Raw genomic sequence first — 121,896 nt, 5'->3', positions numbered from 1 at the left:
AACACATATGGAATCATTTAGAAACCAAAAAGGTGTTAAACAAATCAAATATTTTATCAAAGCATTTATTTAACTCGAATCAATGAGCCCAATCAGTCCTCCATGACAACAAAATCATAAACAAGAGAGTATTCCTGGCTAATAAGTCCTTAGTTTTGGGGTTATGCTCAGGTAAAACAATTTGGCTAATCTATACTTCCATATTTCCAAGTCCTATTCTTGAAGATCAAGGGGTATAACATTTATTGGAATGACTGGAATTCTGATAGACTTTGGTTTTTAATGTAAAGATATAATTTAATCGTATTATTATATGAAGTAGAAAGCGATGGGTTAGAAGAAACCTACATAACCAACACAAAAAGTAAAATGTAACATCCATATACAGTGGGGGAAAAAAGTATTTAGTCAGCCACCAATTGTGCAAGTTCTCCCACTTAAAAAGATGAGAGAGGCCTGTAATTTTCATCATAGGTACACGTCAACTATGACAGACAAATTGAGAAAAAAAATTCCAGAAAATCACATTGTAGGATTTTTTATGAATTTATTTGCAAATTATGGTGGAAAATAAGTATTTGGTCACCTACAAACAAGCAAGATTTCTGGCTCTCACAGACCTGTAACTTCTTCTTTACGAGGCTCCTCTGTCCTCCACTCGTTACCTGTATTAATGGCACCTGTTTGAACTTGTTATCAGTATAAAAGACACCTGTCCACAACCTCAAACAGTCACACTCCAAACTCCACTATGGCCAAGACCAAAGAGCTGTCAAAGGACACCAGAAACAAAATTGTAGACCTGCACCAGGCTGGGAAGACTGAATCTGCAATAGGTAAGCAGCTTGGTTTGAAGAAATCAACTGTGGGAGCAATTATTAGGAAATGGAAGACATACAAGACCACTGATAATCTCCCTCGATCTGGGGCTCCACGCAAGATCTCACCCCGTGGGGTCAAAATGATCACAAGAACGGTGAGCAAAAATCCAAGAACCACACGGGGGGACCTAGTGAATGACCTGCAGAGAGCTGGGACCAAAGTAACAAAGCCTACCATCAGTAACACACTACGCCGCCAGGGACTCAAATCCTGCAGTGCAAGACGTGTCCCCCTGCTTAAGCCAGTACATGTCCAGGCCCGTCTGAAGTTTGCTAGAGTGCATTTGGATGATCCAGAAGAGGATTGGGAGAATGTCATATGGTCAGATGAAACCAAAATATAACTTTTTGGTAAAAACTCAACTCGTCGTGTTTGGAGGACAAAGAATGCTGAGTTGCATCCAAAGAACATCATACCTACTGTGAAGCATGGGGGTGGAAACATCATGCTTTGGGGCTGTTTTTCTGCAAAGGGACCAGGACGACTGATCCGTGTAAAGGAAAGAATGAATGGGGCCATGTATCGTGAGATTTTGAGTGAAAACCTCCTTCCATCGGCAAGGGCATTGAAGATTAAATGTGGCTGGGTCTTTCAGCATGACAATGATCCCAAACACACCGCCCGGGCAATGAAGGAGTGGCTTCGTAAGAAGCATTTCAAGGTCCTGGAGTGGCCTAGCCAGTCTCCAGATCTCAACCCCATAGAAAATATTTGGAGGGAGTTGAAAGTCTGTGTTGCCCAGTGACAGCCCCAAAAACATCACTGCTCTAGAGGAGGTCTGCATGGAGGAATGGGCCAAAATACCAGCAACAGTGTGTGAAAACCTTGTGAAGACTTACAGAAAACGTTTGACCTGTGTCATTGCCAACAAAGGGTATATAACAAAGTATTGAGAAACTTTTGTTATTGACCAAATACTTATTTTCCACCATAATTTGCAAATAAATTCATTAAAAATCCTACAATGTGATTTTCTGGATTTTTTTTCTCAATTTGTCTGTCATAGTTTACGTGTACCTATGATGAAAATTACAGGCCTCTCTCATCTTTTTAAGTGGGAGAACTTGCACAATTGGTGGCTGACTAAATACTTTTTTTCCCCACTGTATGGCCAGCAATGTAAACTTTAACATTAATTTATCCTGCAATAGATGTGGTTAAATTGGTAACATACATTTTTGTCTTCTTCTAATGCCTCTTAAGGGGAAAGTAATCTAAAAGTAACTGAATGTAATCAGATTACGTTACTGAGTTTGGGTAATCCAAGTTACGTTACTGATTACAATTTTGGACAGGTAACTAGTAACTGTAACTGATTACATTTAGAAAGTAATCTAGACAACCCTGCTTATTTATGTATGTATGATGCCAGAAACATCTATAATTCATCAACAAACCAATCACTTGTCCCAAACTATGGTTGCGTTTACACAGGCAGTCAAATTCTCATCTTTTGCCCAGTGGCAAAAGAGCTGATCTGATTGGTCAAAAGACCAATTAGTGAAAAAAGATCAGAATTGGGCTGCCTGTGTAAACGCAGCCTTGTCCTCTGTTTTTATCACCTGTTAAGTCCGAGCATGAAATGAGCAAACATCTGTCTGTTTGTGTGTGTTGACAATACCTCTGTTTGTTTGATCATGCAAGTGTGTGTGTGTGTGTGTGTCTATTTTCAAGAGGCCTGATGGGGTGATTTATATAATCCGATTAGTTAGTTATGCTGAGGTACACTCTCAGAAGACAGCAGGGGGGATTTGACAACTGTGTGTGTTTGTATGTACATGCAGAAAAAGGCTACAGTGGGTGTATATTCCCCCGTGTTCCATATATACGTTTTCATTACTGTGGTGTTGTGACAACGATGCTGATATGCTGTGTAGACAAGAAATCCGCTGACACTGTACCTGATTATAAAGGTTTATTATATCAAAGGTTCCAGCATCAATTTACAGATTTCTGCAGAAATCCGGAGAACAACTAACCCAATCTAAAAATGATTATTCTCCCAGTCCTTTGTTCAAACATGGTATTTATCCTATGTAACATAATATGGGTGTTTTGAATAGACCAATCACTGTAATGCTTTCCAGATGTTTCAGCAAGGCAAAGTAAAGTAAATCTAACACACCATTTGCAAACGTCAGCCAAAATTATAAACTGTTCAGATACTACATATTTCCCCCCTTCGAGACTAATTAAGTCTCGAAAAAAAAAAGAATAGGATTATGACAAATAACAATTTTTCTTCTTGAGTAACTTTAGCAATAAAACAAAATTTATGGAGAGTAAACACATTTTTATATAGACACATTTTTGTGGAGTGTAAACAAATTGTTATGGAGTGTAAGAGCGAAAAACCTGTCAGGCAGCTTTCATTCCAAATATCCATCAATCAATCAAGACAGGAAAATTCTCTCACGGCCCCTCTGCCCCAGGCGACCACCTAAGTACTCCAGATCAATTTATACATATTTATCAATGTATTTTAAGCTATGATGCAATTGAATACACATGAAAACCTCAGAAAACAAAATACAATCAAAAATGTCCACATTCAGGCTGGTCGACCCATCGGACCCTCCTGTGGATTCTCTCTGTCCCTGCCTAGACCCAATATCCCTAAGCATCCACGAAAAAAACAAAAACATCTGAGGTCCCCACATGTACCCAACAACAGAAAACATAATTCTTCAAAAAATTAATACAGAAAGAATATGACACAAATTATGTATTACACATGCAAATATGTATATAAATCATTGCAAACACTGGTATGTAGTCCACTACACTGCATCTCCTCAGCAGTGTCGACTTTCAATGTAACGTCGATGATGAAATCTGAACATTTCCACACCTTCCTTGTTCCACTTCCTCCAGTCCATTCATATTGTCCATGTTTGAGTATTTGAATCCCACTCTATACATCCCCATATACTTCTGGAAGAAAAGAAAAGACCAAACAGTATATTTTGCAAAACAACACATGCAAATTAAAACATCAATATCAAAAATAATATAAAAATGATATATAAAATGAATCACATTCCATTTCCCCCCTTTGATTCATAAGAAAATACTAAATATCACAACAACATGCAAAGAAATGTGAAAATTATCTCACAATCAGATATTCAAAATTTCCTAGAGTTACATCAACCCTAGTTTTCCGAACATTTTGATCTAATTTTTTTCCCCAATTTTTTGAAATGTTTTGTCTTCCAAGTCCACTCCATGAGTGACCAGAAAAACTTTGCCCAATTTGTCCGCTCCTGTGACGGCTTTTGCAGCTTCATCAGCAGCTTTGTTCCCTTGTGTGACTTTTGACACATCGGTTTTATGAGCTGCACACTTAGCTATCGCTATCTCTTTAGGCTTCATCATAGCATGCAACAATTTCATTATTTGCGCATGATGTTGTATTGGAGAACCATCCGTTTTCTTAAACCCTCGACCTTTCCACACTGCTCCAAACAAATGACATACACTATGTGCATATGCAGAATCAGTATATATCGTCACTCACTTTCCTTCTGCTAACAAACACACTTCTGTTAGCCCCACAAGTTCAGCAAGTTGTGCAGACGCAGGCTGTGGTATTACTTCAGCCTTTTCAACAACAAATCCAGTTCCTTGGGCTTTAACTACTGCATAGCCAGCACACAATTTATCTTAATCCAAACAGACTTTACTAGTCAAGAAAAGGACAAATACAAAATAAAGAGCCTCAAACGACGGAGGCGAGTGATACGCAGACCGTGCGTAAAACACTAAATACAAGAGATGCGCAAACAGTGCGAAACTACTCTTGAACACGAGAATGCAAAAACCAACAAACCCCAACAGACAGGCGTACAATTACACACAACTAACTACAAACAAAATGAGAAACTTATAGGGGACATAATGAACACTAAATGGAAACAGGTGTACAAGGAAGACAAAACCAAACAAACATCGATAACATTCAACGGTGGCAGCTAGTACTCCGGGGACGACGAACGCCGAAGCCTGCCCGAGCAAGGAGGAGGAGCAGCCTCGGCCGAATCCGTGACAGTACCCCCCCCCCCCCCCCCCCCTTGACGCGCGGCTCCAGCCGTGCGCCGACCCCGGCCTCGAGGACGACCAGGAGGACGCGGAGCAGGGTGCGTGGGATGACCACGGTGGAACTCAGTCAGGAGGGATGGATCTAAGATGTCCCTCCTCGGCACAAAGCACCGTTCCTCCGGGCCGTAACCCTCCCACTCCACGAGATATTGGAGACCCCCCATCCGACGTCTCGAATCCAAGATGGACCGAACTGTGTATGCCGGAGCCCCCTCGATGTCCAGTGGGGGCGGAGGAGTCTCTCTTATCTCACAGTCCTGGAGTGGACCAGCTACCACCGGCCTGAGAAGAGACACATGGAACGAGGGGTTAATGTGATAATCAATAGGCAGTTGTAACCTGTAACACACCTCGTTCAATCTCCTCAGGACTTTAAATGGCCCCACAAACCGCCGACCCAGCTTCCGGCAGGGCAGGCGGAGGGGCAGGTTTCGAGTCGAGAGCCAGACTCGATCTCCAGGTGCGTACACTGGACCCTCACTGCGGTGGAGATCGGCGCTCGCCTTTTGTCGACGGATGGCCCACTGCAGATGGACGTGTGCAGCGTTCCACGTCTCCTCCGAGCGCCGCACCCACTCATCCACCGCAGGAGCCTCGATCTGGCTCTGATGCCATGGTGCCAGATCGCTGATACCCTAATACACACTGGAAAGGGGTTAGGTTGGTGGAGGAGTGGCGGAGAGAGTTCTGTGCCATCTCTGCCCAGGGGATATACCTCGCCCACTCCTCCGGCCGGCCCTGGCAATAAGATCTCAGAAACCTACCCACATCCTGGTTCACTCTTTCTACCTGCCCATTGCTCTCTGGGTGGTACCCCGTGGTAAGGCTCACCGAGACCCCCAAGCGCTCCATGAACGCCCTCCAGACTCTGGAGGTGAACTGGGGACCTCGATCAGACACTATATCCTCGGGCACCCCGTAGTGCCGAAAGACGTGGGTGAACAGTGCCTCAGCGGTCTGTAGGGCAGTAGGGAGACCCGGCATTGGGAGGAGACAACAGGCCTTAGAGAACCGATCCACAACGACCAGTATAGTGGTATTCCCCTGAGAGGGGGGAAGGTCTGTAACGAAATCCACCGAGAGGTGAGACCATGGCCGTTGTGGAACGGGCAGGGGTTGTAACTTCCCCCTGGGCAGGTGTCTAGGCGCCTTACACTGGGCGCACACCGAGCAGGAGGAGACATAAACCCTCACATCCCTAGCTAACGTTGGCCACCAGTACTTAGCGCTAAGGCAGTGCACTGTCCGGCCAATACCTGGATGTCCAGAGGAGGGGGACGTATGAGCCCAATAAATCAGACGATCCCGAACCTCGAGCGGAACGTACGTCCGACCCACAGGACACTCTGGGGGACTAGGGTCGGTACGCAACGCCCGCTCGATTTCCGCATCGACCTCCCACACCACCGGTGCCACCAGACAAGACTCTGGCAGTATGGGAGTGGGCTCAATGGACCTCTCCTCTGTGTCATACCGCCGGGACAGGGCGTCTGCCTTACCGTTCTGGGACCCAGGGATGTAAGTTATTTTAAATATGAACCGGGTTAGAAACATGTTCCACCGAGCCTGACGAGGGTTCAATCTCCTAGCTGCCCGGATGTACTCCAGGTTACGGTGGTCAGTCAAAATGAGAAAAGGGTGTTGAGCCCCCTCAAGCCAATGCCTCCACACCTTTAGGGCCTGTACCACGGCTAACAGCTCCCTGTCCCCTACGTCATAATTTCGCTCCGCTGGGCTGAGCTTCTTGGAATAAAAAGCACAGGGGCGGAGTTTAGGTGGCGTGCCGGACCGTTGCGACAGTACGGCCCCAATACCGGCCTCTGACGCGTCCACCTCTACCTGGAATGGTAAAGCGGGGTCCGGATGCGCCAGCACCGGAGCCGAAGTGAACAGGTCCTTCAGTCTCCCAAATGCCCTGTCCGCCTCAGCTGACCACTGCAAACGCACCGGGCCCCCCTTCAGCAGGGAAGTTATGGGAGCTGCCACCGGTCCAAAACCCCGGATAAACCTCCGGTAGTAATTGGCAAAACCCAAAAACTGCTGCACCTCTTTAACCGTGGTTGGGGTTTGCCAATTACGCACGGCTGACACTCGGTCAACCTCCATCTTCAACCCTGACGCGGACAACCGATAACCCAAAAAGGAGACAGACTCCTGGAAAAACAGACATTTCTCTGCCTTGACATACAAGTCGTGCTCCAACAGCCTCCCCAACACTCGGCGCACCAGGGCTACATGCTCGGCTCGTGTAGAAGAGTACACTAGAATGTCGTCAATGTACACTACCACACCTTGCTCATGCATGTCCCGGAAGATCTCGTCCACAAAGGATTGGAAGACTGAAGGAGCATTCATTAACCCGTATGGCATGACGAGATACTCATAATGACCCGAGGTGGTACTAAATGCTGTCTTCCATTCATCTCCCTCCCTAATGCGCACCAAGTTGTAGGCGCTCCTGAGATCCAGTTTTGTGAAGAAACTTGCTACGTGTAATGATTCCGTCATACTCGCAATCAGAGGGAGTGGATAACTGTATTTCACAGTGATCTGATTGAGACTATGGTAATCAATACACGGGCGCAACCCTCCATCCTTCTTCTTCACAAAAAAGAAACTCGAGGACGCAGGGGAAGTGGAGGGCCGTATGTATCCCTGTCTCAGAGACTCGGCTATGTATGTCTCCATAGCCACCTTCTCCTCTTGAGACAGAGGATACACATGGCTCCGCGGAAGCGCTGCTCCTGTCTGGAGGTCTATCGCACAATCCCCCTGTCAATGAGGAGGCAACCGCGTCGCCCTCGTTTTGCTAAACACGAGTGCTAAATCCTCATACTCAGGGGGAATGTGCATTGCGGGCACTTGGTTCGGACTCTCCACCGAGGTCGCCCCCACGGAAACACCTAGACATCGCCCTACACACTGGGCAGACCACTCCTTGAGAGCCCTCTGTTGCCACGAAATGGAGGGATTATGGGTAATTAACCAGGGAAGCCCCAGCACCACAGGATACGCAGGAGAGTCGATCAGATATAACTGAATAGTTTCCTCATGACCCCCCTGCGTACTCATCTTAAGTGGTGCTGTGACCTCTCTAATCAACCCCGATCCCAACGGGCGGCTATCTAGTGCATGGACAGGGAAGGGAGTATCAACAGGAAGGAGGGGAATCCCTAACCTTATACAAAAATTCCGATCAACAAAATTCCCAGCTGCGCCTGAATCGACTAGCGCCTTATGCTGGGAATGAGGTGAAACCTGAGGAAATCTTACAGGTATACATAAGTGAACAACAGAGATCTCTGGGTAAGTGGGGCGCCTACTCACCTGAAATGACTCCCCAGTGCGTGGCCTGTTGTCCCGTCCCCCTGGAGACCCTCCCCAGCACCTAGCCGCAGTGTGCCCTCCACGGCCACAGTTGGTGCAGGGGACGGCCCCCCTCGGGCTCCCTCTCCTCCTCTCTCTAGTGCCAGCACCCCCGAGCTCCATAGGGCTCGGCTCGGAGGTGCTGGAGGATGGAATGGACGGCCCCAACTCGGGACGTCCGCGGGTGGCCAGCAGGGTATCGAGACGGATGGACATGTCCACCAACTGGTCGAACGATAGGTTGGTGTCCCTGCAGGCCAGCTCTCGACGAACGTCCTCCCGTAGACTGCATCGATAGTGGTCGATGAGGGCCCGCTCATTCCACCCCGCATCCGCCGCTAGAGTCCGGAATTCCAGGGCAAACTCCTGTGCGCTCCTCTTCCCCTGTCGGAGGTGGAATAGACGCTCCCCCGCCGCTTTCCCCTCAGGTGGATGGTCGAACACTGCCCTGAAGCGGCGGGAGAACTCCGCGTAGGTGATGGTGGCGGCGTCTATTCCCCTCCATTCGGCGTTGGCCCACTCCAACGCCTTGCCGGAGAGACAGGAGATGAGGGCGGAAACGCTCTCGTATCCCGAGGGCGCCGGGTGTATGCAGGAGGAACCCCTGACACCCGGCTGCGGTGCCATCATACGCCCTCGGGAGCGAGAGCCGAATCCCACTGGATTCCGGAGCTGGGATGGGAGGACTGACCGATGGTGGTGGTAAGGTTGGAGGAGGTGTGGGCACTCCTCCGGTCTCCCATCGGCGCAGAGTGTTGATCACCTCATGCAGGGCGGATCCGAGTTGCTGGATCCTGGCGTCTTGACCGCTGACTCGATCCTCCAGCGACTCGGGTGCCGCTGCTGCTCCTGCTGACTCCATAGTGGTGTGTAATTCTGTCAGTGGTACTGATGTCGATGTGGTGGTGGAGTCAGGCGCAGGACACAGAAGCTTAATCCAAACAGACTTTACTAGTCAGGAAAAGGACAAATACAAAATAAAGAGCCTCAAACGACGGAGGCGAGTGATACGCAGACCCTGCGTAAAACACTAAATACAAGAGATGCGCAAACAGTGCGAAACTACTCTTGAACACGAGAATGCAAAAACCAACAAACCCCAACAGACAGGCGTGCAATTACACACAACTAACTACAAACAAAACGAGAAACTTATAGGGGACATAATGAACACTAAATGGAAACAGGTGTACAAGGAAGACAAAACCAAACAAACATCGATAACATTCAACGGTGGCAGCTAGTACTCCGGGGACGACGAACGCCGAAGCCTGCCCGAGCAAGGAGGAGGAGCAGCCTCGGCCGAATCCGTGACATAGTCTCTGAGCCTAGGCATAGTCAATGTATATTTCCCATAGTTCAGAAGATTTCTGAGACTATGATGGGTAAGAATTGTTACTGGGTAACCCATCGTAACAGATGATGCTTTGTCATACATTGAATATACTCCCACCATTGCTCTGTAGCACAGTGGTAGCCCTAGTTCTACTTCTGAATAGGCAGTAGAGTAGTAGGAAATAGGCTGAGGATTCGTCCCTGTACCTGTCGGTTGACAAAGAACTGCACATGCATATTTACCTCCAGTAGAAGAAGACACATATAGCAAAACATTCTTAGAGTAGTCTGGTAGTGTGAGTGCAGGTGCCTCCTGTAACCTCTGTTTGATCGTTTCCAATGCCACAAGGCCTTCCTGTGTCCTGTCTCCCGAGTGGCGCAGTGGTCTAAGGCACTGCATCGCAGTGCTAACTGTGCCACTAGAGATCCCGGTTCAAATCCAGGCTCTGTCGCAGCCGGCCGCGACCGGGAGACCCATTGGGCGGCGCGCAATTGGCCCAGCGTCGTCCAGGGTAGGGGAGGGAATGGCCGGCAGGGATGTAGCTCAGTTGATAGAGCATGGCGTTTGCAACGCCAGGGTTGTGGGTTTGATTCCCACGGGGGGCCAGTATAAAAAAAATATGTATTCACTAACTGTAAGTCGCTCTGGATAAGAGCGTCTGCTAAATGACTGAAATGTAATGTAAATGAAAGATTGCTATGGAGTTGACCACTCCCAGTATCTTTAACCATAGCTCTCAAAGGTCCCGTCAAACTAGCATAGCTCTTAACCCAAGCTGAAGAATAACCAGCAATACCAAGAAATGTCATCATCTCTCTGACAGTTCTAGGCTTCGGAGCCTTACGAATAGCTTCCAATTGACTGTCCGAAATGCTTCTGTGTCCATGCGTTATTTTCTGACCCAAATAACAACATTCTCCTGGCAATATTGCAACTTTTTCTGTGAAACCTTATGCCCCTTTTCTGCCAATACCTGTAGCAATTTAACCCTCCCGTTGTCCTAGGGTCAAAATGACCCGCCACTGTGTTGAACCAACTTTATTTAATTTTTATATTTTGGGGATCATTTGTGAGAAGGAGGCAGTGAGACTTTAAAGAAAGTATCACTGCCTCCTTCTCACAAATGATCCAAAAAATATAAAAATTAAATAAAGTTGGTTCAACACAGTGGCGGGTCATTTTGACCCTAGGACAACGGGAGGGTTAATTGAGTCTTTATGACATGTTTCCTCATTCTGTGAGCAGATAATTATATCATCAATGTACTGAATGACAGTGCTTTGCAATATCTGATCTATCCCTACCAAATCTTTCTTCAGTACTTTATTGAAAATGTGCGGGCTATGCTTGAACCCCTGTGGCAACCTACTGTACTCATAGAACTGTCCCTTATATGTGAACCCAAATAAACCCTGACTTTCTACACTAAGTGGAACACTAAACAATGCACCACATAAGTCTAACACTGTGAAATGTGTCGCATCAGGAGGAATTTGGGCTAACAAGGTATGCAGGTCTGGCACTTCTGTTGGAAAATCAGTCACTACCTCATTCACCGCTCTCAAATCATGAACCACACGATAAGTTTCATCGGGTTTCTTCACAGGCAACAAAGGCGTGTTACTCTTAGGATTTTTTGTTGTCCTCAAAACACCTGCTTTCGAAAGTCCTTCAATTTGTGGTTCGATCCCTTGGATTGCTTCATCTTTCAATGGATACTGATTCTTCCAAGGAGGTCTGGCTCCTGGTCGAAGTTCAACTTTCACCGGTTGGGCTGATTTCACAAGTCCAATATCGGTACTGTGTTGAGACCACAAACATTCTGGAACTTGTTGCAACATCTCCTCTTTCATAGGGTCTGAATCCATCTTCGCACTGCAAATAGATTCATGTGTCATCCGTTCAGCTTGTGGCTGTCCTTGTCCTTGAACCGAAATCATGATTTTGAGAAATCGCTGATCTTCACTCCTCCAAATCGCCAATCGATAAAAGACAGTACTGCGCAGCCATCTTCGTTGACCTGGTCAAGGCTTTCGACTCTGTCAACCACCGCATTCTTATTGGCAGACTAAATAGCCTTGGTTTCTCTAATGACTGCCTCGCCTGGTTCACCAACTACTTCTCAGATAGAGTTCAATGTGTCAAATCGGAGGGCCTGTTGTCTGGACCTCTGGCCGTCTCTATGAGGGTGCCACAGGGTTCAATTCTCGGGCCGACTCTATTCTCTGTGTATATCAATGATGTTGCTCTTGCTGCTGGTGAAGCTTGGATCCACCTCTATGCGGACGACACCATTTTGTATACATCTGGCCCTTCATTGGACACTGTGTTAACAAACCTCCAAACGAGCTTCAATGCCATACAACACTCCTTCCGTAGCCTCCAACTGCTCTTAAACACTAGTAAAACTAAATGCATGCTCTTCAACCGAACGCTGCTTGCACCCGCCCACCCGACTAGAATCACTACTCTCGGCGGGTCTGACCTAGAGTATGTGGACAACTACAAATACCTAGGTGTCTGGTTAGACTGTAACTCTCCTTTCAGACTCACATTAAGCATATCCAATCAAAAGTTAGATCTAGAATCGGCTTCCTATTTCGCAACAAAGCCTCCTTCACTCATGCTGCCAAACCTGCCCTCGTAAAACTGACTATCCTATCGATCCTTGACTTCGGCGATGTCATTTACAAAATAGCCTCCAAAACTCTACTCAGCAAATTGGATGTAGTCTATCACAGTGCCATCCGTTTTGTCACCAAAGCCCCATATACTACCCACCATTGTGACCTGTACGTTCTTGTTGGCTGGCCCTCACTACATATTCATCGCCAAACCCACTGGCTCCAGGTCATCTATAAATCACTGCTAGGCAAATCCCCGTCTAACCTTAGCTCACTGGTCACCATAGCAACACCCACCTGTAGTCTGCGCTCCAGCAGGTATATCTCACTGGTCATCCCCAAAGCCAACACCTCCTTTGGCCGCCATTCCTTCCAGTTCTCTGCTGCCAATGACTGGAACGAACTGCAAAAATCTCTGAAGCTGGAGACTCTTATCTCCCTCACTAACTTTAAGCGTCAGTTGTCAGAGCAGCTTACCGATCACTGCACCTGCACACAGCCATTCTGAAATCTCTTTCATCGGTACAAAAACAGCTTTCTCTGCTTCTGTCATCATTTCTCCTATTTGCTTCTGCTCATAGCCTTCAGAAACCAACAAGGTCACATGTGGCACACTCTTCTCAATCTCTTCTCAATTCTTTATCCAGATAATCGTCTGTGTTTATCTTCATAGCTGCTCCTTGTGGTCCTAAAATTATGCAACATGAGCTGAGTTCAACTTTCTTTGGTTGATGACTCAACCATTCCTCTGAGTTCGATTGGGCAGCATTCTTGAAATACTTGAGCGTACAATGAAATGGATATTCTGGAAGCCTCGCACCTGGCATGTTTGCCACAATGAATTTCTCCCATATCTTAGCCTGCTTCAAAAAATCTGCACTGAGATTTCCAATCCAAAATACTGAAGAAGAATCCATCTCTGTCGTCATCAACAATTGGTAAACCTTTTCTTTTGGCACTTCTACCAGACAGCCGTCTGGCGTACATTTTATTGTACAGTTCAATCTACACATTGCATCTCTTCCCAACAATGCAATAGGTGTATGTTCCGATACCAGTATGGGTATTGTAATTTTCTGATTTTTATAGCAGAGCTCAATTGGTTCCGTAAGAGGAATCAGCTGTTTCACTCCCTCAAATCCGATTGTCCTAATTAGTTGACTGGACATAGGGAGATGTGTAGCATCTTCAGGCCGAACACAGGTGAAAGCAGCTCCGCTATCCGCCATCACCTCCAATGGTCGGTTGTTTACTTTCACCTCAATTGTTGGATATTTTTCCGGTCCTGACGCTACCAGCTGACACCCCCCTTTCGGATCTTCTGGGCACCTCCAGAATCCTTGCTCCGGGCCCCTATAAGGGTTCACCGGTCCTCCAGATGATCTTGACTGGCCCCTGTATCTTCCTCTGAAATTCCCTCTGGTGTTTCCTCCTGGCCCATTACACTCACGGGAAAAGTGACCAACCTGTCCGCAATTATAACACACTTCTGACGATTGCTGGAAGTATGGCTTAAATCTTCCTCCTCTTCCTCTTCCTAAGCCTTCTCGTCCTCTTCCTCTCCAATTCTGTGTCTCTCCAGAAACTGGCTGTGGATATGAAACAACTGGTCCCACTAGTGGTGGCTGGTACAATTGTGGTTGGACCTGGTTCGGTTGAAGCTGTGGCAGTGATTGTTGATTTGGTGAACACTGATTCTGCATAACCAAAGCCTGTTTCTTCTCCTTCTTATTCTCCACCAGTTGTATTTGATTGAGTTTTCTGAGAGTTTCTTGGTCCTGTTCTTTCTGGTTGTGTTCCTTTTTCCGGTACAGATCCACTTGATGGGCTATATGATCTGTATAGACACCTTTTGTCATGCTTCCAAGTCCAACCACCTCTGCCAGTTTGCTCCTTACTGGTGAGGGCAGTCCCATCTGCAGTTTAGCTCGCAAAATTGACTGCTCTATTTGACTCACATCTGTATCATTTCCGGTAATATTTATCCACACTTGATGAACTCGACACATAGGCTCTCGGATTTTCTTGTTGTCCTAGTGGGTCAATCAGAATGTTGTCAGGATGCACATTTGTTGGAAACGTATCTTTCAGTGCTCTCCACAGCCGATTTCTACTTGCAGCTAACAACTCAGGATCATTCACCGCAGTCCCCACATATCGATGAAGTCCAGCTCTCTGAAAAATGTCTTCCATACCTGGAGTCCCAAGGAGATTAGCCAAAAGTCTCTTAATGTCTCCTATGGCAGACTGTGTTCCCACCGTAATTTCTTCCAACTTTGAAATCCAAGGATATGCTCCATCTTGAAGAGTAGGCAGCTTCTCAAGTATATCTGACATATCGGTATTCTGCAAAGGCTTATACTCCAGGTTCTGTCCTCGAATTATCACTGGCATCATCTTCTTACTTGTGTTCCCTTTTCTTGGCCTCAATATGTATTTCCTCTCCAATTTTTGAGATTCTTTTTCAGCAGTTTTTCCTTCTGTATCTTCAGCTTCTTGAGTTGTTCTTCCAATCTTCTTACTTCTTCTAAATTATTTGCCTTATCCAAGCATGATATGCATCGATCTATATCTTTTCTATTTCTTCTGTGCTAGTCATTGTAGGATAAAATCCTCTTGAACATGAAGCACCTTTAATCTCCAAATCTTCATCGCTGTCTTCATCTTGACTTTCATCAGAGCTCGGATCTCTTGTATCCTTCTCCTTCCAACTTCCATCACCCCTTCTTTCCGCTTTGGCCACCCTCTGTCTGATCACAGGGTCATATCCACCCATGATCTCTTCTGAATCACTCTGATCATCATCATCATCATCTTCAAATTCCATCCTCCTGAACCTCACTCTACCCTTAGTTTCCAGACATGTCGTTTTCTTCTTCCTTTTGGAGTTTGGATTCATCTTTATGGTCGTTTCTGCTTGTCCTCTCTCTATTATTCGTTCATCTTCATCTCTGATGCAATAATCACCCTCCTGAATGATAATTGGAAGCTGAGGATAGACGTCCTTAAACTCTACTTTTTCCTCATAAGGTGGGGGCCTTTTTGCTGAATCCGTATGTGAGAAAGGTGTATTGACTTCTGCCATTAGTTTTTCTGTTACCTTCGCCTCTTTTGCCATTTTCTCTATACCTCTGTCTCTTTTATCTTTTGTATCTTTTATCAGTTTTTGTCCCTCATTTTCAAACAACTTAAGAACACCCAGCTCTCTTTGTCTCTTTTCTTTACGTTGTTCCCCTTTTTTCCCCTTCTTTTGATCTGCCTTATACGTCGATACAAGCACTTGCATTATCTTGATGACGTCTGGGTTAAGAGTCCCTTCCACTGGCCATGGTTGTTCAATGTCAGGCCAACGTTTATTCCATTTTACAGATAACCTTGCAATACCATTAACTAGAGGATTACTATTTTGTACTACATCAACAGGAGTAATTACTTTCATAGTTTTGATGTCCTTTTTCCCCATTGTAACAACTCTTTTATATTCCTTTATTGTGAATTATTTTATTATTATTATTATTATTTTAAACCAATTAATTAGTAAACCCAAAAAACTTTATCCCAAAAAAGTTTCTCAATACTTTGTTATATACCCTTTGTTGGCAATGACACAGGTCAAACGTTTTCTGTAAGTCTTCACAAGGTTTTCACACACTGTTGCTGGTATTTTGGCCCATTCCTCCATGCAGATCTCCTCTAGAGCAGTGATGTTTTGGGGCTGTCGCTGGGCAACACGGACTTTCAACTCCCTCCAAAGATTTTCTATGGGGTTGAGATCTGGAGACTGGCTAGGCCACTCCAGGACCTTGAAATGCTTCTTACGAAGCCACTCCTTCGTTGCCCGGGCGGTGTGTTTGGGATCATTGTCATGCTGAAAGACCCAGCCATGTTTAATCTTCAATGCCCTTGCTGATGGAAGGAGGTTTTCACTCAAAATCTCACGATACATGGCCCCATTCATTCTTTCCTTTACACAGATCAGTCGTCCTGGTCCCTTTGCAGAAAAACAGCCCCAAAGCATGATGTTTCCACCCCCATGCTTCACAGTAGGTATGGTGTTCTTTGGATGCAACTCAGCATTCTTTGTCCTCCAAACACGACGAGTTGAGTTTTTACCAAAAAGTTATATTTTGGTTTCATCTGACCATATGACAATCTCCCAATCCTCTTCTGGATCATCCAAATGCACTCTAGCAAACCTCAGACGGGCCTGGACTTCCATTTCCTAATAATTGCTCCCACAGTTGATTTCTTCAAACCAAGCTGCTTACCCGTTGCAGATTCAGTCTTCCCAGCCTGGTGCAGGTCTACAATTTTGTTTCTGGTGTCCTTTGACAGCTCTTTGGTCTTGGCCATAGCGGAGTTTGGAGTGTGACTGTTTGAGGTTGTGGACAGGTGTCTTTTATACTGATAACAAGTTCAAACAGGTGCCATTAATACAGGTAACGAGTGGAGGACAGAGGAGCCTCTTAAAGAAGAAGTTACAGGTCTGTGAGAGCCAGAAATCTTGCTTGTTTGTAGGTGACCAAATACTTATTTTCCACCATAATTTGCAAATAAATTCATTAAAAATCCTACAATGTGATTTTCTGGAGAAAAAAAAATCTCAATTTGTCTGTCATAGTTGACGTGTACCTATGATGAAAATTACAGGCCTCTCTCATCTTTTTAAGTGGGAGAACTTGCACAATTGGTGGCTGACTAAATACTTTTTTCCCCCACTGTAACTCTTATTTATAAATTCAATGGATCTCAATCAAATAGTTTCATAATTAAGCAACAGCCACTTAACAAACAGAATACTTTACTCGTGTGTATTCAAAGTCCCCCCTTTCTTTTTTCAGCTCTAAGTCTGCGTGTCACAGCAGCTCAGTGCAGGCAGGGGAGTGGCACACTCACTCCGCGCAACTCTAAATTCCTAAAATCCCACACATGCGCAGCTCATTCACCAGTGCGATTTCATGGTGAGAGGAGCTCCTGCAAGCAACTTTTCTCTAAGTCAAACAGCAGACAGACCAGCTGTCCCTCCGTTCTTTCCAACACAGACAAACAGTAACACTGAACAAAACGCACAAACCAACACAAAACATAGAACACAAATCCTACTTCGAAGTTTCTTATCTTCACTTATTCTAATCTGCAGATGTATAGTTATTTTCTTATCCATTACAAATAATCTCTATACAATCATAACGCCCTCCCGGGGGGCTCATAGTTTTTTAACAATGTTTAAAACGTTCTCTCAAATGGAGACTCATGAGATTTTAACCGTAACGTCCTCCCGGGGGGCTCATATATTTTTAACAATTCTGGAAACGTTCTCTCAAATGGAGACTCATAAGGTTTTAACCGTAATTAACATATTTCCTTACAAAAAACTAAAACCCCTGTTCTCAACCAAAACATATATGTGTATATATCTCTAACATAAATCTTATCATAGCATCAGTCGACACACAGCTGGAACACAGCAGAGACCTCCCCATGTACACACACGCATAGGCTCTCTGTCTCACACACACACATAATCAAACAAGAATGCATCCGTTCATACAATACTCTAAAGCATGCTTAAGTCGCTCCTTTTTCCTTTATATTCCTTCCTAAATTTCTGCTACCTTGAGTTGCAGATATTCAATGAGAGGCTACATCGGACATATACCTCGTCAACTATATTCCGAGAGGTAACATGCAATTTAAAGTATATTATACAATCTCACAGTTCCCAGAACTGACCTGAAAGTCAACCTAGTGACTTTCCTAGGATTTGCGGCCCATCTTAATGATCGCCTCATTTGAGGGCTTCCGTAGATCAGCGACGTCCTAACAGTATACTTTTTTCCTTATTTCCTTGTCTTATTCCTTCATTCTATTCCTGGACTCCTTTAATTTTATTCAAGCCAAATATCCCTGTGCCCAGTGTTATCAATTCCTATAGACACTCCCCCCTGTTTGCGTTGTTTTCTAATATAGAACCTCCCCTCCCCCCAAGAAGCAAAAAGTGTAAAAAAAATAATAAAAAGTAGATCATTACCACTTTAAGAATAATTATTTTTGGCCTCGCCAATGCCTTGATATTTAAATTATTATTACATTCTGGAATATGTGAGAATAAAGTGGACATTGCCTGACTAAATGCATGCATGGCGTTTTTTTCTGTAGCCTATGTGGCTGATGCAGGCACACATAATAAATACATGAATAGAGGTAGCATTAATCTCACCATCGCTGTTTTTATTATGAGAACGTGACCAAAAAACAGGTTCCTATTTTAATGGAAGAATTTGTATGGAAAGCCAAGTTGAAGCCAGTGTTAGATGTTGTCATCCTCATAATACCCTCACGTGGTTTTACGGCAACAGAGTACCACAACATCCTTCAATTGAAGCGGCGGGAAACAAAGGAAAGTGGCCACATCACTCACAAAAATGGAGCAGGATTTATAAACTTATAAATTATAAATTGACAACAATAATTCCAAGGACTTTTCAAGTACCGAATTGAGAAAATGTCTGATTTTAAAGGTAGGCCTATTTCAGTGCTTGCATTTCTGAGCTCCAAATTCAAGTTCAATTAGGCACAAAAACATATGAAAACATGAACTCATTACCTTGATGCTTTTTCTGTTACATCTAACAGACAGCAACAGATGGAAGCCAAATGCACATCCAACAAGTGTTATGAATAATTATTGAAGAACCACATTAATGACTGTATCATTTAGGTTTTAAGTATCAAGCAGTGGAGGCTTCTCAGAGGAGGAAGGAGAGGACCATCCTCCTCAGTGAATTTCATAAAAATAGTGAAACATTAAAAAAGTTAACCTTTTTAGATAAAACGATACTAAATATATTCACCTCACCAAATAATTGATTAAAACACACTGTTTTGCAATGAAGGTCTACAGTAGCCTCAACAGCACTCTGTATCAAATCAAATCACATTTTATTTGTCACATGCGCAGAATACAACAGGTGTAGATCTTACTGTGAAATGCTTACTTACAAGCCCTTAACCAACAATGCAGTTTTAAGAAAATATTTACTAAATAAAATAAAGTAAAAAATCAAACAAATACTAAAAGTAAGACAATAAAATAACAATAATGAGGCTATATACAGGGGTACCGGTACCGAGTCAATGTGCAGGGGTACAGGTTAGTCGAGGTAATTTGTACATGTAGGTAGGGGTAAAGATGGCATAGCAGTGCGGTCGTGTTCTGCCCCATTTATTCTCTGTACCCAACGCCCTAGAAGACCAGTTCTTAAAGCCTTTAGCTGTATACTTATTATGTTCCTCCTCTGTTCCTCTGGTGATGTAGAGGTTAACCCAGGCCCTGTAGCCCCCAGTATCACTCCTACTCCCCAGGCGCTATCATTTGTTGACTTCTGTAACCGTAAAAGCCTTGGTTTCTTGCATGTTAACATCAGAAGCCTCCTCCCCAAGTTTGAGTTATTCACTGCGTTAGCACACTTTGCCAACCCTGATGTTCTAGCAGTGTCTGAATCCTGGCTTAGGAAGGCCATCAAAAATGCAGATATTTCCATCCCGAACTACAACATTTTCCGTCTCGATAGAACTGCCAAAGGGGGCGGAGTTGCAATCTACTGTAGAGATAGCCTGCAGAGCTCTATCGTACTATCCAGGTCTGTGCCCAAACAGTTTGAGCTTCTACTTCTAAAAATCCACCTTTCCAGAAATAAGTCTCTCACTGTTGCCGCTTGCTACAGCCCCCCATCAGCCCCGAGCTGTGCCCTGGACACCATATGTGAACTGATTGCCCCCCATCTATCCTCAGAGTTCGTACTGCTTGGTGACCTAAACTGGGATATGCTTAACACCCCGGCCAACATACAATCTAAACTAGATGCCCTCAATCTCACACAAATTATCAACGAACCTACCAGGTACAACCCTAAATCTGTAAATATGGGCACCCTCATAGATATCACCCTGACAAATGTACCCTCTAAATACACCTCCGCTGTCTTCAACCAGGATCTCAGCGATCACTGCCTTATTGCCTGCGTCCGTAATGGGTCCGCGGTCAAACGACCACCCCTCATCACTGTCAAACGCTACCTAGAACACTTTAGCGAGCAGGCCTTTCTAGTTGACCTGGCCCGGGTATCCTGGATGGATATTGACCTCATTCCGTCAGTAGAGGATGCCTGGTTGTTCTTTAAAAGTGCTTTCCTCTCAATCTTAAATAAGCATGCCCCATTAAAAAAATACAGAACTAAGAACAGATATAGCCCCTGGTTCTCCTCAGACTTGACTGCCCTTGACCAGCACAAAAACATCCTGTGGCATACTGCATTAGCATCGAACAGCCCCCGCGATATGCAACTTTTCAGGGAAGTCAGGAACCAATATACACAATCAGTTAGGAAAGCAAAGGCTAGCATTTTCAAACAGAAATGTGCATCCTGTAGCACTAACTCCAAAAAGTTTTGGGACACTGTAAAGTCCATGGAAAATAAGAGCACCTCCTCCCAACTGCCCACTGCACTGAGGCTAGGAAACACTGTCACCACCGATAAATCTACAATAATCGAGAATTTCAACAAGCATTTTGCTACGGCTGGCCATGCTTTCCACCTGGCTACCACTACCCCGGCCACCAGCTCTGCATCCTCCGCTGCAACTTGCCCATGCCCTCCCCGCTTCTCCTTCACACAAATTCAGACAGCTGATGTTCTGAAAGAGCTGAAAAATCTGGACCCCTACAAATCAGCTGGGCTAGACAATCTGGACCCTTTCTTTCTAAAATTAGCCGCCGAAATTGTCGCAACCCCTATTTCTAGCCTGTTCAACCTCTCTTTCGTAACGTCTGAGATCCCCAGAGATTGGAATGCTGCCGCGGTCATCCCCCTCTTCAAAGGGGGTGACACTCTAGATCCAAACTGTTACAGACCTATATCCATCCTGCCCTGCCTTTCGAAAGTATTTGAAAGCCAAGTTAACAATAGATCACCGACCATTTCGAATCCCACCGTACCTTCTCCGCTATGCAATCCGGTTTCCGAGCTGGTCATGGGTGCACCCCAGCCACGCTCAAGGTCCTAAACTATATTATAACCGCGATCGATATAAGACAGAACTGCGCAGCCATCTTCATTGACCTGGCCAAGGCTTTCGACTCTGTCAACCACCGCATTCTTATTGGCAGACTAAATAGCCTTGGTTTCTCTAATGACTGCCTCGCCTGGTTCAGATCTACTTCTCAGATAGAGTTCAATGTGTCAAATCGGAGGTCCTGTTGTCTGGACCTCTGGCCGTCTCTATGAGGGTGCCACAGGGTTCAATTCTCGGGCCGACTCTATTCTCTGTGTATATCAATGATGTTGCTCTTGCTGCTGGTGAAGCTTGGATCCACCTCTATGCGGACGACACCATTTTGTATACATCTGGCCCTTCATTGGACACTGTGTTAACAAACCTCCAAACGAGCTTCAACGCCATACAACACTCCTTCCGTAGCCTCCAACTGCTCTTAAACACTAGTAAAACTAAATGCATGCTCTTCAACCGAACGCTGCTTGCACCCGCCCACCCGACTAGAATCACTACTCTCGGCGGGTCTGACCTAGAGTATGTGGACAACTACAAATACCTAGGTGTCTGGTTAGACTGTAACTCTCCTTCCAGACTCACATTAAGCATATCCAATCAAAAGTTAGATCTAGAATCGGCTTCCTATTTCGCAACAAAGCTTCCTTCACTCATTCTGCCAAACCTGCCCTCGTAAAACTGACTATCCTACCGATCCTTGACTTTGGCGATGTAATTTACAAAATAGCCTCCAACACTCTACTCAGCAAATTGGATGTAGTCTATCACAGTGCCATCCGTTTTGTCACCAAAGCCCCATATACTACCCACCATTGTGACCTGTACGCTCTTGTTGGCTGGCCCTCACTACATATTTGTCGCAAACCCACTGGCTCCAGGTCATCTATAAATCACTGCTAGGCAAATCCCCGTCTAACCTTAGCTCACTGGTCACCATAGCAACACTCACCTGTAGTCTGCACTCCAGCAGGTATATCTCACTGGTCATCCCCAAAGCCAACACCTCCTTTGGCCGCCATTCCTTCCAGTTCTCTGCTGCCAATGACTGGAATGAACTGCAAAAATCTCTGAAGCTGGAGACTCTTATCTCCCTCACTAACTTTAAGTGTCAGTTGTCAGAGCAGCTTACCGATCACTGCACCTGCACACAGCCATTCTGAAATTAGCCCACCCAACTACCTCATCCCCATATTGTTATTTATTTTGCTAATTTGCACCCCAGTATCTCTATTTGCACATCATCTTTTGCACATCTATCATTCCAGTGTTAATACGAAATTGTAACTATTTTGCACTATGGCCTATTTATTGCCTTACCTCCATAACTTACTACATTCGCACACACTGTATATATATTTTATCTTTGTATTTTTTACTTTGTTTTGTTTACCCCATATGTAACTCTGTGTTGTTGTTTTTAATCGCACAGCTTTGCTTTATCTTGGCCAGGTCGCAGTTGTAAATGAGAACTTGTTCTCAACTGGCTTACCTGGTTAAATAAAGGTTAAATAAATAAAAAAATAGATAATAAACAGCGAGTAGCAGCAGTGTAAAAACAGAGAGGGGGGGGTCAATGCAAATAGTCTGGTTGGCCATTTGATTAATTGTTCAGCAATCTTATGGCTTGGGGGTAGAAGCTGTTAAGGAGCCTAGACTTAACAAAATGTGGAAAAAGTCAAGGGGTCTGAATACTTTCCGAATGCACTGTAAATCAGTGATTGAGTACCAGTGGAGGCTCCTCAGAGAGGACCATTCTCCTCAGTGAATTTAATCAAAATGGTAAAACATTAAAAAAAGTTATCCTTTTTAGACAAAACTATACTAAATATATTCACCTCACCAAATAATTGATTCAAACACACTGTTTTGCAATAAAGGTCTACAGTAATCCCTTAATTCTTTGGCACAAATGTATTTTCTAAACTAGAGCATTCCTAAAGAGAGGACTGTAACTCAACTCAATCTGTTACTGCCACCTATTGGCTTGTTTGAAGATTGTAGACCCTGACACATTCCACCAAGACAAATTCATAATTAAAGACGTCCTCCAGTGATGTTGGAAAAGTAATATCCTAAGTGTAAAGTACACACACCAAAAGGTAAAAATAGGTTTAAGCCAAATAGTGTTTAGACAACTGCAAACGTCAAGGAATAGGGCATTCAAGGAGTTGGTTGGACGGGAAGTTGTGATGTCAGCCTCCCCCTTGCTTGAGGAACACTAGAGGAAAGACTCCACCCCTTGTGCCATGCCATGACTTACCCGGACCACCTATTGAGATGTGCCTTTTGTTAAGTAAATCAGGTGTTAAATGAGGTGTAAAGGAGACTGGAGTGCCACTTTGAAACAAGACTTGTAATACATTTTATGAAAGCATTTATTTTCAATACACTTTGTAAAATAAATCAATTTTAAAGAACCTCTTTGGTTTATAAAAACAAAACCACATTGATACTGAAACATGATGCAGCCTGCCACCACCCCCATTACTCCCAACTTGTGTGGGAAGGTTACCCAGAAGACTGCTTGCACAGGTGGTCTACATCATCTTCAGTGGAGGTCTACCCATGACTGAGGTGAACAACCAATATGGGGGCCACTCCCACCGACCGTACCATCAGCTCTATGAAGGAGAGGACTAACATCCCCTTCGCTGAAGCTACAGTCAAACTCATTGGCAGCATGTAATCCGTCGTCATATTCACCCCCCTCTACATTGGCGTTCACCGTCTGTCTGCCCATCTTGTTCTGTCGCCAAGGCGGCCATGGTCGGTTGCCAGGGTTAGCTGTCCGATTTGCCCTGAAAGGAAAGACAAATGCACTTTGGTTACGGTTCTGCCTACTTGACCGTTTGCTACGTGGGAGCACTTAAGGGTGGTAGGAACCTAGTACCAAGATAGGAACAAAACAATGCCTTTAAATAGTATTTAGTAGGCCAAAAAGGCTAACTTTATATTTTGTCCCACACCTGAGCCCCAGATGTCAGAATCCATGTTTAAATTGTGAAGTGCATACAAAGATGGGGGGACCTTACCTCAATTTACTCACGCCTTGGCTTTCTTTTCAGTGTTCTGTAGTTTCTCTACGAGTTTGCGCTCGTGGCCTCCGGGGTTGGGTCGGTTGGTGTTGTCGCTGGCTTCCTTCTTTGTCCTCCCCTTGCGGCTAGCGCCACCTGGAAACAGTGCGAGTTCACAGTTCAGATTGTGAGACTTGAAAAACAAAAAACACACCCACTTGCCCCCAATGCAACATTGTAGAAGTCAACATGTGCCACTTGCGACATGTTGAGGAGTTTGGAAACTTCAGCATTCTTCATAGAACAAACGCCGCCGAACCATTGAAATTGAATGATTCTTCGATTTTTTTTGCGGCGACCATTATTTGCTGCTCATAACTTGATAATTCATTGCACAAACAAGCATAAAAAAATACTGATTCTTACTTGTGTATTTTTCTGAAATGTTGTAGTATTCATATTCGTCGTAGTGTTGTTCTTCAAAGTGGGTTGGCTCAACATTCTTCACGTCTACGAAATTTGACATAGCGACGCTTCTATTGAACAAATTAAAACTAACTTTTCGCTGGACAGCAACAAAAACAACTTTAGAAAGCAGTTATTTTCCCACAAATGTCTTTCTTTCGACTCGATGTGATTTATGAAGCATGGTCGCTCCTCCCTTTCTCCACGTCTCCCTGTTTTGTTATGAGTCCTCCCAGTTTTGTTATGAGTCCTTGGCCCTTGCCTGAGTCAGTGAAAGTTGCATCAGTTTTTGGTAAATATTTGACGCCAACTAACTTCCAATAAAATGTAACTGTAGTTTAAGGTCACTCATGTTTGTTCGTTTAAATCAGGTGCCCTTTATTTATTTAATTTGCTCTTAATCTCGTGGTACATGTTTTCCTTCTTTCTCTATTAGTAGCCTGTTTGTATTTGTGTAATCTATTCCATTGCAAAATTATGCTTTATGCTTTCTTTCTATTGGTCATCTTTCAATAGTCATTTATTTTACATGGGCAATTCATTTCTTAATTCTAAATGCACCTAGTTTCCTTCACCTACATGGTTTCTCTGCCCTATCAACCCCTCCCTCCTAGGAGACAAAGATTAGATTGGTTCAAAGCTCACACTTCTCATGTTTTCTAACAGCCACATGGTCCCTGACCCATTTTGATGCCCCCCTTTTCTTTGTATGACCTCCATTTGTCTGTCAGGGCCCCATCCAAAGGGTCCTTGAAGGTGAGATGTGTGAATGTGAGCATGTTGAACCAACTTTTGGTGACAATGCAAAGTTGACAGACAGATTCTGGTTATTCAGTAGGCATTGAACCCATTTTGATCGCAGTTCTATAGCGCCCATGAAATCCTATTGTGTGTGTGTTCTGACGTGTGCATGTAAGTAGAGAGGAAATTAAATGTGTGTGGTACTGTATAGCAAATACATGTAGGCTTACATAAAGGATATATATATATATATATATATATATATATATATATATATATATATATATATCTATATATATATATATCCTAGATAGAATGATTCAGACTGTAGTCATGACAAAGAAACATATGACTGTCTGTATCTGTGAGAATGATGAGGAAGGGCTCTTTACTCACATAAATCTACTCATCATGTTCAGAGGCTGTCGTATAAATTACAGGCCTTGAACCAGGAGCTATGAGTAAAACTTCTCAAAGTAGCCTTTTCTCCTAAAGCCTGGCTTGGATATTCCACAAAGCAGTCCTTTTGGATATTACCTAATTGTTTTTGAGCAAGGGAGGTTTGACGCAGGCGTACTGAAGCAGGGAGAGAGTTCTTGGCATATTTTACTTCCCTCGCTGCCTCCATAAACAGTACTGTACTGCCAATAAACTGGAGTCAGAGCTGAGAGGCGTGGGGCTTCACTCTCTCTTTGTCCCAGTCTCTCTTCTTTATTTATCTCTCTTTCACTCCCACTATTCATATTTCTTACATTTGTGCTTGTTTCCTTTAAACGGCTATCTCTCAGTTGTCTAACATTCCTGTTTTTTCTTTCACTGTTTTTCCTCCTTCTCCCCTTACTCTATCTGTGACTCCTCCTTCCACGCTTTCTTGGCCTCAGTCATGTGGGCGCTCTGTTCAATAAATATTTGCTGAAATACGAGCTTACCCATATGAGCTGTGACTAAGCCTGCTCTCAACAAACACACTAAACACACAAAGACTCACACACACAATTATAAACAGCACAGAGCACCCCAGACAGTTTTGACGCATGGCAGATAAGCCAACACTTATCTGTGTCTGTCTTTGGTCTGTTTTACGACCCCCCTCTCCACACACACCTAATTAATATTAAATAGATACAGTATATTGCTTTACATTAGGGCACTGTCTACCTAGATTTACATTCATATTAGTTCTCTATTGAGTTTTGTTCTTAGTGATTGTTTTGCTGTTTATGTAGTTGTTTTCTTCACCATAGTGTTTACAGCTGGTGCTTGTTTCGAGTGGCCAAACCTCCCTCACGTTCTCTTTTGCCCCTCGCAGAATTCTGCTGAAGGAACATTTTGCACAAGCTTTAGAGAAAGGACAGAACATTACAGTCTGATTGAATGTGTTTACAAGAAATGCCCCCAAAAAACTGTATGTTTCAATATGTAAACATTGAGGAGAGATGTTTGGAAGATGGAATGTAAGTGGTGAAGTAAATTACATGGGCTGTAAACATTAGCTAAACGAATTCAAACAACAATTATATTTACTTGTGATTATTATTATTTTTACATTAGAACGCCCATATGGTAGAGAGGCCTTATTTCTATACAGTCTTTGGCCGAGATGCAATATTGAAAGACACGTAAAACAAACGTTTGGGGTAGTACTGTTTGTCCTCGCTGCCAGTCCGTAGTAGGCCTTGAAACGAATGAAAGCTAACAAGCTATCTAACTACCTAAGGTAGGTAAATAGTATGAATGTATAGTTCTAAACATTTTGCGACCACTTACCAAAATGTAACTTTACTCCACAAAATAAACTGCGTTTGGTGGTTGATAAAAGGAAAGATCACGTTTAAGTCATCATAGAAGCTAGCTAGCTATTTAGCCAGCGAAGCTAGCCAGCTAGATTTTCACAATTTATCTGCCTAGCTTCCTGCAATATTATATGTTTGTTCTGACCACGTTAGCTAACTCTTGCTGACAACTTGCCAGTACAAAGTAAATGTGCCATAAGTTGCGAACAATACAGCTACCTAGTTATGTAACCTTACTGTTCGCTAGCTAGATATGTTAGCCAGAAGATTCTGACCCTACCGTTAAGCTTGTTTACATTGAGCTGCACTGGGGTCAGAACGTAATCATGGTTAGATTAAAGGCCCATTGCAGTCAAAAACGTGATTTTCCTGAGTTTTATATATATATTCCCACATTATGTAGTTGGAATAATACTGTGAAAATGATGATCATGCCTTTAGTGTAAGAGCTCTTTGAAAAGACTGCCTGAAATTTCAGCCTATTTTGGTGGGATGGAGTTTTGGCCTGCATGGTGACAACACCAGGCGGTAAATTAGTTAATAGACCAATGGGCGGTATTAGATTGTGCTGAGCTGCGGGGCTCAGTGACGTGAATGGGCAAAAGCGGTGAGGGAGGAGCACCCTTCTCAAATTGAAAATAAATCTACGGAGCATGGTACAGTGAGGGAAAAAAGTATTTGATCCCCTGCTGATTTTGTAAGTTTGCCCACTGACAAAGAAATGATCAGTCTATAATTTTAATGGTATGTTTACTTGAACAGTGAGAGACAGAATAACAACAACAAAATCCAGAAAAACGAATGTAATTTTTTTTATAAATTGATTTGCATTTTAATGAGGGAAATAAGTATTTGACCCCTCTGCAAAAAATGACTTAGTACTTGGTGGCAAAACCCTTGTTGGCAATCACAGAGGTCAGACATTTCTTGTAGTTGGCCACCAGGTTTGCACACATCTCAGGAGGGATTTTGTCCCACTCCTCTTTGCAGATCTTCTCCAAGTCATTAAGGTTTTGAGGCTGATGTTTGGCAACTCGAACCTTCAGCTCCCTCCACAGATTGTCTATGGGATTAAGGTCTGGAGACTGGCTAGGCCACTCCAGGACCTTAATGTGCTTCTTCTTGAGCCACTCCTTTGTTGCCCTGGCCGTGTGTTTTGGGTCATTGTCATGCTGGAATATCCATCCATGACCCATTTTCAATGCCCTGGCTGAGGGAAGGAGGTTCTCACCCAAGATTTGACGGTACATGGCCCCGTCCATCGTCCTTTTGATGCGGTGAAGTTGTCCTGTCCCCTTAGCAGAAAAACACCCCCAAAGCATAATGTTTCCACCTCCATGTTTGACGGTGGGGATGGTGTTCTTGGGGTCATAGGCAGCATTCCTCCTCCTCCAAACATGGCGAGTTGAGTTGATGCCAAAGAGCTCCATTTTGGTCTCATCTGACCACAACACTTTCACCCAGTTCTCCTCGGAATCATTCAGATGTTCATTGGCAAACTTCAGACGGGCATGTATATGTGTTTTCTTGAGCAGGGGGACCTTGCGGGCGCTGCAGGCTTTCAGTCCTTCATGGCGTAGTGTTACCAATTGTTTTCTTGGTGACTATGGTCCCAGCTGCCTTGAGATCATTGACAAGATCCTCCTGTGTAGTTCCGGGCTGACTCCTCACCGTTCTCATGATCATTGCAACTCCACGAGGTGAGATCTTGCATGGAGCCCCAGGCCGAGGGAGATTGACAAGTCTTTTGTGTTTCTTCATTTGCGAATAATGGCACCAACTGTTGTCACCTTCTCACCAAGCTGCTTGGCGATGGTCTTGTAGCCCATTCCAGCCTTGTGCAGGACTACAATCTTGTCCCTGACATCCTTGGAGAGCTCTTTGGTCTTGGCCATTGGTGGAGAGTTTGGAATCAGATTGATTGATTGCTTCTGTGGACAGGTGTCTTTTATACAGGTAACAAACTGAGATTAGGAGCCTCCCTTTAAGAGTGTGCTCCTAATCTCAGCTCGTTACCTGTATAAAAGACACCTGGGAGCCAGAAATCTTTCTGATTGAGAGGGGGTCAAATACTTATTTCCCTCATTAAAATGCAAATCAATTTATAACATTTTTGACATGCGTTTTTCTGGATTTTTTTGTTGTTATTCTGTCTCTCACTGTTCAAATAAACCTACCATTAAAATTATAGACTGATCATTTCTTTGTCTGTGGGCAAACGTACAAAATCAGCAGGGGATCAAATACTTTTTTCCTTCACTGTACATCATCCAGTAACATACAACATCTCTTTTCCACAAAATCTATGTTTGAATTTTCAAACTAGTTTTCATTGGAAAGGCAGATAACGCGTTTTTATCAAAAGCAATCACTTTTTAATGTGAAAACACAGAATCCTACTCATAACTCCACGTGCTTAAAATACGTCACTTTTGTTTTGAGCCAACTTTGCCGTGGGCTTTGAATGGGGCACATGGCTCACGCCCGGGAGGCAGCCCAGTTCCAAAACGAATGCAATCAACTTTCCCCCGTTGCAAAACACACCTATCCGGGCGCCCGGGCCAGATTAATCAAATCCCCTCAGTAAGAGAATGTGTTCCAAACCTCTGCCAATAACAGCTAGTTTTCCATTTTCCCCTCCCCACATAGACCACTCCCAGACAGTCCTAACAAAATTCTTGCTTGAGAAATTGCTCTTTGCTAAGAAGCTATTTTTGTTTTTTTGTTGACCATTTTAATTGAAAACAGTCACAGTAAGGTACTTAATTGTTACCCAGAAGTTATTTGATATTGAGAGAAAAACGGCAGCATTGGACCTTACTGTGGATCGGAAAACCTACTTCAATGCAGAGATGGGATGTGACACTGTACTCTAAATTTTACCTATATCCAAACTGATACATCGAGAAGATTGAAATACTGCTAGTTTTCCGGAAAGCTGCCCTTTGTGTCCTCGTGCTAGCTAGCAGTAGCCACCGCCCCCATTTTGGAATGGCAGTGTCAGCCAATCAGCTCCTTTGTTGTCTAACGCAACATGCCATTTGATAATGGCTGCTGTGGCTACTGCTGGATAGCATGAGGACGAAAATGGCAGCTTTTCTGAAAAATAAGCAGTCGTTCAATCTTTCCAGTGTAACAGTTGGGATAATGGTACAGTTCAGAGTACAACACAATTTCTCATCCCCAGAGTGTTAATCTAAGCATGATGACGTTCCGACCCCAGTGCAACTCAGTGTAAAGAAGTGTAACGGTAGGGTCGGAATCTGCTGGCTAGCTATCATGTGTGCAAGGCATGTCTATCATGTTGCTGCTTAACCTCAAGTGAAACTAATTTGATGAATGCATTTTGGACATCTCGTTACCACAGGCAACATCATGTCGGCGGACACTAAAATCGCAGAGCTTTTAACAGAGCTCCATCAACTCATTAAGCAGACGCAGGTAAGTCTCAACCAATGGTTGCTACGCCCAAGTGCTGTTGTCATCAGGAGCACTGACCAGTAACTCAGGGACCACAGTGGAGGACGGTCATTTGATGAATAAATAGCTACCTAGCTAGTGATATTCAAATGTGACTCCTATGGCTCATATTTTTACATCATGCCATCATAGGGATTGAAGTCACATTTGGGAGTAATGTAATACCTAGCAATACAGAATAGGAATGATATGCAGAGATCAAATTAAATCTCATTGCCAAAATATCAGTCACTGTAATACATTTAAATTGTGTGTGCACATTAAATGTTATTCTTGCTGATATATTGCATTATTTAGCACCTATGCAACAACCACACATTGTAATATAAATCCCTTTCCTTCTCTTTTTCAGGAGGAGCGGTCGCGCAGTGAACACAACCTGCTCAACATCCAGAAAACACATGAGAGGATGCAGACTGAGAACAAGAGTGAGCCTCTACCTCGCCTCCCCACATTCCCCTTTGTCCATCAACACTGCAACACTATTTTATAACTCTTCATATCACTGTTACACACCGTTTCTGTTTATGTGTCATCTGGCTAAGCCTTTACCCCACACACACACACGTTATGTTCTTCTATCCTTGTGGGGACCTAAAATTAATTTCCATTCAAAATCCTATTTTCCCTAACCCCTAAACCTAACCTTTACTCGTAACCCTAACCCCTAAAATTAAAATAGCCTTTGTCCTCATGGAGACGTGGGAAATGTCCCCACGAGGGAGAATTTTCCTTATTTTACTATCCTTGTGGGGACTTTTGGGGATTTTCGATCCCCACAAGGATAGACAAACCAACACACACACAGTGTAAAAGGTGTTATTCTTGTCCCCATCTCCCCCAGCCTCCCCTTATTACCGGACTAAGCTGAGGGGACTCTACACCACAGCCAAAGCAGACGCTGAGGCAGAGTGCAGGTCGGTAGCCTACACTGACATCCCTATGCCCCTTGAAGTGTCCACTGATCTAATATGATAGGGTTGGTGTAAGCCATTTAATGTAATGTTTCCTTTCATCTATCCAACTGTGGTAGTTCAGTGATTAGATGTGTTTTTGTCTTGCGTTCAGAAATCATCGCCACCATGTGGAGTAAGTAAGTACAGCTCCAGTCCAAAGTAATAAGTCGGGCACCACTCTTTCTCTCCTACAGTATTCTTCGTCATGCCCTCGACAAAATTGCAGAGATCAAATCCTTATTGGAGGAGAGGCGAATAGGTAAGAAGAGTATGGCTGTGACTGAATTCTCATAATAGCCTACATCCCATTTAGGAAGAAGAGGAGACGAGGAGAAGAAGCCACTGTATACTATTGAGATGCAGCCCATACCTCACTCTCTCCTCTTCTCTCTCAGCGGCTAAGATGGCAGGGGTCTACAGCGACAATGACCCCCCCAGGAAGACCATGCGGAGGGGGGTGCTGATGACGCTGCTCCAACAGTCAGCCATGACACTCCCGCTGTGGATCGGCAAGCCAGGAGACAGGTAGGGTCTGAGTCAGTCTCTCTCCTGAGTCCTGTTCAGTAGTGCACAACATAGCAAAACGTTTTGCAACAGGAAACTAAAATCTGTGTTCTTATTGTGTACAGTTTAAGTTCAGTACCTCCCCCACCTTTCTTCCACCTGCCCCTTTATTCTGTCCTCCATTACTATATTACTCCCCCCACTCCTAAAACCCTCCATCCTTCCCTGTATCCCCCTCTCCTCCAGTCCTCCTCCCCTGTGTGGGGCGATGCCAGCCAGCAGTGACTACGTGGCCAAGCAGGGGGACAAGGTGGCAGCGCGGGTCAAGGCCGTGGACGGGGACGAACAGTGGATCCTGGCCGAGGTGGTCAGCTACAGCCACTCCACCAACAAGTAACTATCAGCAAATCAGCTCCAGCCACTGTTAGCCAATCAAGTACAGCCATGTACCACTGTTAGCCAATCAGCTACAACACAGACTGTTTTGAGTTGTATTCTTCTGCTCTGTCCTTCAGGTACGAAGTGGATGACATTGATGAGGAAGGAAAAGAGTAAGTCAATGTCTTCATTTTCTACATTTCTCTTCCTACTATTTTGTCTTGTAGTAAATTATATTTTATGCCCTGAAAATCTCACCTCGGATATGATGACAATTATCTACTCTACTTCTTCTCCGCCATCTCCCATCCTCCTCCTCTTGTCCTCCTACAGGAGACACACCCTGAGCAGGAGGCGTATCATCCCCCTGCCCCAGTGGAAGGCCAACCCAGAGACGGACCCGGAGGCCCTGTTCAGTAAAGACCAGCTGGTGCTGGCCCTCTACCCCCAGACCACCTGCTTCTACAGAGCCCTCATCCACACACCCCCACACCGGGTGAGACATGGAAAGGGAGAGGAGGGGGGGACTGATTGATGTCATTTGAATACATTTTATTTGATGACAAAACTACATGAAGCTGGTTCAGTTGGATAAAATTTTACTGTACGCCAATCCCTGCATCCAGGAAGGCCCCTCGCTTGGCAGCTTCCCCTCCAGTAATCCTAACCTTAACCATTAGTGGGGAAAATGCTAAACTGACCCCAAATTAGTGAACCCTGTTCTCCCCACTAACCACCATGTTCTCTCTGCTCTCTCAGCCCCAGGACGACTACTCAGTGCTGTTTGAGGACACGTCGTACGCAGACGGCTACTCCCCGCCCCTCAACGTGGCTCAGAGATACGTGGTGGCCTGCAAAGAGAACAAAAAGAAGTAAATAAGAGACTGATGAAAGTCAAGAGAATACAAGGGGACTGTGACTGAAGATACTGTATTTTGTCAGACTTGACAAATACACTGTGTAGACAAGTGTTCCTAGACAAGTGTTTCCACCCACCCCCCTTCCCAGAATAACACTGGATTCCATACCCTAGTCACACGTATGGACACACTGAGGTCGGGTTTGGGAAGCTATCTGTGAGGCTCAGTCAATCTAGGGAGTTGTATTGATATCCAACAGTGTGTTATTATGGCTCATCTGTTTGATAATTGTGAGACGTGCAAGATGTTCTGTGCTCTGTTCTGTCTGTATTGGCCTGGTGGTGACATGACTATGCTTCTTGTGGAACGGGCTATGATGCATGTGTGTTATATATTTTTTAACATGTTAACAAAAACAAATGTTTTTCATTGATATGTCGACTATGGACACTGACTGAGTAAGAATAAACCGTTTTATATATATATATATATATATATATATATATAAAATTTGGCCTCTATTTGGGTACACATGAAAAGTGGTTTTAACATTTAGTTGAAATTGTGAGTGGCTGGGAATCTTACACAAATCTTGTACAACCTTATTGTTAGAATATAGAGTAGACTGTTCAATCTCTTTAAAGAAATCAATACTTTTTCATAAATTATTGAAGATGACATATAGTAGTGTTTTTCCTTTGCCCCTGAAAGCAAACACATACGTTGGAGTAATAATATGCAGTGGTGTAAAGTACTTAAGTATAAATACCTTAAAGCAGGGTCGCAACTTTGGTTTTAGAAGTGGGGGTGACATTTTTTAAAAGTACTACTTAAGTAGTTTTTGGGGGTATCTGTACTTTGCTATTTATATTTTTGACAACTTTTACTTTTACTTCACTAGATTCCTAAAGAAAATGTACTTCTTACTCCATACATTTCCCCTGACACCCAAAAGTACTCTTCACATTTTGAATGCTTAGCAGGACAGAAATGGACCAATTCACACACTAATCAAGAGAACATCCCTGGTCATCTCTACTGCCTCTGATCTGGTGACTCACTAAACACAAATGCTTTGTTTCTGAATGATGTCAGAGTGTTGAGTGTGCCCCTGGCTATCTGTAAATAAATAAAAACACAAACAATTGTGCCATCTGATTTGCTTAATATAAGGAATTTGAAATTACTTTTACTTTTGATACTTAAGTACATTTTTGCAATTACATTTACTTTTGATACTTAAGTATATTTAAAACCAAACACTTTTAGACATTTACTCAAGCAGTATGTTACTTGGTGACTTTTACTTGAGTCATTTCCTATTAAGGTATCTTTACTTTTACTCAAGTATGACAATTGGGTACTTTTTCCACTACTGATAACATGTTCAACTACCTAAGACATTGCCTCGAATCTAGGTTGTGCCTTTAAATTTCGAGAAAATTAACAACTAAGGAATAACTTTTCACTTCTCTTACGGACTTCTCAAACCCCAAACCCCGGCATGGTCTGCTTGGTCTGCTTCGTAATCGTTCCTGGAAATCTTGCCATGCTGCGCCTCTGGGTTTACAAACTCTGTGACAGTACAGACCGCGTCCCACGACCACGTCTTCTTCTCAGAGATGATTGGTCCAGAATGAGGTCACAACCTCCCCCCAGCAAACACTGATGCGATTGGTTGAAATCATCACATTAGAGGGAAACAAGATGGCTGAAGTGGTACGTTTTTTCCGGGACGTCCAAAAGAAAAGTTTTCACCGATAAACTAGCATATTATCATTTAGTGTAGAAAGCAATCTAGCACAAAAGCATGCAAACGAGTCTTTCAACTCAAGTAGCCAGCCAGCTAGTTAAAACAATAGCTCGATCTGTGCTAGTATAAGCTAGCTAGCTACGTTTACTGGTGCTGCTAGTGTCAATGTTTATTTTCATTATTAGCGTGCATAATATGAGTTCTAACCAAGCCAGCCATCCCCAACCGGCTGTGATAGATCCGATCAAACTAGACCTGCTGAGTGAGATGGTTGGTGTATGGCAGGGGTATTCAAATCTTACTTTACGACGTCCGGACTACTGCTGATTTTCTGTTCTACCTAATAATTAATTGCACCCATATCAGTCGCTGATTAGAGGGGAAGAATGGAAAAAAGCAAGAGAACTGACTTCGAGGTCCATATTTTAATTTGAGGGGTGTATAGTGTCATCGATGACAGTTTGCTAGCTAACTAGCTTGTCAAATGTTTACACGTTTGTCCAACTTACAGTAACGTTAATTCAGCATGTAAAGCATCGATCAAAGCTTACTGCGCGTGTGTGTGTGTGTGTGTGATCTCCCCCCCCCAGATTTCTGACAGTGACAGCGACCTTGAGTCGACCGCCCTCGTCAAGCCTCAACCCAAACGGCGTCGTATTATCGACCCCTCGTCTGTTACCACCGTGCCTATCTACTCTAACAAGGTGTGGCCCATATATCCTATTAAATTACTTATATTCCTGTTCCTATTTAATTATTCTAATTTTATGGTGTGAAGTTCTTTACTACTCTGCTACTGGCATAGTTAATTCTATTTGCTTTATTTATTTATTTTATTGACTTGCATAGTCTATTTGTCTGTGATTCTCAGTATCACTGTGGGGCCGGAGTATATCAAAGTAGATTGATCCATCCACACAAATATTTGGATCTGTACATCAACTGCTGCAGATGAACAATTGCAGAACTCTCACACAGCTTTTTTGCCTTGCCAAAGCATTGGGGCTGGGCTATTGGTCAAATCTATTTCATTACCGAATACTTGTAATTTTGTATTCATGTTTGCAGGTGAACAGCAGCTTACAGCTGAATCCAACTGTCTTCGCCTGCGATGTTAATGCAGGTATGAACTACAGACAGACACACACACACACTGACAGACACACACCCACTGACTGACTGACAGAGGTCTGGTCTGCTACTAGTTAATTCCAGTTCAATTCCTGTCTGTTGAACTGAACATGGAATTACATTTCTTACCTAGGTGACAAGGCACAGGAGCTCAGTTTGTGGGCCAAGTCTCCACCCTCAAAGAAAAAGAAGCCAATCAGCATTTCCTTGAATGACTCGGAGGAAGAGTCTGAGTCAGAGGACAAAGATCCGTGAGTTACTTGCTGCTAAAGTGTCTGATTCATTAGAAAGTTATAATTATGGTGTACTCTGTTCTGCTTATGTAGCATGTTTTTGTACTACCCCAGGCAACCAGAAGGTGGCAGTAGTGTATTTAATTTGTACTGATGTACAATATTTCAACTATGGTTTTAAAGCTGCAGTATTTAACCTTATGGGGGACCTGACCGAATTCACATAGAAATGTTTGTTATAGAGCTGCCATTTTCATGGGAAGCAAGTCTAAGAAGCGTTAAATCTGTTCTATGTGCGCAATTTCTATGCTCCCCATTCTTAAGTTTTGTTTTTTGTGTCTTTTACTTTCGGTTTTGTACACCAGCTTCAAACCGCTAAAAATAAAATATTTTTGGTTATGAAAAATATATTTCACAGCGGTTTCGATTGTACAAGGATTCTCTACACTATACTTACTTATTTTGTCACATAAACTGAAATTAGGCAAACTATTTAGAATTTTAGCAACCAGGAAATGGTTGAGCGATTCTGCATAGTGCATCTTTAACAAATTCTTAGTGTAGTAACCTATTTTTCCCCCTAAAATCTCTCTCTCTCAGGGTAGACATCCGCTCCCCCTCTCCACCCCCACCTCCAGGCAGCCCTTTTGTCAAAGTATCCAATCGGGCCAATCGAAAGATTCTGTGAGTTGACATTTTGTCTATGTCCGAGACAGAAATGCAATGCCCTTTCAGTAATGCAATTATAATATCATCACCACTCACTTTATCGGTCTCTCTCTCTCTCTCTCTCTCTGTCTCTTTCTCCCTACGCCTGTCCCTGGTGGTGCTCTCTCCCTTTCTCCTCTCTCTCTATCTCTCTCTCTCTCTCTCTCTCGCTCTCTCTCTCTCTCTCTCTCTCTCTCTCTCTCTCTCTCTCTCTCTCAGAGAGATCAACAGAAAGCTTAAGGCTGTGGGCTCTCTCCTCTCTCCCGAGGCCAAGGGGCGGTCCGGACGCCGCGGCTCCCCCTCCCCTCCTTTCACCGAGTACGACGATGATGATATCATCCTCATGTCCCCAAACTCCCGGCCCAGGAGCCAGCCCCTCGCCCCCTCCCGAGACCATATCCCCCTGACATCCAGAGAGATTGCCCTCAAGTTCCGCAGCCGGACAGACCTCTACAAGATCCCTGTGCTAACCGTAAGAATCAAGAATAGCACCACTTCCTGTTATGTCATAGTAATGCTGAAGTGAGTGTGTCGTGACTCGGGTTAAAGGTGTAGGTTGCCATTAACTGGTGGTCCAGGGTCGGTTTTGTACATTAACTTCTAGGGGCCAGTTTCCCAGATTCAGAGTATATGTATTCCTGGACTAAAAATCACCTTTAACAGAGACTTAGGCTAGAGGATCAAAGAGGGCTTTTGTGTTCAATTCAGGCTGAATGTATGCTGAACAAAAATATAAATGCAACATGTAGAGTGTTAGTCCCATGTTTCATTAGCTGAAATAAAAGATCCCCGAATTTTTTTTTATACGCACAAAATTTCTCTACAATTTTGTGCACAAATTTGTTTACATCCCTGTTAGTGAACTTTTCTCCATTGCCAAGATAATCCATCCACCTGACAGGTGTGGCATATCAAGAAGCTGATTAAACAGAATGATCATTACACAGGTGCACCTTGTGCTGGGGGCAATAAAATGCCACTCTAAAATGTGCAGTTTTGTCACCACACAATGCCACAGATGTCTCAAGTTTTGAGGGAGTGTGCAATTGGCATGCTGACTGCAGGAATGTCCACCAGAGCTGTTGCCAGATAATGTAATGTTAATTTCTCTACCATAAGCCGCTTCCAACTTTCTCTACCATAAGGACCTCCACATCCGGCTTCTTCACCTGTGGGATCGTCTGAGACCAGCCACCCGGACAGCTGATGAAACTGAGGAGTATTTCTGTCTGTAATAAAGCCCTTTTGTGGGGAAACACTCATTCTGATTGACTGGGCCTGGCTCCCCAGTGGCTGGGCCTATGCCCTCCCAGGCCCACCCATGGCTGCACCCCTGCCCAGTTGGGAAATCCATAGATTAGGGCTTTATTTATTTATTTCAATTGACTGTTGTCCTTAAATAAACTGTAACTCTGTAAAATTGTTGAAATTGTTGCATGTTGCGTTTATATTTTTGTTCAGTATAGTTATGAAATTATATTAGGAAAACTGTTACCTTGGCAACAGAGTGTAATTTTTACTGCAGACTTCTGAGTGTGCCAGAGCTGAGATCAGTTGATGATGAGTGTGACCGCTTTAGAACCTGGGTAGTCTGTGCGCCACAAGACTCTTAAAGCCTACTAAGCATTTTGCATTATTAACTCAGGGAGCTAACACAAGTCTTCTGGTGTCAGGCAAGGTTACTCATCCTCATGTTAGCTTAGCTCAGTGAGCCACCTCTGCTACACAAGTAAACTGGAGGTTTCTTCTAGTTCCTAACTTGAAGCTCTTCATTCCCAGACTGTGCCCCTGAGCAAAGCGGTGGAGCAGCTGTCAGTCAAGCTCAAGGTACCGCCCTCCCGCATCCTGTTACTGAGGAGAGACATAGAGCTTCCTGTCCACTCCACAGCCAACGAGCTGGGCCTGGGCATCGCTGACATCATAGGTGAGATAACTCATAGTGGCATACATTAGTGGGATGCACACCTGGATGTCTCACACAGTCATTACATTTGACATTTTAGTCATTTAGCAGACACTCTTATCCAGAGCGACTTACAGTTAGTGAGTGCATACATTTTCATACTGGCCCCCAGTGGGAATCGAACCCACAACCCTGGCATTGCAAGCGCCATGCTCTACCAACTGAGCTACACAATGGGGAAAGTGTCGCACCTCAACTTCTAATGCAGTGGTACTCAACTGGTTTTGCCTCGGGACCCAAATTGAACCAGGTTGTCTCAGTCACGACCCAATTATTAGCATCGCGAAAAATTATCACCAAAATACAATGTGGAAAACTATTTTTTATGCGATATTGAAAGTAAATGTAGCAATTATATGATAAGGGAACAACATTCCCACCTGTTTCATTGTCAATAATAAAATCTTGCCCATATTCTTGATCAAGAATGTTAATAAACTCTGGTTTGAGACAAAAAAATCTACCAAAATAGCGCTGCTAATAGCTCTATATTGAAAATACTGTGATTGAAGATTTTTTTCTTCAGAGATTACATTATTAAAAAATGTACGTTCATTATAATTTCTACACACTTTCTACCTGATTTAAGTCGTTTAAGTTTAGACTGGAGTATATATATTTTTCACCCACCAGTTGAGAATCGCTGTTCTAATGCATTGTTTCATAATTTAAGGCAGCAATTCCACTTTCATTGTTTGATCACGAACCCTCTTTTCTGTTAACCCTACCCTCCCTTCTGTCAGACTGCGTCGTCATAGCAGCGGATGATAAACACGAGCCCGAGCAAAGTGGTGACATGCTCACTGTGCGACTGCAGGCCAAGGAGAAAGGCTCAGCACAGGAATATTCCCTACACAAAGTGAGCATTACCCAACGTTTCTCACAACTAAGAAGCTTGATTTGGGGTTGAGCACAAATGTGTAAGGATAAGGTTCAAGGGCAGAGGAAATGAAGCTGTTTGGAGTACAGCCTTAGTCTTAAACTCACCTTTTCTTCTCAACTATTCATAAAGAATATAATATTCCCCTTCTCTCTCATCTATCTCATTCTTCTCTTGCTCCCTCCCTCTCTCTCCCTCTCTCTCTTCCTCAGGATGCCCCCCTGGGCTCCATCCTCTCCCAGTATGTGTCCAGTATGTCCGTGGATGCCAGACGCAAGGTGCGCTTCCAGTTTGACGGGTCAAAGGTCGTCCACAGCCAGACGCCCTCCCAGTTGGACATGGAGGACGGTGATGTCATCGAGGTGTGGGTGTGAACACCTGTGGTATTTTCATAGAGCAGTGGTCCTCAAACGTCTCCTCTGTGATCCCCAGACTTTCACAATTTTGTTGTAGCCCTGAACGAACTCACCTGATTCACCTAGTCAAGGACTTGATGATTAGTTGACCATTTTAATCAGGTGTGCTAGCTGTGGAATAGGTTCTTCAATAATGCCACCGTCAATTTATGATTATTTATGTGTTTATTTACAAGATGTGTTTTGAACCGATTTTGAAATAAAAATGTCTCTGTTCAACTGAATGCACTGTTGATGTTGTATCTGAATTGTTTTTAAATGGACCTGTAACTGGTGTGGTGAGAACTCGATCCTTTGGTATATGACGATACGAGCGCTTATTTCAAAGAGCGCTCCGTAATTACGCCCCAGTGGGCAGAGCTAGGCATGTTGCACTGGGACACGTTTTAATATGGTGAAAAACCTCTCATTTTACAACGGCTCCGCCAGAGGGGGGCACCGTGTACTAGGTAGCCTACCTAAATTATTGGGATTATCTGGTTACCACCAATGTTCGGAATACATTGAGTTCGTTGTTGAAACAGACCATTTGGACGCCTTTTCACACGGATATTTATTTGTCAAAGGTCCGCGCTGGGTCTGTGTAAACTATGCGATTCTATTGGAGACAGGTTTATAGCAGTGAATGTCATCTATTAATTTACTGTTATAGTATTTCTAAGTAGCAGCCATACAACAGCAAGGGAAAGTAATTGTTCTCACTTTATGATAGAACATTCAGATTTGTCTGCCTGACTGTGGCGCTCTTTACCTGAATTGAAGGATTGTATTGTGATCACAACAAAACTACTTATTTTGCTCAAATAGAGATTTAAATAAATGGTGTTTCTTTAAAAAGATGGGCCTGGCTGCCCTTATTCTCCTTGTGGTTACCCAGCATTGTTGCTTATTTACCAGGTAAAAATAAATGAAAACGAAACAAGGACTGAAGCAATCTCCATAGACAAACATTGGCAGTAGAATGGTCTTACTGAAGCGCTCAATGACTTTCAACGTGGCACGGTCATAGGATGCCACCTTTCCAACAAGTCAGTTCATCAAATGTCTGCCCTGCTAGAGCTTCCCCTGTCAACTGGTCCTCTGTAGCTCAATTGGTAGAGCATGGCGCTTGTAACGTGGGTGGGTTCGATCCCCGGGACCACCCATACGTAAAAATGTATGCACACATGACTGTAAGTCGCTTTGGATAAAAGCGTCTGCTAGATGGGATATTATTATTATTAGCTGTTATTGTGAAGTAGAAACCTCTAGGAGCAACAACGGCTCAGCCGTGAAGTGGTATGCTCACAGAACCGGACTGCCGAATCATATAAAAATCGTCTGTCCTACCGAGTTCCAAACTGCCTCTGGAAGCAACGTCAGCACAATAACTGTTATCTCACCACACCGGGGGTCAGTTGAGGACAATGATTTTTAACATAATTGGTTGAGTAAGGAACAAAATATTTGTGGATTTATTATTAAACTATTTTCCAATGAAAGGCCTTTTTGTTTAGCTATCTATTCAGTATTCAGTCTCTGGTACAAAAAGAAATGGTCTCAGTTTCATTGTTGGTCGATTTCCAGTGGGTGGTGGTGTCATGTGAGTAAGGGGCGGAAGTTGGATACCATTTCAACATGGCTGAGCCGCAACGAGAAAGAGAATAACATAGCTGCGCCTCACAAAAACATAGCGGTTTACACGTCCGACCATTTTCTCCATAATGCGTCAAGAAATGTTGAGGCTAGTGTTTAAGCTAATGCCATAAAACCCAAGAAAGAGCAGATCTGACAACAACACAGGACCCGAGACAGTTGGAAACCCGCGAAGACGCATCAATCCCGACTCATCACTCCGTTGACCATCTACCAGGTAAACAATAACAAAAAGTAGCTTTGACACACACAGCCACAAAGCTATTATGGACATCTGTTACAAAGTATACAGTTGGTAAGATTACACTGCTGGGCTGCTAGCTATGGGATAAATTTGGTACAGAGTATTAGCTAGCTAACGTACTGACATTGATGAATGACCAAATCTGTTAGGTAGCTTTAGTTTTGTGGCTAGCCAACAGCTAGCTAGCTAGCCAGCTAACGAGGTGATTGGCAATTGTTTACGATGCCACTGGTTGCTAGCAACAAGCTAACCAATCAAAGTCCCATGATGATAGGGTCGGAATAGCTAGTTACATAATTGCTGTCCAGCAATCACGTAACGGTAGCCAGCTAACTTAGGTAACTAACAACATAAGGTATACTTCTGCAAGCTTACAAAGACAATGGAACCCTGCTCAAACTAGCTAACTTGGTTTAAGGTTCATGTATCGATCAGAATCATATTGGTATTTTATTTAGCTATCTGTAAACAGACGAAGCATTTTAACCCTCTACTCTAGACATAATTGTTTGGTTAATTATGCACACCTTAGCTTGTTGTTTTGAAGAGGACGTTCGTGTATTAGCCTGCTTGTCAGCACAAATTGACCCCACTGTCTGGTGACCACCTAGAGTTAGTCTTTGTGTGACGTTGAAAAACACTTGAGGAAATGGGAAACATGCAGAAACCATACTCGAGTGGTAATTCATTGTTCTATCTATGGTATCTTTCATTACCTGAGTTTCCTCACATACTCTTTCTAAACAGCCTCCATTCTTGCTGATACAAATGCACCCACACTAAGTCTTAACACTCTGCACACACACACATTCAGACACGTGCTGTCCATGTTCTCATGACAGTAAGCTAGTTTCGTTAACATACATCACAAGACTGCATCGCTATACTTGCCCTATACTCCCCCCTTCTCCCACATTATATCTGACTGTCTTGTCCCCTGGCTCTAAATTACATTACTTTCCCTAACCACTCACATTATAATAATATATGCCATTTAGCAGACGCTTTTATCCAAAGCGACTTACAGTCATGCGTGCATACATTTTTTTTTTTTTGTGTGGATGGGTGGTCCCGGGGATCGAACCCACTACCTTGGCGTTACAAGCGCCGTGCTCCACCAGCTGAGCTACAGAGGACCACATTAGCTTTGGTTTTGCAATGACACACTTTTGAAATGCATTTGGACCTTCGTGTGTTTCTGCCATTCATTTAGGTATTTTTCCTGTTTACTTTTTCCTCTTTATTTTCCCTCTCCTTTGTTTCTGACAGAAAACTCTTTGCATGTGAGTTCAATTTAACTCAAGGTGCCTACAGTGTTGACCCAAAATGGCCTCCTCATCCAGTTTCCTTCCCTGTTCTCTCCAGCAGCTGTGATGTCTCTAGCCGACCTCACCTCGGACACCACACCCTTCTTTTCTGACAGCGAGGCAGAGGGCTCGGAAGAACCTGGTGTGGGGCCTAGCCAGCGCCGGGAAGAGGAAGAGCCAGCCAGCGGAGTGTCCAGCATGAGAGCAGTGTTCACCGTTATCGTCCTGTGTTTCATCAACCTGCTCAACTACATGGACAGGTTCACCGTGGCTGGTATGGATAATCTGTTGCACCAACATTTTCCTAACCCAACGCTCACCTAACATTTCTTTAATGGGGAACTACATATCATAAGTGTTTAGATATTGATCCTCACCTTAAAGGTCCTGAACAGTCATTCTGATTCCCATGTAAAATAGCCTTATGCGTGACTTAAACATCACCCATAATATTTTTTCCCAATTAGATATATATATTTTTTGTACTTTTTCTCATGTCAAACTACCAGGAAGTCTAAAAAGACTGAGTGAGCGGGGAGCTAGTAGGCTGTAGGCGGGGAGGCCACCTTGACTGGCGGTTTTTTGAAAACACCTAATCTTGCAGTAAGATTTTCTCAAACAAATTTGCTGATACACAAGGCAACTCGAACAACATTGAAATTGCATACAACATCCAATCCTGTCATACATCATGGTTTCACAAATTATTTGTTTATCCAACTCTTTGGTTATTGTAACGGCATCAATATAGACAAAATGTTGGCTATATAATTTATCTAGCTAGCCCAAATGGAATTGTCAGCACTGTTTATAAAGCTAGCTAGCTAATTCATCTTGGACAATTTCAGTTGAAACTTTACAGGGTGAGGTCTGGATACATTTAATTAAATACATTTATAATGACTGTCAAACAATGTTAATATACAGTTGAAGTCGGAGGTTTACACACACTTAGGTTGGAGTCATTAAAACTTGTTTTTCAACCGCTCCACAAATTTCTTGTTAACAAACTATAGTTTTGGCAAGTCGGTTAGGACATCTACTTTGTGCATGACAAGTAATTTTTCCAACAATTGTTTACAGACAGATTATTTCACTTATAATTCACTGTATCACAATTCCAGTGGGTGAGAAGTTTACATACACTAAGTTGACTGTGCCTTTAAACAGCTTGGAAAATTCCAGAAAATGATATCATGGCTTTAGAAGCTTCTGATAGGCTAATTGACATCATTTGAGTCAATTGGAGGTGTACCTGTGGATGTATTTCAAGGCCTACCTTCAAACTCAGTGCCTCTTTGCTTGACATCATGGGAAAATCAAAAGAAATCAGCCAAGACCTCAGAAAAAAACATTGTAGACCTCCAAGTCTGTTTCATCCTTGGGAGCAATTTCCAAACGCCTGAAGGTACCACGTTCATCTGTACAAACAATAGGAAGGAGACGCGTTCTGTCTCCTAGAGATGAATGCACTTTGGTGCGAAAAGTGCAAATCAATCCCAGAACAACAGCAAAGGACCTTGTGAAGATGCTGGAGGAAACAGGTACAAAAGTATCTATATCCACAGTAAAACAAGTCCTATATCGACATAACCTGAAAGGCCGCTCAGCAAGGAAGAAGCCACTGCTCCAAAACCACCATTAAAAAGCCAGACTACGGTTTGCAACTGCACATTGGGACAAAGATCGTACTTTTTGGAGAAATGTCCTCTGGTCTGATGAAACAAAAATATAACTGTTTGGCCATAATGACCATTGTTATGTTTGGAGGAAAAAGGGGGAACGCTTGCAAGCCGAAGAACACCATCCCATCCGTGAAGCACGGGGGTGGCAGCATCATGCTGTGGGGGTGCTTTGTTGCAGGAGGGACTGGTGCACTTCACAAAATAGATGGCATCATGAGGAAGGAAAATTATGTGGATAAATTGAAACAACTTCTCAAGACATCAGTCAGGAAGTTAAAGCTTGGTCGCAAATGGGTTTTCCAAATGGACAATGACCCCAAGCATACTTCCAAAGTTGTGGCAAAATGGCTTAAAGACAACAAAGTCAAGGTATTGGAGTGGCCATCACAAAGCCCTGACCTCAATCCTATAGAAAATTTGTAAGCAGAACTGAAAAAGCGTGTGCGAGCAAGGAGGCCTACAAACCTGACTCAGTTAACTGACCTAAAACAGGGAATTTTTACTAGGATTAAATGTCAGGAATTGTGAAAAACTGAGTTTAAATTTATTTGGCTAAGGTGTATGTAAACTTCAGACTTCAACTGTTTGTGTATGTATGTGTGTATGTGTGTGTGTGTATTACTCACAGCGAGCAAAGTGAATGTGGCTGCTATGAAAGTGAACTGTTTGCGTGTGTTCAGGGGTATATTCATTCTGCCGATTCTGTATAATGACTATCAATGATGTTCAGAAATGTGTATGCATCTTCCAATTGGAATGTCTCTCGATATCATGACATGACGACTGCGTCAGTTTTGGGCAGGCCTTCCCCCACATTTGTTCCATGCTGGCTGAAGACTTAGCTAGCCTCTAATTATATTTGCTGACACACTGCAGTAAAATTTTGGTACCAGTAGACTAGCTATCTAAACAAGGCACCTCTGCCAACATGCCTTCTGCGATGACAGTTACAAGGCTGTACTTATTTAAAGTAGGTAAGATAATAAAATGTTACCATGGTGTATTAAAATGATGCTTTATGTGATGTTTATTAACTTTCTGATCAAACTTTATCAATGTAGAAGCAACAGTAATTTTTCATAATTTGGTCATCCTACTTTGTTCTGGTTTCATCCAAATATCACATTTGATGAAAAACATGATTTTGACTGTGCAGGACCTTTAAGAGTTACAGTGGGGAGAACAAGTATTAGATACACTGCAGGTTTTCCTACTTACAAAGCATGTAGAGGTCTGTAATTTTTTATCATAGGTACACTTCAACAAATCCAGAAAATCACATTGTATGATTTTTAAGTAATTAATTTGCATTTTATTGCATGACATAAGTATTTGATACATCAGAAAAGCAGAACTTAATATTTGGTACAGAAACCTTTGTTTGCAATTACAGAGATCATACGTTTCCTGTAGGTCTTGACCAGGTTTGCACACACTGCAGCAGGGATTTTGGCCCACTCCTCCATACAGACCTTCTCCAGATCCTTCAGGTTTCGGGGCTGTCGCTGGACAATACGGACTTTCAGCTCCCTCCAAAGATTTTCTATTGGGTTCAGGTCTGGAGACTGACTAGGCCACTCCAGGACCTTGAGATGCTTCTTACGGAGCCACTCCTTAGTTGCCCTGGCTGTGTGTTTCGGGTCGTTGTCATGCTGGAAGACCCAGCCACGACCCATCTTCAATGCTCTTACTGAGGGAAGGAGGTTGTTGGCCAAGATCTCGCGATACATGGCCCCATCCATCCTCCCCTCAATACAGTGCAGTCGTCCTGTCCCCTTTGCAGAAAAGCATCCCCAAAGAATGATGTTTCCACCTCCATGCTTCACGGTTGGGATGGTGTTCTTGGGGTTGTACTCATCCTTCTTCTTCCTCCAAACAGGGCGAGTGGAGTTTAGACCAAAAAGCTCTATTTTTGTCTCATCAGACCACATGACCTTCTCCCATTCCTCCTCTGGATCATCCAGATGGTCATTGGCAAACTTCAGACGGGCCTGGACATGCGCTGGCTTGAGCAGGGGGACCTTGCGTGCGCTGCAGGATTTTAATCCATGACGGCGTAGTGTGTTACTAATGGTTTCCTTTGAGACTGTGGTCCCAGCTCTCTTCAGGTCATTGACCAGGTCCTGCCGTGTAGTTCTGGGCTGATCCCTCACCTTCCTCATGATCATTGATGCCCCACAAGGTGAGATCTTGCATGGAGCCCCAGACCGAGGGTGATTGACCGTCATCTTAAACTTCTTCCATTTTCTAATAATTGCGCCAACAGTTGTTCCCTTCTCACCAAGCTGCTTGCCTACTGTCCTGTAGCCCATCCCAGCCTTGTGCAGGTCTACAATTTTATCCCTGATGTCCTTACACAGCTCTCTGGTCTTGGCCATTGTGGAGAGGTTGGAGTCTGTTTGATTGAGTGTGTGGACAGGTGTCTTTTATACAGGTAACGAGTTCAAACAGGTGCAGTTAATACAGGTAATGAGTGGATAACAGGATGGCTTCTTAAAGAAAAACTAACAGGTCTGTGAGAGCTGGAATTCTTACTGGTTGGTAGGTGATCAAATACTTATGTCATGCAATAAAATGCAAATTAATTACTTAAAAATCATACAATGTGATTTTCTGAATTTTTGTTTTAGATTCCGTCTCTCACAGTTGAAGTGTATCTATGATAAAACATTACAGACCTCTACATGCTTTGTAAGTAGGAAAACCTGCAAAATCGGCAGTGTATCAAATACTTGTTCTCCCCACTGTATATATTATGATAATTTCACACAGAACAATCATGGATCTGTTTGCTACGGAAGCATAAGCTACTCCTAAAAAGCATGTTGGATTTGACTATCATAACTCCAAAAAGTGCTATGGATAAGTAATTTCCCATATGCCATATAACACAGGTCTCTCTGTCTCTGTCTTGTTTAGGTGTTCTGCCTGACATTGAGCAGTACTTTGGAATCAGTGATGGGAAGTCAGGGCTGCTCCAAACAGTCTTCATCTGCAGCTACATGTTCCTGGCTCCTGTTTTTGGTTACCTGGGCGACAGGTACAACAGGAAGGTGATCATGAGTGTGGGCATCGGCTTCTGGTCCGTGGTGACGCTCGCCAGCTCCTACACGCCCAGAGAAGTGAGTGACACTTTCTAACTATCGTTTTCAGCAGGGGTTGGAACCAAAATTATTTCTCAATCGTTTCGTTCTGAACAGAACCATTATTTTTTGGGTTCCGGTTCACTGTTCCCACCTGCAAAATAAAACCAGTTTGAACCCCAAAGAAGTTCAGGTTTATATCGTTCCTTTCTGTTCCTTTTTTTCACCAGAATTAAAATAAAAACCCGTCTTACCTTTTTTTAGTTAATAAATCCAATGTGAAACGTGATAACTATAGTAGCATTGAAAAGGTTAATCCATTCTTCTCTAATTAAAAATCTCTTTCCCCAACTTCTACTAGACTATGCTTCCGAGAGGGAGGGGCAGGTTGGCTACACACACACCAGGAAAAATAAATACTAAATAAAATAAACATTGTGATAAATAAAATTGTAACTGGCCGGGAGAGGCTGTCTATCATAGCCTACACTCAAATTTGCGTTTCAGCACCATTCTCACACTCCTTGCGCGCACATGCGCCTGCTGCTGAGAGAAAGAAAGAGAGGGAGAGCGAGAGAGAAGCCTTGGCCTAGACTACTGTTGATTGTGAAGATGGAGGCGTTTTTCATTGAAGTAAAATAAAAGTTAGAGGAAGAAGAGCATGCCTACAAGCGGAATGTCCGCCTACCAGAGTTACTCCTTTAATCTAACAATATAATACTTATCTTTTATAAAAAAATAGATTCTGATCGAAAATGAACGAATTAGCCTCCTTCTGTACGCCTATATCTGTATAGCAGTAGTAGCCAGTTGACAAGTATAAAGAAATCCATGTTGATGTTGGAAACATGGCGCCGGCATATCTCTATCGTTCTCTCGGTCTCTCTAGGGCTAAGCCTAAGATTGTTTCCTTTAATATATATATATATATTTAAATATTAACATCATACAGTGGACACCTAGGCTTGTCTCCGTGTGTGAAGGGATGTGAGCTAGAGTAAAGCTTGAGTAAATCTTAAAGCTCGGGTCTCCACCGAATTAGGTAAATTCACCTTCAGTTTTAATGCCCCCCCATTTTTTGAATAACCTGCAGAACTCCCTGCGTCTTGTTTCCCTGGTGGCAGTTTAGGAGTCTAATGTTGAATTTGTAAAATAAGAATAGCATTTTAAAAAATTTAAATGTAAAAATGTGGGCCTCCCGAGTGGCGCAGTGGTCTAAGGCACTGCATCGCAGTGCTTAAGGCATCACTACAGACCCGGGTTCGATCCCAGGCTGTGTCACAACCGGCCATGACCGGGAGTCCCATAGGACGGCACACAATTGGCCCAGCATCATCCGGGTTAGGGGAGGGTTTGGCCTGGGTGGCTTTACTTGGCTCATCGCGCTCTAGCGACTCCTTGTGGCGAGCCGGGTGCCTGCAGGGTGACTTCGGTAGTTTCCTCTGACACATTGGTGCGGCTGGCTTCCGGGTTATGGAGGTGGGTGTTAAGGAGCGCGGTTTGGCAGTTCATGTTTCAGAGGACGCATGACTCGACCTTCGCCTCTCCCGAGCCTGTTGGGGAGTTGCAGCGATGAGACAAGATCGCAATTGGATATTACGAAAAAGGGGGCAAAAAATAATAATGTATTGTGTTGTTGAAATTGTAGTTGTATTTTATTTTAATCTGCAGTTTTTTTGGTAAATGTTATTTTTATTGGAATTTTTGTGTTGAATTTGTTGTCGTCAGGGCGCCATTGAAAATGAGACCCTGGTCTCAATGGGCTCCCCTGATTTTAAATAAAAGTTCAATCTTAACCTGAAGGCATGTTATTTTCTTCCCCCTCTCTCCACCCATCTCTCCTCCCCTCTTTCTTCCCCTCTCTCTCCCTCTCCACCATTCCTCCTGTCAGTATTTCTGGCTCCTGTTGTTGACGCGTGGCCTGGTGGGGGTTGGGGAGGCCAGTTACTCCACCATCGCCCCAACCATCATCGCTGACCTGTACGTCAAGGAGAGGAGGACGCAGATGCTCTCTGTCTTCTATTTTGCCATTCCAGTGGGCAGGTGGGGTCATAGAACATATACATATAATAATGAATACAGCTGTGTCCATCATTGTTATCTGTGATAAGAGGAGCCAATTGACCCTGTGGTGAATGTTTGTTCCATTGTCCTTCCTTCCTCAGTGGTCTAGGCTACATCGTGGGGTCAAAGGTTGATGACATGGCAGGGGACTGGCATTGGGCGCTGCGGGTGAGTTAACACATCCCCTGAGCTTTTGGATATTATACTTACTTCTCAACACAAAAGTTACTCAAAATACATACACTCTCAACCATAAAAGGAATAATATAAAAATGCATAAAAGCATGGTGGTACCTTTCATCTGACTCTTAATAATTCAATGTGTCCATGTTTTAGTTCTATCTGTGAACATCAGATACATCAATTATGCCATTAAAATTGTGGTTATTCCCCCTAGGTGACTCCTGCGTTAGGACTAGTAGCGGTCGTGTTGCTGTTATTTGTGGTGAAAGAGCCGAAAAGGGGTGCTATCGAGGACAGACAGGAGCACACCCTCCAAAGGACCAGCTGGCTGGGTGACATGAAGGCCCTTTGCAGAAAGTATGTCCACCATCAAAAAATCAAATCAAATCACATTTTATTCGTCACATGCGCCGAATACAACAGGTGTAGACCTTACAGTGAAATGTTTACTTACAAGCCCTTAACCAACAATGTAGTTTTAAGAAAGAATACCTACAAAAATAAAAGTAACAAATAATTAAAGGGCAGCAGTAAAATAACAATAGCAAGGCTATATACAGGGGGTACCGAGTCAATGTGCGAGGGCACCGGTTAATTGAGGTAATATGTTCATGTAGGTAGAGTTATTAAAGTGACTATGCATAGATAATAAACAGAGTAGCAGCAGCGTAAAGGGGGGGGGGGCAATGCAAATAGTCTGGGTAGCCATTTGATTAGATGTTCAGGAGTCTTATGGGTCTAGGGTTTCTGGGATAATGGTGTTGATCACAAGCCCAGTATCAAATTATATCCCTGTGTAGAGCACTACTTTTGACCAGAGCTGAGTATCAAATCGCATTCTATTTTCTATATTGTGTTGAGTCTGAAATGACACCCATGTTCCCTGTAATAGTCCACTATGTTTTGACCATATCTCTATAGCTCTGTATTCATTGCACAATTATAATGCATCTTTGGTACTATAGAAGAGTTATCAAACTAATATCTTTGTGTGTGTCTGTGTGCAGCCCCAGCTTTGTGCTGTCTACGTTTGGCTTCACAGCAGTGGCCTTTGTGACTGGCTCCTTGGCACTCTGGGCCCCGGCCTTCCTCTTCAGAGCTGCTGTCTTCACCGGAGAGCGGCCCCCCTGTGTTAAGGGGCCCTGCGACACCTCTGACAGGTAACACACCGACATCTGATACGTAACACACACACACAGACAAACTCACACCGACATCCAACAGGTGACACACAAACGTCCGACACACACAGGAACTAGGTGCTGAACAAAGACTCTTTATAATCAGTCAGAATGTTAAGGGATCATCGCACTCCTCTGTAATCACAGGATAAGATTGAATCATCACAACATTGTTGCCACTACTACACTCGACTCCTGATAACTGCAATGGCTTTGGACGACAGTAGGAGTCAGTGAATAGAGAGCAGCAGTAGAGACTAGACATCAAACTTTGGCTATCAAAGGAATCCAGTTTATCAGGAAATAGTCAATTCTCAAAACATCAAAAACCACACAGATGAGTCAACAAGGGTAAACAAATGTCTCCTTCTCACTCTCTCCCTCCCCAGCTTGTACTTTGGCATCATCACAGTTGTGTCAGGGATCCTGGGTGTGGCCAGTGGTGCGGAGGCCAGTAGGCGGCTGAGGTTGAGGACACCAAGGGCAGACCCCCTGGTGTGTGCTCTAGGACTCCTCCTCTCAGCTCCCTTCCTCTACCTCGCCATCGTCTTCGCTCAGGCCAGCCCCATCGCCACCTACGTAAGTCAACACCCATCTCTCTCGCTCTCTCTCTGTGTGGCCATGTACGAATACATGCGTTCTAAGTAGTATGCATTTTCGGTATGGACAATTCCACGGTAACGGAATTGCACGGAGACTTAAAATGTATGGCAAACAAAACCATTGATTTTTATAATTTAACAAACCATACAACTCTATGCATAAGGACTACTTGTAAAACCTTAAATGTAAATTGTTAAAACAAAACAATTTGTTTACAAAAAAAAAAAAAAAAGTTAAAAAGAAAGTTTTACAAAAACACATTTACTGGAAGAATGGTGAAGAGGCAAAAATCTCCCTCAGTTTTTATGAATCCAAGTTTTCCAAAAACTGTTGTTAAATATCTGCTCCGAATTAAGATTCAGCGACGTCTGCGAAAATAATGGGGTGTCAGCTATGACATGAACATCTCTTTTGGTTATTGAACTACAGTAAGTGAAGTGGATTTACACCCGATAACGGAATTTCATCATTGGTCCCTGATCTGTACTACACAGAAATGCATAATTATGGATATGTAATTCTCTTCATGTATCCTAAATGGGTACACACAAGTTTTAATATGCAATGTCCTCTTTTGCATATTTGGCTATTATTCTACACACTGGATGTTATTTTAATGAGCTCTGCCCCCAGACAAGACCAAATTTGGTTGGTCCAGACCAGACCAAATCTGAACCAATCATAGACGTCTATGTTTCACAAGTTTGGACATCAAAGTAAAGCACGGTAGAGCTCAGTAAGTACAATGCTGTATAGTTCAGTACAGTACATTATATTGTACTCAACTCTAGTCTGCTCTACTTTTACTTGTTACTTCTGTGAACTTTAATTATCCTCCCTCTTCATGAAGGCCAATGCAGCTAGCTAAGCCTACTCAAACAGAGAGGGATGCTATGTTAGCTGATGTGTTGTGCACTGAAGTCCACAAGTGAAGGGAAAAGGTGAGAGGAGGAGAGCGCATAGATGGTTGTAAGAAATATATATATATATATACAGTATCTCACAAAAGTGAGTACACCCCTCACATTTTTGTAAATATTTAAGTATATCTTTTCATGTGACAACACTGAAGAAATGACACTTTGCTACAATGTAAAGTAGTGAGTGTTCAGCTTGTATAACAGTGTAAATTTGCTGTCCCCTCAAAATAACACAACACACAGCCATTAATGTCTAAACGACATCACGGAGCTGGTGGATGTTAGAGACCTTGCACTCCTCCACCTTCCGTTTGAGGATGCCCCACAGATGCTCAATAGGGTTTAGGTCTGGAGACATGCTTGGCCAGTCCATCACCATTACCCTCAGCTTCTTTAGCAAGGCAGTGGTCGTCTTGGAGTTGTGTTTGGGGTCGTTATCATGTTGGAATACTGCCCTGCGGCCCAGTCTCCGAAGGGAGGGGATCATGCTCTGCTTCAGTATGTCACAGTACATGTTGGCATTCATGGTTCCCTCGATGAACTGTAGCTCCCAAGTGCCGGCACTCATACAGCCCCAGACCATGACACTCCCACCACCATGCTTGACTGTAGGCAAGACACACTTGTCTTTGTACTCCTCACCTGGTTGCTGCCACACACGCTTGACACCATCTGAACCAAATAAGTTTATCTTGGTCTCATCAGACCACAGGACATGGTTCCAGTAATCCATGTCCTTAGTCTGCTTGTCTTCAGCAAACTGTTTGCGGGCTTTCTTGTGCATCATCTTTAGAAGAGGCTTCCTTCTGGGACGACAGCCATGCAGACCAATTTGATGCAGTGTGCGGCGTATGGTCTGAGCACTGACAGGCTGACCCCCCACCCCTTCAACCGCTGCAGCAATGCTGGCAGCACTCATACGTCTATTTCCCAAAGACAACCTCTGGATATGACGCTGAGCACGTGCACTCAACTTCTTTGGTCGACCATGGCGAGGCCTGTTCTGAGTGGAACCTGTCCTGTTAAACCGCTGTATGGTCTTGGCCACCGTGCTGCAGCTCAGTTTCATGGTCTTGGCAATCTTCTTATAGCCCAGGCCATCTATATGTATAGCAACAAATCTATTTTTCAGATCCTCTAGAGATTTTTTTTTTTTTTTTTTTTTAATAAATAAAAAAAATCACCTTTATTTAACCAGGTAAACCAGTTGAGAACAAGTTCTCATTTACAACTGCGACCTGGCCAAGATAAAGCAAAGCAGTGCGATAAAAACAACAACACAGAGTTACATATGGGGTAAAACAAAAAAGTAAAAAATACAACAGAAATACATATATATACAGTGTGTGCAAATGTAGCAAGTTATGGAGGTAAGGCAATAAATAGGCTATAGTGCAAAATAATTACAATTAGTATTAACACTGGAATGATAGATGTGCAAGAGATTATGTGCAAATAGAGATACTGGGGTACAAATGAGCAAAATAAATAACAATATAGGGATGAGGTAGTTGGGCGGGCTAATTTCAGATGGGCTGTGTACAGGTGCAGTGATCGGTAAGGTGCTCTGACAACTGATGCTTAAAGTTAGTGAGGGAGATAAGTGTCTCCAGCTTCAGAGATTTTTGCAGTTCGTTCCAGTCATTGGGAGCAGAGAACTGGAAGGAATTGCGGCCAAAGGAGGTGTTGGCTTTGGGGATGACCAGTGAGATATACCTGCTGGAGCGCAGACTACGGGTGGGTGTTGCTATGGTGACCAATGAGCTAAGATAAGGCGGGGATTTGCCTAGCAGTGATTTATAGATGGCCTGGAGCCAGTGGGTTTGGCGACGAATATGTAGTGAGGACCAGCCAACAAGAGCGTACAGGTCACAGTGGTGGGTATTATATGGGGCTTTGGAGACAAAACGGATGGCACTGTGATAGACTACATCCAATTTGCTGAGTAGAGTGTTGGAGGCTATTTTGTAAATGACATCGCCGAAGTCAAGGATCGGTAGGATAGTCAGTTTTACGAGGGCATGTTTGGCAGCATGAGTGAAGGAGGCTTTGTTGCGAAATAGGAAACCGATTCTAGATTTAACTTTGGATTGGAGATTCTTAATGTGAGTCTGGAAGGAGAGTTTACAGTCTAACCAGACACCTAGATATTTGTAGTTGTCCACATACTCTAGGTCAGACCCGTCGAGAGTAGTGATTCTAGTCGGGTGGGCGGGTGCAAGCAGCGTTCGGTTGAAGAGCATGCATTTAGTTTTACTAGTGTTTAAGAGCAGTTGGAGGCTACTGAAGGAGTGTTGTATGGCATTGAAGCTCGTTTGGAGGTTTGTTAACACAGTGTCCAATGAAGAGCCAGATGTATACAAAATGGTGTCGTCTGCGTAGAGGTGGATCTGAGAGTCACCAGCAGCAAGAGCGACGTCATTGATATACACAGAGAAAAGAGTCAGCCCAAGAATTGAACCCTGTGGCACCCCCATAGAGACTGCCATAGGTCCAGACAACAGGCCCTCCGATTTGACACATTGAACTCTATCTGAGAAGTAGTTGGTGAACCAGGCGAGGCAGTCATTTGAGAAACCAAGGCTATTTAGTCTGCCAATAAGAATGCGGTGGTTGACAGTCGAAAGCCTTGGCCAGGTCGATGAAAACGGCTGCACAGTACTGTCTATTATCGATCGTGGTTATAATATCGTTTAGGACCTTGAGCGTGGCTGAAGTGCACCCATGACCAGCTCGGAAACCGGATTGCATAGCGGAGAAGGTACGGTGGGATTTGAAATGGTCGGTGATCTGTTTGTTGACTTGGCTTTCAAAAACTTTTGAAAGGCAGGGCAGGATGGATATGGGTCTGTAACAGTTTGTATCTAGAGTGTCACCCCCTTTGAAGAGGGGGATGACCGCGGCAGCTTTCCAATCTCTGGGGATCTCAGACGTTACGAAAGAGAGGTTGAACAGGCTAGTAATAGGGGTTGCGACAATTTCGGCGGCTAGTTTTAGAAAGAAAGGGTCCAGATTGTCTAGCCCAGAAGATTTGTAGGGGTCCAGATTTTGCAGCTCTTTCAGAACATCAGCTGTCTGGATTTGTGTGAAGGAGAAGCGGGGGGGGCATGGGCAAGTTGCAGCGGAGGGTGCAGAGCTGGTGGCCAGGGTAGTGGTAGCCAGGTGGAAAGCATGGCCAGCCGTAGCAAAATGCTTGTTGAAATTCTCGATTATTGTAGATTTATCGGTGGTGATAGTGTTTCCTAGCCTCAGTGCAGTGGGCAGCTGGGAGGAAGTGCTCTTATTTTCCATGGACTTTACAGTGTCCCAAAACTTTTTGGAGTTAGTGCTACAGGAAGCACATTTCTGTTTGAAAAAGTTAGCCTTTGCTTTCCTAACTGCTAATGCAGTACGCCACAGGATGTTTTTGTGCTGGTCAAGGGCAGTCAAGTCTGAGGAGAACCAGGGGCTATATCTGTTCTTAGTTCTGTATTTTTTGAATGGGGCATGTTTATTTAAGATTGAGAGGAAATTACTTTTAAAGAACAACCAGGCATCCTCTACTGACGGAATGAGATCTATATCCATCCAGGATACCTGGGCCAGGTCAATTAGGAAGGCCTGCTCGCTGAAGTGTTTTTGGGAGCGTTTGACAGTGATGAGGGGTGGTCGTTTGACCGCGGACCCGTTACGGACGCAGGCAATAAGGCAGTGATCGCTGAGATCCTGGTTGAAGACAGCGGAGGTGTATTTAGAGGGTAAGTTAGTCAGGATGATATCTATGAGGGTACCCATGTTTACGGATTTAGGGTTGTACCTGGTAGGTTCGTTGATAATTTGTGTGAGATTGAGGGCATCTAGTTTAGATTGTAGGATGGCCGGGGTGTTAAGCATATCCCAGTTTAGGTCACCAAGCAGTACGAACTCTGAGGATAGATGGGGGGCAATTAATTCACATATGGTGTCCAGGGCACAGCTGGGGGCTGAGGGGGGTCTGTAGCAAGCGGCAACAGTGAGAGATTTATTTCTGGAAAGGTGGATTTTTAGAAGTAGAAGCTCAAACTGTTTGGGCACAGACCTGGATAGTATGATAGAGCTCTGCAGGCTATCTCTACAGTAGATTGCAACTCCACCCCCTTTGGCAGTTCTATCTAGACGGAAAATGTTATAGTTGGGGATGGAAATTTCAGAATTTTTGGTGGCCTTCCTAAGCCAGGATTCAGACACTGCTAGAACATCAGGGTTGGCGGAGTGTGCTAACGCAGTGAATAACTCAAACTTAGGAAGGAGGCTTCTGATATTTACGTGCAGAAAACCAATACTTTTACGGTTACAGAAGTCAACAAATGATAGCTCCTGGGGAGTAGGAGTGATACTGGGGGCTGCAGGGCCTGGGTTAGCCTCTACATCACCAGAGGAACAGAGGAGGACTAGAATAAGGATACGACTAAAGGCTTTAAGAACTGGTCTTCTAGTGCGTTGGGTACATAGAATAAAGGGGGCAGTTCTCCGGGCGTTGTAGAAAAGATTCAGGGCATTATGTACAGAAAAGGATATGGAAGGATATGAGTACAGTTCAGGTAACCCTAAGCGTTGGGTAACAATGAAAGAGATAGCGTCACTGGAGGCACCGATTGAGCCGGTCTCGGCGTGTATGGGGGGTGGAACAAAGGAACTATTTGAGGCAGTTTGAGAGGGACTAGGGGTTCTACAGTGAAATTGTATAATAAGAACTAACCCAAACAGCAATAGGCAAGGCATAATTGACATGGGAGAGAGGCATAAAGCAGTCACAGGTGTTATTAGAGAGAGCTAAGACAACAACTGGAAATAGCGATAATGTTTGGGCTAAGGCTAAACAGAATAAACAGGACAGGGTACCGTGTAAAGGAACAGTCCAGCAGGCATCAGCTGTGCAGCTGAGTGATCATAAGGTCCAGTGAACAGCAATATGTGAGTCCGAGAGCAGTTCAAATTGGTGCTTCAGCACAGCTAGCAGGGAGCACAGTTGTAGTTTGCGTGTGCTAGCGGGCCGGGGCTGGCAGATGGATCTTCGTGGTCGTCGCAACGGGAAGCCTGTTGAAACCACATCAGACTATTTCGTCGGCAGACCAGTCGTGTTGGATCGGCGGGGCTCAGTGTCAACACTAGGAGGTCCCGTCCGGTTGACAGAGAGGTAGATAGCCGGGAGATGGGCCTGAGGCTAGCTCAAGGCTAACTGGTGCTTGCTATAGGGCAATGGTAATCAGCCAACAACAGGTTGCAGCTAGCTAGCTGGTTGCGATGATCCGGCGCTAGGGTCCAGTGATTCCGGCAGAAAGTCCAATAAGCTCTGGGTCGATAGCACGCTGGGTTGATAGCACGCTGTGCAGACTGGCCGACGAATTGTCCAGGCTAGAGCTAGAGCTGGCTGGTGGATAGTGTAGGCCACGGACAGTGGTGAAGACGCTAACGGTGACTAATAGTAAGTAGCCATTCAGTTGCAGCTACACTATTTTCAGCTTACGGTTCTCGATGAAAGTTATAAAGAAATAATAGAATCCTTTCCACGTTGGGTGAGGCGGGTTGCAGGAAAGTATATTTAGTTAAAGAATGAAAAGTAAAAATTGAGAAATATATACAAAATAGACAAAAAAAACAAGAAACGGGATATTTACACAGGGACAATGAATAAAAGCGACCGCACTGCTACGCCATCTTGGAATGGAGAGTTCTTTGCCATGAGGTGCCATGTTGAACTTCCAGTGACCAGTATGAGGGAGTGTGAGAGCGAAGACACCAAATTTAACACACCTGCTCCCCATTCACACCTGAGACCTTGTAACACTAACGAGTCACATGACACAGGGGAGGGAAAATGGCTAATTGGGCCCAATTTGGACATTTTCACTTAGGGGTGTACTCACTTTTGTTGCCAGCGGTTTAGACATTAATGGCTGTGTGTTGAGTTATTTTGAGGGGACAGCAAATGTACACTGTTATACAAGCTGTACACTCACTACTTTACATTGTAGCAAAGTGTCATTTCTTCATTGCTGTCACATGAAAAGATATACTCAAATATTTTCAAAAATGTGAGGGGTGTACTCACTTTTGTGAGATACTGTATATATACACAGTTGAAGTCGGAAGTTTACATACACTTAGGTTGGAGTCATTAAAACTCGTTTTTCAACAACTCCACAAATGTATTGTTAACAAACTATAGTTTTGGTAAGTCGATTAGGACATCTACTTTGTGCATGACACAAGTAATTTTTCCAACAATTGTTTACAGATAGATTATTTCACTTACAATTCACTATATCACATTTCCAGTTGGTCAGAAGTTTACATACACTAAGACTGTGACCTCAATCCTATAGAAAATGTGTGGGCAGAACTGAAAAAGCGTGTGCGAGCAAGGAGGCCTACAAACCTGACTCAGTTACACCAGCTCTGTCAGGAGGAATGGGCCAAAATTCACCCAACTTAGTGTGGGAAGCTTGTGGAAGGCTACCCGAAACATTTGACCCAAGTTTAAACAATTTAAAGGCAATGCTACCAAATACTAATTGAGTGTATGTAAACTTCTGACCCACTGGGAATGTGATTAAAGAAATAATAGCAGAAATAAATCATTCTCTCTACTATTATTCTGACATTTCACAGTATTAAAATAAAGTGATGATCCTAACTGACCTAAGACAGGGAACTTTTACTAGGATTAAATGTCAGGAATTGTGAAAAACTGAGTTTAAATGTATTTGGCTAAGGCGTATGTAAACTTCCGACTTCAACTGTGTGTGTGTGTGTGTGTGTGTGTGTGTGTGAGAGGGGAAAAAAGTGTTTGATCCCCTGCTGAAGAAACACAAAATAACTGTCAATCTCCCTCGGCCTGGGGCTCCATGCAAGATCTCACCTCGTGGAGTTGCAATGATCATGAGAACGGTGAGGAATCAGCCAAGAACTACATGGGAGGATCTTGTCAATGATCTCAAGGCAGCTGGGACCATAGTCACCAAGAAAACAATCGGTAACACACTATGCCGTGAAGGACTGAAATCCTGCAGCGCCCGCAAGGTCCCCCTGCTCAAGAAACCACATATACAGGCCCGTCTGAAGTTTGCCAATGAACATCTGAATGATTCAGAGGAGAACTGGGTGAAAGTGTTGTGGTCAGATGAGACCAAAATCGAGCTCTTTAGCATCAACTCAACTCGCAGTGTTTGGAGGAGGAGGAATGACCCCAAGAACACCATCCCCACCGTCAAACATGGAGGTGGAAACATTATGCTTTGGGGGTGTTTTTCTGCTAAGGGGACAGGACAACTTCACCGCATCAAAGGGATGATGGACGGGGCCATGTACCGTCAAATATTGGGTGAGAACCTCCTTCCCTCAGCCAGGGCATTGAAAATGGGTCGTGGATGGGTATTCCAGCATGACAATGACCCAAAACACACGGCCAAGGCAACAAAGGAGTGGCTCAAGAAGAAGCACATTAAGGTCCTGGAGTGGCCTAGCCAGTCTCCAGACCTTAATCCCATAGAAAATCTGTGGAGGGAGCTGAAGGTTCGAGTTGCCAAACGTCAGCCTCAAAACCTTAATGACTTGGAGAAGATCTGCAAAGAGGAGTGGAACAAAATCCCTCCTGAGATGTGTGCAAACCTGGTGGCCAACTACAAGAAATGTCTGACCTCTGTGATTGCCAACAAGGGTTTTGCCACCAAGTACTAAGTCATGTTTTGCAGAGGGGTCAAATACTTATTTCCCTCATTAAAATGCAAATCAATTTATAACATTTTTGACATGGGTTTTTCTGGATTTTTTTGTTGTTATTCTGTCTCTCACTGTTCAAATAAACCTACCATTACAATTATAGACTGATCATGTCTTTGTCAGTGGGCAAACGTACAAAATCAGCAGGGGATCAAATACTTTTTTCCCTCACTATATATATATATATATATTACTCACAGCGAGCAAAGTGATCATGCTGTTTGAATGTGGCTGCTATGAAAGTCAACTGTTTGCGTGTGATCAGGGGTGTATTCATTCTGCCGATTCTGTTGAAAAACGTTTCTTAAACGGAAGCAAATGGAACGAAACGGGGATGAACATACCTGAATTTATCCAATAGAAACTCTCGTATGCAACTGTTGGACTAATGTTTACACCCTAGATCAACTAAATGCCTGCAAGCGTGTGCAATGTGGTATTGAATGTGTCACTGTCACCTTGGTTACTCAAAATTATCTTGACCTGTGCACCTACGTTGTAAACTTTAATTCATAGGCTAGATAGTAGTAACCTCCTTATGGGGACAGGGAACATTTAAGTATCATGTATTAGCCTAAACCTATCGATGTGAATGGAATATGAATGACAGTCCATCCAATATATGCTGTAATAGAAATAAGGCCATGCTCATAAAAAAATTAATCATCCTCCCTTGTCTTTAACGGCACTGACTGCAACTGAAATGCGCTGTCTGCCATCTGCCCGGTACAGTTGAAACCGGGATTCATCCGTGAAGAGCACACTTTACCAGCATATCAGTGGCCATCGAAGGTGAGCATTTGCCCACTGAAGTCTGTTACGACGCCGAACTGCAGTCAGGTCAAGACCCTGGTGAGGACAACGAGCACGCAAATGAGCTTCCCTGAGACGGTTTCTGACAGTTTGAAGAAATTCTTTGTTTGTGCAAACCCACAGTTTCATCAGCTGTCCGGGTGGCTGGTCAGATGATCCCATAGATGAAGATGCCGGATGTCGAGATCCTTGGCTGGCGTGATTACACATCGTCTGTGGTTGTGAAGCCGGTTGGACGTACTACCAAATTCTCTAAGACTACGTTGGAGGAGGCTTATGGTAGAGAAATTAACATTCAATTCTCTGGCAACAGCTATGGTGGACATTCCTGCAGTCTGCATGCCAATTGCAACTCCCTCAACTTGAGACCTCTGTGGCGTTGTGTGACAGCTGTACATTTTAGTGACATTTTAATGTCCCCTGCACAAGGTGCACCTGTGTAATGATCATGCTGTTTAATCCGTTTATTGATATGCCACACCTGTCAGGTGGATGGATTATCTTGGCAAATGAGAAATGCTCACTAACAGGGATGGATGTAAACACATTTCTGCACAATTTGAGAGAAATACGCTTTTTGTGCGTATGGAACATTTCTGGAATCTTATTTCAGCTCATGAAACGTGGGACCAGCACATGTTGCGTTTTATATTTTTGTTCAGTGTATATATGCCTTACTTTCTCAAATATAGACTATTAGCTTTCATTTGAACTCAATTTGATATTCTCCTATGAACTTCCATGTTGGTGCTCGTGGGCCCTTTTACATGGAATGCAAAGATGGAATGTTTTATAGTACGTGAAGTTTTGAAAATGTTGTATGCTTTAAATGCCAGGATGTCATAATCATTTCGGCTTTTCATCTAGTATATTTCAGCCTCTGTCTTTTTCACACCCACAAACATACATGCTTTCCTCTCTGGCGTTGTATTCGCAGTGCATGGTAAAAGTAATGGTGGTCTAACCAGTTTTTTTTTATGTGATCAGGTGTTTATCTTCCTGGGAGAGACCTTCCTGTCTATGAACTGGGCCATTGTAGCGGACATTCTGCTGGTGAGTTCAGATGTATAACTATCATCTCTCTCTCTGTCTCTCTGTCTCTCTCTCTCTCTCTCTCTCTCTCTCTCTCTCTCTCTCTCTCTCTCTCTCTCTCTCTCTCTCTCTAAAGCGCAATATGGTTGTGCCCTATTCAATAAATGTCCGTATACAGATGTTTCTGATCAAATTAGCGTGATCTGTCTAGAGCAATGTTGCCCAACTCCAGTCCTCGAGAACCCCCAACGGTACACATTTTTGTTGAAGCCCATGACAAACTCACCTGATTCAACTAATTGATGGCTTGATGATTAGTTGACAAGTTGAATCAGGTGTGCTTGTCTGGGGCTACAACAAAAATGTGTACTAACTGGAAAGTATGGATTCGGTTTCTGAGGAATTTAGATCACGCCAAGTCAGTGGCATATACGAATAGCCACATTTCTAGGAATATAACCCATGCATGTATCTCTTTAGTGCACATTCTCAACCTTCCAACCTCAAGGTTACAGTGCATTCGGAAAGTATTCAGACCCCTTGACTTTATCACATATTGTTACGTTACAGCCATATTCTAAAATTGATTAAATCGTTTTTTTGTTTTCATAAATCTATACACAATACCCCATAATGACGAAGCAAAAACAGGTTTTTAGAAATGTTTGCAAATTTATAAAAAATAAAAAACATTACTTTTACATAAGTATTCAGACCGTTTACTCAGTACTTCATTGATGCACCTTGGGCAGGGAGTACAGCCTCAAGTCTTCTTGGGTATGACGCTACAAGCTTGGCACACCTGTATTTGAGGAGTTTCTCCCATTCTTCTCCGCAGATCCTCTCAAGCTCTGTCAGGTTGGATGGGGAGCGTCGCTGCACAGCTATTTTCAGGTCTCTCCAGACATGTTTGATCGGGTTCAAGTCCGGGCTTTGGCTGGGCCACTTAAGGACATTCAGAGACTTGTCCGAAGCCACTCCTGCGTTGTCTTGACTGTGTGCTTAGGGTCGTTGACCTGTTGGAAGGTGAACCTTCGCCCCAGTCTGAGGTCCTGAGCGCTCTGGAGCAGTTTTCCATCAAGGATCTCTCTGTACTTTGCTCTGTTCATCTTTCCCTCACACCTGACTAGTCTCCCAGTCCCTGCCGCTGAAAAACATCCCCACAGCATGATGCTGCACCACCATGCTTCACCGTAGGGATGGTGCCAGGTTTCCTCCAGATGTGACGCTTGGCATTCAGGCCAAAGAGTTCAATCTTGGTTTCATTAGACCAGAGAATCTTGTTTCTCATGGTCTGAGTCCTTTAGGTGCCTTTTGGAAAACTCGAAGCGGTCTGCCGTGCCTTTTTACTGAGTGGCTTCCGTCTGGCCATTCTACCATAAAGGCCAGATTGGTGGAGTGCTGCAGAGATGGTTGTCCTTCTAGAGGAACTCTGGAGCTCTGTCAGAGTGACAATCGGGTTCTTGGTCACCTCCCTGACTAAGGCCCTTCTTCTACGATTGCTCAGTTTGGCCGGGCAGACAGCTCTAGGAAGAGTCTTGGGGGTTGCAAACTTCTTCCATTTAAGAATGATGGAGGCCACTGTTCTTGGACCTTCAATGCTGCAGAAATTTTTTGATACCTTTCCCCAGATTTGTGCCTCGACACAATACTGTCTCGGAGCTCTACGGACAATTCCTTCGACTTCATGGCTTGGTTTTTGCTCTGACATGCACTGTCAACTGTGGGACCCTATATAGACAGGTGTGTGCCTTTCCATATCATGTCCAATCAATTGAATTCAAGTTGTAGAAACATCTCAAGGATGATCAATGGAAACAGGATGCATCTGAGCTCAATTTCCAGTCTCATAGCAAAGGATCTGAACACATACAGTGAGGGGAAAAAAGTATTTGATCCCCTGCTGATTTTGTACATTTGCCCACTGACAAAGACATTATCAGTCTATAATTTTAATGGTAGGTTTATTTGAACAGTGAGAGACAGAATAACAACAAAAAGATCCAGAAAAACGCATGTCAAAAATGTTATGAATTGATTTGCATTTTAATGAGGGAAATAAATATTTGACCCCTCTGCAAAACATGACTTAGTACTTGGTGGCAAAACCCTTGTTGGCAATCACAGAGGTCAGACGTTTCTTGTAGTTGGCCACCAGGTTTGCACACATCTCAGGAGGGATTTTGTCCCACTCCTCTTTGCAGATCTTCTCCAAGTCATTAACGTTTCGAGGCTGACGTTTGGCAACTCGAACCTTCAGCTCCCTCCACAGATTTTCTATGGGATTAAGGTCTGGAGACTGGCTAGGCCACTCCAGGACCTTAATGTGCTTCTTCTTGAGCCACTCCTTTGTTGCCTTGGCCGTGTGTTTTGGGTCATTGTCATGCTGGAATACCCATCCACAACCCATTTTCAACGCCCTGGCTGAGGGAAGGAGGTTCTCACCCAAGATTTTACAGTACATGGCCCCGTCCATTGTCCCTTTGATGCGGTGAAGTTGTCCTGTCCCCTTACCAGAAAAACACACCCAAAGCATGTTTCCACCTCCATGTTTCACGGTGGGGATGGTGTTCTTGGGGTCATAGGCAGCATTCCTCCTCCTCCAAACATGGCGAGTTGAGTTGATGCCAAAGAGCTCGATTTTGGTCTCATCTGACCACAACACTTTCACCCAGTTCTCCTCTGAATCAATCAAATGTTCATTGGCAAACCTCAGACGGGCCTGTATATGTTCTTTCTTGAGCATGGGGACCTTGCATGTACTGCAGGATTTCAGTCCTTCACGGCGTAGTGTGTTACCAATTGTTTTCTTGGTGACTATGGTCCCAGCTGCCTTGAGATCATTGACAAGATCCTCCCGTGTAGTTCTGGGCTGATTCCTCACTGTTCTCATGATTTCACGAGGTGAGATCTTGCATGGAGCCCCAGGCCGAGGGAGATTGCCAGTTATTTTGTGTTTCTTCCATTTGCGAATAATTGCACCAACTGTTGTCACCTTCTCACCAAGCTGCTTGGCGATGGTCTTGTAGCCCATTCCAGCCTTGTGTAGGTCTACAATCTTGTCCCTGACATCCTTGGAGAGCTCTTTGGTCTTGGCCATGGTGGAGAGTTTGGAATCTGATTGATTGCTTCTGTGGACAGGTGTCTTTTTTATACAGGTAACAAACTGAGATTAGGAGCACTCCCTTTAAGAGTGTGCTCCTAATCTCAGCTCGTTACCTGTATAAAAGACACCTGGGAGCCAGAATTCTTTCTGATTGAGAGGGGGTCAAATACTTATTTCCCTCATTAAAATGCAAATCAATTTATAACATTTTTGACATGCGTTTTTCTGGATGTTTTTGTTGTTATTCTGTCTCTCACTGTTCAAATAAACCTACCATTAAAATTATAGGCTGATCATTTCTTTGTCAGTGGGCAAATGTACAAAATCAGCAGGGGATCAAAAACTTTTTCCCCCTCACTGTATGTAAATAAGGTGTTTCTGTTTTTTTATTTTTAATACTGTGGCAGACCAGGGGGTTTGATCAAGACATTTACACAGATCAGACACAAGTGTGACACCTCAGTTTCAAGGGTGTTTATTTAAAACAATAAAGAAAAATAAACCGGTCTCCTCCAGGAAACCTCTTCTGGGTTAACGCCTTCTGGGCTCCGGGGAATGCTGTCTCCTCTGAGGTAGAACACCGAGCTCCTCGGTTCTAGCAGACTGTGAGGATTTCTATCCAGTAGCAACCTCTCACTACCTCCAACCCTCCCGTGTGCTGCCCTCCTGGCAGCTTTATGGGCCCCGTATGGCTGGTGAGCAATCAGCCCCTTGATTACTCACCAGCCCCAATTAGTCCTGGCCGGAGGACCCGTCGAGACCTGGCATGTCTAGCAGAGGGAGCCACTGCCGCGTGATGTAGACTGTCACCAGACCTTGACGAGTCTCCCCCTGGTGTCATTATGGGGTATTGTGTGTAGATTGACAGGGAAAAAATGATTGAATCCATTTTAGAATAAGGCTGTAATGTAACGAAATGTGGAGACAGTCAAAGGGTCTGAATACTTTCCGAATACACTGTACTTATGTATTGTGCTGATTTTATAAGATATACAAAAAAGTTTGCTAATTCTTTCCTCTCTCTCTCTCCCTCCATCTTTCTCAGTACGTGGTTGTCCCCACTCGTCGTTCCACAGCTGAGGCCTTCCAGATCGTTCTCGCTCACCTCCTTGGAGATGCTGGTAGTCCTTATCTCATAGGAGTGGTATGTCACGTGATTTATTATCACACACACACACATAAACGCCTACCTACACATTTGATACACACACACACACTTGTCTAAAGAAACCGAGTATGATCCTCATTTACTGTGTAACACCCCCCCCCCCCCCATCAGGTGTCAGACTCTCTGAAGCAGACTGACTCGTACCTGTGGCAGTTCCGCTCCCTGCAGCTCTCCCTCCTCACCTGCTCTTTCGTGGCAGTGGGGGGCGGGGCTTTCTTCCTGGCTACCGCCCTCTTCATCGAGAAGGACCGTCAATGTGCCGCAAACTACGCAATCTCAGGTGAGAGGCTAAACTTGGAGCTACCTTTATGTGCCCGGCCTCAGATTAGCAACAGGTGACGCTATGACAGCCTAACTATGAATGCATGTGAAGTGGTGAAAGTCACACAATTCAATGAGGAGCCTTAAAAAAAATCTCCCTTATTTTACCAGGAACGTTGACTGAACACAGTTTCAGTTACAGCAATGAACTGGGGAATAGTTACAGGGGATGAATAAGCCAATTGGGAGCTGAGGATAATTAGGTGGCCATCATCTAATCCCTACAATAAGTGCCATGGGATCTTTATTGACCACAGAGAGTCAGGACACCCATTTAATGTCCAGTCCAAAAGACGGCACCCTACACAGGGCAATGTCCCCAATCACTACCCTGGAGCATTGGGATATTTTTTTTGACCGGAGGAAAGAGTGCCTCCTACTGGCCCTCCAACACCACTTCAAGCAGCATCTGGTCTCCCATCCAGGGACACACCAAGACCAACCCTGATTAGCTTCAGAGGCAAGCCTGAAGTGGGATGCAAGGTGGTATGCTGCTGGCCCAACACTGGTCTAACACTGTTACTCCTGCTAACTACGGGTATGTGAGGGAGAGTTTTGAGAGACTAACAATAGTTGAGAGCAACCACAGATGAGACTGGTAGAGATGACTCTACAGACCACAGGTGACGTTAGCAGAGAGAGGCTAGTAACAGTTACAAGAAACTGCCAGGTCACATATTCTGCTCATCTTGATAATTGTACTGTCCTGCATTTTCTTTCCCTGACAGATGATGAACCAATTGTTGTACCCAAGAGCGGCAGGTCCACGAGGGTGCCAGTGTCCAGCGTTCTGATTTGAGGAGATCAAAGGGACGTTGGTGACTCCTGTGGAAGATGCTGCACCCTGATTGGTCCCTGTTTCAGTGACCAATCGCGCAGCAGTGTTTTTACAACTATGGTCTTTGATTGTATTTGTAACATTTTAGATTATATGGTTTTTAATACCTTTATCTGCTGATGAACATGGCAGAGTCAGAGCTGCCAAACCTTCCGCTCATCATTTCCTTGTGTTTTTGTAGTCACCAACCAGATATTCCACTTCTGATTGTCTTCACATGTTGTCATGACAACATGAGACATAGTGGCTTATGAGAAATGTATGCAGAGTAAAAGTCAAAGAGCCACATCAGTGGAAGCCTAACCTCTGTGGCTGGAAGAGGTGACCGGATAGAAGAAAGGACTTTCAGAGAGGGAATTTCAGAGGAGAAGCAGCTACTTTACCCGAGGGAGAGAAGGAAGCAGAAAAGCCTTTTTGCATTCCGATGCATGCACCCCCATTAAATCTCCTGTTGCAGCCAATGTGTCGCAGGGTCACAGATAGGGTGTCACTCTTAGACAGACACTCATCCGTTATTCTACAGGGACCATATGTCGACGGTAGAGACCTCTGGAAAACCGGCAGGATATTTTTCACCCCAGCGCTCTGATTGCGCTGTAACCACTACATCCCAACTACTGCTGCTGTACTTCTTGCTTTGGTCTGAAACGCAGAGCTCTGATTGGCCACGGAACAACTACGGCTGGCCCATTTCAAAGCCATTCCAACCAGTGCTGTCATCCTCCCGTCAACAAACTAAGACTGTAAATATGATGCTTGTCCGTTCAGTGTAACCACATACTACTTACTACATACAGTATCAGACCGATTTAAAGGGAGTTGGCAGGCACAGGCCCGTGGTACCCGCATTGGACTCCAAACCCACCGATCTGTTGTCGGATGTTGCATTTTTAACAGATTAAGCCTAATAATCCTTGTTCTGTTTTTAGACCCGTTTTGGTATATTATAATAATAACACTAGATTTGTCCCTCGGCTCCCTAGAAAATGGTGGCGGGACAAATGTCTGTTCCAGACAGGTGCAGAAGATAATCTATGGTTTTTAAGACTATTGTTTTTATTAGTGGTGTTTTTATGGAATGTTCCGGGCGGTCAGGTGTACTTTGGGTTTTTGTGACCTCATATAGAGGCACTGATGTCACAAAGTCCAGGATATAAAATCAGGTCTATTACAGAGTGTACATTTCTTAATTGTCTGAGGAAAATGTATATCCCTTTTTTAATGAAGGCGTTAAATTATTTAAAAAATATATATTGGTTATTTTGGAAAGAAACTTTTTTGTTAAAGTTGCTAGTTTCTAATATGAATTTGATTTGATGTAACCTTTTGTTGAAACATTAAACGATGAGAAAGGACTGTTGTTGAGATGACTCATGGAATGATTTCTCTATGTATCTGTGCAGATGTCACTTAGTGCTTTGCAGATGCAGAGGTGATAAATGTGTCTTTGAAGCTTGGATCCTGTAAGCCCATAGCCAGGTTTTCATGGAGGGTTGTAGACTATGCTGCACAAGTGCAGCTGTAACCTCTCTCATTCAGCCTTTCTATACCTTTCCCCCTCTCCTGTCACTCCTATGACATCTCCCTCTCCTCTGCCCCTCTCTCATTCAGGAATTCCTCCTCTACCCTTATTTGTTTCAGTTGTCTACACAGTCTCTCTCCTCTTTGATGGAGAGCGAGAGAAAGAGGAGCTCACGGCTTCCTTCCGTTGGTGTGGTTTCCTGTTTGTAGGTGGGAGGGTGAGCGAGAAAGCAGGTCGCTTAAACAACGTTCACACAATATTCAATCTTAACGCTGCTGCGAGACGGTGTGTGTGTGTGCGCCCACATGAGTGTGTATGTCCAGAGCAGTTTGACATTTGTGTTCTTCTGAGAACTAGCGTCTTCTCAGATGCTCAGGCAGTTAAACCAGGATGGTAACACTCAATGCAACATGCCTTGCCAACCAGCTTTTCTGATGGCAGTCTGCTAGAGGAGCATCTATAGTGGCGGAAACATTTCCCCTAAAATGATTGTCTGGAGACAATAATAATGAGTACACTGATGAAGATGGGGAACACACACACAGAGCTACAGTGAGGGAAAAAAGTATTTAATCCCCTGCTGATTTTGTACATTTGCCCACTGACAAAGACATGATCAGTCTATAATTTTAATGGTAGGTTTATTTGAACAGTGAGAGACAGAATTACAACAAAAACATCCAGAAAAACGCATGTCAAAAATGTTATAAAATAAAATATAATAAATTGATTTGCATTTTAATGAGGGAAATAAGTATTTGACCCCTCTGCAAAACATGACTTAGTACTTGGTGGCAAAACCCTTGTTGGCAATCACAGAGGTCAGACGTTTCTTGTAGTTGGCCACCAGGTTTGCACACATCTCAGGAAGGATTTTTTTCCACTCCTCTTTGCAGATCTTCTCCAAGTCATTAAGGTTTCGAGGCTGACGTTTGGCAACTCAAACCTTCAGCTCCCTCCACAGATTTTCTATGGGATTAAGGTCTGGAGACTGGCTAGGCCACTCCAGGACCTTAATGTGCTTCTTCTTGAGCCACTCCTTTGTTGCCTTGGCTGTGTGTTTTGGGTCATTGTCATGCTGGAATACCCATCCACAACCCATTTTCAATGCCCTGGCTGAGGGAAGGAGGTTCTCACCCAAGATTTGATGGTACATGGCCCCGTCCATCGGTGAAGTTGTCCTGTCCCCTTAGCAGAAAAATACCCCCAATGCATAATGTTTCCACCTCCATGTTTGACGGTGGGGATGGTGTTCTTGGGGTCATAGGCAGCATTCCTCCTCCTCCAAATACGGCGAGTTGAGTTGATGCCAAAGAGCTCGATTTTGGTCTCATCTGACCACAACACTTTCACCCAGTTCTCCTCTGAATCATTCAGATGTTCATTGGCAAACTTCAAGTACTTTTTTCCCTCACTGTATAAGAGGCACCTGTCGGGATTTGCCATTCCATGTCTGTGTCGTATACTTTATCTAACTGACATTTCTGAGTTGATTTTCAGATTCTACTTCCCTGACTCAAAAATAAAGCATTATTACTGACAGCTCAATTAGCAGCTCAGTTGACGATAACTGATTATTGACTCGTATGCACCAAATGATAGCCAAGGGTCTGAATGTTGGCCACTTCTTATGCTGTTCCCACTGTTCCTTCTACAGCATAAACACTGGTCCAAATACAGACCCTTGTGGTACCCCGGTGTAGGATTTTGATTTAGAACTATAGGATGGTACATGCATCTTTTGAACCATGAACTGAATACTTGTCATTCCCTGTATTTTAATGTGCGTTTCAGGTCTCTTTGAGAGGTAGCGAGAGAGAGAAGGAGGCGATAAGATCAGAGGTACGGTGGTGGGGAGAGGTGATCTGAAACAACATTGTGAGAATGATAGAAGAAAGGCACATTGGGGGAGGCTGAGATGACAGCGGGGTAGGAGAGTTAATGAGAAGAGTGAGAAAGGGAAGGAGGAGGAGACTGAACAGGTCGTACAGACAGAAGGGTGCATCGAGGAAGGCACCTATGTCAAGCTGCTATAGTCAAGATTCCTTACAGTTAACTGAAAGAGGAAAAAACAGAGTGGACAAAAAGAATAGATGGTGTTAAATAGAGTTGCATGTGGTAGGATAGGGATTTGAGCAACAGACAGGTATGGTATACTGTAGATCAAATGCATCCAAAATGGCGCATCTCAGTGTAGCTGACGACTGAGCTGGTCTTGGGATTGGATTGGGGGCAACTCGGCCTGAACTCGACGTCCGGTTTAGAACCAATCTCATTGACCACATGGCAGATCATCAGCGACCTACGACCTAACGCTCTGTTGGGAATCTTCACACACTGTTGCTGGTATTTTGGCCCATTCTTCCATGCAGATCTCCTCTAGAGCAGTGATGTTTTGGGGCTGTCGCTGGGCAACACGGACTTTCAACTCCCTCCAAAGATTTTCTATGGGGTTGAGATCTGGAGACTGGCTAGGCCACTCCAGGACCTTGAAATGCTTCTTACGAAGCCACTCCTTCGTTGCCCGGGCGGTGTGTTTGGGATCATTGTCATGCTGAAAGACCCAGCCACGTTTCATCTTCAATGCCCTTGCTGATGGAAGGAGGTTTTCACTCAAAATCTCACGATACATGGCCCCATTCATTCTTTCCTTTACACGGATCAGTCGTCCTGGTCCCTTTGCAGAAAAACAGCCCCAAAGCATGATGTTTCCACCCCCATGCTTCACAGTAGGTATGGTGTTCTTTGGATGCAACTCAGCATTCTTTGTCCTCCAAACACGACGAGTTGAGTTTTTACCAAAAAGTTCTATTTTGGTTTCATCTGACCATATGACATTCTCCCAATCCTCTTCTGGATCATCCAAATGCACTCTAGCAAACTTCAGACGGGCCTGGACATGTACTGGCATAAGCAGGGGGACACGTCTGGCACTGCAGGATTTGAGTCCCTGGCGGCGTAGTGTGTTACTGATGGTAGGCTTTGTTACTTTGGTCCCAGCTCTCTGCAGGTCATTCACTAGGTCCCCCCGTGTGGTTCTGGGATTTTTGCTCACCGTTCTTGTGATCATTTTGACCCCACGGGGTGAGATCTTGCGTGGAGCCCCAGATCGAGGGAGATTATCAGTGGTCTTGTATGTCTTCCATTTCCTAATAATTGCTCCCACAGTTGATTTCTTCAAACCAAGCTGCTTACCTATTACATATTCAGTCTTCCCAGCCTGGTGCAGGTCTACAATTTTGTTTCTGGTGTCCTTTGACAGCTCTTTGGTCTTGGCCATAGTGGAGTTTGGAGTGTGACTGTTTGAGGTTGTGGACAGGTGTCTTTTATACTGATAACAAGTTCAAACAGGTGCCATTAATACATGTAACGAGTGGAGGACAGAGGAGCCTCTTAAAGAAGAAGTTACAGGTCTGTGAGAGCCAGAAATCTTGCTTGTTTGTAGGTGACCAAATACTTATTTTCCACCATCATTTGCAAATAAATTCATTAAAAATCCTACAATGTGATTTTCTGGATTTTTTTTTCTCAATTTGTCTGTCATAGTTGACGTGTACCTATGATGACAATTACAGGCCTCTCTCATCTTTTTAAGTGGGAGAACATGCACAATGGGTGGCTGACTAAATACTTTTTTTCCCCACTGTATGTCCGGTGCACTGTGTAAGTGTACCTGATGAGAAGTGGGCCTGAATGTTTGCACAAATCTCCAGTTGATTTCAGTGCATGTACAGTGTTGAGTCAGGTTAGGATTCAAACCTCTACCAACGCTCTGGTTTCTTCTCCACTCAGCACCCCAGGATTCGGGTTGGCCCACCCACCATGTGAGTATGTGTGTGATGGCTAAAGTTCTACACAAATTTTTTCATGATATCTCTTTAGAAAAATGTATGATGATGATGATGATGATTATGATTAACCTTCCTCCTCAGACAACCCCTTTGCTGCCACAAGCATGTGAGTTACTACACACACACACACACACACACAAACGCACACACATACACAGACAATGACTCATATTACCCGTCAAGCGAAATGTACCTGTCTTTCTATCCCACAGTTCACCACAGATCGTTTGGAGACCGAACTCTGTCACCCCAACTGAAAATGGTGAGATGTCTCGCTCTTCCTCTACATCAAATGTCTATTTTCTCCATTTGTTTTCTTTCTTCCTTCTTCCACCACCATCTCCATAACGTCACAGTTCAGTTCCTTCTTAATAGTTTGCTTTGTTCTTGCAGAGAGTAATGACGGCTATGAGAGTCCAGGAAAAGGTAATGTGGACGCTATATCCTACCATGTTCAATAACACTGATCCCCTCAAACTTTTGTGTGCAGTAACTGCTGAAGAAGTTTAGAAAAATGGCACATAGCTCCTTAGGTGAAAAAAATATACAGTGAGGGAAAAAAAGTATTTGATCCCCTGCTGATTTTGTACGTTTGCCCACTGACAAAGACATGATCAGTCTATAATTTTAACGGTAGATTTATTTGAACAGTGAGAGACAGAATAACAACAACAAAATCCAGAAAAACGCATGTCAAAAATGTTATAAATTGAATTGCATTTTAATGAGGGAAATAAGTATTTGACAACTCTGCAAAACATGATTTAGTACTTGGTGGCAAAACCCTTGTTGGCAATCACAGAGGTCAGACGTTTCTTGTAGTTGGCCACCAGGTTTGCACACATCTCAGGAGGGATTTTGTCCCACTCCTCTTTGCAGATCTTCTCCAAGTCATTAAGGTTTCGAGGCTGACGTTTGGCAACTCGAACCTTCAGCTCCCTCCACAGATTTTCTGTGGGATTAAGGTCTGGAGACTGGCTAGGCCACTCCAGGACCTTAATGTGCCTCTTCTTGAGCCACTCCTTTGTTGCCTTGGCCGTGTGTTTTGGGTCATTGCCATGCTGGAATACCCACCCACGACCCATTTTCAATGCCCTGGCTGAGGGAAGGAGGTTCTCACCCAAGATTTGACGGTACATGGCCCCGTCCATAGTCCCTTTGATGCGGTGAAGTTGTCCTGTCCCCTTAGTCTCAGCTCATTACCTGTATAAAAGACACCTGGGAGCCAGAAATCTTTCTGATTGAGAGGGGGTCAAATACTTATTTCCCTCATTAAAATGCAAATCAATTTATAACATTTTTGACATGGATTTTTTTGTTGTTATTCTGTCTCTCACTGTTCAAATAAACCTACCATTAAAATTATAGACTGATCATTTCTTTGTCAGTGGGCAAACGTACAAAATCAGCAGGGGATCAAATACTTTTTTCCCTCACTATATATATATATGTTTTATTGTCACATACACCAGATAGGTGCAGTGAAATGTATTGTTTTACAGGGTCAGCCATATGGCACCCCTGGAGCTAAGGTTAAGTGCCTTGCTCAAGTGCACATCGACAAAGTTTTCACTTTGTTGACTTGGGTGTTTGAACCAGCAACCTTTTAATTACTGGCCCAACGCTCTAACCGCTACTGTACCTGCTTGCTTACTACTCACATTCACCTACTCACATTCATTCAGACAATTGGACATTAAACCATTCATATACTCTGACGTGATTGATTGACAGCTGTGTGTGCGTGTCTCTGCGGATGTGCTATCTCTGTTCTATAGAGTATGTCAACCAGGTGACGGACGACTATGAACCAGGATCAGGCTACCTGTGAGTGTTCATTTAATTTAAACAAAATACACTGAGTATACCAAACATTAGGAACACCTTCCTAATATTGAGTTCACCCCCCCCCTTTTCCCTCAAAAGAGCCTCAATTCGTCGGGGCGTGGACTTTACAAGGTGTTGAAAGCGTTCCACAGGGATGATGGCCCATGTTGACTCCAATGCTTCCCACAGTTGTGTCAAGTTGGCTGGATGTCCTTTGGGTGGGGGACCTTTCTTGATACACACAGGAAACTGTTGAGCGTGATAAACCCAGCAGCGTTGTAGTTCTTGACACATACAGGTGTGCCTGGCACCTACTACCATACCCCGTTTAAAGGCACTTAAATATTTGTCTTGCCCATTCACCCTCTGAATGGCACACATACACAATCCATGTCTCAATTGTCTCAAGGCTTAACAATCCTTCTTTAACCTGTCTCCTCCCCTTCATCTACACTGATTGAATTGGATTTAACAAGTGACAGTAAGGGATCATAGCTTTCACCTGGATTCACTTGGTCAGTCTGTGTCATGGAAAGAGCAGGTGTTCCTAATGTTTTGTATACTCAGTGTATACTGTATGTCAGTGCCTCACTCTGAATGTTACACTTTGCTTTTCCAGGGTTTTCTGGAAAAAATGTGGCAATTTTTACTGAGTGGACTGTCTTGGCTAAATTAAATGAATGTTAATCATGTGGCTATAGAGTACTGGGGACTCTCGGGTTTTGTGTAACCTCTCTCTCGTTCCTCCATATAGAATAGTGTTACCATCAGATCTTCCTGGGACTGGGTCTCTGCGTCATTCCAACCAATGTCTCATCTCCAAAAGCTCCAAAAGCACAGGTAGGTAACGTGAGGTGGAGAGGTGACTGAATATGAATCATTACTTTAGCCCTGTTCGGATGGGATACATTTTAATGGGGGAGCTCAGGTAATGTAATTATGTGCACGAGCACAAATCACTACATCCGTAATTTGGTAAAACTGGTTAAACTAATCCCGTCCAAATCGTCCACTGGAAAAACTGACATTCTGTGGTAATAATTACATAACCGACGTTCTATAGTAATACTAGTCCCGTGCGAATAGGGCTTTTGTGACATATTGTGGTTGAATTATTTATAAAAAAAATTGTGAAATCCACAATGCAGTAAGCCCAATTCGGAGAGGATACATTTTACTGGGGGAGCTCAGATAATGTAATTATGTTCACGAGCACAAATCACCACGTCCGTAATTTTAGTCCCGTCCGAATCTGCCATGTCAGAAATGTTTACTTGGCAGGAAGGTTATTATCCCAGCCCTAAAAACCTACTGTTTTTCAGGAAACTCCCAGTTCATCCATGTGTTTTGAGAGATCTTACAGAGTTTAACAGGTGCTGCACCCAGTTTGGGTAAGAACTTGGGAACAAATTGATCCTTAAAACAAAGTGCTATGCACGTAGCCTACAGCTGTATGAACTGTTTTGTCACATATCAACTTTCCTAGTGCCATACTTATCTTTTAAAAGATGAAGTGGACAATATTGTGCCAATGAATTGATAAATTGCTAAATGCGTCAGGTAATTAAATGTCTGCATAGGTAACAGTTCATGGTTCTAAAAAATGATGTACTTTTTACTCCATACATTTTCCCTGACACCCAAAAGTACTCGTTACATTTTGAATGCTTAGCATGACAGAAACATTGTCCAATTCACACACTTATCAAGAGAACATCCCCGGTCATCCCTACTGCCTCTGATCTGGCAGACACACTAAACACACATGCTTCGTTTGTAATTGATGTCTGAGTGTTGAAGTGTGCTGAACTTAAATAAAACTAAAATGGTTCCGTCTGGTTTGCTTAATATAAGGAATTTTGAATAATTTATACTTTTACTTTTGTACTTAATTATATTTTAGCAATTACATTTACGTGGTCCTCTGTAGCTCAGCTGGTAGAGCATGGCGCTTGTAACGCCAAGGTAGTGTGTTCGATCCCCGGGACCACCCATACACAAAAAAATTTTTATGCACGCATGACTCTAAGTCGCTTTGGATAAAAGCGTCTGCTAAATGGCATATTATTATTATTATTATTATTATTATTATTATTATTATTATTATTATTATATTATTATATTATTATATACTTAAGTATATTTAAAACCAAATACTTTTAGACTTTTACTCAAGTAATATTTTACTGGGTGACTTTCACTTTTACTTGAGTAATGTTCTATGAAGGTATCTTTACTTTTACTCAAGTATGACAATTGGGTCCTTTTCCCATAACCGGCGTTCTATAGTAATACTAGTCCCATTCGAATAGGGCTTTAAAGACACTTAAATACATGGATATTACACATGCAGAATAAAACTTGCAAGTTGAAATCACAAGTGCAATGCATGAAATTGCCAAAGACTCCAGCGACCCTAGTCATAGACTGTTCTCTCTGCTACCGCACGGCAAGCGGTACCGGAGCACCAAGTCTAGGTCCAAAAGGCTTATTAACAGCTTCTACCCCCAAGCCATAAGACTCCTGAACAGCTAACCAAATGGCTACCCAGACTATTTGCACTGACCTCCGCACCCCCATTTTATGCTGCTGCTACTCTCTGTTTATTATCTATGCATAGTCGCTTTACCTCTACCTACATGTACATATTACCTCAATTACCTAGACTAACCTGTACCCCCGCACATTGACTCTGTACAGTTACCCCATGTATATAGCCTTGTTACTGTTATTTTATTGTTGCTCTTTAATTATTATTATTTATACAGTACCAGTCAAAAGTTTGGACACTACTCATTCAAGGGTTTTTCTTTATTTTTACTATTTTCTACATTGTAGAATAATAGTGAAGACATCAAAACTATGAAATAACATAAATGGAATCATGTAGTAACCAAAAAAGTGTTAAACAAATATATTTTGTATTTGAGATTCTTCAAATAGCCACCCTTTGCCTTGATGACAGCTTTGCACACTCTTGGTATTCTCTCAACCAGCTTCACCTGGAATGCTTTTCCAACAGTCTTGAAGGAGTTCCCACATATGCTGAGCACTTGTAGGCTGCTTTTCCTTCACTCTGCGGTCCAACTCATCCCAAACCATCTCAATTGGGTTGAGGTCGGGGGATTGTGGAGGCCAGGTCATCTAATGCAGCACTCCCTCACTCTCCTTCTTGGTAAAATAGCCCTTACACAGACTGGAGGTGTGTTGGGTCATTATCCTGTTGAAAAACAAATTATAGTCCCACTAAGCCCAAACCAGATGGGATGGCGTATCACTGCAGAATGCTGTGGTAGCCAAGCTGGTTAACTGTGCCTTGAATTCTAAATAAATCACAGACAGTGTCACAAGCAAAGCACCCCCACACCATAACACCTCCTCCTCCATGCTTTACGGTGGGAAATACACATGCGGAGACCATCCGTTCACCCACACCGCGTCTCACAAAGCCCCGGCGGTTGGAACCAAAAATCTCAAATTTGGACTCATCAGCCCAAAGGACAAATTTCCACCGGTCTAATGTCCTTTGCTCGTGTTTCTTGGCCCAAGTAGGACTCTTCTTCTTATTGTTGTCCTTTAGTAGTGGTTTCTTTGCAGCAATTCGACCATGAAGGCCTGATTCACACAGTCCCCTCTGAACAGTTGATGTTGAGATGTGTCTGTGACTTGAACTCTGTGAAGCATTTATTTGGGCTGCAATTTCTGAGGCTGGTAACTCTAATGAACTTATCCTCTGCACAGAGGTAACTCTGGGTCTTCCATTCCTGTGGTGGTCCTCTTGAGAGCCAGTTTCATCATAGCGCTTGATGGTTTTTACGACTGCACTTGAAGAAACTTTCAAAGTTCTTTACATTTTCCGTATTGACTGACCTTCATGTCATAAAGTAATGATGGACTGTCGTTTCTCTTTGGTTATTTGAGTATATCTGCCAGTATCTGCCAGTTGCCATATTTCTTTCCTCTTTAAAGTTTTTGTGAAGCACATGTGCAGAAAGTTATACAGAGGTTTAGAAATCAGGAAAAGGCGTCTTGATGGGCCATAGAATTGTATTGATAAAATGCTGTCTGGAGTATTCACATCATGTTCATATGATATGTCAATGTAGAAGCAGAGGAGTACAAAGAGCAGGGTGAGTGATGCAATAGAAGTCTGTCTTGTAGGTTTATCAGTATAAACATAACAATGGTTGTAGACTGGAGTGTACATACAGTTGAAGTCGGAAGTTTACATACACCTTAGCCAAATACATTTAAACTCAGTTTTTCACAATTCCTGACATTTAATCCTAGTAAAAATTCCCTGTCTTAGGTCAGTTAGGATCACCACTTTATTTTAAGAATGTGAAAAGTCAGCATAATAGTAGAGAGAATGATTTATTTAAGCTTTTATTTCTTTCATCACATTCCCAGTGGGTCAGAAGTTTACATACACTCAATTAGTATTTGGTAGCATTGCCTTTAAATTGTTTAACTTGGGTCAAACGTTTTGGGTAGCCTTCCACAAGCTTCCCACAATAAGTTGGGTGAATTTTGGCCCATTCCTCCTGACAGAGCTGGTGTAACTGTTGTACAGATGAACATGGTACCTTCAGGCATTTGGAAATTGCTCCAAAGGATGAACCAGACTTGTGGAGGTCTACAATTTTTTTTCTGAGGTCTTGGCTGATTTCTTTTGATTTTCCCATGATGTCAAGCAAAGAGGCACTGAGTTTGAAGGTAGGCCTTGAAATACATCCACAGGTACACCTCCAATTGACTCAAATTATGTCAATTAGCCTATTAGAAGCTTCTAAAGCCATGACATCATTTTCTGGAATTTTCCAAGCTGCTTAAAGGCACAGTCAACTTAGTGTATGTAAACTTCTGATCCACTGGAAATGTGATACAATGAATTATAAGTGAAATAATCTGTCTGTAAACAATTGTTGGAAAAATGACTTGTGTCATGCACAAAGTAGATGTCCTAACCGACTTGCCAAAACTATAGTTTGTTAACAAGAAATTTGTGGAGTGGTTGAAAAAACGAGTTTTAATGACTAAACCTAAGTGTATGTAAACTTCCGACTTCAAATGTATACAGTATATCCCGTAATCCTGTGTGTGTTTGTGTGTTCACAGAAAACAGTGGCGCGGAGGGCAATATGAATATCGATATGAATGTCGACGTGGAAAAGAGTGATGACAGTGATGAAGGGGGCAACGACTATGTCAATACTAAAGGTATGGCCCACATTGGCACATTGAATAAAGATGTGGGGGGATGTGATTTTTCCTTATTTAATCAGGAATCCCTGCTTTTTTGACAGTTGTAATAACCCATGTAACTCTTTATGCCTTGGAAGGAGTGAGGGAGTAGCACTTTAAAACTGATTACTTTATTACTAACCCGGATCGTCATCCCTGTGTTTTTGAGGGATATTACAGAGTTTAACAGGTGTGTCACCCAGTTTGGGTAAGAACGTGGGAACAAATTGATGCTTAAAACAAAGTGCTATGCACATAGCCTAAATATGAATTAACTGTTTTGTCACATATCAACATTCCTAGTGCCATACTTCTCTTTTAAAAGATGAAGTGGACGATATTGTGCCAATGAATTGATAAATTGCCAAATACGTCAGGTAAATCAATGTCTGCATAGGTTACAGTTAATGGTTCTTATAGACCCTTTTCCAGTACACAACACACTGACGTCACGCACGGATGCTCGCGACTCCTGGCGTCAGTAAGCAAGCCATCGCCATCTAAACCCATTCAACATAGCCTAGATTTAAGTTTTTATTACTTCTAAACAAAATAACTTTTTGGGGTTCTCATACTCTTACAATGATGTTTTGATTCTTGCTTGAACAGTTGCTAACATTATATTTGGTTGTGATCTTTGCAAAATAACTATTTTGGATGCAGCAGTTGTTAGCTAGAATGCTAACACTCATTGATATAGGCTGTAGTTAGCCAAAGAGCCATTTTACTGGTTGAAGTTTAAGTGTTTTTTAAGTATAATGCCCTGTAGCTCAGTTGGTAGAGCATGGCGCTTGGAACGCCAGGGTTGTGGGTTCGTTTCCCACGGGGGGCCAGTATGAAAATGTATACACTCACTAACTGTAAGTCGCTCTGGATAAGAGCGTCTGCTAAATGACTAAAATGTAAAAATGTAATTTGTGATGATGACACAAACATTATATTAAGCAGGACATTCATAGGAGCCTTAAAATCCAATTATAATCCAAAAGTAGTGTGAACTGCACTCATAAGCAACATGTAAATAGAGGCAATTTTTGCTGGTGTTCTATAAGAACTCTCCCTTGTTCTGCCACCGAATTGCGCGCATCGCCCTCGTGCGGAAATGTTTGTAAACACAGAAAGGGGTCTATAGATATGCATTATTATTTACTTTCTCCGAACTGAAAACCATTAGGTTCAGTGGCGATTTTTAGCATGTCAATCTTGGTGGGGCAAACTCAACATTTTTTTTCTTAGATTAATGTTAGGGCCTACATAAAGCTGTTCCAACAGCAGAGCTTTCTATTCAGCACCATGGAGTGAATCCTTACCACTGCTACACCTGGCTATCAGCGGAGCCTTGTCTGGCAGCGAAACAGTTCAATCAGCCTCATTTACTGCCTTTTTTAAAAACATAGCTGATATGGCTGAATTGCTTAAACAAATGTGGTTTCTACTGACAATTGAGATGTACAAACCATGGCATTAGGGAACGATGAGCGGATAAGAGGCAATCCGTAATTTCGATTAAGACATTAATGAGTGAGCTAAGACGGACGTAGTCAATATAACTATTTGTTCAGCACTTTTGAAATGTACAGCGACAGAATTCAAAACATGGGACGTTCTTACAGTATTCTCCCTGTACACCAAGTAGGAACTGTAGGATAAATAAAGGGGGCATATAAGCAGACAATGAAAGCTCCTAAAATATTTGATGACGACATTTCTCTAAAACAGGCTATAGGCTACATGTGCACCACCAAGTCAGAACAGTAGGCTAAGTTATGAGGGGGAAAGGGACCAATTTATTAGGGTGAGGCACATGGGCTACTAACAGCTTACTACACAACATACATTTTGTATTACTTTCTTAGTTACAGTATACATATCTCCCTGGCATATTGCATCATTTATGCAGCAGCATACAATACATTTTTGGACTCACCGTTGTGCTGTGCTACTTGAACAGGAAGATGGCGCGGCGGTCCTTCTTGTGGGCAAATTTTGTTATGAAACTATGTCATCAAATCTGGCATTCTCTAAAAATGTATGGTGCTTTCATGAAAACTGGGAACTCTGAAAAAAACAAGGTTGAATCATGACGTCAGTGATCTTCAGGTCGGAGCTCTAGAAAGAGGCCCGAGTTGGATGACCGTTCAAAACATATTTTCCCAGTCGGAGCTCGTCTGAGATTTCCCAGTTCCTAGTTTCCAGTTGTTTTGAATGCGGCTGAAATCATGCTGGAGTGAAAGCATGGCCAATGTATTCAACCTTTTCTGGCCCATGGTGTCACGTGTGAACAATTGCTGTTAGCCACTGATTCCTTCCAAACCACTCATTGTTTAATATTTATTTCCAACTTGTGTAATGTTTATGGCCGATGAGCACCGATACGTTTTATCTATAATTTCTCTTCATATGACAAGGATTGAAAAGGATTTGGCAGTATATTGTCGATGTGATTCATGATGATGACTGCTTGCTAGCTAAGATTTTGAAAGCATGATGTTGACGTGATCAGTCCAATCAAAGCTACGGTAGATATAACGTCATTCTATCTGTAGCCAATGACTTTGAGCCTTCTTGGATGGGCACTTCTAATGTAAATCTATGGCAGCACCCAAGGGGGCTTGAACTTTCGAGCTCTCCCTGGCTGCAGTCCAACATTTTTATTTTTACCCCCCCAGCCCTCGCGCTAGCCACTTTCCCTTGGGGAATCCCAGTCGAAACCGGATGCAGTTTGATTGCCATCTTAAGCAGAGTTCCAATTCACTAACGTTACCCCCTTGGCCCTCGATTTAGCTTGAGGGAGTGGGTGAAGAACTAAGATCACTTATGGGGTTGATATGACCCACTATTCAATGCAAACCGTTGTCACGTGTTATACTCCGGTGGCTGCAAAGTGTCAAATTTAATCAACACAGCTGCAAAATTATGAAGCTAGCTTGCTAAAAAAAATATATAGATGACATTGATTTTGCATTGGCAAATTGGCTTAGTCTCGTAGTGAGGACCCTATAAAACGTAGCTAGCTTCATAAACATATCTTTGGAAATTCTGAAATGTATTGGAATAAATGACCAAACTATAAAACTAGCTAGCCAGTTATGGGTAACTGTAGCTAGCTAGTTACCTGACAGGAGTGCTAGCTAGCTATGTTAGCTTGCTAGGTACATTCATAGCTTTATGTTGGTTGTTTTTAAGCTCAATTTCAAGATTTCCACCAAGGATGTTGCGTCTCCGATCATCACTCCCTCGCTTGGGCAAGGGAAAATTAAGGTACACTCGGATGTGATGTAAAACGTAATTCAAGGGCTGAGGGTTTAGGGCCGAGGGCTGTCTACTTTGAATTTGGACAGGGTCCCCTGTAGATTTTGCGGTGACGAAGTGTCCCCACGAGTGACAGAATACTGAGCCAATCACGGCGCAACTAGAGAAGATTACCAACCCCTACGCTCTGTATTTTCCGCTGGCTGCCCCTCCACGACAGAAAGCACTGAGCTAAACTGAAACGCCTGCATTTTGGAGCTGCCTTACTCAAGAAAGCAAAAAAGTTTGTATGCAGCTTTATTAACTCAATATTTTTGAGTGCCCCACCTGCCCTGAATGACGGGTCGCCACTGATTAGATCAATATTAGGCTATCCCTAGACATTTGAAATATCTTCGTGCCTAGAAGAGCCTCCAGGCTTCCGTCATAACGGTCAATTTTGAATGAGAGAAAAAAAGAATTACAGGGGCAGTTTGGTAAAACTAATCCCATCCGAATCGTCCACTGTAAAAACTGACATGCTGCGGTAATAATTACATAACTGACGTTCTATAGTAATACTAGTCCTGTGTGAATAGGGCTTTAAAGACACTTAAATACATGGATATTACAATACATACACAATAAAACATTTCAGTTGAAATCACAAGTGCAATGCATGACATTTAGGAGACTCAAAAGAGTTTTGTGTATTAAGGGCTGTATTCAATCCTTATCGCAGAAATTTAGCTTTACAGCGTGATTGAAATGTTAAGGCTATGTCCCCGCTTTCGTGGAGATTGCATTCACAGTAAAGGCTTCAAATTACCTTAACATTTCTAGTGCACAATCTGTAACGCTTCAGCGATACAGCTTGAATAGAGCACTAATTTGCATACATATGTTGCCAGCAGCAGCAGATTTCTTTCCTCTTTAAAGTTTTTCTGAAGCACATGTGCAGAAAGTTATACAGAGGTTTAGAAATTAGGAAAAGGCGTCTTGATGTGCCATAAAATATTATTGATAAAATGCTGTCTGGAGTATTCACATCATATTCATATGATATGTCAATGTGGAAGCAGAGGAGGACAAAGAGCAGGGTGAGTGATGCAATAGAAATCTGTCCTGTAGGTTCATCAGTATAAACATCACAAGTGTTGTGGACTGGAGTGTACATATACAGTGCATTTGGAAAGTATTTAGACCCCTTCACCTTTTCCACATTTTGTTACGTTACGGCCTTATTCTAAAATTGATTAAATAAATAAAAATCATCATCAATCTACACACAATACCCCATAATGACAAAGCGAAAACAGGTTTTTAGACATTTTTGCTATATTATAAAAAATAAAAAACAGGTACCTTATTTACATAAGTATTCACACCGTTTGCTATGAGACTCGAAATTAAGCTCAGGTCAAATCAAATCACATTTTATTTGTCACATGCGCCGAATACAACAGGTGTAGACCTTACAGTGAAATGCTTACTTACAAGCCCTTAACCAACAATGCAGTTTTAAGCAAGGCTATATACAGGGGGTAACGGTACAGAGTCGATGTGCGGGGGCACAGGTTAGTTGAGGTAATTGAGGTAATATGTACATGTAGGTAGAGGTAAAGTGACTGCATAGATAATAAACAGAGAGTAGCAGCAGCGTAAAAAGAGGGGTGGGGGGGGGGGCAATGCAAATAGTCCGGGTAGCCATTTGATTAGCTGTTCAGGAGTCTTATGGCTTGGGGGTAGGTGCATCCTGTTTCCATTGATCATCCTTGAGATGTTTCTACACCTTGATTGGAGTCCACCTGTGATAAATTCTATTGATTGGACATGATTTGGAAAGGTACACACCTGTCTATATAAGGTCCCACAGTTGACAGTGCATGTTAGAGCAAAAACCAAGCCATGAGGTCAAAGGAATTGTCCGTAGAGCTCAGAGACAGGATTGTGTCGAGGCACAGATCTGTGGAAGGGTACCAAAAAAATTCTGCAGCACTGAAGGTCCCCAAGAACACAGTGGCCTACATCATTCTTAAATGGAAGAAGTTTGGAACCACCAAGACTCTTCCTAGAGCTGGCCGCCTGGCCAAATTGAGCAATTGGGGGAGAAGGGCTTTGGTCAGGGCGGTGACCAAGAACCCTCTGTGGAGATGGGAGAACCTTCCAGAAGGACAACCATCTCTGCAGCACACCAATCAGGCCTTTATGGTGGAGTGGCCAGACGGAAGCCTATCCTCAGTAAAAGGCACATGACAGGCCGCTTGGAGTTTGCCAAAAGGCAAACTCCAAGTATTCAGACCATGCCGCTGAAAAACGTCCCCACAGCATGATGCTGCCACCACCATGCTTCACCGTAGGGATGGTATTGGTCAAGTGATGAGCGGTGACTGGTCTGATGAAACCAAGATTGAACTCTTTGGCCTGAATGCCAAGCGTCCCGTCTGGAGGAAACCAGTCACCGCTCATCACTTGACCAATACCATCCCTACGGTGAAGCATGGTGGTGGCAGCATCATGCTGTGGGGACGTTTTTCAGCGGCATGGTCTGAATACTTTTCGAATGCACTGTATACCTCAAACCTGTGTGTGTTTGTGTGTTCACAGAAAACAGTGGCGCGGAGGGCAATATGAATATCGATATGAATGTCGACGTGGAAAAGAGTGATGACAGTGATGAAGGGGGCAACGACTATGTCAATACTAAAGGTATGGCCCACATTGGCACATTGAATATAATCACTTTTCAGGGATGTGTTTTTTTGCTGATTAATCAGGAATCCCTGCTTATTTGACAGTTGTAATAACCCATGGAACTCTTTATGCCTTTGAAGGAGTGATGGAGCAGCTCTCTATAAGCTGTTGACTTTATTATGAACCCGGATCGTCATCCATGTGTTTTGAGGGATATTACAGAGTTTTAACAGGTGCTGCACCTAGTTTGGGTAAGAACATGGGAACAAGTTCATGCTTAAAACAAAGTGCTATGCACGTAGCCCACAGATGATCTCTTTTGTCACATATCAACTTTCCTAGTGCCATACTTCTCTTTTAAAAGATGAAGTGGACGAAAATGTGCCAATGAATTGATAAATAAATAAAAAAGTATGTCGGGTAATTAAATGTCTGCGTAGGTTACAGTTCACGGTTCTTATTGATATGCATTATTATTTTGAATTTCTCCGAACTGAAGGCCATTAGGTCGATATTAGGCTATCCCCAGACATTTGAAATATCTTCACGCCTAGCAGAGCCTCCAGACTTCCGTCATAGCGGTCAATTTTGAATGAGGGAAAAAATGAATTACAGGGGCAGTTTGGTCAAAACTAATCCCTTCCAAATCGCGCACAGGAAACACTGAAACTCTGGGGTAATAATTACATAACAACATTCTATAGTAAAACTAGTCCCTTGAAAATAGGGCTTTTGTGACATCTTGTGGTTGAAAGCTTTTGCATTTCTTATTGATATCCAAATGACACTTAAATACATGGATATTACAATATATACACAATAAAACATTTAAGTTGAAATCACATGTGCAATGCATGACAATACCGTGCCTTCGGAAAGTATTCAGACCCCTTGACTTTTTCCACATTTTGTTACGTTACAGGCTTACTCTAAAATTGATTAAATAGTTTTTTTCCCTCATCAATCTACACACAATACCCCATAATTACAAAGCAAAAACAGGTTGTTAGAAATGTTTTGCTAAATTATTAAATATAAAACACTTAAATAGCACATTTCTTTAAGTATTCAGACGCTTTACTCAGTACTTTGTTGAAGCACCTTTGGCAGCGATTACAGCATCGAGTCTTCTTGGGTATGACGCTACAAGCTTGGCACACCTGAATTTGGGGAGTTTCTCCCATTCTTCTCTGCAGATCCTCTCAAGCTCTGTCAGGCTATTTTCAGGTCTCTCCAGAGATGTTGGATCGGGTTCAAGTCCGGGCTCTGTCTGGGCCACTCAAGGACATTCATAGACTTGTCCCGAAGCCACTCCTGTGTTGTCTTGGCTGTGTGCTTAGGGTCATTGTCCTGTTGGAAGGTGAACCTTCGCCCCCAGTCTGAGGTCCTGAACGCTCTGGTGCAGGTTTTCATCAAGGATCTCTCTGTACTTTGCTCCGTTCATCTTTCCCTCAATCCTGACTAGTCTCCCAGTCTCTGCCGCTGAAAAACATCCCCACAGCATGATGCTGCCACCACCATGCTTCACAGTAGGGATGATGCCAGGTTTCCTCAAGATGTCACCCTTGGCATTCAGGCCAAAGAGTTCAATCTTGGTTTCATCAGACCAGAGAATCTTGTTTCTCATGGTCTGAGTCCTTTAGGTGCCTTTTGGCAAACTCCAAGCGGGCTGTCATGTGCCATTTAATAAGGAGTGGCTTTCGTCTGCCCACTCTACCATAAAGGCCTGATTGGTGGAGTGCTGCAGAAATGGTTGTCCTTCTGGAAGGTTCTCCCATCTCCACATAGGAACTCTAGAGCTCTGTCAGAGTGACCATCGGGTTCTTGGTCACCTCCCTGATCAAGGCCCTTCTTCCCCGATTTCTCAGTTTGGCCAGGCGGCCAGCTCTAGGAAGAGTCTTGGTGGTTCCAAACTTCTTCCATTTAAGAATGATGGAGGCCACTGTGTTCTTGGGGACCTTCAATGCTGCAGAAATTGTTTGGTACCCTTCCCCAGATCTGTGCCTCGACACAATCCTGTCTCGGAGCTCTATGGACAATTCCTTCCGACCTCATGGCTTGGTTTTTGCTCTGACATGCACTGTCAACTCTGGAACCTTATATAGACAGATGTGTGCCTTTCCAAATCATGTCCAATCAATTGAATTTACCACCGGTGAACTCCAATCAAGTTGTAGAAACATCTCATGGATGATCAATGGAAACAGGATGCACCTGAGCTCAATTTCGAGTCTCATAGCAAAGGGTCTGAATACTTAAGGTATCTTTTATATATATAAATTTGCTAAATTATCTAAAAACCAGTTTTTGCTTTGTCATTATGGGGTATTGTTTGTAGATTGCTGAGGAAAAATAATTATTTAATCCATTTTAGAATAAGGGTGTAACGTAACAAAATGTGGAAAAAGTCAAGGGTTCTTAATACTTTCAGAATGCACTGTAAGTATTCAGACAATTTACTCAGTACTTTGTTGAAGCAGCAATTACAGCATCAAGTCTTCTTGGGTATGACGCTACAAGCTTGGCACACCTGTGTTTGGGGAGTTTCTCCCATTCTTCTATGGAAAAAGTCAAGGGGTCTCAATCCTGTGTGTGTATGCGTTTGTGTGTTCACAGAAAACAGTGGCGCGGAGGGCAATATGAATATCGATATGAATGTCGACGTGGAAAAGAGTGATGACAGTGATGAAGAAGGCAACGACTATGTCAATACTAAAGGTATGGCCCACATTGGCACATTGAATAGAATATAACTTCTCAGGGATGTGATTTTTCTTGATTAATCAGGAATCCCTGCTTTTTTGACAGTTGTAATAACCCATGGAACTTTTTATGACTTGGGAGGAGTAAGGTAGTAGCTCTTTATAAACGGATTACTTTATTACTAACCCGGAGCATGGCGTAACAGGCAGGCAGTCGCAGCTGCACTCAACGTGTGTAATGGGGTGCATTCCAATACTCTAATAATGATACCACTACGTACTCAAGTGCTACACCACCTGGTAATGTGTATGTGTAATGACGTTAATACCACATTACCACATTCCTCCCCTCTTAAGATTTCAATATTACATCTTCACAAATAAAACCGTTTTTAAGGATATACAACATTCCCTATGCTCTTATATCGCGTTAATGAACCAATTCTGAAAGAAAGTTATTTTAACTGAAACATAATTATTTTAAACTTGTTATGTACTCTACTGATCTAAACAAGTCAGTCAGTGTAAACCATAAACATTACATTTCACATGTTCACAGTAATTTTATTTTCACATGCTTGGGTAACTAAGTATTTAACTCTTGAGTCTCTTTTACTGACAACCCTGTCTTTTAGTTGTCTTTTAAAAACAATTTATATCACAGTTCTTTTTTATTTTCTTGTTCAGAATTCAGTCTTTTAAGCAGCTTGGAAGCTTTGCGTGCCTCTATGGACGATGTACACTAGGGGTAGTGTTCATTCTCAATGGTGTAAAAGCCACCAGCTGTTTCTGAGCTGTGCTCAGAGTATTTGACTCTGAAACTGGGTTCTCCTCTTGGTGAACTGTTTCCTCTGTTACAGTCTCTCTGTGGAACGTACACCACAGAAGCACTTGGATAGCTAGAGAACAGCCATTCCTCTGCCATCACAACTTGTAATTCACTTGTTGTTCCATCCCGTCTGGCAATAATCTGATCGACATGTCTGCGAACCACTTTACCATCTCCCAACATTATCTTGTAGGAGACAGGACAAGTCACTGAGTCTATGTATCCAGGAATCCATTTTCCCATGACTGAAATTTCTGGTAAGGACAGGGTCCCCCTCTCCAAAACTTCCGCCCTTGGTATGTTTGACATGGTTCTCTTTCTGTCTTTTGTTTCCGTTCAACATTCCTTTTCAGGTCTGGATAGACTAGATTCAGTGTGGAGCGTAGTCTACGACCTAATAACATCTCAGCAGGAGAAAGTCCTGTTGTGGATTGAGGTGTTAATCTGTAGCTGAACAGAACACATGACACTTTTGTTGCTATGCTCCCTTCTGCACTTTTCTTCAATTCTTTGAATGTCTGTACTGCACGTTCCACCAGTACATTTAAAGATCAATGATATGGAGCAGATGTCACATGCAGAATACCGTTGTTTCTGAAGGATTCTTGTGTTTCTGTACTCACGAAACAGGTCGCATTGTCGCTCACCACAATCTCAGGTATCCCTTGGTTACTAAAGCTCTGTCGTAGGCCATCTATAGTAGTGATGGATGAAGCAGAACTAACCGGATACACATCCATCTATTTTGAATGTGCATCAATGATTATCAGGAACATTTCTGCCATGAATAGCCCTGCGTAATCTATGTGCAATCTTCTCCAAGGTTTCTCTGGAAACTCCCATGGGTGGAGTGGAGCTGCTGCTGGTGCCTTTTTGTGTTCCTGACACGTGTTACATGTCTTGACTAGATTGTCTATCTCCTGATCTAGTTTTGGCCACTATATGTAACTCCTAGCCAACGCTTTCATACGCGACACCCCAGGGTGACTGATGTACACTACCAGTCAAAAGTTTGGACACACCTACTCATTCAAGGGTTTTTCTTTATTTGTATGATTTTTTACATTGTAGAATAATAATGAACACATCAAAACTATTAAATAATACATATGGAATCATGTACAGTTGTGGTCAAATGTTTTGAGAATGACAGAAGTATTGGTCTTCAAAAAGTTTGCTGCTTCAGTGTTTTTAGATATTTTTGTCAGATGTTACTATGGTATACTGAAGTATAATTACAAGCATTCCATAAGTGTCAAAGGCTTTTATTGACAATTACATTAAGTTTATGCAAAGAGTCAATATTTGCAGTGTTGACCCTTCTTTTTCAAGACCTCTGCAATCCACCCTGGCATGCTGTCAATTAACTTCTGGGCCACATCCTGACTGATGGAAGCCCATTCTTGCATAATCAATGCTTGGAGTTTGTCCGAATTTGTGGGTTTTTGTTTGTCCACCCGGCTCTTGAGGATCGACCACAAGTTCTCAATGGGATTAAGGTCTGGGGAGTTTCCTGGCCATGGACACAAAATGTCGATGTTTTGTTCCCCGAGCCACTTAGTTATCACTTTTGCCTTATGGCAAGGTGCTCCATCATGCTGGAAAAGGCATTGGTCGACACCAAACTGTTCTTGGATGGTTGGGAGAAATTGCTCTCGGAGGATGTGTTGGCACCATTCTTTATTCGTGGCTTAGGCAAAATTGTGAGTGAGCCCACTCCCTTGGCTGAGAAGCAACCCCACACATGAATGGTCTCAGGATGCTTTACTGTTGGCATGACACAGGACTGATGGTAGCGCTCACCTTGTCTTCTCCGGACAAGCTTTTTTCCGGATGCCCCAAACAATCGGAAAGGGGATTCATCAGAGAAAATGACTTTACCCCAGTCCTCAGCAGTCCAATCGCTGTACCTTTTGCAGAATATCAGTCTGTCTCTGATGTTTTTCCTGGAGAGAAGTGGCTTCCTCGCTGCCCTTCTTGACACCAGGCCATCCTCCAAAAGTCTTCGCCTCACTGTGCGTGCAGATGCACTCACACCTGCCTGCTGCCATTCCTGTGCAAGCTCTGCACTGGTGGTGCCCCGATCCCGCAGCTGAATCAACTTTAGGAGACGGTCCTGGCGCTTGCTGGACTTTCTTGGGTGCCCTGAAGCCTTCTTCACAACAATTGAACCTCTCTCCTTGAAGTTCTTGATGATCCAATAAGTGGTTGATTTAGGTGCAATCTTACTAGCAACAATATCCTTGCTTGTGAAGCCCTTTTTGTGCAAAGCAATGATGACGGCACGTGTTTCCTTGCAGGTAAACATGGTTAACAGAGGAAGAACAATGATTTCAAGCACCACCCTCCTTTTAAAGCTTCCAGTCTGTTATTCTAACTCAATCAGCATGACAGAGTAATCTCCAGCCTTGCCCTCGTCAACACTCTCACCTGTGTTAACGAGAGAATCACTGACACGATGTCAGCTGGTCCTTTTGTGGCAGGGCTGAAATGCAGTGGAAATGTTTTTTGGGGATTAAGGTCATTTTCATGGCAAAGAGGGACTTTGCAATTAATTGCAATTCATCTGATCACTCTTCATAACATTCTGGAGTATATGCAAATTGTCATCATAAAAACTGAGGCAGCAGACTTTGTGAAAATTAATATTTGTGTCATTCTCAAAACTTTTGACCATGACTGTAGTGTTTTCAAACTGATATGTGACACGTATTAATGCCAAAATAACATGCAAAACTGGCAACAACAACAACAACAACAGAAAGTATATATATATATATATATATATATATATATATATATATATATATATATATATATATATATATATATATATACAGTACCATTCAAAAGTTTGGACACACCTACTCATTCAACGGTTTTTCTTAATTTGTACTATTTTCTACATTGTAGAATAGTGAAGGCATCAAAACTATGGAATAACACATATGTAATCATGTAGTAAGCAAAAAAGTGTTAAACAAATCAAAATATATTTTATATTTGAGATTTTTCAAATAGCCACCCTTTGCCTTGATGACAGCTTTGCACACTAGGGTGACGCATCACACGAGAGAATGAGGTCCTTCTCTCCATCGTAATGAACAAACACATCCAATGACCGCATCAGTTTCTTTGATTCTACAAATGAAGACCCCTGATTTTTCCCCCACTGCCACTTTGTCTCTTTACGCAGTAGTGTGTGAGGCGCTAACACTGGTGACTTGTATGTGTAATGTCGTTAATACCACATTACCGCAACAGAAGGCATTCTGCCCAAAAATGCATTTTGACGAAAAACGTTTTTTTTCCTGTTTCAAATGAGAAGGGTGTAATTGCAGACCGCAATTTAGGGAGTTTTCAGATATAGGCGTTTCTTGATATCAAGTTACACATATTGATGTTCGCCATTGGTTTATGGCTGTTTCTTTTGCGTCGGGGACAACAGTTGTTGACAACTGTAGCATGGGGCGGATTTGAACTGTGCAAAGGCCCGTTACGTCATCGAGCGAAAGGGGGGAGCGCCTATCTTAAATCGAACAGAAATCTGTGCTGCTTGGACGTTTTATCAACAAGGCAGCATGGTGCATCGTCCAGAAACATACATCTAATTTCCATAAAATAAATGTTTGAATTGTATAACTTGTTTTCATTGCAAAGGCAGATAAAGCTCAATAGCAATCACTTTTGCATGTGAAAACACAGAATCCTACTCATTAATCCACATGCTCCTACATCAATTTGTTTTGCGCCGTGGGATTTGAACGGGGCACCCGGCTCATGCCGGGAGGCAGCCCGGTTCCAAAACGAATGCAATCAACTTTCGCCTGGTGCAAAACACGCCTACACGGGCACCTGGGAGAGATTAATCGAACCTCCTCACTGTAGCTACAGTTGAAGTCGGAAGTTTACATACACTTAGGTTGGAGTCATTAAAACTCGTTTTTCAACCACTCCACAAATGTCTTGTTAACAAACTATAGTTTTGGCAAGTCAGTTAGGACATCTACTTTGTGCATGACACAAGTCATTTTTTCAACAATTGTTTAAAGACAGATTATTTCACTTATAATTCACTGTATCACAATTCCAGGGGGTCAGAAGTTTACATACACTAAGTTGACTGTGCCTTTAAACAGCTTGGAAAATTCCAGAAAATGATGTCATGGCTTTAGAAGCTTCTGATAGGCTAATTAACATCATTTGAGTCAATTGGAGGTGTATGGGAAAATGAAAAGAAATTAGCCAAGACCTCAGAAAAAAAATTGTAGACCTCCACAAGTCTGGTTCATCCTTGGGAGAAATTTCCAAACGCCTGAAGGTACCACGTTCATCTGTACAAACAATAGTACGCAAGTATAAACACCATGGGACCACGCAGCCGTCATACCGCTCAGGAAGGAGACGCGTTCTGTCTCCTAGAGATGAACGTACTTTGGTGCGAAAAGTGCAAATCAATCCCAGAACAACAGCAAAGGACCTTGTGAAGATGCTGGAGGAAACGGGTACAAAAGTATCTATATCCACAGTAAAACAAGTCCTATATCGACATAACCTGAAAGGCCGCTCAGCAAGGAAGAAGCCACTGCTCCAAAACCGCCATAAAGGCAGACTATGGTTTGCAACTGCACATGGGGACAAAGATCTGACTTTTTGGAAAAATGTCCACTGGTCTGATGAAAGAAAAATAGAACTGTTTGGCCATAATGACCATCATTATGTTTGGAGGAAAAAGGGGGTGCCTTGCAAGACAAAGAACACCATCACAACCGTGAAGCACGGCGGTGGCAGCATCATGCTGTGGGGGGTGCTTTGCTGAAGGAGGGACTGGTGCACTTCACAAAATAGATGGCATCATGAGGAAGGAAAATTATGTGGATATATTGAAGCAACATCTCAAGACATCAGTCAGGAAGTTAAAGCTTGGTCGCAAATGGGTCTTACAAATGGACAATGACCCCAAGCATACTTCCAAAGTTGTGGCAAAATGGCTTAAAGGCAACAAAGTCAAGGTATTGGAGTGGCCATCACAAAGCCCTGACCTCAATCCTATAGAAAATGTGTGGGCAGAACTGAAAAAGTGTGTGCGAGCAAGGAGGCCTACAAACCTGACTCAGTTACACCAGCTCTGTCAGGAGGAATGGGCCAAAATTCACCCAATTTATTGTGGGAAGCTTGTGGAAGGCTACCCGAAACGTTTGACCAAAATTGAACAATTTAAAGGCAATGCTACCAAATACTAATTGAGTGTATGTAAACTTCTGACCCACTGGGGATGTGATGAAAGAAATAAAAGCTTAAATAAATCATTCTCTCTACTATTATTCTAACATTTCACATTCTTTAAGTAAAGTGGTGATCCTAACTGACCTAAAACAGGGAATTTTTACTAGGATTAAATGTCAGGAATTGTGAAAAACAGAGTTTAAATGTATTTGGCTAAGGTGTATGTTAACTTCCTACTTCAACTGTAAATCTAACACTTTTCATAACTTTAACCTCAGTCTCCTAACCTGCTATGTAAACAAATAATCTGTGTCCAGAAACCATCAGTTTCATAACACTGGAACTGACCAATGGCAGGTATCAATCGGCGTTTCCTGATATCAGGGAACACCCACATCAAGAAACACCCCGAGTTGCGGTCTGCAATTACAACATATTCTTTCAAATGCCTCCTCTTCTGTGAGGTAGTAACATCCCTCTTCCACCCCTGTGCTGCATCACATAGGTCTATGGGTTATGTATGTCCCAATGACACCTTATTCCCTATATAGTGCACTACTTTTGACCAGAGCACTATGGACCCTGGTCAAAAGTAGTTCACTATAAAGGAATTAGTGTGCCATTTGGGGACACAGCCTTATTCTCTCATATTTCATAGAAACTGACCTATCCTCCAATAGTCATTACTGTATGTTGTCCTGATCGCATCCCTGATTTGATTAAAGTGGAACTGACAGCGTTTTAACTACTTTGCAGACATGAAACAAACCGACAGTCATATCAGTCAAAAATATCAAATTCCAGTTTATGCTTCAAAACCAACTTAATAAGAGGTTTTAAAAATAGGTTCTATTTGACTCAGAATTCCATGACATACAGTAAGGCATTGTTGGCAGAACAGATGGATGCAGTTCAATGCATGATTAATATAATTCACCAATACATTTCTTGGTAGTCCAAAAAAATATTGCTATCAGGTTGTAAATCACAGCTGGCCATGTACATTGTTTGCTGCCTCCACCCATTCGGGATGCACTGTTTCAGTTTCAATGACTAAATATTTGGAACAAAAACGGACGACTGTAACTAAGGATGGGAATGTTAATACAATCAAACTAGCAAGGGCAATGTTCACAAGTCAGTCATAATGTGGCTAATAGGCTAGCGCACGTGTCAAACACGAATAGGACGCACAAGCAAGTATAAATGAGTCAACAATTTGAGTCATTTACTTTATGAAATTACAACCTGATGCGCTCGCATCAGTGAATTCAACTTCAATTGCGCTGCTTTCGTGTGTCCGGTTTACAGCGCGCAGTGGAGGGAAATCGTACTGACACATGCTACTAGCTAGGCTACTAAACTGTTGCAGTCTGGCGTCGGTATTTAAAACTTAACAATGATTAACCAAAAAAGAAAACCTGCAACAAAACACCATGTAAAGGAAAAACATGTAGGCCTAATACATCAACATTTGAGCAGTGGCCTAGGCTGGCTACCCATTCGGAAAAGTAATATATGTATAATTACATATTTTTTATAAATAAATAAATGCCCATAAATGCTTATACATGTATCCACACGTCACTTAATGTTGAAAAATACTAGAACTGTCCGTTTTCATGTGACATTTCTGCCTTATATACACATGTGCATATACAGTATGTGTGACACATGTATTATTAAAATGTCCCTTATGTAATATATTTTTACATTTAAGTTATTTAGCAGACGCTCTTATCCAGAGCGACTTACAAATTGGTGCATTTAACTTAGGATAGCCAGTGGGATAACCACATCTTGATCACAGTATGCTCATGTGTGACACACAGTATTAAAATGTTTATTATATACAGTACCAGTCCAAAGTTTGGACACACCTACTAATTCCAGGGTTTTTCGTTATTTTTACAATTTTCTACATTGTAGAATAATAGTGAAGACATCAAAACTATGAAATAACACATATGGAATCATGTAGTAACCAAAAAAGTGTTAAACAAATCAAAATATATTTTTGATTCTTCAAAGTAGCCACCCTTTGCCTTGATGACAGCTTTGCACACTCTTGGCATTCTCTCGACCAGCTTCATGAGGTAGTCACCTGGAATGTATTTCAATTAATTTCTGGAATTTCTTTCCTCAATGCATTTGAGCCAATCAGTTGTGTTGTGAAAAGGTAGGGGTGGTATACAGAAGATAGCCCTATTTGGTAAAATACCAATTCCGTATTCTGGCAAGAACAGCTCAAATAAAGCAAAGAGAAACAACAGTCCATCATTACTGTAAGACATGGTCAATCAATACGGAACATTTAAATAACTTTGAAAGTTTCTTCAAGTGCAGTCGCAAAAACCATCAAGTGCTATGATGAAACTGGCTCTCATGAGGACCGCCACAGGAAAGGAAGACCCAGAGTTACCTCTGCTGCAGAGGATAAGTTCATTAGAGTTAACTGCACCTCAAATTGCAGCCCAAATAAATGCTTCACAGAGTTCAAGTTAGACACATCTCAACAGCAAATGTTCAGAGGAGACTGAGTAAATCAGGCCTTCATGGTCAAATTGCTGCAAAGAAACCACTACTAAAGGACACCAATAAGAAGAGACTTGCTTGGGCCAAGAAACACGAGCAATGGACATTAGACCGGTGGAAATCTGTCCTTAGGTCTGATGAGTCCAAATTAGAGATTTTTGATTCCAACCGCCGTGGCTTTGTGAGACGCAGAGCAGGTGAACGGATGATCTCCGCATGTGTGGTTCCCACCGTGAAGCATGAAGGAGGTGTGCTTTGCTGGTGACGCTGTGATTTATTTAGAATTCAAGGCATACTTAACCAGCATGGCTACCACAGCATTCTGCAGCGATACACCATCCCATCTGGTTTGCGCTTAGTGGGACTATCATTTGTTTTTCAACAAGACAATGACCCAAAACACACCTCCAGGCTGTGTAAGGGCTATTTGACCAAGGAGAGTGATGGAGTGCTGCATCAGATGACCTGGCCTCCACAATCACCCGACCTCAACCCAATTGAGATGGTTTGGGATGAGTTGGACCACAGCGTGAAGGAAAAGCAGCCAACAAGTGCTCAGCATATGTGGGAACTCCTTCAAGACTGTTGGAAAAGCATTCCAGGTGAAGCTGGTTGACAGAATGCCAAGAGTGTGCAAAGCTGTCATCAAGGCAAAGGGTGGCTACTTTGAAGAATCTCAAATATATTTTGATTTGTTTAACACTTTTTTGGTTACCACATGATTCCATATGTGTTATTTCATAGTTTTGATGTCTTCACTATTATTCTACAATGTAGAAAATAGTAAAAATAAAGAAAAACCCTTGAATGAGTAGGTGTATCCAAACTTTTGACTGGTACTGTATGTCCTCTATATTTCACAATACATGTTAACATATGTTACAGGAGCATTATTTCAGTGATACTTGTAGTCATGGTAATGGAACAAACGACACAAAACACTGAACTGAATTTAATCCTATTCATTTTCTTTAATCGCTTCTCAATTCAGCCATTTTACTGTTTTAAGCCGTTCCCAATTGTCCCTTTGTTGCACCCGGGAAGCGCTTCATGACAGCTTCTGTGGAGGGAAAGCACATAAAACAGTTGGGTTTGGGGACATAAAATTACTTTGAAAAGCTTATCAAATTCAGCTTAATAAAAATCCTTGACCAATAATGCCCAATTTGCAAATTCAATTAAGGTATAGTTCACTTTTTTTTACAACCTATAGTCAGTCAGATTGTTCCTTACCCTGAAAGTAGTCCATGATTTAGAGTTGTTTAAATAGCCACTATTAACTTGAGGGGATTTGGCCACACATTGAACTGACTAAATGCCACCATCACCACAGTTTTTTTGTTAGCCATCTGACTATAAGGTGTAAAAAAAGTGAACTATCCCTTTAACATCCTTCAATTTATTGAAATGGACCCCAACCCTGTTATGGTGTATTACCTTTTAATGGGATAATGCGAGATTTAGGTCATTTTTCTACTTACCCAGAGTCAGATGAACTCATGAATACAAATTGTATGTCTCTGTTTGCAGATTGGAGATGATTGAAGTTAGCATATCGTTAGTTTAGCACAATTGCTGGAAGTCTCCCAATATAGTAGCCAGCAGATCACAACGTAGTATCTGTCTCAAATACAAGCATTTTGCTACACCCGCAATAACGTCTGCTAAATATGTGTATGCGACCAATACAATTTGAATGGCGCTGACCATGCGCTCACAGATACCATAATGAGACGGATACAACGCTGCGATCTCTATACATCTTTATGCGACAACCGGACAGAGAATGAGGAAATTGATATAATCTTGTTTCTTATGATTATTAGTCAAATTAACTACTTTATCGAGTATACTCAACTACAATACATGTTGAGTGCACCATACAGCAATGCTGCATTCAACCGCACTGGTGATCCATGCAGTGCAAAAAAATGAATGTTTTTTTTGAAGTTATTAAATACTTTTGTCATTAGGGTCAGAGCGTATTATCAAATCTAATTGTATTTGTCACATGCGCCGAATAGAACAGGTATAGACCTTACCGTGAAATCCTTACTTACAAGCCTTTAACCAACAATGCAGTTCAATAGAGTTCAATAGAGTTAAGAAAATATTTACTGAATAAACTAAAGTAAAAAATAAAATAAAAAGTAACAATAAAATAACAATAACCAGGCTATATACAGGAGGTACCAGTACCGAGTCATTGTGCGGGGGTACAGGTTAGTTGAGGTAATTTGTACATGTAGGTACGGGTAAAGTGACTATGAATAGATAATTAGGGCCCCGTGTAGCTCAGTTGGTAGAGCATGGCGCTTGCAACGCCAGGGTTGTGGGTTCGATTCCCACGGGGGGCCAGTATGAGAAAAATAATAATGTATGCACTCAGTAACTGTAAGTCGCTCTTGCTAGTATTAGTTGTTGATCTTGTTGATGTGCATAGGCAACTGAGGGTGAGCGCCTACATTTTCATGGTTGTTTCATCAATAGTTCCCAAATGTAAAGAGGACTCCTGTGGTATTTACATATTTGCAGAAATCCATTCAGGTGTATTTTGGCAAATGCGTTCTAATTATCAAAAGGCACACTGTTGCAACTGCCTGTAAACACTCAGCCCAGTTCAAAGTGAATGATGGCAGGCCCGTGTGACAAATGGCTAGTTTGCATAAAGGCTTACCGTAGCTCTGATTGGCTATGGCGCACCGGTCTGCATAGACTCTGGTCTGGACAGGACAGATGTTAATATTAGGTTTTAAGGCTGCTTTCCCACTATATTGCTATACAATTTTCACAAATGCCTTACTATGTCATTCCCAAACATTCTATGATTTTATGAAAACGAAAGTGCTCCCTTGTCAGAAAATGTTCAAAAATAATAATTAAGTGTTATTATTCCTGGGGGTGTATATGAATAGATTTGAATAAGATGTAATGTTGCTAAAACGCTGTCTGTTCCACTTTAAACTGCTACACCATCTAATAACCTAGCAGGTGGGTGATACTATTCTGAAACTCAACATAACAAATAAATAAAAGTTAGTACCAAGTTTTTCTTTCTCTTAGATATGTGAAGCATCCCCATCATGTAGCATATTCTGACTGGGAGGGAATTGACGAGTCAATCGACTGCTGGATTTATATCATGAGTGCAACTAAGTTTCGGTCAAAGGGAAGACTACATAGCGTAGCTAACATCTACATAGGGGTTCTGCAGTATGGACGAGCACTGTGCAACTCACTGCTGTGGCTGATGAAACATTTCAAATACTTTATTCTCATCCACCAGCCGTCTCTGGGGGGCCAGTATGAAAAATAAAATAAAAAATAACTGTAAGTCGCTCTGGATAAGAGCGTCTGCTAAATGACTAAAATGTCAAATGTAATGTAAAATGTCTCTCTCGCTCTCCAAACTATGCGGTAACAATTAAGGCTTTCTAAGATTTTTGGCTTGTGTGGTGTAGGGCAAATGCCTTGGAACACATCTCTTGGTGCCCCAGCTGCTTGAGTGTGAGCTACCAGCTATAACCATAATTACATGTTTGTTTTTGAAAATATACTTTTAAGCTCTTTCCTGACTATTGAAGAGAGAAAGGATGACAGTGGGGAAAGAGAGGTTGTGTCGAAGGGCAGTAGGCCGGATTTGAACCTATGTCGACACCGTAGACATGCCGAAGACTGCGGCATTACTGTTTACAATGTATGGATTTGCTGACGACTCCTGAGAATTTCCGTTCTAGTTTACTCATCTTATCTTAGCTGTATTTATCTTTTTACTGTGGAGGCAACATGTTAACTACTTTCAAATCTGGTTTAATAGTTGTTCAAGTTACTTTTGTCACAATATAAGAAATGCTTTGCCATAATCTATAGCTCTATTCGGACAGGATACATTTTACTGGGGGAGCTCAGGTAATGTTCACGAGCCCAAATCACCACATCCGTCATTTTTGTCCCGTCCCTGCCATGTCAGTAATACTTTATTATTATCCCAGACCTAAAAACCTAATGTTTTTCAGCAAACTCCCAGGTCATCTGATAATACTTATCCCGTGCGAATTGTCATCCCTGTGTTTTGAGGGATATTACTGAGTTTAACAGGTGCTGCACCCAGTTTGGGTAAGAACATGGGATGTTAATGCTTAAAACAAAGTGCTATGCACGTAGCCCACAGATTCTCTTTTGTCACATATCAACTTTCCTAGTGCCATACTTCTCTTTTAAAAGAGTACTGGGTCATTTAACGCTGCAGCTAAAGACGCGGCTGACTGCTCAGGGCTGTAAGGTCAAATAAATAGCCAAATATGTCTGGTAATTAAATGTCTGCATAGGTTACAGTTCATGGATCTTATTGATATGCATTATTATTTAGTCTTTCTCCGAACTGAAGGCCATTAGGTCAATATTTGGCTATCCCTAGATATTTCCAATATCTTCATGCCCAGAAGAGCCTCCAGGCTTCCGCCATAACAGCAAATTTTGAATGACCCCCCCCCCCAAAAAAAAAAATTAGGGGCAGTTTGGTAAAACTAATCCCATCCGAATCGTCCACTGGAAAAACGGACATGCTGGGGTAATAATCACATAGCCGACGTGCGAATAGGGCTTATGAACCATTTATGTGTGATGTTTTCTGAATGCATTGTAGCCAATATTGTGTTATAACAAGCTGATATTAATGATTTTAGCAAGATTGGGAGATGCGCCATGGGTGGCATAGAGTACTATTAAAGATTAGTGGTTCAAATCAGTTATTTTCATGGTAAAATCAGTATACTGATCATTCACCAAAATGCTTGTGTTTATACCTTTAAATAAATCTAAATGAACAAGATTCCTTCTCAATTTCACCTTTGCTCTTGCACAGAAAATAAGAGTTCTGGCAGCATTTGAGGTTGAGTTTAAAACTTTATTTTTGTATGATTTTTCCATTTTTTTGGTATTTTAATAGTTTATTTATTAATGTTACCTGTAAAATGAGAAAGGGAGATGGGGAGGAGGTAAAGGGAAGTAGGTAGGGGTTAAAAGGGAGCAAGTTTCATTGTGATAAGTCCTATAACTCTCTGCAGAGTCGCTTCAGTCTACTGTGAGACGATTATTTTGCCATGTCAATCCTCTCAACTTAAAAATGGAACCAGCTAGCGAGGATGACTGTCTTTCTAGGCTTTCATAAAAACAAAGTAAATTATTTTTTTCTCCGTCCCAAACAGAGTAGCAGAACGGGAGCCTTTGACGGGCTCTTTCTCTTATTCTCTCGCTCCCTCTTTAACTAAAAGAACTCTGGGTAAAAAACTGGGAAAAAAACAAGTTGCTTATTTTGTGGGCGAGAGGAGGGGGAAATGTGGCGGCTGTAGTTCCAGAAGGGGGCTTCAGTTCTCAGACGATCAGAGAACAACTTGATTGTGTCCCTCAATGGGATTGGGTCAGTCATGAAGACTCAGGTAGGGACTGGGGGCCTCAGCTTGCTGTCCTCAGCTCCCCTCCCATCCTCTGTCTCCTGCTTCTTCTGTGGTCCTCTAGGTGTAGGTAGGGGTGTCAGTTTCCAGGGGGGTGGAAGGAGAGCTGCTGGGTGGGGTGAGCCTGCACCTGTACTGCTAGAACACAGAACAACAGTCACTGATGAAGATCTGGAAATGTAAAGCTAATTTCTATTGGAGATGTGTAGCTGCATTACTTGAAGTTACTTACCCTGTGGGTGTTGGATGTAGTAGTGTTGGTGCGCCCCCTGCTGGGGAGGAGGGCCGTGCTGCTGGGAGGAGCCTGGGCCTTGCTGTGGGGGCGGGGCGTAGTGCAGCATCATCTGGGGCGGGCCGTGGCCTCCTTGGTGGTGGGGGCCAGACATACCTTGGGCAACGTGGGCCTGGGGCGAGAGGGGGCGAGATGGTGTCATCCCTTTCTAACAACCATATTTAATTCAAGACTAGTGGTCTACAGACTACGGAGATGGAAAGATTGAGCGCAACGCTGTACGTAAATGTTGTTTTAATTCACAAAATGGGTGGCTCCTTGTAGAACGTAGTCCTACCTTCATTGCTGGCGACTATGGCGCAGCTCCAAATCTGACTACGAAGAGTTCATTGTGGGGGCAGTGTTAACCTCTACGGGATCGGTGTCCCATATACGGGACGATTGAGCTAATGTGCGCTAATGTGATAAGCATGACTGTTGTAAGTAACAGCAAACTTCCCAGGACATAGACATGTCATATGGGCAGAAATCTTGAAATTCTTGTTAATCTAACTGCACTGTCCAATTTACAGTAACTATTACAGTGAAAAAATACCATGCTATTGTTTGAGGAGAGTGCACAACAACAAAAAAACGTATCACGGCAACTGGTTTGATACATTCACCTCTGAAGGTAAATAATGTACTTATATTCAGTAATCTTGCTCTGATTTTTCATCCTAAGGGTCCCAGAGATAAAATGTAGCATCATTTTGTTTGATAAAATAAATGTTTTTTATATTCAAATGTAGGAACTGGGTTCTACAGTTTGAACCCATGCGGTCTCTGGCTCCACACCCACCCCGCCCAGTCTTCTAGATGTGTGAAAGTTAGTGTATAAGCTAATGCTCCATCATGTATGACATTCCTGGGAGTGTGTAAACTTAAATTTTGTATTACCATATCATTTTTGTATGTTCTCTATAGTTATGTACTTGAAAATGTATCAATTGACTAATTCGGCACATTTGGGCAGACTTGATACAAAATAGTCCAGTATTGCAATGCTTCACTGGATCAATCTGAAACTTTGCACACACACTGCTGCCATCTATTGGCCAAAATCTAAATTGCGCCTAAACTGCAATATTATATTATGGCCTTTCCCTTGCATTTCAAAGATTATAAAAAAACGCATGTTTTTTGTTTGTATTATCTTTACCAGATCTAATGTTATATTCTCCTACATTAATTTCGCATTTCCACAAACTTCAAAGTGTTTCCTTTCAAACGGTATCAAGAATATGCATATCCTTGCTTCAGGTCCTGAGCTACAGGCAGTTAGATTTGTGTATGTCATTTTAGGCGAAAATTGAAAAAAGGGTCCAATCCTTAAGAAGTTAATAGAGCACTTCTAACCAACCCCAACAGGCCTGACTAAGATCATAATAATAAATAATAATATGCCATTTAGCAGACGCTTTTATCCAAAGCGACATACAGTCAAGTGCGCATACATGTTTACGTATGGGTGGTCCCAGGGATGGAACCCACTACCCTGGCGTTACAAGCGCCATGCTCTACCAATTGAGCTACAGAGGACCACGACAATCATGACATGCATGGTGTCAGAAGTGCTACAACATCAAATATAAAGACAGGAGAGATTATTTCACAGAATATAATGTTCCTTGAGCTGTCAAGAGTTTAGCGTGACCAAAAGTGGCTAACTGCTCTCTCATGTCTCGTCATTGAGCAGAGCAGCCCCAGCTGAGACGTAGCTATCGATACCCAGACTTAGAGCGAGCTGCGCGCAGGGAGCGAGTGACAAGAGCAGCTAATGGATTTACTAATAGAGGAAGTTATTTTGGGCAGGGCCTTACATTTGGCAGAAGCAATCGGCCTGGGTAGGGTAGGGCATGAACGTCGCAGGCATGGGTAGGGCTCGGGCTTAAAGTTCTGTGTTGTGTAGACAATGAAGCTGTTGCTTGGTTCCTTGATCTGATCTACATAGGCTATGCAAAGTAGCATTTTGCATTGATAACCAACTATAATCTCAGCACCTGTTTAAACAAAACCAAACATTGTTGCCTTATTAGAATCCCCACAAAAAGGTATTTTGTTGAGGTAATAACTGTGATTCCAGGCTATTTTGAAACAGTAAAAACAGCTTTTTCTCCGTGATATTACACTATTTTTAGCTGATATGGGAGCAAATACATTGAAGGACCATATCAAATTGAGATACTGTTGTAGGTTACACTGGCAAGTATAACAATATTTGCCATGGCACATTATATTTAACTACAAATCTGATTATTTCACAAGGAGATGTGGTAAGCTAAAAAGGCTAGCTAGCGTACTGTTTTTAGCCAGGTTAAAGCCAGCTAGTTACTATTAGCAAGGGAAGACGAACGTAACTCTCACCACAAATGAGAAGACTTGTGAATGGCAGTCTAGGAAACACGGACTGGTGAGGGCATCACGTTACCAACAGGTTTCCACTGCTCCCCAAAAATCTGACTCCACCCACACGCGTAGATCAACGGAGTGAAGCTTGTATCAGCCTTACGTAATTGAAACAAATAAGACTTCTGACTTGTGCTACATCTGATATTGTCACATTATTGTTTGACTTAGTATCATTGTTCGCTTAGATCTGTTACATTCAACTCTCCAGAGAGAGAGAGAGGAGAGAGTATGTGGGCTGTGGGTCCAGAGTAGCCTGGTGTTTATTACCTGTGTGAGCTGTCCCAGACCTGGGTAGTGTTGGGCCATGGGCTGGTGGGTGGGCAGGCTGTAGCCCTGCATGGGGTAAGAGGCCTGGGGAGAGCTGTGGCCAGGGGGCATGTTAGGGGGTGTGGGCGCTGGCAGGGGCCCAGAGTGGTACATGGACTGGGGGCCTCCCTGGCCCGACTGAAGAGAGGAAGAGAAGTGTGTTAGGAAATCACATACACGTGATACACAACAATGAGACAAACATACTCTATATTCTCACACACACACAGGAACATACAGTAAACTGAAAACAGGCTGGTCAGGATAAATAGGCAGTGTTTTAGCCAGCCAAATATAAAAACTAGCCAGCCAGGTGCCTCTCGAAGGTGCTCCATTTTGGTGGCCTCTGGTACATTCTAATGCCTTGATTCCATCTGAAATACACAGCAAAATTATTGAAAACTATTGAGTTTACCTCCCAGATGGAAAAATGTGTTGTATTGTGTAGAAAGGCTATTTCACAATTTAAATTACATAAAATGTAGGAATTCAGTTTGTTAGTTGGATATCAGGACTATTTTCTAAGTAAGGGAACATTAAACTTGAAACATTTTGCGTCTTGAGATTAAAGTTGTATTATCGGTTTTACTGCAAGATATGAATTGCCAGAACGATGTTTGTTCTTCAAATTACATATTTTATTAAAAACAGAAAGATTAAGTAAATAGCTCACATTATCTTAAAAAATCAATTTAAAAAGGTCAAATCACTGTTTTGTAACCCTAGTCCTGGGGACCCAAAGGGGTGCACATTTTTGTTTTTTCCCTAGCACTAGAGAGCTGACTCAAATTATCGACTAATCATCATCTTTGATGATTTGAATCAATACATTTAGTTGATTCTTTCCTAAGGTCAATACATTTCTGAATATTGTTGAATTCCGTTTTAATGCCTGGATTCCATGAGGGCCCTAATTATCATATTTGGACCAGAATGAGGCTCCCCACTACCTATTGCTGCGGTGATGATTCACCATCTTCATCAAATGTTTTCATAATGTATCTGCAGATAATTGCCAAAAAGCCTAGGCCTACCAATAACCTATGCAAATTAGGGAGCCAAATGAACGGCTCTCACCGATGCGATTCGGTAGTATACACTGACTGACAAGTCACTCACTTTTGGCAAGCCCCGACATCCTACGAATGGAAACCTAGGTAATCTTTTGTTTTACTTGTCCCGATGCGATACCATGTAAATATAACCACGTTATATGATTTATAAATGGCAAAGGGATATAGATCGACTTTATTCAGTCAGTTCGACACCTTTGATAAACTAGTCAACACGTGCTGTTCAGTCGCTCGCTTTGTGACTGACAGGCGCCTATCCTATTAATAGATCGCTAGAATATGCATATTGTTCATTCTAGCGGGACAGGGCTCGACGAACTAGTGAATTTAAACTTTTAAATGACAAGTAGCTTAGTTAATGAAGTGGAAAAAGTAGTGGGTTGAAAATGAGTCTAACCGACTGGCCGGTGCTAATGGCAAACACTGAATAGGGGCCTCTCAAGCTGGTCAATGTAAATAGGGGCCTTAGACGTCCTCCAGTGATTTTTGAACTTATCCTGCTGAAAATAAATATTCCAAGTATAAATACAGTAAAGTACATTTACATTTTAGTCATTTAGCAGACGCTCTTATCCAGAGCGACTTACAGTTAGTGAGTGCATACATTATTCTTTTTTATATATATTTTTTTTTTTACTGGCCCCCCGTGGGAATTGAACCCACAACCCTGGCGTTGCAAACGCCATGCTCAACCAACTGAGCTACATCCCTGCCGGCCATTCCCTCCCCTATCCTGGACGACGCTGGGCCAATTGTGCGCCGCCCCATGGGTATGCATACATATACAGTGGGGAGAACAAGTATTTGATACACTGCCAATTTTGCAGGTTTTCCTACTTACAAAGCATGTAGAGGTCTGTAATTTGTATCATATTCAACTGTGAGAGACGGAATCTAAAACAAAAATCCAGAAAATCACATTGTATGATTTTTAAGTAATTAATTTGCATTTTCTTGCATGACATAAGTATTTGATCACCTACCAACCAGTAAGAATTCCGGCTCTCACAGACCTGTTAGTTTTTCTTTAAGAAGCCCTCCTGTTCTCCACTCATTACCTGTATTACCTGCACCTGTTTGAACTCGTTACCTGTATAAAAGACACCTGTCCACACACTCAATCAAACAGACTCCAACCTCTCCACAATGGCCAAGACCAGAGAGCTGTGTAAGGACATCAGGGATAAAATTGTAGACCTGCACAAGGCTGGGATGGGCTACAGGACAATAGGCAAGCAGCTTGGTGAGAAGGCAACAACTGTTGCCGCAATTATTAGAAAATGGAAGAAGTTCAAGATGACGGTCAATCACCCTCGGTCTGGGGCTCCATGCAAGATCTCACCTCGTGGGGCATCAATGATCATGAGGAAGGTGAGGGATCAGCCCAGAACTACACGGCAGGACCTGGTCAATGACCTGAAGAGAGCTGGGACCACAGTCTCAAAGAAAACCATTAGTAACACACTACGCCGTCATGGATTAAAATCCTGCAGCGCACGCAAGGTCCCCCTGCTCAAACCAGCGCATGTCCAGGCCCGTCTGAAGTTTGCCAATGACCATCTGGATGATCCAGAGGAGGGATGGGAGAAGGTCATGTGGTCTGATGAGACAAAAATATAGCTTTTTGGTCTAAACTCCACTCGCCGTGTTTGGAGGAAGAAGAAGGATGAGTACAACCCCAAGAACACCATCCCAACCGTGAAGCATGGAGGTGGAAACATCATTCTTTGGGGATGCATTTCTGCAAAGGGGACAGGACGACTGCACCGTATTGAGGGGAGGATGGATGGGGCCATGTATCGCGAGATCTTGGCCAACAACCTCCTTCCCTCAGTAAGAGCATTGAAGATGGGTCGTGGCTGGGTCTTCCAGCATGACAACGACCCGAAACACACAGCCAGGGCAACTAAGGAGTGGCTCCGTAAGAAGCATCTCAAGGTCCTGGAGTGGCCTAGCCAGTCTCCAGACCTGAACCCAATAGAAAATCTTTGGAGGGAGCTGAAAGTCCGTATTGCCCAGCGACAGCCCCGAAACCTGAAGGTTTTGTATGGAGGAGTGGGCCAAAATCCCTGCTGCAGTGTGTGCAAACCTGGTCAAGACCTACAGGAAACGTATGATCTCTGAAATTGCAAACAAAGGTTTCTGTACCAAATATTAAGTTCTGCTTTTCTGATGTATCAAATACTTATGTCATGCAATAAAATGCAAATTAATTACTTAAAAATCATACAATGTGATTTTCTGGATTTTTGTTTTAGATTCCGTCTCTCACAGTTGAATATGATAAAAATTACAGACCTCTACATGCTTTGTAAGTAGGAAAACCTGCAAAATCGGCAGTGTATCAAATACTTGTTCTCCCCACTGTGTGTTTGTGTATATTATATATCACACACACACACACACATATATATATATATATATATGTTGAGAAAAATAGTGTTTTTTAAACTGCAAACTTCAAGGAGTAGGGCATTGAAGGAGTTGGTCTGATAGGAATTTGTGATGTCATCAGCCTCCCCCCTTGCTTGTGGAATAGAGAACAAAAGAGGAAACCCCACCCTGCCATGTCATGATGAACGCTGGACCCACCTATTGAGATGTGCCTTTTGTTAAGTAAATCAGATGTTAAGAGGTGAAAAGGAGACTGGAGTGTTAGTTAATTGGAAAAGTAATAAATTACATATTATACATTGTATTTAACAAAAGTGACACGTTACTTTACAATATGACTTTGTGTGGAAAGTAACATGTTATATTACATTGCGTTACCTTCATGAAAAATCAAAAAATCTCAGCATTTGTTTGACTGTTGGAGGGCGCAAGGCGAGCCGTGCTGTCTCTACCAAAAAGATAGGCTACTTACTAATTCATTTCAATAATAACATTTTGTTTCTCAAAATAATTGTCACGTGGTTAATTCCTAAATCTGAATTAAAATGATAATCTAAAAGTTATAATTAAACTAATGCAAGAGCACCAGCCTCTGCCATATGGACACAGATGCACCGTGATCCATTGGCGGCTAAAGAAAGGAGCGCATGGAATTCAGATAGCCTACAGGCCAATGCACCAGTAGGCCTAGAACTTCCATCGTCAACTAAGTAAAATACATAGGCCTAAAGCAGACAAATAAAAACGTTAAAGAAATATCCTGATGAAATTTCAGGTTCTTTCAATCGTATTAATCTCTCTACTCCGCCTGTCTGCCTCCCTTTCTATCTGTCTTGAGCTATCAAGAGTGAAGTGTAACATTGTATCAACTAGCCTATTCCGTGCCCTCAAGAGTTTCCAGAGCTCAGGACAAATATACGTTTTTTAATGATGTTTCCACTGGATATATGGGATCATCAGTTCATAATAAGCAGACTTACTGTTAGAGGTGAAGAAAAAAATGACAGAAGCACAGCTTATTAGTGGTGGAAATGGGCACTTTCCTACATTTGCGGGCAGCAGGCCAGGTAGGCCTACTTCTATGCTCAGGCGCGCGCTCGCTCAACATCATCCGGACAGAGAAACCAGACACATGCTCATTGCTCACAATGGAGCACTCCAAACAAAAGACAATGAAAAATGTTTACTAAACTCGATGGTTATGAAATAAACCAAAACTTGCTCACAAGTGTAGCAGGTTGTGAACTCTGCAAACAACGTTTCCACTAATTAATACATGCATTAACAAAAATGTACGTAACCAAATGACGGGGATTAACAGTACATTTACTAGGCCCACTAGTGACATACAGTACCAGTCAAAAGTTTGGACACCTACTCATTCCAGGGTTTTTCTTTATTTTTACTATTTTCTACATTGTAGAATAATAGTGAAGACATCAAAACTATGAAATAACACATATGGAATCATGTGTTAAACAAATCAAAATATATTTCAGATTCTTCAAAGTACACACCCTTTGCCTTGATGACAGCTTTGCACTGATGACAGCTTTGCACACTCTTGGTATTCTCTCAACCAGCATCATGAGGTAGTCACCTGGAATGCATTTCAATTAACAGGTGTGCCTTTGTGAGAAACAGAGTAGCTGAACGGATGATCTCCGCATGTGTGGCTCCCACCGCGATGCATGGAGGTGGTGTGATGGTGTTTTGCTGGTGACACTGATTTATTTAGAATTCAAGGCACACTTAACCAGCATGGCTACCACAGCATTCTGCAGCGATACACCATCCCATCTAGTTTGCATTTTGTGGGACTATCATTTGTTATTCAACAAGACAATAACCCAAAACACACCTCCAGGCTGTGTAAGGGTTATTTGACCAAGAAGGAGAGTGCTGCATCAGATGACCTGACCTCCACAATCACCTGACCTCAAACCAGTTGAGATGGTTTGGGATGAGTTGGACCGCAGAGTGAAGGAAAAGCAGCCAACATGTGCTCAGCATATGTGGGAACTCCTTCAAGACTGTTGGAAAAGCATTCCAGGTGAAGCTGGTTGAGAGAATGCCAAGAGTGTGCAAAGCTGTCATCAAGGCAATGGGTGGCTACTTTGAAGAATCTCAAATCTCAAATATATTTAAAATTTTCTTTAAACACTTTATTGGCTACTATATGATTCCATATGTGTTATTTCATAGTTTTGATGTCTTCACTATTGTTCTACAATGTAGATAATTGTCCAAATAAAGAAAAACCCTGGAATGAGTAGGTGTGTCCAAACTTTTGGCTGGTACTGTATGTAATGGGGAGTTGATAAAAATAAACAATTAAAGGGCAAACAATTCACACAATGAAACAATGAATGCGCATGAATTGGCAGGAGACAGCTGAGCGCATTCTGGAGAGCGGAGCGCATGCATTCTGGGGAGAGACGCACCATATCTTCGCCACACACCCCTCCCCTTCTTGTCTGAATGTTTTAAATTATACTTGAGACATTATCTTCACACATATTTTAGCTATTCACTGACAGCCGCAACTCAATCATCTAGGCCTACCACGCGTGCTGCCCAAATTGCGGGCTTCCCAAACAGGCATAGGCTAATGCACTCCACAGCATTTTTTTATTTTTTAAGAAGCTAATGATCCTCTGTGGCTAAGCATGCTCTCTGGTGAAGTATTTTGAATTAGTTTATTTAGACAGGAGTAATTATATAATTTTGGCAAAACATCAATTTAGGGGAACCCAGACATCCGAACAGTACACTGCACCCACCAACTTTCCTTTCCAATTCGCAAGTGGCTGTAACCAGACATATGTATATAATGATGCACGTCTCCGCCCTAACGATGGGAGTTGTTGTACCAAAGGAGGGGATAGAGTACCACTGTATGAGTCATAGTACCCCAAAAGCCGAGCGGTCAAACAGGGAAATGGTTCCTATCGTTTTTCCACCATTCATTTTCCCCATAGATTTATTTTTAGAAACAAGGTAACTTTTTCAATATATTTGCCTGTATTTACCCCCACCAAAATGAAATGCTAATGTGGCTACCATAAAGAACTACAAATGCCATGATCTGGTCGAGACTGCTGAATCGAGGCAAAGGTAAGAATCTCTGGATTAAGTAGCTAATGTTAGCTAAATGTTGTAATGAATAAATTGGCTACATTTCTTTAAATGGACAATTATGTTAACTGTCTTGTGCAAGTTTTACATTGACACAATACCTGTTAGCAAAGTTGTCAGCTAGAGATGACATGCAAGAGCTTGCAGGGATTTGTAGTCTTGCATGATGTCAACTTTTATGCTAATTAGCATTTTTGAATCAGAGTAAATAGAGCTAAATATATTGATAAAAGTCACCTTGTCTGAGAGAAAAGTCACGCCAGGTTAATCAAAAGAAAAACGATTGGAACCATTTCCCTGTTTGACCGCTAGGTTTTATGGGTATTATGACACCTCCACTGTGGGGCTCTATACAGGCGACAACACATACTGAGACAGAGGAGCGCCGTTTCGCTCGCTTGGATGCTATATCTGAGATTGATGTGTCTTTCTGTCGTCGCACATCTTGGTCAAATAAAAGATCAATATTTCAATATTTTATTTGGACGGGCAAGAAGTTACGGGGTAAGGTCGGCCAGGCCCCCTAAGGCCCGCCCAAAACACCGGCCCTGACTGTAAGCCAAACATCTGAACAGATTCTCTCTTTTCTTTCAAAATCTCTCTCGAACTGCCAGTTCTGGTTATAGACCGCACGTACACGACCCATAGAGATGTATAAAGGGCACACTTTCCACTAAATGGAAAAACCCTCTATGGGCTTTGCTATCACAGAAGCCATCAATAGCAAAGATCAGAGGTGCGCCCTCTATACATTTCTATGGACAGCAGCAGTTATGACATTTCTCTAAAACAGCCGCTCTCCGCTTGCTCGAGAACTAAATGAAAGAAGTAATCAAGATCGGATCATGGAAATACGTGCCCGATTCTGAAAGAAACGCACAAGTTTTTTTTTTATACAAAGTAATTAATAATATTACCTAATTTGAACTCATAAATGTACTCATAAAAGTAATCTGATTATGTAACAAGTTACTTTGTAACGCATAACCCCCAACACTGCTGGAGTGCCACTTTAATTACAGGCTCCGCACAGGAAACATGCAGCAAAGACACTGACAAGACGGAATCGCTCCTACACCAGTACGTGAATCACTCCCCCACACACACACAGCCTAGCGGTTACAGCGTTGGGCCAGTAAGCGAAAGATCGCTTGTTCGAATACCCAAGCCGACAAGGTGAAAAATCTGTCGATGTGCCCCTGAGCAAGGCACTTAACCCTAATTTGCTCCAGGGGCACCGTACTACTATGGCTGACCCTGTAAAACAACACAACACATTTTACTGCACCTATCCGATGTATGTGACAAGTCGCTCTGGATAAGAGCGTCTGCTAAATGACCAAAAATAAAATAAAATAAAAACATACATGCATATACACACACACAATGCTGGGCTGGTTGGTTTACCTGTCCATGCCCAGGGCTGGGGGCAGTGTGCTGGGGAGGGGGCTGGCTCCCAGTGGGGGTGCTGGAGGGCTGGGGAGGGTGCATGGAGCTAGAATGGTGGGAGAACTGCTGGGGGGCTAAGAAACAGATGGAAGACTAACTTGAACCTCAAGTATGTGGATTCAAACATAATTTACAAACCAAAGAGCCTTGAACAATGACAGTCTTAGAATAAATGAATTGTATTGATACGAATGTCTGTAAGCAGGACGTTGTCCAGTACACGACTACAATGATGAAGTCTTGCTGAGTGTACTTTTAAAACAGACTGTGCGTTATCTTACCATACATGGCCTGTTGTGGTCCCGGGGGCCCCTCTGTCTGTCCGGGGTACTGGGGGCCTGGGGGGCCCAGAGCCTGTGGGTGGCCCGCCTGAGTCAACATCCTGGCCCCACCCTGCAGCATGGAGTACACCGGCTAGCACAGATTGGGGGGGGGGGGGGGGGGGGGAGTGAGAGAGAAAGAAAAAGAGGAAGAGGAGAATGAACGAGAGAAGGGGCGAGAGAAGAGAGGAAGAAAGACAGAAGAGAAAGAAAAAGAGTGAGAAAAGGGAATAAGAAAATGTTATGAAAATGTTATTGAAACAAAACCTCCATCCACAACACACATTGTGGGTCTCCGGGCCTATGCTGTTATAAGCGTGGATAAGTATTAGCGCCAGCACCACTAGCACAATAGCTATCTGTCCAGGGTAGTGGGGCATGGCCTGGTTAGCATTAGCAACATTAGCATGGTAGTTAGCTACCTGTCCGGGGTAGTGGGGCATGCCCTGGATGACCTGACTGTACTGCAGGTAGGCCTGGGGGTAGGGGGAGGCCACCAGGGGAGGGCCTGCTGCAGACGCTGCAGCCTGGAGCATCTGGGGCTGAGAAGAGCCGTGGTGGTCCGGACGAGGGCCTACCACCTGGCCTGGGGGGGAGAGGGTTATTAACATATTGATCATTGTGATCATAACTTTAGTCTATAGTTCTGTACTTGTTGATTTCAAATGTTCTCGAGTTGCTAAATTAAAAGAGCGTAACATTGAATAGAGAGTGAACGGTTATGACAGTGTTGCGACCAACCTATTGATTAGGTAACAGAATGGTGTGAGTGTGTATACCTTTAGCTCTGGGATATTTCCCCTGCTGGACTGTAGACATGGTGTACTGATACATCTGTGGAGCCTAGGAAACAAAGGACAGTTAGGCCCCAACCTCAAATGTATAAACATTTTTTTTTAACACCCCAGACACACTAATGCTTATTTTTCAGAGACAGAAGTCACACACACAGCCTCAGTCCTAGTCATACCTGTACAGAGTGTCCCTGTAGCTGTACGGGGGAGAGGTAGGACAGGTAGGGGGTGCTGTAGATGGCCTGTTGTCCCGGGGGGGGCTGGAGCACCACGGAGGGGCTGGGAGGAGTGGGCCGCGGGGGGTGGGGGCTGGGGACGGCTTCACCTGGGGAGGAGAGAACGCGCACAGTTTAGGTTGGTTTGTGAGATAATGTGAGTGTGTGTTTAGTTGAACAAATCACACAGTTACATTTGGTGTGTGAGTATATGTGTCTGAACATATAGTTGAACTCCTGGCCAAACAGGTTGTGAGAGAATTTGTTCTCAACTACTTTCCTCTGTGTGTGTGTGTGTGTGTGTGTGTGTGTGTGTGTGTGTGTGTGTGTGTGTGTGAGAGAGAGAGAGACAGACCAGGGTCATGGGTGCCTTGAAGACGAACTCTTTGGCGTTGGGGTTCAGCGTAGACTTCTTCACCTGACTAAAAAAACACACCGAAGGAAAGAGCGAGAGGGGAATGAGGACTCCAAATCATCTTTCAAATCCCTTTTCCATACATCCATTCTCATACATCCTCAACATGGCAACTACCTTGCCCACCTGAGCTTGGGGCTCACTTTTGACTTAATTTAGCACTGTATCAACATATTGCTATATATACGGTACTGTACAAATACATACCAGTATGTGGATTCATATCGGTATTCATGATATATCGCCCAGCCCTAGCATAATACCTACAGATAAGTGTGTCAACACATCTTATCAACACTAGGGGTTTAACTGTACACTTATTCGTACCGAACCGGTCGGTACAGGGACCTCAGTTCGGTCCGCACTGTGAACCCGAATGGATACACTGCGTTGTAGGCCTATGCCTCTTGAGTAAATCAGCGCTGAAAAAACATTGTTGGCTATTCCGTTAAAACAACTAGAGCCTATGCGCATGTTGTAATCAAAATTCTAATCTTAAATTTACGCATTTCAAACTGTTCTTTTGTGAGACACAGCCTGGAACTAGTTCTGTACGATGGCGAGTGGTGGGGTCGATAAACCAGAATTGGAGGATCCTCCGTTATCATTAAAATCTCCAGTTTCTGAACATTTTGGCTTCCTAGTAGACTACAACAGCAATGGACAGAGAGTTGTGGATAAAACGTTAACTGTATGTCGCCACTGCTCAATGAGAATAGCCTATAAATATGTTGACACATTTACGACGACGTCGTCGTCACCCCAGTATACTGCAGCAAGATGGAAACTCAAAGAAACAGCAACACATCGTCTGCCCTCTGCATTCAAGCAGCCCTTGGCAGCTGACTGACTGGGCCAAAGAGATTACAAGAACGATAGGTAGGCTATGTTAATATTTTCTACAGTCTGGTTTATAGCTGCGGATATGCGCCCATTCTCAGTGGTTGAGAATAGGGGGTTTCAGTAGAGGTTTCAGCACCTCATGAAAGTGCTCGAGCTACGTTACGAACTTACACTCTTACACCCATTACAGCAAACAGGTTACTTGCTCTATATATACACAAACCAAAGCAGAAATTCCCAATGAATTGGCCTATGCACCCAGTGTTGCGCTTACTTAACAGTGAGCCAATCACATTACCCCGGAGTGGGCGATGTACCTTGGTACAGACGCGCATCTGGCACTGAAGGAGGCAGTGTCATGGTGCGTTCGTAACCAAGAGCGAAGTGGGAATTTACCACATACGACTGGGGACAAACCCACTTGAACGGCCCTCAAACTGGTAATTACTATTAGGAAACTCATCTATCATCCTGAGCACTCACATGTTGACCTCTGACATCACCTACTAAGGAAATGGCCTCTAACAGCATTTTCGGCAGTTAAATGCAACAAAACATTATTTATATAAAGCAATCTATTAAATGTGGTTTTTGAACTCTATAGTGGCTTGGGAAAGTATTCACCCCCCTTGGCATTTTTCCTATTTTGTTTGTATCATCTGATTTACACAACATGCCTACCACTTTGAAGACGCAAAATATTTTCTATTGTGAAACAAACAAGACAACAAAACAGAATTTGACCGTGCATAACTATTCACCCCTCCAAAGTCAATACTTTGTAGAGCCACCTTTTGCAGCAATTACAGCTGCAAGTCTCTTGGGGTATGTCTCTATAAGCTTGGCACATCTAGCCACTGGGATTTTTGCCCATTCTTCAAGGCAAAACTGCTCCAGCTCCTTCAAGTTGGATGGGTTCCGCTGGTGTACAGCAATCTTTAAGTCATACCACAGATTCTCAATTGGATTGAGGTCTGGGGTTTGACTAGGCCATTCCAAGACATTGAAATGTTCCCCCTTAAACCACTAGAGTGTTGCTTTAGCAGTATGCTTAGGGTCATTGTGGTCCTCTGTAGCTCAGCTGGTAGAGCACGGTGCTTGTAACGCCAAGGTAGTGGGTTCGATCCCCGGGACCACCCATACACAAAAAAAATGTATGCACACATGACTGTAAGTCGCTTTGGATAAAAGCGTCTGCTAAATGGCATATTATTATTATTGTCCTGCAGGAAGGTGAACCTCCATCCCAGTCTCAAATCTCTGGAAGACTGAAACAGGTTTCCCTCAAGAATGTCCCTGTATTTAGCGCCATCCATCATTCCTTCAATTCTGACCAGTTTCCCAGTCCCTGCAGATGAAAATCATCCCCAAAGCATGATGCTGCTACCACCATGCTTCACTGTGGGGATGGTGTTCTCGGGGTGATGAGAGGTGTTGGGTTTGCACCAGACATAGCGTTATCCTTGATGGCCAAAAAGCTCAATTTTAGTCTCATCTGACCAGAGTACCTTCTTCCATATGTATGGGGAGTCTCCCACATGCCTTTTGGCGAACACCAAACGTGTTTGCTTATTTCTTTCTTAAAGCAATGGCTTTTTTCTGGCCACTCTTCCGTAAAGCCCAGCTCTGTGGAGTGTACGGCTTAAAGTGGTCCTATGGACAGATACTCCAATCTCCGCTGTGGAGCTTTGCAGCTCCTTCAGGGTTATTTTTGGTCTCTTTGTTGCCTCTGATTAATGCCCTCCTTGCCTGGTCCATGAGTTTTGGTGGGCGGCCTTCTGTTGGCAGGTTTTGTTGTGGTGCCATATTCTTTCCATTTTTTAATAATGGATTTAAAATGGTGCTCCGTGGGATGTTCAAAGTCTAGGATATTTTTTTTATAACCCAACCCTGATCTGTACTTCTCCACAACTTGGCCCCTGACCTGTTTGGAGAGCTCCTTGGTCTTCATGGTGCCGCTTGCTTGGTTGTGGCCCTTGCTTAGTGGTGTTGCAGACTCTGGGGCCTTTCAGAACAGGTGTATATATACACTGAGATCATGTGACACTTAGTTAAATAAAGTCCACCTGTGTGCAATCTAATTGTGACTTCTGAAGGTAATTGGTTGCACCAGATCTTATTTAGGGGCTTCATAGCAAAGGGGGTGAATACATATGCACGCACCACCATTCCGTTATTTATTTTTTCAATTTTTTTTTCATTTCACTTCCCCATTTTGGACTACTTTGTTTATGTCCATTACATGAAATCCAAATAAACATCAATTTGAAATTACAGGTTGTAATGCAACAAAATAGGAAAAACGCCAAGGGGGATGAATACTTTTGCAAGGCACTGTATAATTTACAAGCATGATAGTTGTACTTTTAGTTTATGGTTATAGCTTGTTGGCCATTAGCCAATCGGCGTTTCGCAACGAGTTAAAATCACATGAATGCGTCGAACTGGTATTTACAACTTCACAACTGGTAAATTCCCGCCTCCCACATGGTTGCAAACGCAGCATCGGAGTGGACATCTTGAGGCCCAACATAACAATCCGGTCACAACAGACAATGCAAGGAACATTGTGAATGCTGAACATTGTGGATGACATTACATTTGTCTGTGACCCCACAACCTTAATACGTACCGAACCATAGGTTTGTTGAACCGTTACACCCCCTAATCAACAATACTACATAAACTCAGCAAAAAAAGAAACGTCCTCTCACTGTCAACTGCGTTTATTTTCAGCAAACTTAACATGTGTAAATATTTGTATGAACATAAGATTCAACAACTGAGACATAAACTGAACAAGTTCCACAGACATGTCACTAACAGAAATTGAATAATGTGTCCCTGAACAAAGGGGGAGGGGGTCAAAATCAAAACATTAAGTACTGCAGTGCATCTCCTGCTCATGGACTGCACCAGATTTGCCAGTTCTTGCTGTGAGATGTTACCTCACTCTTCCACCAAGGCACCTGCAAGTTCCCAGACATTTCTGGGGGGGGAATGGCCGTAGCCCTCACCCTCCGATCCAACAGGTCCCAGACGTGCTCAATGAGATTGAGATCCGTGCTCTTCGCTGGCCATGGCAGAACACTGACATTCCTGTCTTGCAGGAAATTACGCACAGAACGAGCAGTATGGCTGGTGACATTGTCATGCTGGAGGGTCATGTCAGGATGAGCCTGCAGGAAGGGTACCACATGAGGGAGGAGGATGTCTTCCCTGTAACGCACAGCGTTGAGATTGCCTGCAATGACAACAAGCTCAGTCCGATGATGCTGTGATACACCGCCCCAGACCATGACGGACCCTCCACCTCCAAATCGATCCCGCTCCAGAGTACAGGCCTCGGTGTAACGCTCATTCCTTAGACGATAACCACGAATCCGACCATCACCCCTGGTGAGACAAAACCGTGACTCGTCAGTGAAGAGCACTTTTTGCCAGTCCTGTCTGGTCCAGCGACGGTGGGTTTGTGCCCATAGGCGACGTTGTTGCCGGTGATGTCTGGTGAGGACCTGCCTTACAACAGGCCTATAAGCCCTCAGTCCAGCCTCTCTCAGCCTATTGCGGACAGTCTGAGCACTGATGGAGGGATTGTGCATTCCTGGTGTAACTCGGGCAGTTGTTGTTGCCATCCTGTACCTGTCCCGCAGGTGTGATGTTCGGATGTACCGATCCTGTGCAGGTGTTGTTACACGTGGTCTGCCACTGCGAGGACGATCAGCTGTCCATCCTGTCTCCCTGTAGCGCTGTCTTAAGAGTCTCACAGTACGGACATTGCAATTTATTGCCCTGGCCACATCTGCAGTCCTCATGCCTCCTTGCAGCATGCCTAAGGCACGTTCACGCAGATGAGCAGGGACCCTGGGCATCTTTCTTTTGGTGTTTTTCAGAGTCAGTAGAAAGGCCTCTTTAGTGTCCTAAGTTTTCATAACTGTGACCTTAATTTCCTACCGTCTGTAAGCTGTTAGTGTCTTAACGACCGTTCCACCGGTGCATGTTAATTGATTGTTTATGGTTCATTGAACAAGCATGGGAAACAGTGTTTGAACCCTTTACAATGAAGATCTGTGAAGTTATTTAGATTTTTACGAATTACCTTTGAAAGACAGGGTCCTGAAAAAGGGACGTTTCTTTTTTTTGCTGAGTTTTTAACAGATAACCTAATACCTACTGTTAGACTTAGGAGTAGACTGTATTGTACTGCACTGTGGAATACTGTACTGTATTGCACTGTTCAAACTTACTCAGCCACGCCCTCTGCTCGCTCGCCGCCCTCTTCGCTGCCAGGGGTCCTGGCTGGCTGGGGTGTCCCTGCAGCCTGCCTGTCTGGACCTGATGACTGAGAGGCGGTGTTGGGGGCTGGAGAGGGGGTAGGGGTGGTGGAGGTCGGGGTGAAGGAGGACCCCTCTCCAGTCTGGGGGTCCTGGGAGGGAGTGTGGCCAGGGGCGGGTTTGGACTCGGCTGTGGTGGCGGAGTCTGATGGGGAGGGCTGGGCGGGTTCTGAGGAGGCGGGGCCAGCAGAAGGGGAGGAGCTGGGCTGGAGCTGTGGGAGAGCGCGAGTGTGTCAGAA

At 43.1% G+C, this 121,896-nt stretch overlaps 4 protein-coding genes and 1 pseudogene across 9 annotated transcripts in view; 3 read left to right on the top strand and 2 right to left on the bottom strand.

Moving 5' to 3' along the window:
- Positions 1 to 23,738: 23,738 nt before the first annotated feature.
- On the bottom strand, positions 23,739 to 25,068 carry LOC311102308 (nuclear protein 1-like). The gene is made up of 3 exons (XM_084143611.1): positions 24,822 to 25,068; positions 24,414 to 24,551; positions 23,739 to 24,179 (listed from the first exon to the last, which is right to left on the bottom strand). The coding sequence occupies exons 1-2, from the start codon at positions 24,919 to 24,921 to the stop codon at positions 24,424 to 24,426; spliced, it is 228 nt and encodes a 75-aa protein (XP_083999737.1). The 5' UTR covers positions 24,922 to 25,068; the 3' UTR covers positions 23,739 to 24,179; positions 24,414 to 24,423.
- Positions 25,069 to 25,156: 88 nt separating this feature from the next.
- LOC311102286 (SAGA-associated factor 29) lies at positions 25,157 to 34,722 on the top strand. 2 transcript variants are annotated; one of them, XM_084143583.1, is made up of 10 exons: positions 25,157 to 25,616; positions 30,762 to 30,835; positions 31,227 to 31,302; positions 31,719 to 31,791; positions 32,025 to 32,089; positions 32,226 to 32,355; positions 32,581 to 32,727; positions 32,850 to 32,885; positions 33,046 to 33,208; positions 33,472 to 34,722. In XM_084143583.1, the coding sequence occupies exons 2-10, from the start codon at positions 30,770 to 30,772 to the stop codon at positions 33,586 to 33,588; spliced, it is 873 nt and encodes a 290-aa protein (XP_083999709.1). In that variant the 5' UTR covers positions 25,157 to 25,616; positions 30,762 to 30,769; the 3' UTR covers positions 33,589 to 34,722. The 2 variants fall into 2 exon arrangements, with proteins under 2 accessions (XP_083999709.1, XP_083999708.1); XM_084143582.1 differs by lacking the exon at positions 25,157 to 25,616 and adding an exon at positions 26,921 to 27,318.
- A 499-nt stretch (positions 34,723 to 35,221) lies between these two features.
- On the top strand, positions 35,222 to 40,880 carry LOC311102261 (NFATC2-interacting protein-like). 3 transcript variants are annotated; one of them, XM_084143540.1, is made up of 9 exons: positions 35,222 to 35,595; positions 35,916 to 36,029; positions 36,394 to 36,448; positions 36,590 to 36,707; positions 37,290 to 37,373; positions 37,617 to 37,869; positions 39,177 to 39,321; positions 40,104 to 40,219; positions 40,453 to 40,880. In XM_084143540.1, exons 1-9 carry the CDS (start codon positions 35,491 to 35,493, stop codon positions 40,612 to 40,614), a joined length of 1,152 nt encoding a protein of 383 aa, XP_083999666.1. In that variant the 5' UTR covers positions 35,222 to 35,490; the 3' UTR covers positions 40,615 to 40,880. The 3 variants fall into 3 exon arrangements, with proteins under 3 accessions (XP_083999666.1, XP_083999668.1, XP_083999667.1); XM_084143542.1 differs by having other exon boundaries at positions 35,222 to 35,612; XM_084143541.1 differs by having other exon boundaries at positions 35,265 to 35,291.
- A 1,378-nt stretch (positions 40,881 to 42,258) lies between these two features.
- LOC311102201 (protein spinster homolog 1-like) lies at positions 42,259 to 69,944 on the top strand. 2 transcript variants are annotated; one of them, XM_084143455.1, is made up of 12 exons: positions 42,259 to 42,508; positions 43,904 to 44,116; positions 48,447 to 48,649; positions 50,502 to 50,653; positions 50,776 to 50,842; positions 51,072 to 51,214; positions 51,865 to 52,017; positions 52,428 to 52,617; positions 63,102 to 63,167; positions 67,298 to 67,396; positions 67,532 to 67,700; positions 68,470 to 69,944. In XM_084143455.1, exons 2-12 carry the CDS (start codon positions 43,909 to 43,911, stop codon positions 68,538 to 68,540), a joined length of 1,521 nt encoding a protein of 506 aa, XP_083999581.1. In that variant the 5' UTR covers positions 42,259 to 42,508; positions 43,904 to 43,908; the 3' UTR covers positions 68,541 to 69,944. The 2 variants fall into 2 exon arrangements, with proteins under 2 accessions (XP_083999581.1, XP_083999580.1); XM_084143454.1 differs by having other exon boundaries at positions 43,901 to 44,116.
- A 33,188-nt stretch (positions 69,945 to 103,132) lies between these two features.
- LOC311102174 (ataxin-2-like protein) overlaps positions 103,133 to 121,896 on the bottom strand; it is a 27,008-nt pseudogene continuing 8,244 nt past the window's right edge. Inside the window, exons 15-24 of the transcript XR_014615213.1 lie at positions 121,571 to 121,869; positions 116,421 to 116,487; positions 116,027 to 116,175; positions 115,836 to 115,899; positions 115,479 to 115,642; positions 115,018 to 115,150; positions 114,695 to 114,810; positions 106,644 to 106,820; positions 103,926 to 104,097; positions 103,133 to 103,831 (exon numbers count right to left, since the gene is read on the bottom strand). The product of XR_014615213.1 is annotated as an ataxin-2-like protein (transcript). The remainder of the gene's footprint in view (positions 103,832 to 103,925; positions 104,098 to 106,643; positions 106,821 to 114,694; positions 114,811 to 115,017; positions 115,151 to 115,478; positions 115,643 to 115,835; positions 115,900 to 116,026; positions 116,176 to 116,420; positions 116,488 to 121,570; positions 121,870 to 121,896) is intronic.

Source organism: Coregonus lavaretus, assembly GCF_964263955.1.
Source record: "Coregonus lavaretus genome assembly, chromosome: 2".
Taxonomy (NCBI): domain Eukaryota; kingdom Metazoa; phylum Chordata; class Actinopteri; order Salmoniformes; family Salmonidae; genus Coregonus; species Coregonus lavaretus.
This window is presented reverse-complemented; position numbering and strand designations above follow the sequence as displayed.

Coding starts and splice junctions, on each gene's coding strand:
- LOC311102308 (XM_084143611.1), bottom strand. CDS start 24,921: ATGTCAAATTTCGTAGACGTGAAGAATGTTGAGCCAACCCACTTTGAA. Junction 24,552..24,821: donor CATTTCAGAAAAATACACAA/GTAAGAATCAGT, acceptor CACTGTTTCCAG/GTGGCGCTAGCCGCAAGGGG.
- LOC311102286 (XM_084143583.1), top strand. CDS start 30,770: ATGTCGGCGGACACTAAAATCGCAGAGCTTTTAACAGAGCTCCATCAA. Junction 30,836..31,226: donor AACTCATTAAGCAGACGCAG/GTAAGTCTCAAC, acceptor TCTCTTTTTCAG/GAGGAGCGGTCGCGCAGTGA. Junction 32,090..32,225: donor ATTGGAGGAGAGGCGAATAG/GTAAGAAGAGTA, acceptor CTTCTCTCTCAG/CGGCTAAGATGGCAGGGGTC.
- LOC311102261 (XM_084143540.1), top strand. CDS start 35,491: ATGTTTATTTTCATTATTAGCGTGCATAATATGAGTTCTAACCAAGCC. Junction 35,596..35,915: donor TAGACCTGCTGAGTGAGATG/GTTGGTGTATGG, acceptor TCCCCCCCCCAG/ATTTCTGACAGTGACAGCGA. Junction 36,708..37,289: donor GAGTCAGAGGACAAAGATCC/GTGAGTTACTTG, acceptor TCTCTCTCTCAG/GGTAGACATCCGCTCCCCCT.
- LOC311102201 (XM_084143455.1), top strand. CDS start 43,909: ATGTCTCTAGCCGACCTCACCTCGGACACCACACCCTTCTTTTCTGAC. Junction 52,618..63,101: donor CCAGCCCCATCGCCACCTAC/GTAAGTCAACAC, acceptor TTATGTGATCAG/GTGTTTATCTTCCTGGGAGA. Junction 67,397..67,531: donor GTCCTTATCTCATAGGAGTG/GTATGTCACGTG, acceptor CCCCCCCATCAG/GTGTCAGACTCTCTGAAGCA.